Genomic DNA, 144,179 nt, shown 5'->3' on the forward strand with positions numbered 1-144,179 from the left:
GAGTGCGACAGTGCTGACCAACTGTTGTCCAACAAGGGCACTGAGGTCAAGGAATGCATCTCAGCATCACTTGGCCAGACAGCAAGAGATCCACAAAGGTGGAGAGTGGAAGATACGTAGCCATGTGGCTTGTACCTCCAAACTGCTCTCGCCCACTTTCATTAAATACATCCCTATCCCATTGATCAAGAATTGAGGTGATGCTATTGTTAACTAGTCTACATACTTTACTACAGCCACAGCCAGGCTAATGACAGGAGAAAAAAAAAATAGATATCCACAATACTCACTTTGTAACTCCATAGTCAATCCCAATAGTCGCCAAATATTTTGGGACAAATCTCTTCTCACAATAGCGTTTGATGATACAGCTCTGGAAAGAAACAGTAACAGTTTCAACACCAGGAAGATCAGGACACACCCAGGCTCCGCCTCTGCTTTCTCTCAGCATGGTACTGAGTGATGTACAGGACAGTAACAACTCACAGAAGCTCACTGATCTCCAGGTCCATACACCCACAATGTTGGGAAGGAATAAGGTCACAACACGTAATGATGCCGTCTGTGGTCCATTGGTGTTCCAAACGAGGACATTCGAGATGTCCTTATTCTTTAGCAATCGAGGATTCCCCTCTTCCATATAAACATAGAAAATAGGTGCAGGAGGAGGTCATTCGGCCCTTCGGGCCAGCACCGCCATTCATTGTGATCATGGCTGATCATCCCCAATCAATAACTCGTGCCTGCCTTCTTCCATCGTAGATGAGGCCTTCACACGGATGTCCTCGGTATCCCGCAGCTACGCTCTTGCTCCCCCTTACCGCCCCCACGTCCGTCGCATCAGACAGAGTCCCCCACGTCCCTACCTTTCACCCATCAGCCGTCGCATACAGCACATAATCCTCTGACATTTTGACCACCTCTAACAGGATCTCACCACTAACCACATCTTCCCATCTTCACCCCTTTCCGCAGAGACTGTTCCCTCCACAACTCCCTGGTTAACTCATCCCACCCACCCAAACCACCCCCCTTCCCAGGTACTTTACCCTGCAACCACAGGAGATGCAACACCTGTCCTATACTTCCTCAATCGACTCCGTCCAAGGGCCTCGACAGTCTTTTCAGGCGAGGCAGAAGTTCACTTGCACCTCCTTCAACCTCATCTACTGTATCCGTTTTTCCAAGTGTGGGCTTCTAATATATCAGCGAGACCAAAGGCAGGCTTGGCGATCTTTTCGCTGAACACCTCCACTCAGTCTGTCTAGGCCTACCTACGTGATCACCCGATTCATATCACTTTAGCTCCCCCTCCTATTCTCATACTGACCTTTCTGTCCTGGGCCTCCTCCTGTCAGAGTGAGGCCCAATGCAAATTTGAGGAACAGTACCTCATATTTTGCTTGGGCAGCTTACGACCCAGCGGTATGACTATTAATTTCTATAGTTTCATGTAACCTCTCTCTCCGTCCTTCCCCCAATCCTACTACTCTGACTAGTTCTACTGTTCTCCTGATTAAATATTACTAGTTGTATGCCTCGTTGTCACCTTCCCCATAACTAGCAATGAACCATCCTGTATTTCCTTATCATCATCTGCTTTGATCTGTTGTTTTCACACCTTACTCTACCATATCTCTGGACGTCCTCTTCCCTGACTCTCAGTCTGAAGAATGATCCCGACCCAAAATGTCACCCATTCCTTTTCTCCAGAGATGCTGCCTGTCTTGCTGAGTTACTCTAGTATTTTGTGTCCATCGGTCATACTAGCCGAGTCAAATGGCCTGTACTATGTACTTCCATGAAACCCTCAGCCCCGGAAATGTGCCTGCAAAATATCCTGGGTTCAGCTTCCAAAGGTGGTGTGTTTTTACAGTCAGGCACCATGTGAGGCATCACCTGCTATCTGCTGGGAATCACAAGATCAGTGACTGGTCTGCATGTCCATCCAAGCTAGTAATGCAGCCTGTCACATAGCCAAGTTAAAACAGGCTTAAAGATTATGTTAATTCTGAGGAGAGCGCAAATCTGGACACAGGCAGACTTGCTGAAGATATAACTGGCTATCATGATTTGAACGGGCTATATTAGTATTAGGCCAGAGAGTAATGGTGGATGGCTGTTTGTCAGGTCGGAGGCAGGTGACTAGTGGGGTGCCTCAGGGATCTGTGCTTGGTCCACTGTTGTTTGTCATGTATATCAATGATCTGGATGATTGGTGGTAAATTGGATTAGTAAGTATGCAGATGATACTAAAATACGTGTTGTTGTGGATAATGAAGTAGATTTCCAAAGTCTACAGAGAGATTTAGGCCATTTGTAAGAATGGGCTGAAAGATGGCAGATGGAGTTTAATGCTGATAAGTGTGAGGTGCTACATCTTGGCAGGACAAATCAAAATAGGACGTACATGGTAAATGGTAGCGAATTGAGGAATGCAGTTGAACAGAGGGATCTAGGAATAACTGTGCATAGTTCCCTGAAGGTGGAATCTCATGTAGATAGGGTGGTGAAGAAAGCTTTTGGTATGCTAGCCTTTATAAATCAAAGCATTGAGTATAGAAGTTGGAATGTAATGTTAAAATTGTACAAGGCATTGGTGAGACCAATTCTGGAATATGGTGTACAATTTTGGTCGCCCAATTATAGGAAGGATGTCAACAAAATAGAGAGAGTACAGAGGAGATTTACTAGAATGTTGCCTGGGTTTCAGCACCTAAGTTACAGAGAAAGGTTGAACAAGATAGGTCTTTATTCTTTGGAGCGCAGAAGGTTAAGGAGGGACTTGGTAGAGGTCTTTAAAATTATGAGAGGGATAGACAGAGTTGACATGGATAAGCTTTTCCCATTGAGAGTAGGGAAGATTCAAACAAGAGGTCATGACTTCAGAATTAAGGGACAGAAGTTTATGGGTAACATGAGGGGGAACTTCTTTACTCAGAAAGTGGTAGCTGTGTGGAATGAGCTTCCAGTGGAAGTGGTGGAGGCAGGTTCGATTTTATCATTTAAAAATAAATTGGATAGGTATATGGATGGGAAAGGAATGGAGGATTATGGTCTGAGTGCAGGTAGATGGGACTAAGGAAAAAAGTGTTCGGCACAGACTTGTAGGGCCGGGATGGCCTGTTTCCGTGCTGTAATTGTTATATGGTTATGGTTATTAATGGAGAAAGAATAACTAACCAATATCAGAAATGGAGGACTTATCGTAGAAAAAAACGGCAGCACAGTGGTAGAATTACATTACAACATCAGAGACCCGGGTTTGATCCTGACCGCGGGTACTTCTGTAGCATTTGTATGCTCTCCCTGTGACTGCATAGATTTTCCAGTTTCTCCAACAGGTGCTCCAGTTTCCTCCCACATTCCAAAGATGTGCATTTATAGGTTAATTGGCTTCTGTAAATTGTCCCTAGTGTATAGGATAGAACCAGTGAACAGGTGATCGCTAATCGGTGTGGACTTAGTGGCTCTTAGGACTTGTTTTCACGTTGTATCTCCATACTAAACTAATTGTTGAAATACAGACAAAAAATTGGAGAGTTCGGTAGAAGTCCTGCAACATACCAAGATAGAAATTAGGTGTTCCCCTCAAGCTTTCGCGGGCCTCGCTGTAACAGTGCAAGAAGCCGCAGACACACACTTCAATAGACAAAAGGTGCAGGAGTAGGCCATTCGGCCCCTCGAGCCAGCACCATCATTCAATGTGATCATGGCTGATCATCCACAATCAGTACCCCACTCCTGCCTTCTCCCCACATCCCTTAGCATCCCAATCTTTAAGTTTAATAGAGATGGAGGAACTAGGAGAATGGAACAACAGGCCTCACAGGTGAGAGGGTAGGGGGATCTATGCTCAAGGGAGCGGAGCCTGGGGCTCGTATTGGCTGGTTTATGGCCAGTTCATTCCTTGAACCTGAAATAAAGGGGACTACAAAAGGTAGAGATGGACCAGGAACACAACACTGTGGGTGGGTGATGCAAATGTCCCTGTGGGTCGAAGTGTCCGTTCCTGTGCTTTACTGCATTACTATCCCTTTATTCACCTCTAACCCAATCTCTCCAGCTCACAACCCCGCATCCGCAGCCTTCACTCCCTAAACATCCAAACCCACACGATGACTGTGCCAGACGCCCAGCCCATCCCACCGTCTCCTCTCACCTTGCCCACCTCGGCGCTGCCCAGAGTGATGACTTTCACCCGCAGCGCCTTCTTGCTCTCCCTCCGGGCGGCGGTTTCCATGGTAACGGGCCGCAACCCTCTCCCGGAGCTCGTCGCTCCGCCTCCCGCCGCGGTCACACTCAGCGCCGCTCTGGCCGTGCGCCAGGGGGCCTCTCTCAGCCTCGCCTCCCCTGCCCTCCCCTTCCCTTCACGGACACGGCGGCCGCCGCGACCACTCGCCCCCCGCCGCCATCACCACGCGATCTCGCGAGAGGGAGACGCTGCGGCGGCGGCCGGGTCGCCTCTCGCGAGACGCTGCGCCGGGGCGGCGGAGGGGGGGATGAGGGGGTGAGGGAGGGACGGGGAGGGAGTGAGAGAGGGGGTGAGGGAGGGAGGGGGTGGGAGGGAGGGGTTGAGGGGGGGGGAGATGGAGAGGGAGGGGGGGAGGGGAGAAGGTGAAGGTAAGGGGAGGGGGAGGGGAGGAGGGGAGAGAGAGGGGGGGGAGAGGGAGAGGGGAGGGGGGGGGAGGAGGGGTGAGGGGAGAGAGAGGGAGGGGGGGGGGGGAGGGGGGGGGGGGGGGGGGGGGGGGGAGGGAGGGGAGAGGGGGGGGGGGTTATGGGGAGGTCAGGAAAATGGGATTAGGTGGCAGAGATCAGCTCTGATTGAATGGCGGGGTAGACTCGATGGGCCGAATGGCCTTATTCTACTCCTATAATTGATGAACTTGTGGAAGAGGGAGAGGGTCCCGATCGCAGGAGGCCGTGCTGGTTGAGCCTGCGCCACCTGCTGCAAGGGACCTGTTCTACCTGGGGGGGGGGGGGGGGGGGTTAGTGGAAAGATCACGTTAGTGGTCGGGACCCTTCCCCAGTCTTCACATTCCTCCCGCCCCCGAGACCCACTACTCCTAGCAAGGAACTGCAAATCTGAAGTATACAGTTCGACATAGCACTTGCCTGTATTTGGCCCACATCCCTCTATAATCTGGAATCACTCAGCCGGTCAGCGGCATCTGTGGGGAGAGAAGCAGAGACAATGCTTCCTGATCTAGAACTCTGCATCAAAACTGGGTTGCATCAGAACGGGTAGTGATGGGTCCCAGACCTGGAACATTAACTCTGCTTCTCCCTCCACGAATACTGCCTGACTTTCAAGCATGTATCATATTGTTGAGAAGGATGAGGAGAACATACGGAACCATGCAACTTTATGCGAACTATGTAGCTTTACTCCTACATCCCTCTGGTCTGCAACACTCTTTGGATACACCATTTACCGCACGTCCCAACCTGATTTGACATAACAAAGTGCTACACCTCACACTTGTCAAAGTAAATTCCATTTGTCATTCCTTGGCCCACCTTCCCAACTCATCAATATCTTCCCAACTCATCAATAAACTTGCACATCCATCATCACTGTTCACAATATCACCAACTTCAGTGTCATCTTCAAATTTACTGACAATGGTGGAATGGAATACTTTACTTCATGGGCAGAAATCGCGGGGGTGGAGAGGGGGCACGTCCCTCTCATGTTTTGAGAGGGGGGGGACAATCCCCCCCCCCCCATGTTTTGTAATCCGTATTTTGAAATTCGGTAAATAAAAAATCTATTTAAAATCTCCGCTTTCCGCGAGACAGTGGGGGTGGGACTGATGACCGAGGGGAGCCGATTGCACGAGGGAGAAGTCGGTCAGCAGTGGGAGAAGGGAGGGGCGGGACATGATTCAGCGCGATGATTGGAGGTGTCGGTCAGAGGCGGAAGTAGGTGATGGGACTGTGGATAAAGCACAGTGACTGGAGGAGGGAGACGTCCTTTCGCTACAAAACAGAGTGGGCATTACAGCAAGAAGAGGGGGCAACAGGAGGGAACAGGTAGTATTAGCAAGATTGACGATAGGACACACTCACCTGAACAGCACATTAAAAATATTGGGAAAACACCCTACTGGGCTGTGTGAGGAATGCCATCAGCCGGAAACAGTTCAGCATGCCCTAATTGCATGTAGGAGATATGAGACAGAAAGAGGAATTATGACCAGTGAAATTAAGACAATTGGAGTGACAGAAATATCAGTAAAGAACATTCTAGAGTGTGGAGGGAAAGGAAAAGAAGTAAAGATGTTGTTTGATTTCTTGAGGGCCTCTGGCCTTATAAAAAGGATACAATGTAAAGACATGAGTACTGTGAAATGAAGCCAGAAGGTGGCAGCAATGCAACATTGCGGATGCCGGCTGTCGTAAAACTCCGAAGAAGAAGAAGAAGGGAGACGTCCTGCTGGAGCAAAGATCATAGAGCGGAGCTTGAATCGGCCAGTTCGCGGGGCCTTTCATCACCCGCGCGGCTTAAAATCGGCCGCGGGATCTTCCACCGCCCCGCGGTCAAATTGCTGGGTCGAGGCTCCCGATGTTGAAGCCCCCGCCGGGCGATGAAAGATCCAGCTGCCGATATTAAGCCGCGCCAGGCGATGAAAGGCCCCGCGAACAGGCCGATTGAAGCCCCACGATTCGGGGTGGACGAAGCTGCTGTTGTTGGAGTTCGGAGTCGGTTACCAACCAGGTCATCTCCCGATGTTACCGTCCACAGGGCCCATGGCCGAAGCCATGTGTGTGTGTGTGCGCACGCGGGCACCAAGAAATTGTGTCCCCCCACATGTTTTGATAGCGATTTCTGCCCCGCTTTACTTTATTGTCACATGTGACAATGCAGTGAAATTCTTTGCTTGTGTACCCAAGAGATGCAAATAGTGGCCACCTACGGCACTGATAAAGTACGCAGGCTCCTCCTTTGTTCTCACCAAAGATTATAGAGGAACGTTCCTCTATAATCTTTAGTTCTCACTGCCCCCCTCCCCACAGCGGCGCCCCCTTTGTTCTCCCCCAGAGGTCCCCTCACATCAGGTCCCCATTGTTCCCCCCCGCCCTTCACCCCCCATTGTTCTTCCCCCCCCCCCGCAGTGGTCCCCCCATGATGTGTCCCCCATTGTTTTTCCCCTCTCCCTCTCTCCCCCCCCCCCCACCCACAACAGTTCCCCCAGGCTCTCATCGGCTCATCCAAATCAATAATGTATCAGGGGACTCGGCACCAATACTTTCTGCACACCAGTGGTCAAAGACCTCCAATCAGAAAACCCTTCAACTATCCTTTGACTCTTTCCTCATGCTAATTTTGAATCCAATCAGTGAGCTAGCCTTAGTTTCCTAGTGCTCCAACTTTCCAGACCAGCCTACCATGCAGGACTTTTCAAAAGCATTGCTAAAGTCCAGATAGACAACATCATCTACCCTGCCCTCATCAATCGTCTTGGTCACTTCAAATGACAATCAGATTTATGAGACACGATTTCTCACGTGAGCATACTGAGTCCATAATTAGTCCCTACCTATGCAAATGCTGGTAGATCCTTTCCTCTCCAACAATTAGGACACAGAGTTAGATCAGCCATGATTGAATGGTGTAGACGGGAAGGGCCGAATGGCCTAATTCTTCTCCGATCTTATGATGATCTTATGAAAGATTAGCATCTTCCAGGAAACATCAACATGGATGCTTATAGAAACATAGAAATTAGGTGCAGGAGTAGGCCATTCGGCCCTTCGAGCCTGCACCGCCATTCAATATGATCATGGCTGATCATCCAACTCAGTATTCCGTACCTGCCTTCTCTCCATACCCCCTGATCCCCTTAGCCACAAGGGTCACATCTAACTCCCTCTTAAATATAGCCAATGAACTGGCCTCGACTACCCTCTGTGGCAGAGAGTTCCAGAGATTCACCACTCTCTGTGTGAAAAAAGTTCTTCTCATATCGTTTTTAAAGGATTTCCCCCTTATTCTTAAGCTGTGACCCTTGTCCTGGACTTCCCCAACATCGGGAACAATCTTCCTGCATCTAGCCTGTCCAACCCCTTAAGAATTTTGTAAGTTTCTATAAGATCCCCTCTCAATCTCCTAAATTCTAGAGAGTATAAACCAAGTCTATCCAGTCTTTCTTCATAAGACAGTCCTGACATCCCAGGAATCAGTCTGGTGAACCGTCTCTGCACTCCCTCTATGGCAATAATGTCCTTCCTCAGATTTGGAGACCAAAACTGTATGCAATACTCCAGGTGTGGTCTCACCAAGACCCTGTACAACTGCAGTAGAACCTCCCTGCTCCTATACTCAAATCCTTTTGCAATGAAAGCTAACATACCATTCGCTTTCTTTACTGCCTGCTGCACCTGCATGCCTACCTTCAATGACTGGTGTACCATGACACCCAGGTCTCGCTGCATCTCCCCCTTTCCCAATCGGCCACCATTTAGATAATAGTCTGCTTTCCCGCTTTTTTGCCACCAAAATGGATAACCTCACATTTATATCGCCAACCGCCCATTTACTCTATATCTACCTGTAGAATCTTTTGGGATTTTCGCTTACCTTGCCTGCCAGCTCCATATCATGGACAGACAGAAAACTCGATACGATGATATCTTGAGCACATTGATATTTTGGATTGGGACCCCTTCTTCAGAAGGATGGAGTACAAGGAAAGTGGCTTGTACAAAAAGGCGAGAGGAAGGATCTGCCTCCCTTTTCCAGCTTCACTCCACTATTGCATCAGCAGGGCTGCCAACTCTCACGCTTTGAGCATGAGACTCACGCATTTGGACAAATTCTCACGCTGATCACAAATTTCTCACGCTCTGTCATGATCAACAAAATTTTCTGTGATCATCGAAAATTTCAACTCATATAAACTGCATGGACCGCAGGTGTTGGGAGAGCCGGGGCTGAGGGAGGGATGGAAGCAGAACCAGCGGCGGGTACAGATGCGGACGGGGAGCCGGGACTGACGAGAGTTTGCGGGATGGCTAGTGTTTGTTGGGCTGGTGAGTCGCTCGCTGCAGCTCCGGCCATGGAGCAGCCTCAGTGTAAGAGTCCCGGGCCGTTGGAGGAGTTGGAAGCATTGCGCCGCTGTCGTGAGAGTTTCTGTGCCGAAGGGACAGAGACACTCAAAGGGAGGGGAAGAGAGAGAGGGGAGGGAGACAGGGTGGAGGGAAAGAGGGGAAGGTGGAGAGAGAGAGTGGAGAGGGGGGGTTGAGGTGGGAGAGAGGGGGAACAGAGAGGGGTGGATGGGAGAGAGAGAGGGGCAGTGTGAGAGGGGGAGAGAGAGGAGAGGAAGGATAGAGAGGGGGAGAGAGGAGGTGGGTAAAAGAGAGGGGGAGTGGTTGGAGAAAGCATCCTGCTTGCCTGCTAGATTTTCACTTAATGTAACTGCAGGAAAAATGTTCCCGATGTTGGGGGAGTTAAGAATCAGGGGTCACAGTTTAAGAATAAAGGGTACGCCAGTTGGGACTGAGATGAGGACAAACTTTCTTCACGCAGAGAGTTGTGAATCTGTGGAATTCTCTGCCACAGAATGCAGTGCAGGCCAATTCTGTTTTCAAGAGAGTTACATTTAGTTCTAGGGGCTAACGAAATCAAGGGATATGGGGAAAAACACAGGAAAGAAGTACTGATTTTAGATGAACAGCCATGATCATATTGAATGGCAGTGCTGGCTCGAAGGGCCGAATGGCCTAGTCCTGCACCTATTTTCTATGTTTCTATGCTTGAGTATAACTGTTTCTTAAATGTTGGGATGGTCCCTGCCTCAACTACCTCCTCTGGCAGCTTGTTCCATACACCCACCACCCTTTGTGGGGAAAAAGTCACCCCTTAAAAAGTTACCTCTTAAATATACTTCATACAAAAAATTGAAATCATACTTCTACAATGCACTAAAACATGATTTTAATACATCAAATTTCAAAAGGTCCCTACTCGGTTGCTCCAATCCCTCACGGGGTACCCCCAAGGCCAGTGATCAGTGATCGCTCAGCCTCCCCACTTTCAAAAAGGCTCCGCGGTCCCTAGTTCAGATGGAGAACAATGCCAGATGTGAGCGGGGAACTGAGGCCAGATGTCTGGACCCCAATGCTCAGTGCTTCATGTTTCAGAGTTGGCTAACGTTATTGATTTGTAATTAGTTTAATTTATTAATCCAGAATATCCAGGGAGATGGGATAAGTGTAATATTAAAATGACATGCAAGATGTCAGGCTGTCTGTCACAACATACAGCCCCGATAATGCATTATTTCCTTCAGTTAAATATTGGGAAGGTAGCACTATTGTCATTTGCCACTCAACTATTATGTTTGTTTACCTCACTGACTATTTCTACCCCCCCCTCAAATTCCTTTGACAGGTTGAATAGAAATGTCTTGTTGTTTTATTAATTGAACACGTAGATGAACATCCTCAAGGAGTGTAATCAGATGGAAACTGATTCAGGTGCGATATTTAAGAGCTTGTTCAAAGAAGGGGCATATTTTAAAGATACTTGCAGAGGAATGTACGAGATTATTATTTGTCTTTAGTTTTAGCTTGAACCAGGGCATCTGAAGATTCAAAGTTTTACATAGCAATTGTGCTGATACTGACCCCAACCAACCACATAATGAATATCATCCATTCTGGAGGTATTACTTTTATGATGCCATTTAAACTTCACTTGGATTTCAATCACTTCAATGTAAAAGTAATTGGGAATGTGGGGCATTGGAACAAAAATTTGCCCTCGGTACATATTAACTGTAATATAATAATGTTTGCATGTTGGTAGGTGCAATCAAAACAAAAATATTTTTAATATTGTTGTGTTATGAATACCACAGAAAATATGATGTACTCTCAAGATCACATTTAATAGAATAACATTGCTTAAATATATAGTTATTGAACTTTGCATTTCGGAAAAGTCCCAGCTGAGAGGAAGACAGCAAAATACTGAAAATATTGGGGGTGAAAATGACTTCAGGACAGTTTGTTAGGAAAATTAAAGAAATGGTACAGAATACTTATACAGCTCAGTGAGTATAATTTTATGGATGAGAAATTGTGTTCAACCAATTGATGACTTCTTTGACAAAGTAACTAGCATGTTAGATAACAAGGAAGCCAATGGATGTAGCAAATTTTGTTATACATAATTTGGTCTGTGAAGTGCCCCATAAAAGATTACCACATTAGATAAGCACCTGTGGACTTGAACATAATAGGTTAAGTCCAGGGGGTCAGATATGGAGCTTTATGTGTGGGCCAGATACATTGTCAGTGCAGAGGGGCTAGGAGCAAGGCTAAGTGTGCATCCAGAGTCAAGGTCTGGAATAGTACTAGGTGTGCAGTCAACGCTGGGACCAGGGGAGTGTTCAGCACTGGGATCCTAAGCAGGTAAGCAGCTATGATCAGGGTATAATAGGGGGCCAGGTGTAAGGCTGGACTCAGGGTCAGGAATGAGAGAAGGTATGCAACTGGAGTCAGGGTCAGGAGTAGTACCAGGTGTCCAGTGAGACCCAGGTTGGTCAACATGGGCCAAGTGTTTGATTATAATCTGATTTCCATACATGAATATACTAAGATCATTCATGTGCTGCACGTGTTGATCAGAGCCTGGGCTCTAATGTGGAATGTAATTAGGAATGTAATTTAGTCTAACCTTATTCATAGCTAATCCAATTTAAAGCATAAATATTGCATTCAAGTGTAAGTTAAAAGATTCGCTACAGTATGCACCATATTGCACAATTTCAAGCTGAAAAATCGCAAATCTCCGTAGCAATGGGAGGGGACACACCCTTATCTCTCACCCCCCTCGCCCCCCCCCCCCCCCCCCCCCCATCAGGGGGGTCGACCCGACACTCCCCTCGGGCTTGGTCTGCTGGCTGGGGGGAAGGGAGGAGGGGAATGGAGGGGGCGGGAAGGAAGGGGGGAGGGGAAGGGAAGGGGGGCGAGAAGGAGAGGGGGAAAGAGAGGGCGGGGGGGAGAGGAGGGGGGAGGGGGGGGGGGGGGGGAGGGGCAGGGGCAGAGGGCGGGGAGGGAGGGCGAGAGGGGGGAAGGGGGTTGTTGGGGGGATGGAGGAGGGGGAGAGGGAGGGGTGGGAAGGGGAGGGGGAGGGGGGGGGGTTTGGGGGGGGATGGAGGAGGGGGGAGAGAGGGCGGGGAGGGAAGGGGGTTTGTGGGGGGGGGGCTGGGGGGGGAAGGGGGGGGGGAGGGAGGGGAGGGCGGGGGGGGGGGGGGGGAAGAAGGGCGGGAGGGTGCGAAGCCCCGATTCCACGCGCACGCGCCTCCCTGGAGGTCACGTGTCTCCGAGGCGATCGACTGGACTGGGGGGGTCAGGGAGCGGAACTCCCATTGGTCGTTGGCGGCAGAGGCGGGGCCTGATGATCCGTCGCGTGACTCGCATTTCAAATCGATCGTCCACGGTCAGCGCGGCGCGTGGCGACGGGGCCCGAGCGCGGGAACACGACCGGTGGGCAGCGGTGAGAGACCTCGCCTCGTCTCCGCACAGACCTACCCCGTCTCCGCGCCGCCCCACCCCGTCCCCAAACGCTCACCAGACCCTCATCAACCCGCCTCCTCATCAATTCACCCGTCCCCACCCATCCCCTTGCCAATCTGTCAGCACATCCTCATCAACCGGTCCCCTCATCCGTACACCCTCATGAAATCACCCCCCCCCCCCCCCCCCCCCCCCCCCCCCCCCCTCCCCTTCCCTCACCAACATGTAACCCCACCCTCATCAACCTGTTCCCTTCCTCCCCACATCATCAGCCGGGCTCTCCCCCCCCGCGTCCCCCCCCTGACGATCGCGAGTGCCTGGGCTGGGCTGGGCTGGACCCCAGTCCCCGTATATGTCCAGGCTAACCCCCTTCCCTGTGAGTACCTGGTCTAACCCCCTTCCCTATGGTAGCAATGTTACAAATTTTGAGATTTAAAAAATCAAGTCTGTAATTTATCCCATCAGATAAAGCATAAAAAGAAGTTTAATTTGACACCTAATTCACTTTCATATCTCAAGTATTTAAAAAGTTATAGCCATTTTCATACTCGGAAATTAGCATCTTGTTCCCTATTGATTTTCTATGGACATAACAAAAAAGCTGTGATCGTGTACAGTCAAAAGGCCATAACCTTCTTAAAAATTAAGAGAACTGAATGAAATTTTCAGTTATCGTAGATTGAACCATTCTGAAACAAATATAAAATAATCTTACTTGGATGACCTGAAATTAAAACATATAATTAGTTAGTTACCTAAGTGTAGCTAATTTCAAACTTCAATTACAAGATCTAAACATCTATCCATTTCTTAATAAATGATTAACATTTTTAAATAGCCCAAGTGTCCAAATAATATTCATAAATAATTCTCAATAAAACATGATTTTGAAATCTCATTTACATTAATTTATAGGCCAAATGGAAGGAATTTAGTGTTCAATTGCTGTAAATTAAAGTCCATTTTAAATCAGCTTTCTAGTGGGTTCCCGTGAACGCGCTGGTTTAGAACGTTCACATTGCGCTAGATTAGTGCCCTCAAATGCCCAGAAAAATACTGCGGGATATAAAGAGCCCAAAATTAGCTACTCGCAATAGTAACTTTGTATAAAGGGTTCTAAAGAAGCCCTTTTTAATGTAAAAAGAAGGTACATACCTTTAATTGTTTGCTTTATAAAACCCTGGGGCTGCGAGAGGTCGCGGGTTTAGAGAGTGATTTTTAAACTACTATAACTATTATACAAGGCCATAAAAACTAATAATACCTTTTGCGACAGGGTCTTTCAGCGATTTTTCGTTAATGATTTACTAGGCTGAACATTTTCGATTGCAACAGCCTAGTAAAAATCGCATTTTAAACCCGCCCCCTCTAAACAGCGCCAAAATCGCGCACACGGGCTGGGACAGATTCTCAACGACGATTCAGGTAGGTTTTGCAACATACCTACCTGTAGTACCTGGTCCAGCCCCCTTCCCTGCGAGTACCTGGTCCAACCCCCTTCCCTGTAGTACCTGGTCCAGCCCCCTTCCCTGTAGTACCTGGTCTAGCCCCCTTCCCTGCGAGTACCTGGTCCAGCCCCCTTCCCTGTGAGCACCTGGTCTAACCCCCTTCCCTGTAGTACCTGGTCCAGCCCCCTTCCCTGTGAGCACCTGGTCTAACCCCCTTCCCTGTGAGTACCTGGTCTAACCACCTTCCCTGTATTACCTGGTCAAGCCCCCTTCCCTGTAGTACCTGGTCTAGCCCCCTTCCCTGTGAGTACCTGGTCTAACCCCCTTCCCTGTGAGCACCTGGTCTAGCCCCCTTCCCTGTGAGTACCTGGTCCAGCCCCCTTCCCTGTGAGCACCCCCTGGTCTAGCCCCCTTCCCTGGTCGTACCTGGTCTAACCCCCTTCCCTGTGAGTACCTGGTCCAGCCCCCTTCCCTGTGAGTACCTGGTCCAGCCCCCTTCCCTGTAGTACCTGGTCTAGCCCCCTGTATTACCTGGTCCAGCCCCCCTTCCCTGTAGTACCTGGTCTAACCCCCTTCCCTGGTCGTACCTGGTCTAACCCCTTCCCTGGTCCCCTGGTCTAGCCCCCCTTCCCTGTAGTACCTGGTCCAGCCCCCTTCCCTGTAGTACCTGGTCCAGCCCCCTTCCCTGTAGTACCTGGTCCAGCCCCCTTCCCTGTAGTACCTGGTCTAACCCCCTTCCCTGTGAGTACCTGGTCTAACCCCCTTTCCTGTGAGTACCTGGTCTAACCCCCTTTCCAGTGAGTACCTGGTCTAGCCTCCTCCCACATAGCTTTTGTGGTACGAGGTTTGAGAACCCCTCCCTCTCCACATGCCGGCTCGGACTAGTCTCCCAAGCACCCATAGGCGATGACCTGGCTACTCGTGGTTATATTTGTCTTCCAGACTGGCCTCCTGCTCAGCTGTCTGCACCTGGGCTGGCATCGCCTCCACCCGACTCAAATTCCCCCGTTATCATCTTCATTTGGCTTCCTGCTGCAGCTCTGCACTTGCTTGAACATTACTGTGTGATTAGACTGTCCTGATTAAAGTTCACATGCGCAGACTGTTTCTTTGCGAGTGGCACTGTCAAGTTCGTATTTTTTTCTAGATATGATCTTGACGTTTATGGCGCAGTCTGGAGAAAATGGTGAAGCTTACAGTGCAGAATTACAACTGCAAATGTTTGTAAGTCCACAACTGCCTGGAGATGTATTGCTTTGTGAATTGAGTCTTATTAAATTAGCAATGTTACAAAATTTTGAGATTTAAAAAATTAAGTCTGCAATTTATCCCATCAGATAAAGCATAAAAATAAGTTTAATTTGACACCTAATTCACTTTCATATCTTCAGTATTAAACAAGTTATGGCCATTTTCATACTCGGAAATTAGCATCTTGTTCCCTATTGATTTTCCATTGACTTAACACAAAAGATGTGATCAAGGACAGTGAAATGGCCATAACTTGATTAAAAATTAAGAGAACTGAAAGAAAATTTCAGTTATTATAGATTGAAGCATTCTGAAACAAATATTAAACAATCTTACTTGGATGACCTGAAATTAAAGCATATAATTAGTTAGTTACCCAATTGTAGCTAATTCCAAAATTCAATTACTAGATCTAAACATCTATCCATTTCTAAAGGAAAGATTAACATTTTTAAATAGCCTAAGTGTCCAAAGAACATTCACACAAGAATTCACAATAAAACATGATTTTTAAATCTCATTGACATTAATTCATAGGCCAAATGGAAAGGATTTAGTGTTCAATTGCTGTAAATTAATGGCCATTTAAATCAGCTTGTTGGATTCTGTGGAACGCGCTGGTTTGGAACGCTGCCATTGCGGTGAATTTGAAGCCCTTATGGCATGAAAAACACTGCGGGATTGAATGGGCCCTCAAGTCAGCTATTCGCAACATAACATTTTGTGTAAAGGGATCTTAAGAAGCCCTTTTTAATGTAAAAATAAACAACCTACCTTGCCTTGTCCCCTACATGAGATCCGTCCCGTTGTCGGAGTTTGCGGCTTTATAGGATGATTTTTAATCTACTCTAACAATTAAATAATAATAATAATACATTATACCTATGGGCGCCTTTCAAGGACTCTCAAGGACACCATACAAAATTTAGTAAGCAGATTACAAAACAAGTAAGCGGAATGAAACAAAACAAAAAAAAATAACAACAAAAAATAAATAGTAAAGACATCAACAATACCCAATTCAGCGAGAGAGCAGCGGCAGCTAATCGCGCTAGCGTTCACTTTCCCTTCCGACAGCCATCTTGGAAACGGAACAATCAAAACACATTTTAACATTGAACATTCACCATAGTGACTCCTACACACTCCTCACAGTGGTGGAAGGCAAAATAAAGTTCAAGTCCTTCCCCTAGCTCTTCCTCGGTCGTGGGCCTCGAGCCCCCGTTGACGGGACGATCTTGACTCCCGTAGCCAGCGTTCAGGCCCTCCGCGTTGAGGCGCTCCACTCCCGCATAGGGGGTATGTCAGCTCCCCCGCGCCGGGCGATCGTATCTCACGTCGGGGCTGGTCGAGCCCTCCGCGGCGTTGGAGCACCCGACTCGGCCTCACCCGAGACTACGAGCCCTTGATGTTAAAGTCTGCGGTGGTCACGGTGGGAGCGATCCCGGGCAAGCGACCCGCTCCGATGTTAAATCCGCGCCCTGGGGTGGGGCTCACGACAGTCCGAGGAGGCTTCCAGCTCCAGCGATTGTAGGCCGCAGCACCCGGAGAATGTGATCCAAAAATTGATCACATCTCTGGGATGGTAAGAACATGAAAAACATTTCCCCCACTCCCCTCCCCCCACATAAAACACACCAAAGAACAATAAAACAAACTTAGAACAAACTAAAAAAAAAAAAAATAGCAAAAAAAGAATGAAAAGACAAACAGACTGCCGATAGGGCTGCCATCTCCCCCTTTGGCCACACCCATGTAAACCAACAGTTTAAAAATACCTGCAGCGAACGAATTTCGCAGCGATTTTTCGTCAGCAACTAAGTAGGCTGAAAAACATCGATTTCAACAGCCTAGAGAAAATCGCGTTTTAAACCCACCCCCCTCTCAAAGTCGCGCACACGGGCAGCGGCAGAACTGCAGCGCCGCTGAAGGTAAGTTTTGCAACATAATAAGTTATTATCAGCTCTAAATATATAATTGGTTGAACTGAATTTCAGATTAGACTTCAGTGTCGAGACTGTTTAGTCAGTACAATGGAGGAGCAATTTCTACACTGCAAACTATTTAAAAAATTGTAAGCAGTTTTTAAATTATTCTTCTCTGATAAATGACAGAGTAGCCAATTGTTGAACATTGTATAATAATATCAGCATTCCACCTAAAATCAAAGTTTTCTTGTCTACCATAGTACCTTTAATATGACCCAGTTTTTGTCTTGTTTGTACAAAGGTGTAGCCTTGGGCACTTACGGTGGGTAATATCCTAAACATGTAGGAAATAACTACCTTGAGGAGATTTTGCAATGAGCATCCTAAATCTTTTTATATCCTAAATTAATATCCTAAATGGTTCACTCAAATAAACTTTCCGATTCTGTTACTAAGCTCACTGTAAAAAAAACTGCTCTAATATAATTCATGAGTTTGAAGGTTAAATTTCTCAAGGAGTATTAATCATTATAATGAATGTTATCTAGAGTTTTGTTAATGAAAATATTTACAAAGAGATCAGGATCAGCTGCCACACATGTAGCCAAAAAAGGAGAGTAGCTGCAGGAACAGAGTGAGTCAGGCAGCATCTATGGAGGGTATGATTAGGTGACGTACGAGTTCAGCACTCTTCTACTGATTGAAGAAACGTCCCGATATTAAACATGGTCAATCCATTCCGTCCAAAGATGCTACATAACTAGCTGAGTCACTCCAGCACTTTGTGTTTTGCTCAAAGGAAGGAGAGGTGTTGTAAATGGTCCAAGTGAAGTTGAGGCCAGTTAGAGGCAGTTAGTAACAAAGCTGATTAAGTTTTGATGTTTGCGAGGGAGCAGGAGGCAGCAACAATGCAGTCTTTAATTATAGGGGAGAAAAAAAAATAGGTAGTGGTGCCAAGGTAGGTTTGAAATAAAGACTGCTTCATGTAGCTAACAAAGAGGCAGGCATAACTGGGCCCACGTGAATGTGATACAATGATACAATTTATTTGTTGTCATTTGAACCTCATTGAGTGAACCTCATTGAAATTTGGTTTCTGCGGTCATACAAACAAGAAAAAGAACCAAGACACAACACAATTTACACAAACATCCATCGCAGTGAATCTCATCCTCACTGTGATGGAAGGCAAAGTTTTATCTCTCCCCTGCACTCCCCATTCTCCACCCGATGTCAGAGTCAAAGCCCCCGGCGGGCGATGGTAACTAAGTCCCGCGGCCATTAAAGCCGCGCCGGGTGATGCAAGGCCGCGCTCCAGGTCTTGGTGTTGGAGCTGCGGGACTGCGCCTTTAATTTGTAAACTGGGATAAATTAAAAGAGAAACTGTTATGGGACGAACAATGGAATGAAAGTGTGTGTAGGGACTGGAAGCCCATGTGAAAGATGATGCGGTGGGGACCAGAAATGTGGAAATGTTGAAATGGTGGAGAGCATGCAACATATCCCAGATGACAGTGGGAAGAGGTTGAAGCAGGGGAGGGGGTGGGGGGGGGGGGGGAGAGATAAGAAGCAGCCTACTGTGGCAGTTTTCATAAGTTTATGCCATAGTAGCAGAATTAGGCCATTGGGCCCATGGAGTCCAATATGCCATTCAATCATGGCTGATCTATCTATTCCTCTCAACGCCATTCTATTGCCTTCTCCACATAACCCTTGATACCCTTACTAATCAAGAATCTGTCAATCGCTGCCTTAAAAAAAAAAAACCTGTGACTGCGTGGGTTTTCTCTGAGATCTTCGGTTTACTCTCACATTCCAAAGACGTAAGTTGGCTTGGTATAAATGTAAATTGTCCCTGGTTTGTGTAGAAGAGTAAATATACGCAGAGCTGCCAACTCTCCCGGATTTGGCGGGAGACACCTGGAAAATGCCTCAATCTCTAGACATCCCGACATAGTAGAAATCTCTTGGATTTTTGAAGTTTCTAATGAAAAATTGTGAAAATTTCCTTTCTATTACGTATCATTATTGTTAAAAATATTAAATAAATGCCCCTAAAAGTCTCGAGACTCACGCTGAACCTCGACGCATATTACAACGCAACAAAACTGCGACACTTCACTGCACTGTGCACAACGATAACTCCGGTGAGAAGGAATCTACACAGTGACTGCACGCACATTTTCATTGCCAAGTCATACATCATCCCTTATCAAGCCCCGTATCATTCACATACACACGATCGAACAGCTGAGATGGGCCACCCACATCTCACACTATGCAGCAGTGCATGGAACACACCACTTCCCACAGCGTGGAGTTCAATCTTTGGAGGGAATAACTCATGTTAATGTTATGTTCACGGTATAATGTATTATTGTGTTTGAACTTGAAAAGAATAAATGATGAATAATGTTTCATTTGTGTATTTGTCAGTGTTTTATGTGTGTGAATTTCATTATTTCCCATCTTGCCTTTTTTTAAACATTACAATTCGTAAGTTTTAACAGCAAGAAAAAAAAACACTCCTCAGTTCGCATGGTCTTGCTCTCAAAAGTATCTTGCCACCGTATTCCTTCATTTAGGCTTCGTCCAATAATTCTTAGAGGTGGGTGTTTAGGTATGAACATTTTGTATTGCATCCACACACATAACAATGTATTCTAATAGAAAAAAAATAATTCTTAATATAAAGTAATTATGAAATCAATTCAGTTATCAAGCTGTTTCATCAATAAATGTTTTTATATTCATTTTTTCAATTTTAAATATACTCAATTCTATTTGCGTACCCCCATAGACAAACATTAAAAGGTTTCCTTGTTGGCAAGTTTGTGTATTTACCACGACTTTGGGCTTTTATTTTACGGAAGCCGCAGACAAATTTGACTGGTCGCAGAAGGGAAGGCATGAAATTTTGCAGGTTATGGTCACAGATTCGCTTATTTTTGACAACATTTCCGCGGGTTCCATGTCAGTGTGTTTGCATCCTGCACTGATAGTGCTACACATGTTGGTTGGGTTGGGAGTTTTTCGCGAAAACAAACTTGCAAAATGGCATCCACGAAGAAGGTCAAGTACTATCAGAAAATACAAGGAGGATTACCATGCGGAATGGCCGTGAGTTAGGAAGTCAAGTAAAGGAGAATATTTCACATTTTGTACTGTTTGCAGTGCTGATATAAGTGTGAACATTGGGAGACTGCAAAGGCACCTTCTACACGGGGGATTCTTGATAAATACTTCGGAACAGTGGATACTGATGTCAGTGTCGTTAGTTTTTTGGTGGAACAAAATTTTCCTATATCGTCATCTGATCATGCTGGCCTTATTTTGGGGAAAATGTTTCCAGCTGCAAAAATTGCTGCCAAGGACGCCTGTGCTCGGACTAAAACATCGGCGATTATCGGTGATTTGAGCAAACCTAGTCTCCACGATTGCTGAGAAAGCTGTACGTGTCCGTTCAGTTTGGCAACTGATGGATCTAATGACGGTGGGTCTGACCAGCTTTATCCTGTCTGTTAACAACTTATGATGATGTAAAAGGAAAAGTTGTTCAAGACCTACTAAGCTTGCCTGCCCTTACTGATTGATGGTTCATGTTCAGGTTACTTAGTAAAGGAGATGATTCCTTGGAGAAATTGCATTGCTTTTGCAGCTGATAATGTGATGTTTGGTAGACACAAAGGTGTAGCTGCATTTGTTCAAAAGGAGTCTAGTCAGTGCTATGTAGTTGATGTCACATGGCACACAATACAGCAGAAAAAGCATCCAAATCACAATCGATTGCCATTGATGAATTGTTAATCAACATATACTACTACCAAGAAAAGAGTAGTAAATAGATAGATAGACAGACAATAGGTGCAGGAGTAGGCCATTTGGCCCTTTGAGCCAGCACCGCCATTCAATGTGATCATGGCTTATCATCCACAATCAGTACCCTGTTCCTGCCTTCTCCCCATATCCACTGACTCCGCTATCTGTAAGAGCCCCATCTAGCTCTCTCTTGAAACTATCCAGAGAAAGTATCCACCACCCTCTGAGGCAGAGAATTCCACACACTCAGAACTCTGTGTGAAAGAGTTTTTCCTCATTTCCATTTTAAAAGGCCAAAAGCCTTGCAATCGTGGAAGATTTTGTTTGATACAGGTGTGAGAAAAATCTTGAAGCATGGATCAAATCAGTGGCTGTCCCTTGGAATTTGTATTGACAGACTTATGTCATAATGGGAACCACTGCAACTCGTTTTCAAAGAGGAAGACAAATACACAAAAGCTCATCAGTAACAACAAATCAAGGACCATCCTCCACGCCAGCATCTGCACCAGTGAAGCAAGCTTCATCTGCTGACAAAACACAGAAACAATGTCAAAGATTAACCTCTTGTTGTGCAACTGTACCAGTGAAACAAGGTTCATCCACGAAAAGTAAAACATCAACACCAAAGGCAACGCAAATGTCATCCACTGCTGGAGCAAAATCAAAACCAATTATGTCCGAGAGTAGTACTAATACAAAAACTGTACAAAAGATGGCTGCTTCCACTCTTGGAACCAAACAGTCTGCATCAAAAGCTGTGAAAAGTAAACTGACAGAACCGTCTCATCATTTCCAAGTCTGGCAGTGCACATTCTCCATCTCAGTTACAAGAGTCACGTTTAGCCAGGGTCCACCGCTTAATGATTTCACCCCAAACTAAACTTTTTTTTTTCTGAAGTACAGCAACAAGATCTTTGATAAGATCAACCTTCTTCTACAGAGAGAGGAGCCTTGTCTACATATCCTTGACAGGGAGTTGCAAAGAGTCTTCCATGATTTGCTTGTTACATTTGTGAGACCAACAGTTATTTCAGAGTTCTCATCAGACTTGAAAAAAGTTGAATTCGGAAAGAGAGAAAATAAAAAATGTAATGAACAGCTCATGATTGGAAAAGAGGCAAAGGATTATAAGAAGTGAAGCAGAATCCCCATCATGCCTGACAAAGCAGGACACGGATCACTTCTATTGCTCAGTAAAGGGCCTGTCCCACTTATGCGTCCTTGGCTCGCAAATTACGCGACCTCGTGGTCGCTTGAGGCATACGGGCACCGTATGGCCGCGCGGGGTCGGTCCCACTTAGAAGCGCAGAGGGGTATGGAGTTGTGCGGGGCTGGTCCCGACATCGCGCGTGGCTCCAAAATTCTTGCAGCGAACTAAATCTTCACGCGCCAACGGCGTGTCGCGGAACTGACGGCCAAAGTGGGACTGGCCCAAGACTCTCGCGCGACGCAACGTCTCACCTCCAACATCAGCAGAAGCAGGCAAATGATCGCCGAACTCGGCCTGGGGCTCACAGCCGTTGCGGTCCGGATCCGCCCCCAGTTCTACTCCCACAAGAAAATTGAAGATAGACACAAAATGCAGCAGTAACTCAGCAGGACCGGTAGTGTAGATCAGTGCATGTGGACGTTATCCGCCGTGGTTGGCCTGACCGACGCTCCGAACTGCCTGCAGGCGTGGTGCCTTACTTCCTGATTCGGGATGAATTGGTGCTGCACGCCGGCGTGGTGGTAAAGGGTCACAAAGTCGTGGTGCCTGCCGCTCTGTGGGATCACTATTTCCAATCTGCTCACAGCGGCCACCCCGGGGTGGAAGCTACTTTGTCCCAGGCCCAGAGCCAATTCTACTGGCCAGGCATGGCTCAAGACATCCGTGACAGGGTCTCCGCTTGCGCTGCCTCCAACACCCTGCATCCCCATCAGCAGCACCAGCCGCTCCTGCAGCCGCCGGCTCCCGAGCTCCCATGGATGGCCATTGCCACTGACCTGTTCGAGTGGCGCGGAAAGCACTTCCTGGTCCTGGTGGACTCCTATTCCAGCTGGTTCGAGGTGGATCAGCTGCCCTCCATCACTTCTGCCGCTGTCATCGGGAAGCTTCGCCGCCACTTCCCCACCTTCGGCTCCCCGGTGACCTTCCGATCGGACAACGGCAGCCAATTTTCCAGCGCTGAGTTCCGTGCCTTCGCTGCCCGTTGGAACTTTCACCACATCACCAGCAGCCCCGAGTATCCTCAAAGCAACGGACTTGCTGAACGGGCGGTCCGCAGTGCCAAGGAGCTGCTGGAACACTGCCGCCTTTTCCGTTCCGACTTCCACCTTGCCCTCCTTAACCTCCGCAACATTTCCCGCGACCCCGCGCTCGGTTCCCCTGCCCAGCGCCTCGTGTCCCGCACCACCAGACCTCCCCTGCCGGTCTCTCAACAGTCCCTCAAACCCTCGGTCCAGAACCCTGCCACTGTCACTGAGCGCATTGTCCAAAAGAAAGATATCCAGAAGCGCTCCTTTGACAAGTCCGCCCGGCCCCTTCCACGGCTGTTCCCGGGGCAGGTGGTTCGCATGCAGTCCCCCTCTGGTCACTACCGCCTGGCTGTCGTGGTCGGTGACGCCGGTTCACCGCGTTCCTACTTCGTCTACTACGAGGGAGCTATCTACCGTCGCTCCCGCCAACACCTACTGCTCGTGAACGAGCCCACTCCGCCCCCCGCCGATCCGTTCCACCCCCCCATTCCCTCCAGCCCTCCCGTTGCCCCGCCGGCCCCGGCAACTCCTCGCATGCCTCGCACACTCCCCTCCCAACTCTCGGTCCCCCGCTCCCCAAAGCCCCGTTCCCCTGCCTCGCCTGCCAAACCTGCCTCGCCTGCCAAACCTGCCTCGCCTGCCAAACCGGTCTCCCCGGCCGGCTCCCCGCCGTCTCCTCTCCTTCCACCGCCCGCCTTTACTGCCGATGCCCCGGCTGCCGTCCCTTCTGTTCCCGCCGAGGAGGAGGAGTGCGGTTTGCGCACCCGCTCTGGCCGGCTGGTCAAGCCGCCTGTCCGCTACGGGGAGTTCGCGTAGTTTTAAACTGTTACCGGTGCGGTTTGTGTTCGTAGCGTATGAGCCGTGGTCACTCTGTATATTACCTGCCATGCTTTTATTTCTAAGAGGAAGGATGTAGATCAGTGCATGTTCCTTTAACCATAGTGACCTCCCCACTACTAACCACTCCCCATTGTCTCCAGTATAATTGTAGTGTCCCCACCTCTAGCTCGCTCTCTAGCTCCAGTGATGACCACGGACAGCTACAGCTTAGTGTTAAAGAGTCAGTTTAATAAACAGTTACAGTAAAAGACTTGTGTGTGCAATAAGTCATTTTTACAGGTAGCAACTCTGGAGAGAAGCAATGGGTGACGTTTCGGGTCAAGACCCTTCTTTTCCAACTGAAGAAGAGTCTCGACACGAAACGTTACCCATTGCTTCTCTCCAGAGATGCTGCCTATCCCGCTGAGTTACTCCAGCTTTATGTCCATCTTCAAATAACGCCACGCGCTCCAGACGGATGTGCGTACGCATGTAATTGCACCCGACCTTCGCTCGACCGTCTCGGCTCAACGCGACCACGAGGTTGGGTGATTTGCGTGCCAAGGACACGCAAGTGGGACAGGCACTTAAGGAACTATGTGATGGTTTTTGTGGAGAAGTTCCCAAACATTCTGCATGATACAAGTTCTGATGTAGTTGATCGACTGGAAGTGGAATATGCAAACTATCAGGTTGAAAGTTTCAGTGAGGTACCGGAACTGTTAGATGCAGCCGTCAGAGTGGACAAGAAGTGGGATATTATCTCCAATATGAAAGATGCAAATGGCTGCAAAAGGTTCCCATTACTCGATAAAGTCATGAAGGGACTTCTTGTTATACCACATTCAAATGCGGCATGTGAACGTGTTTTCAGCATCGTAAGAAAAAATAAAACAGGATTAATGAGTCTTCAAACATTGCAGTCCTCACTGATTGAGAAAATCAGTAATGCAGATGTACCTTGCCATGAAAGACAGTTTTCTGAGAACTTCCTCTGCAAAGCAAAGCATGCTACATGATAAATTGCAAGCAAGGAGTGCATCGGCATCAAATACATCTACACCCCAGTCCTCACCCAGCAGGGAATTTTAAGTAGGCATAAAAGGTAAGAAACCAAGATTCTTATTGTAGTTGCAAATACATACTGTATGTTTAATATGGTACTGACTAAGTAGATCTATATCAACAATTATCAAATAATTTATTGCCAAAATACTCAGGAATCATTGAAAAATTGTACAGGGAAAGGATGTCAGAATGGCTAAAACCCATGAGCTTCATGAGCCCCTGGACCCCACCCGCAAGTGCTCGGTCGCTTCGCTTGCTCTCAAAAATCTGTGTGCTGGTTGGTGATTGCTGCGGACTCGGTGGGCTGAGGGTGCGCTGAGGGGCCTGTTTCTCTAAAGTATCTCTAAAGTAAAAACTAAACTAAACTATAATTTCACCTCAGAATGTTATGCATCTAAGTGAGATCTCCACTAATTGTTTTAATTCCATTTAGATTGTGCTCCTCGTAGATCATCACCACTTCCCAGGAGGTACCAGTAAATCTGTGCTGCCTTGACTCACAAGAAAAATTATATTTTCTTTTTTTTAAATGAAATATATTCTAATAATTAAGTACTTAATTATTATAGAATTAAATATTATAATGTAAAATAAAAATATATTATTTTTAAATCAGGGGACCAAAATTGCACACAGTATTTCCAAATGATGCCACAACAAAGCCTGATATATGCCCAGAAAGACATCCTTACTTTTTAAATTCAATTTCCCTTAATAATTGCCAGCATTTCATTTGCCTTCTCCTTTGCTTGCACAATGCATATGTTTACTTCCTATATTGCCTGAACTTGGGCATATTGGTACACAAATATTTATCAATTATACAGTTTTAAGGAGTATTCCTGCTTTGCTATTTTTTCCCATCCCCACAAGGTCACCCTTCACTCCAGGAAAAAGTCTCAGTCTATCCAACATCTCTTTTTAACTCCCGATAAAATAATCATAATTTTTTCCAGCTTAATGACATCCTTCCTATACCTGGGTGACCAGAACTTTGTACAATGTGATTTCACCAGCAACTTGTATAACTGCAACATGATGTCCCAAACCCTCTAAACGCCCGCAATGGCCGCCTCGCTAACAGTCTGTCTTGTCCTTTCTTTGGTGTTTTTTAGTAGGTGTTAAATGTATGTTTTAGTGTTCTTTAGCTTGTTTTATGTGGGGGGGGGGGGGACTTTTTAAAATCTCTTACCTCGACGGAGATGAAAAAAAAAATTCTCCGTATCGTAGCTCCTAACATCGTGGAGCTGGTGGCCTCTGCTGGAGACCGACTTCGGGAGCTCCATCTGCGGGAGCCTGCAGACTTACCGTCATGGAACTGGCGATCCCCGTTGGGGATCGACCTCGGAGCTCCAACCGCAGGAGCCTGCGGTCTTTAACATCGTGGAGCTCGCAGTTCCTGATTAGAGACCAACTTCGGGAGCTCCAAGCTGCAGAAGCTTCGATCTCCCCGACATGGGAGCTTTGATCGCCCCCACTGCGGATGGTTCGACTGCCCCGACCGCGGGAGAATAAAGAGGAAGAAGATTGCCTTCCATCACAGTGAGGAATGTGTGGAACCGCTGTGGTGGATGTTTATGTTAACTTTTATGAAGTTGTGTGTCTTGTTGCTTTTTTTAGTACGGCTGTATGGTAATTCGAGTTTCACTGTACCTTAATTGGTACACGTGATAATAAACAGACCTTTGGTGAAGGCAAGCATACCAAATAACTTCCTCTACACCCTGTTTACCTGGATGTTCTTTTTCAGGGAATTTTACCCCTGGTCTCTCTGTTCTACAACATTTTCCAGAGCTTGCCATTTACAGTGCAAGCTCTGCCCTGATTTAACTTTACAAAATGCAACAAGTCATAATTTTCCACATAAAAATTCCATCAGCATAGATACATCTAAGGGTTGTGATCTCAGTCCCCTAAGCCACTCTATTTACACCCATGATCATGAGGCTAAACACTGCTCCAATACCATCTCTACATTTGCAGACGACTCCATTGTTATTGGACCAATTACAGTGATGAGGCAGCAGCATGCAGGAGACAGATTGACTATCAGGATGAGTGATGTTGCAACAATATCCTCTCAGACATAGTCAACAAAAACAAGGAACTCATCATTGACTTCAGAAAGAGGAAAGTCAAGTGACTATATGCCAGCTTTTATTGCTGTTCAGTGGATAACAGCAACTTCAATTTCCTGGACGTTAATAACAGATGAACTATCCTGGGCTCAGCACATAGATGCAATCAAGAAAAAGATGCGCCACTGGCTCTCTACTTGGAATGATAAAGAAGTCAGAAGAACAATAACCTCCCTCAATGTCAGCAAGATGAAGGAGCTAGTTATTGACTCCAGGAAGCGTGGTGGAGTACATGCTCCAGTCAGCATCAATGGTGTAGATGTGGAAATGGTTCCTTGACATTGATGTTACCAACGATCTGTCATGGACCAACCACATTGATGCAACATCTAAGACGGCACACCAGCGCTTCTACTTGCTGAGGAGACTGAGGAAATTTAGCATGTCTCCAATGACCCTTAGAAACCTCTACAGATGTACCATAGAAGTCATATTGTTAGGTTGCATCACAGCTTGGTTTGGGAACAACTCTGTCCAAGAACATAAGAAATTGCAGAGTTGTGGATGTAGCCCAGTCCATTACACAGCCCAGCCTTCCCATCACTGACTCCATCTACACTTCACGCTGCTTCTGAAAAGCAACCAACATAATCAAAGGTTACAAAGAAAGGTGCAGAATAAAGTTATCAGTTGAATCTGAAAAAGGGTCCCTACCCAAAACTTAATCTGTCCAAGTTCCCCAGAGCTGCTGCTTGACCCACTGAGCTACACCAGCACTTTGTGTCCTTTTTCTAACATAATCAAAGAGTTGTCCCACCCTGATCACACCTTCTCCCTGCTCCCACCCTGAAGATGGTACAGAAACTTGAAAGCACACACCACAAATCTCATGAACAGCTTCCTCCCCACCATTATCAGGCTTCTGAACGATTCTTCCATAAGCTAGGGTACTGTGTGTGATAGAGTGATACCGTGTGGAAACAGGCACTACTCCCCAACTTGCCACCATGTCCTAACTTCACTAGTCCCACCTGCCCACATTTGGTCCATTTCCCACCAAACCCGTCCTATCCATGTACCTGTCTAACTGTTTCTTAAATGTTGGGTTAGTTCCTGCCTCAACTACTTCCTCTGGCAGCTTGTTCCACACGCACACACTCATACACACTCCCCTACGTGTGAAAATTTTACAGTTCAGATTCCTATTAAATCTTTTCACCTTAAACCCATGTCCTCAGGTCCACTATTCATCTTCTCTGGGCAAGACACTGTGCATCTACCCAATCTATTCCTCTCATATTCTGATTTACCTCTACCCCATTGTGGACATTGGACTTTGTCTAGGGAATTGATGCACTACCACGTTGAGAACTATATTCTGACCTCTGTATCTCCCTTTGCTCTATTGTAGTTGAGTTTGAACTGATTGTATCTATGCTTGAAAGAAAAGAGTAGAAACACAGGCAGATGGTCAGATTTTCCATAATGCAATCGGGGGGTTTCTTGGTCCTCCAAAATATTCCAAATGGAATTTAAACTGGAGGTGGTGAAGGGAGGGCTTAAGCCAGAAAGGGTTATTGGGAAGAAAGAGCTACTTTAAATTTAGTTGCATCTGGTTGGGTAACTATAGTTGGGTGGAGATTATTCCATGCTTTAATTGTGCGGGGGAAGAACAAATTGCTGTACACATCTGTCTTTGTAGCTGGGATCACAAATTGGATCGAATGCCCTCGTCTGCTCCTAATTGGTTTGGGTTTGGTGTAGGTCTTGTAGTCTATGTCGAGCTGACCATTTAACATTTTGTAAAAGCAGGTCAAACGGTGAACTTCACGTCTGTCTTGGAGAAGGTTCCACCCCAGAGAATTCAGAAGTTTGGTGACACTTGCTTCTCTCTCATAGGTGTTAGTAACAAATCGAGCTGCCTGTCTTTGGACACGTTCGATGGAAGACATTTTTTTTATTTGTGTATGGGTCTCATGCTGCAACTGCATAGTCCAAATGAGGTCTAACGAGGGTGAAGTATAGTTTCTCCTTGACAGAAGTTGAACAATGATGAAAGTTGCGCATCAGAAAGTTTAGGACACCTGTTGCTTTCACCGTTGCATGATGAGTCTGACCATTCCAACGCAGATCATTCTGCATTTTGATGCCGAGATACTTAGTTTGTTTGGATTCTTCAAGGGTGGTACCAAGTATATTGTAAGATGTTTCGCCTGGATTCCTCTTTCTGGTGACGTGCATAGTTTCACATTTGGAAAGGTTGAACTGCATGCCCCATTGTTGTGACCACTCAACCATAGTATCGAGATCCTTTTGGAGAGCATCTTCATAATCATCAAATGCTTTAGAAAAGTCCAGCACAACTAAATCCATGATGACGTTACTATCAAGGTGCTTGGCCAGGTCATTTGTCGTCAGGATAAGCTGAGACTCGCATGATCTATGCCCCCTAAATGCATGTTGGTTGTCAGCAAGAATGTTATGTTTGCTCACGTGTCGCATCAGATTACTATCAATTATATGCTCCAGCAATTTGCAGCAAGTACTTGTTAATGAAAAAGGACGATAATTCGCTGGGTTGGTGGTTGAACCCTTCTTAAAGACTGGAGCCAGTTCTTCGGCTGCGATCTTGAGGGCTTGATTCTGTATCTGATCTAGTCCAATTGCTTTTGTGGTATTGATGTTGAGCAATAACTTCTTGACACCTTCCACCTCAATTTTAATAGCAGGCATATCAGCATACGGGTTGGGCGGTAGGACTGGAAATGATGAAGGCTCCACATCTTCCCGGGTGAAAACGTGTTGAAATTGGTTTGCAAATGCTTCTGCTTTCGCCTGGTCCTCAGTGATCAGACAGTTGTTCACTTTAAGCATCTGGACACCAGTGTTGCCTGTCCGTCTGGTTTTCACATATCTCCAAAAAGCCTTGGGTTGCTCTCCCCCAAGAATACAAGAAGCATGTTGTCTATCAGCACTCCTAATTGCACGATCGACTTGCTTTTGCACGCTAGTAAAATTGTCCCAATCCAGTTTTGTACCCCTTTTTTTGGCACAGATATAAAACTTCTCTTTCTTACTGCAGAGACGTTTCAGTTTTGCCGAAAACCAAGGAGGACGCATACGGCCCTTAATGAGTTTTTGAGGAACATGATTTGTAACAATATTATTTAAGGAGTTTCTCAGCCACACCCAGTTGTCATTTACGGATCTTTTATCTGGTTGCAGGTTGAAGAAATCTTTTCCCAGTTTTTTTGCTAAGACTTTAAATTCCTCGCTGTTCACTTTTTTCCAGAGGGAAATTTTATGCGGAGGTTTTGTAGGAACTTTAAGCTTTGTGTGCAGTTTTGCTTGGATAATATAATGATTGCTAATTCCAGCACACGATGAAACTTCCGAAATTAAATCTGGGTGTGAAGTGAACAATAAATCTAAAGTCTTTTCGGTGCCACTTGTCTCATCACGCCTGGTAGAGAAAGTGACTTTTTGGGACAGGTGATTTTCCAGAGTGAGGTCAGCTAGTGCTTCCTGGAGAGCCCCTTTTGGTTCGCTTTGTATGCCGTCAGACCAATCTACACCCGGGACATTGAAATTGCCCCCCAGGATGATAAGTGGAGAGCGTGAAGAGGCGTTAATTTTGGAGATGTTTGATCCAAGATCTAAAAATGGCTCCGTTTTCATGTCAGGTGGTCGGTAAAAGCTTCCGATCTGTAACGACTGACCCTCGAGTGTAGCTAGGCACCAGATTTGCTCAGAGTCGCTGTCTAAATCTGTTCTTTCAAAACAAGAAATAGCATTGTTAACTCCGATGAAGACACCGCCTCCATGCGTGTTTCTGTCCTTTCTAAAAATTTGGAGGGTTTGGTATATTTGATGATTGTATAGTTGTGGTCAATGGTATTTGGGCTTTTGGTGAGATGCTTTCTATGTCAGGAATTTTCAATGAGTCAGCAATTTGTGAGCAGGCCATTATTGTGGCCACTTGCAGTGTTCTCCAACTCCTCATTGGAGTGCATTAGCACATGGTGAGAAGGGTGAATCCTCATCTGCCTGCACATCCCATCTGCCTGCACATTGTATCTCTCTATATCAGAACTGAACGAGGAGGAGGACACAAATGCAGGCTCAGACACAGGGCAGATCAGTCTTCAGAGTTTAATCGGTCCAAGTCGGTACACAGGTAATCGGTCCAAGTCGGTACACAGGTAAGCAAAAACAGAGGCAACAGTACAATCAAGTAGCATGCACATGAGGAGGAGCCATCTTGGGGAGCGGCTGCTAACCAGCAGCCGTCCGTTTACTTCGCTTTTTTAAAAGGTTTTTAGTAAGTCCTGTGTTTCGTCCGTTGGAGAAATGGACTTTTTAAATGTGGGGGGTAGGGGGCAATTTTACTTCTAGATCCCTACCTGGTCGGTGAGGCAGCTTTTTCTCTGGGCTGCCCGTCGACCCGGCCTCATGGCCTACCAGCGGGCTTGGAGCGCCGTTTCCTGGCAGGGACCGCCCAGCACCTCGGCCTCGGTGGCGGCGCAGCGCTGGGGCGCTGTCGCGGAGCGGGCGATGCCTTGCCTGCGTCGCTGCACTGGATTAACGCGCTGGAGCTCCAGTGAGCTGTGTCCGCTGTGTTCGACACCTCCGGGCTGCGGGTCTGCGGAGCGGAGCGGAGCGGGCGGCGCCAATTTCAACATCGGGAGCCTGGGAGCTCCAGGCCGGCGTGGCCTTGTCGGCTTCAGAAGCCGCGGTCTCCAGCTAGGAATCTCTGTAAGGTGTCCTTGAGATTTCTGAAAGGCGCCCAAAAATAAAATTTATCATCATATTATTATTATTATTACACAACGAACTGGCAATGAGAACTAAAACACAAAGGGCTTAAATACACACTAGCAGGGGATAAGAGACAGAGGTGAAACCCATCAGGGCGGGGCCAACAATCACATGAGGGTAAACGCATTGACAGGAAATGGGACCTGAAACAAGAGGAGATGCGAGACACCAAAATAAAACAAGAATGCAAACTCTAATACTAAAAACCAATAAGAAACAGAAACTAGATCAAACGCGAGACCTGACAGTACCCCCCCCCCCCCACCCCCCCTCCACGGCCGGCTCCTGACAGCCCAGGATCTTCAGGATGTTGGCGCCGATATTCCCTGGTAAGTTCCGGGTCGCATATGTTGCGAGCCGGCACCCAAGACCACTCCTCAGTGCATTTCGTTGTCTCTGTACTGTACACTGACAATGACAATTAAAATTGAATCTGAATCCGAATCTCAGGTCCATAACCTTCCCAATCCACAAGATACTGACAATCACGACCACGCCGGCGCATCCCCAGCAACCGGCTGACCGTAAACACTGGACCCCCATCAAGGAACCGGGGGGGGGGGGGGGGGGTGTGGAGGCAGGGACCAGAGGACTCTCCTTAAATGGCTTCAGTCGGGAGACATGGAAAGTAGGGTGGACCCTCATGGCACGGGGGAGTTTGAGACGAACCGCCACAGGATTGATGACCTTCGATATGGGGAAAGGACCAACAAAACGAGGAGCCAGCTTCCGGGATTCCACCCTCAGAGGTAAGTCTCGAGTGGAGAGCCACACCTTTTGGCCAGGCGAGTATACTGGAGCCGGCGTTCTTCCACGATCAGCCATCCTCTTGTAACGCGCAGAACTGCGCAACAGCATCTGACGAGCCCCATTCCAAACCTTGCGACAGCGACGGATGAGAGCCTGAGCGGAGGGCACACGACTCCTTCTCCCAGGATGAGCAAGGAAGTGTGTTGTGTGCATACTCCACCCAAATAAGGTTTTTGCTCCAAGTTGAAGGGTTCTGTGCCACCAAGCACCGCAGTCCTGTCCCCAATTCCTGGTTAAGGCGTTCAGTCTGTCCATTGGATTCCGGGTGATAACCAGATGCAAGGCTGACCGTGGCGTCCAACAGAGAACAAAACTCCTTCCAAAATCTGGACACGAACTGAGGCCCCCGGTCAGACACAATGTCTGGGAAATCCATGAATTCGAAAAACATGAGACAGCATGACCTCTGCCGTTTTCTTGGCAGAGGGAAGCTTGTGCAACGGAATGAAATGGACCATCTTAGAAAATCTGTCCACCACAGTCATGACTGAGGTGTTACCTTCAGAAGAGGGCAGGCCCGTGACAAAGTCCATGGAGATGTCTGACTAGGGGCGTGAGGGGACAGGCAGCGGATTCAGGAGGCCAAAGGCGGCCCGACGCGAGGTCTTGTTCCGAGCACAAATACTGCAGGCAGCGACGTACTCCTTAATCCCCCTCTACATGGAAGGCCACCAAAACCGCTGTTTGGCCACAAACGGGGTTCGGCGGACACCGGGATGACAGGAGATCCGAGATGTACGAGCCCAGTGAATCACCTGAGAACGAAGAGACTCGGGAACAAACAGACGATTAGAAGGACACCCTAGCGGAGACTGAACACCAGCAGTTGCCTTGGAAACTCTCTTCTCAATCTCCCAAGTAGCCGCCCCAACAAAACAGGAAGCAGGCAGAATGGGAGTTGAAACCTTAGGGGACGGGTCAGGATCAAACTGTCTGGAGAGAGCATCAGGTTTGCCATTCTTGGCACCAGGGCAGTAAGACAGTACAAAATCAAATCGATTAAAGAAGATAACCCACCTTGCTAGGCGCGAGTTGAGGCGTTTGGCTGACTTCATGTATTCCAGGTTCTTGTGGTCTGTCCAAACTAGAAACGGCTGCTTGGTACCCTCCAACCAATGTCTCCATTCCTCCAAGGCTGTTTTAACCGCTAACAGTTCACGGTTACCCACATCGTAATTTCTCTCAGCAGGAGAAAGCTTTCTTGAGAGGAAAGCGCAGGGATGTAATCGACCATCTGTGGAGGATTTCTGGGAGAGTACGACTACACCCGAGGCGTCCACCTCAACCACGAACTGGAGTGACGGGTCAGGGTGAACCAGGTTGGGGGCTGAGGAGAAGCTCCTCTCGAGTCTCATAAATGCAGTTTCTGCTTGAGAGGACCAAGAGAAAGGCACGTGGGGTGAGGTAAGAGCATGGAGTGGTGTAGCAGTGACACTAAAGTTCCGGATAAACTTCCTATAAAAATTAGCAAACCCAAGGAACCCCTGAAGTCGCTTACGACTGGAGGGTGTAGGCCAGGTGGCCACAGCACTGACCTTGCTCGGGTCCATCTGTATACCAGCAGGTGATACAAAATAACCAAGGAATTGAACAGTGTTAGCATGGAATTCACATTTCTCAGCTTTCACAAACAGATCATTTAGGAGCAAACGTTCCAGCACCTGGTGTACATGCTGCACATGGGAAGTCTCGTCTGGAGAAAAAATCAAAATGTCATCAAGGTACACAAACACAAATCTGTTCAGCATGTCCCGTAATACATCATTAACCATGCCTTGAAAAACTGCTGGAGCATTAGTAAGATCAAACGGCATGACCAAATATTCATAGTGGCCACTGGGTGTGTTAAACGCAGTTTTCCATTCATCCCCCTCCCTTATCCTCACCAGATGATAAGCATTTCTAAGATCTAACTTAGTGAATACTTTAGCGTCTTTTAACAGTTCAAATGCAGAGGAGATAAGAGGAAGAGGGTATCTGTTCTTAACAGTAATGTCATTGAGTCCTCTGTAGTCAATGCAGGGCCAAAGTGTTCCATCCTTCTGATCTACAAAGAAGAAGCCAGCTCCTGCAGGTGAGGAGGAAGGTCTGATGATCCCAGCAGCAAGGGCGTCGTCAATGTACTTTTCCATGGCGAGCCGCTCAGGTGAAGACAAGGAGTAGAGATGACCCTTAGGAGGCGCTGTACCTGGCAGAAGGTCGACACAGCAGTCGTACAGTCTATGCGGCGGAAGTTGAACAGGTTGAGTTCGGTGAATTACCCTGTACAGTAGGCACCCATCCAGTGCACTAGCCTCCAGAGGATCTTGAAGCTGTTCACGTTCCAGCTTCAATTCATCAGCCAAGCGAATGTCCATGAAGTTCTCATCTGCCCCAGAATCAACCGAAGCCTGCAGGGAGTGCCACTGGGAATGCACCAACAATTGTACCGTCGAGAATTGATGAGAGAAATGGCTCATAGGAGTGGTACAACTCACCAATGTCCTCTCTTTCATTGGCGAGCCTTGTCTTTTACTGAACAGCTGTTCAACAATAGTCCCAGTTCACCACAGTAAAAACACCTCCCCTCCCTTAGGCGATGCTGCCGTTCCTCTGGGCTGAGTTTGGCTCGTCCCACCTGCATGGGCTCCTCCGAAGAGACAGGTGGCGCTGTAGGCTGACTGGACCGGGCGAGAGGGAACAAGTCCCGACCGGAAGGTGAAGGGTGACGCTGCCGCCACGGCTGGGAGGAGGACCGAACTGCCGCCGATCTCCTCTCTCGCTCTCTTTCTCTGAGCCTAGCGTCAACTTGGACAGCCAGGGAAATCATAGACTCAAAGTCGGAAGGCAGGGTTAGTGGAGCCAATTGATCTTTGATAGCTTCAGACAATCCATTGCGAAAAGCATCCAACAAAGCAGCCTCATTCCATCCACTCTTAGCAGCAACAGTTCAAAAGTCAATAGCAAAATCCATAACTGAGCGATTACCTTGTTTCATGGAGACCAGGTTCTGTGAAGCCTCTCGGCCAGGATTGGAGTGATCAAACGTGCAGGACAGAGCTTCCATGAACAGGACCGACGTCTGGCAAACAGGAGAATTCCGAGACCACTCCGCCGTGGCCCAAGCCTCCGCTCTGCCCGACAGGTGCGTGATGATAAAGGCTACCCTTGAGCGTTCGGATGGAAAGGAAGCCGCTTGAAGTTCGAAATGCAGTCCACACTGAATCAAAAAAGGTCTACACTTCTTCGATTCCCCCGAAAAGTGTTCCGGTCTTGCCAGGTGGACGAATGGAGACGCTGCGGCAGCCGTGGCCATCGGAGCTCCTGGAGACACAGACAAGGAAACAGACTCGGCAGGCACGGGAGCCGCAGCAGGAAACAAAGAATTCAGCCGAGTAACCAGGTGTTCAAACCGAGAACTTAAAGTGTTCACCTGTGAACCGATGTCCGCCTGGAACCCCTGCTGACGCTCGCCGAGGTCCTGGAACCCGGCGACGATCGAGGTGAGTTGACCCTCGTAATGCGAGATGCGCTCCTCTTGCTTCTGGAGCGCTGCACGAAAAGGATCAGAGCCCGCTGAGTCCATTGTTGGCCAGTTCATAATATCAGAACTGAACGAGGAGGAGGACACAAATGCAGGCTCAGACACAGGGCAGATCAGTCTTCAGAGTTTAATCGGTCCAAGTCAGTACACAGGTAAGCAAAAACAGAGGCAACAGTACAATCAAGTAGCATACACAACGAACTGGCAATGAGAACTTCTTCTTCTTCTTCTTCTTCTATATAGTGTTTTTTGGCGGTTGGCAAACAACTTTTTTGGTGCATTACCGCCACCAACTGGCATGGAGTGTGGATCAAACAACACCATTACATATTCTAATAACCTATATCCTTCCGAACAAATTGGTTACCCTAAGAAAAAGCATCAGGATTTGATAGCACTTATTTGAACTCCCTTGCAAAATATCTACCAAATCAAATTGTACTCCTTCTTTTCTGAACTGCTCACTCATCCGTTCTCTCTCCTCCTCATACCTCTCACAATGTACAATGACATGCTCTATCGTTTCCTGGCAATGAGAACTAAGACACAAAGGGCTTAAATACAGACTAGCAGGGGATAACGAGACAGAGGTGAAACACACCAGGACGGGGCCAACAATCACATGAGGGTAAACGACCTGACAGGAAATGGGACCTGAAACAAGAGATGTGAGACACCAAAATAAAACAAGAATGCAAACTCTAATACTAAAAACCAATAAGAAACAGAAACTAGATTAAACGTGAGACCTGACACTCTATTCCCTATCTGCTCCTGTATTTGCCCAAATGCCTCTTAAACTGCTATTGTATTTCCTTCTACCACCCCCCATGGCAGCGTGTTCCAGACATCCAATACACTGTGTAAAAAAAAAAAGTTGCTCCACATATTTCCGTTAAACTTCCCCTCTCTCAACTTTGCTATGCCTTCTGGTATTTGATATTTCCTGGGGGGGAAAAACTGATTGTCTACCTTATCTATGCCTCTAATATGTTTTTATAATAGTGGGTTGTGGATTTGGATGTCATTGTTGAGTAGCCTAGGTAAGTTACTCTGTCGCATTTTGTACGTAGAATGCTTTACAGGTGGAGTAAATGCATGTTTCGAGTGGTTGATGGAGAATCAGTCCAGTGGACTGCTTTGGATGGTGTAGCCATAGTCAAAGAGTTGTACAGCATAGAAACAGACCATTTGTACCACCACGTCGATGCTGCCAATCATTTATACTAACTCCACTTGCCTGCGTAAATTCCGTCTCCCGTATGGCCTGCTCAGATGTATCTTAAATCTTATACTGTTCCTGTCTCCATCACTTTCCCTGGCAACTCAATCCAGATGCAAACTACCTTTTGGGGTAAAATGTATCCCCTCTAATTCTCCCTCATCCACTAAATCTATGTTCTTTAGCTTTAGACATCCCCACTATGGAAAACGACCAGGACGTTTTACCCTATCTATGTCTCTCAACATTTTATATATCTCTTTCATGCCACCTCTCAGCCTGTTTTGCTTCAGGGAAAACAAGTCCAGTTTGAGAGTTGTTGAAACTGCAATCATTCCAGACAAGCAGAGAATAGTTCATCTGAGGACACAACGTGCTTGAGTAACTCAGCAGGTCAGGCAGCATCTCTGAAGAATATGGATAAATGAAGTTTTGGGTCGGGACCCTTCTTCAGACTTCAGTCTGTTTTTCCATCAACCACCCTAAACATACATTTTCTCCACCTGAAGAAGGGTCCCAACTCATAGGTCTCACCTATCTAAGTTCTCCAGAAAAGCTGCCTGACCCGCTGAGTTATACCAGCACTTTGTGTCCTTTTGTGTAAACTGACATCTGCAGTTCCTTGTTCGTACAATGGTCGATCTGATCCTGTCACGGTGGCGCAGTGGTAGAGTTGCTGCCTTACATGAATGCAGCACCAGAGACCCGGGTTCAATCCCGACTACAATAGACAATAGGTGCAAGAGTAGGCCATTCGGCCCTTCGAGCTAGCACCGCCATTCTATGTGATCATGGCTGATCATCCACATTCAGTACCCCGTTCCTGCCTTCTCACCATATCCCTGACTCCGCTATCTTTAAGAGCTCTATCTAACTCTTTTGAAAGCATCCAGAGAATTGGCCTCCACTGCCTTCTGAGGCAAAGAATTCCACAGGTGCTGTCTGTATGGAGTTTGTACGTTTTCCCCGTGACCTGCGTGGGTTTTCTCCGAGATCTTCGGTTTCCTCTCACACTCCAAAGATGTACAGGTTTGTAGGTCAATTGGCTTGGTAAATGTAAACATAGAAACATAGAAAATAGGTGCAGGAGCAGGCCATTCGGCCCTTCGAGCCTGCACCGCCATTCAATATGACCATGGCTGATCATCCAACTCAGTATCCTGTACCTGCCCTCTCTCCATACCCCCTGATCCCTTTAGCCACAAGGGCCACATCTAACTCCCTCTTAAATATAGCCAATGAACTGGCCTCAACTACCTTCTGCGGCAGAGAATTCCAGAGATTCACCACTCTCTGTGTGAAAAAATGTTTTCCTCCTCTCGGTCCTAAAAGATTTCCCCCTTATCCTTAAACTGTGACCTCTTGTTCTGGACTTCCCCAACATCGGGAACAATCTTCCTGCATCTAGCCTGTCCAACCCCTTAAGAATTGTGTAAGTTTCTATAAGATCCCCCCTCAATCTTCTAAATTCTAGCTAGAAATTATCCCTAGTGGGTGTAGGATAGTGTTATTGTGCAGGGATTGCTGGTTGGCCCGGACCCAATGGGCCTAAGGGCCTATTTCCGCACTGTATCTCTAAACTAAAACTAAACTAAACCAGACTGCTTTTTTTTCTAAATAATGTTTGCAACTCATTCACAGAATTTGGGCATCATTGGAAAATCCACATTACTATCTGTTGAACCAAGTGGCTTGTTGGACCGCTTCAAAGACAGTTAAAGAACTGGCATCACATGGTGGTCATCCCAGGTAAGGGTGAATCACATAATAATTTATAATAATTACACAATTCTGCTAATTAAATTTGGAAATTAAAAAAACCCAGCTGCCATCGTAACATTTTAACAACTGTCTCAGGTTTGGTTTTCTGGATTCAATCACTGAGAAATTAACCATTATGTTGTTGTACCCAGATGTACAAAGACTAAAATGAATGAGAGATGAGTTACTTTGAATACCAACCTCTGACCTGCTCTTGCATCCATTGTGTAATGTATGCAGGGGAATCGGAACAATGCTGGCTTTTCTGAAATACTTTATTGCAAACAAGACTGGGGCACAATGCTCCAGCTGTTCACCTCCAGTGCTAAACCAAATCAAGCCTACTTTGTAACACTAGTAGTTTCTTCCACCCCTGATGGGAAAGGATGTCCCATGGGTGGGTTTAAACTAAACTAAATTAAACTAAACGGGGGGGGGGGGGGGGGGGGGGGGGGGGGGGGGTAGGGGGGGGGTAGAGTCAACAACGTGTAAGCATTTGCGTGCAGTTAACGGGAAAGACAGTGTAGGAATGGTTACGTTTAAACTAACGGCAGGGGGGGTGGAAACTAATGCAAGGAGACAGAGGGCCATAAAAGGACAGAAGCAAAAGGTAGAAGGCTGATAATTTTAAAAAAAACCTGAAAGCTCTGTGCCTTAATGCGAGGAGCGTTCGTAATAAGGTGGATGAATTAAAGTTAGTAGTTAAGGAATATGATATGGTTGGAATTACAGAGACATGGCTCCATGGTGACCAGGGCTGGGAGCCAAACATACAGGGGTAATCAATATCCAGGAAGGATAGACAGAAAGGAAGAGGAGGTGAGGTGGCATTGCTGGTTAAAGAGGAGTTTAATGCAATAGCAAAGAGAGACATTAGCTTGCTGTAGAATCGGTATGGGTAGAACTGAGAAATAGTCAAGGGCAGAAAATGCTTGTTGGAGATGTATACACACCACCAAGGGAGGTTGGGGATAGCATCAAGTAGGAAATTAGGTTTGCGTGTAACAAAGGTACAGCAGTTATCATGGGTGACTTTAATCTACATATAGATTGGGCCAGGCAAATTGGTAGCAGCGCTGAAGATGAGGATTCCCAGGAATGTATACAGGATGTTTTTTTAAATCAATATGTAGAAGAACGGACTAGAGGGCAGGCCATCCTGGACTAAGGAAGGATTAGTTAGTGATCTTGTTGTGCAAGGGCCCCTGGGCAACAGCGACCATAATATGGTGGAATTCTACATTAGGATGGAGTGACACGGTTAATTCAGAGACTAGGGTCCAGAAATTATAGAAAGGAGACTTTGAAGATATGAGACGGGAATTGACTAGGATAGACTAGCAAATTATGCTTAAAGGCTTGATGGCGAAGATACGATGGCAAAGATTTAAAGACCGCATGGATGAACTCCAAAATTTGTGTATCCCTGTCTGGCGAAAAAATAAACTGGGGAATGTAGCTCAACTGTGGCTAACAAGGGAAATCAAGGATAGTGTTAAATCCAAGGAAAATGCATATAAATTGCAGCAATTTAGAACAACAGAGGACAAAGGGGTTAATTAAGAAAGGGGAAAAGCGCATGAAAGAAAGCATGCGGGGAACATATAAACAGACTCTAAAATCATCATCATCGCTGAAAAAATCAACGGGGACAGTGCCTGACAATGCTGTGTACGACAGTGATCGCAACTTCTACTGAAGTATGGTTGGCCATTGGCTCGCTAGAAGCTCCTCCGCCCTTTGACAGGTCTTGTTTTTGGTCCTGCTGGGGGTCCACAGCCCCCTCCTCACCTGGCAAACCAGGTGGAGGAGACGGTTTAGTCGCCGATTATCTGACCATGTAGCAGGTAGCACAGAATTACATGGTACCAAAAGCTTCTTTAGATATGTAAAAAGGAAAAGATTAGTGAAGACAAATGTAGCTCCCTTACAATCAGAGACAGGCAAATTTATAATGGGGAAACAAATAAATGGCAGAACAGTTAAACAAGTACTTTGGTTCTCTCTTCACTAAGGAAGACAAACAAATTCCCAGAAATACTAGGGGACCGAGGATCTAGTGGGAGGGAGGAACTGAAGGGAATCTACATTAGTTAGGAAATGGTGTTAGGTAAATTGTTGGAACTGAAGGCAGATAAATCCTCAGGGCCTGATGATCTGCATCCCAGAGTACTCAAGGAGGTGGCCCTAGAAATCCTGGATGCATTGGCGATCATTTTGCAATGTTCTCTCGACTCTGAATCAGTTCCTGTGGACTGGAGGGTAGCTAATGTAACTCAATTTTTTAAGAAAGGAGGGAAGAGAGAAAACAGGGAATTTTACTTCATAGTCACGTTAGTGACTACGTGAAGAAGGCCCATTCAGCCGCACATGCGTAATTACGTCAGACGCATTGGTGCAGACGACCAGTTAGGGAGCAGGAGCTCCTCCAACGCGGTAAGTTTCCCCCGATATAAATATATATGCCGGGGGTCGGGAGGATTTCCCCCGATATACATATAGAGGCTGGGGTTCCCGGGTAGGGGAATCCAGTGATTATGCGGCTATCAGACCGCAGGGGTCCCCAGGTAAGGGGTTAAACGGACCGGAACGGTCAGCCCCGGTGCCGGTAGGGGTTTTCCCTCACTTAATATATATATATATATATATAAGGGTGCTGGGATTCCCGGGGGAGGGGAAATCACCAGCAATACGGTGCCCAGACTGAAGAGGTCCCCAAGATATGGGATAGACCGACCCAAGTGGTCAGTCCTGGTGCCGGGAGTGTTCCCTTCTGGTAAAATGGAAAATGTGGAGATTGACCAGGATGGAGCCCCATTGAGAGGAGGCTCAAGCTACATACATCCTAACATCAGGAGTTGTATCAGTGGGGGACTATGGGGAAGTCCGCACTAACAGCAGGGCTGCTTAAAGGGGATGCTGAGTCTATGGCAGTGTTGGGCAGATGAGAGAGTCCGTGCCAGCAGCGCCTTGTAGCAGGGCTGCATAATGGGGATGCCAAGTCTATGGCAGTGCCGGCCTATTGCTCTAGGCCGTGCCAGCAGTGCCTTGTATAGGGCTGCTTAATGTATGGCAGCAGCACCTGTAGAAGAGCTGCATGATGTCTCCCTCATGGAGGAGGTGAGCTTACCGGGGCATTTTCTGACCCTGGAGGGTGGGCCTGTTGGAGAGGCTGCACCAGCAGTGCCTTGTAGTAGGGCTGCTTAATGTCTCCCGTATGAAAGAGGAGAACATTCCGGGTCAGTGTAAATCTGATGCCGAGGCTGAGGGTATAGCGTGGAGCATACCTCAAGGGATGAATGGTACATGTCAGAGGTACGATTCCTGGCAGCAAGGTTGCCATCCCAACATAATGCAGTGAACACCGCTATCAGGGGACGTTAGAGCCACCCGCCGAATCTATTCAGGTAAGACCTATTCCACAGGCAAAACCTAAAGGACGAAGCATAAACTGTTGGACCAATTAGGCCAATGATGAGTAAGGATTCATAGTTTAGGGGAAAACGCACCCCACGGCTTCATCGGCAGGAAGCGGTTCACTGAAGCTGGTAGCAGCATTAAGCTGACCAGAGTTACTCTACAACTAAGTGACCACGAACAAGTTGGTAAGATTTACAATTGGTTGTGCAATACACAAATGATTGAGACATTGTCATCTAATCAGAGGCATTTTAACCAGGTAAACTGGACAATACTAGTATTCCAAGAAGGTTGAAATTTGGCCAGAAGAGTGTTGAGCCAGGTCCAGTATTTTAGCCAGGTTGCTTTCGAGACAGGCTCGGAGATATGGGGAATTGTCTTTCAAGGCAAGGTCAGAATTATGGCAAGAGTTTGTCTTGGGACATGTGAGAATTATCGGAACCGGGCCAGAGTTGCCGTTCAGGGCCGACTCGAAATGATGGCAGGTGTGGCCTGTTCATTAGGAAAGAAGGGTGATCAAACTGATTTCATAGGGTTTTCCATGTACAATGATCATCAGAGATATTTGAAGGCATTGTTATGATGAGGCAATTTAAACAGTATGATAACAATAATCATTCAAAGGATTACTCAGAGTTCAAAAACACTTGTGATGTATTGTCTGGATTATATTTTGATGCTGTATTTGGCTAAAATCCACTCAGTCTCAAGCTAATTAAGGAATTGTTCTCTCCTATCCAGTAAATTAGTTTGTTATCAAATGGATAGTTGGCCTGTGACTCCGCCCTGGGCAACAGATTGGAATCAATAGAAACCAGGAACAGCCTTGTGGTTATAAAGGAGTTCCTATTCATTAGACTAACTGGCAATGTGATAAATGTGATGCATCTGTGCAAGTGGGAGAACTGACAGCATGTTTAATGACAAACAACAAGGGTCATGAAGGTCATTGATAATACAACTTGCTATTGCCAGCTGAAGCTAATAAAGCCACTATGATGGACAAACAGTATTCAACATTGCTACAGTAGTTGATCAATAAATATGTCATTATATTGCAAAAAAAGATGCTATGGCTTAAGGTGGTAACATGCGAATATCATCTCTAGTTGGAGGTGCAGGAGATTTGCAATGTTATTAACTCTTCAGTTTGGTATCAACTATCTATAGACCCTAAGTGCATTTATGGGTTAAAGAGTGATTGAGTGAGTATGCATAGGTGCATGCTCAACTTCATGTTGATACACTAAGATGTGGCATATGATAAGCACGAGGGTGCAATCAGGGAAAAGATCCTGTAAAAGGTACTTTGTAGCGGCACCATACGTGATGAATAAAGGAGACATCAGCCGGTTCAAAGAATCATTTATTCGGTGGTAGTTGGTGCGCTAACTATAATACAATGTTGTTGCAGCTGAGCGAGGTTGTTCCCTCGTGCTCAGCTGCCAGTTGTCTCCCTAGGTCTCGTGGTGAGAGAGCTTTTGTATCAGGACACTCCCTCTAGCCCATGACATCACGTGCCCGCCCTCGTATCTCCTGACGAGGGTTCGAGCATGAGTGGCCCTGTTTAGGCTGACGCCACAACATAATCTAATTTGCCACTGGAGTATCATCAAGTACAGATCAATGACAACACAGAATGGGTGTTGGAGCACGCAGTATTTATGAAATTCTGATTTAATGCAACACCGAATATAGATATATTGTTTTCATCCTAATTAAAGGTTGCAAAAATGTGTGGCATAACAGTGGCGAAAGATGCATTCTCGCTACAAGCATGAGGAATGGTCTTTTATGTCTTCCTCCAATTTGCTTTATGTCGGGTCTTGAAATAGAGTCATCAAGAGTAGCTTTAGGTTCCAGCTGTGGAATTGGTCTATGCAGTTTGATTCCCGATTTGTCGGGAATAATAATAATGTAACATTATATGGTTATTTTAAACGTAACTTGCTGGTTCAGCCTGTGGCTTGAGAGATCAGCTGTTGCATGATAAAATTAATATATGTTCTACAGATTCGCAATAGACTGCTTACGGCTTGGGTTGTCGCCTATTTTTGTATGTATTCACAGTGCTGGAATGGTACCAAAAAGCGGTACTTTATTCTTTCAGATGGGAAGCGGTTGTTTAATGCTCATGTTATATTTAAAATGGTACAGATTCTGAGTTATTGCAGTTCATTTAAATGGTCTTTGACAATTAAATTATAGGGTCATTAACTGTGCCTTTCCACCAGACTTACTGCAGCTAACGAGGTCCAAGTTGTTGGGTTCAACTCGGATATCGAGTTAGTAAAGGATATCTGTTTCCCGGGACAAGTACAATGTAGTATGGGAGATTGACATGGTGTAACACTATTTTAACCAGGGGGTTCCAGCTACATTCTTAGCTTTGATCGGACCTCATTAGGTTAGTGCAAAAGGTCACTCGCTACATTATTGTGACAGGAGAGGATGATTACATCTGCAAATATATGCATAGTATTTTATGCTATAATTAATTTAAGCAGAGCAGTAGGGGTGTCAGGTCTCAAAATAGTTCAAGACATACCCAGGGATTTTTCGTTTTGTGGGGACACACATATACAACAATACGTCAAGGTCACCAAGAGCCTTTGAGACTGAGCTAACTATGATTGTTAGTTACAAAAGACGTTATAAGAACCTATCTGCTCAGATCTTGTCAGGTGTTACAACGGAGTTGAGGTATGCAAGAGTAGATACTGATCCGGATCTCACTCCACCAGGGCTGCTATAACAGCAGCAGCAAGGGTTAATTACGTTCCGCTGGACCACATCCTAACGGCTGTAGTGTGGTCAAACGAACAATATTTCAAATATGTTATAATAACCAGTTGCCAGACCAGAGGTATTTCTCAATTTATTTTATGTTCTGTTATAGGTTCCATCCGGATGAGAGATGTGACTTATTGCTTATTTAACAGCATCAGCATGTTTAAATCTATGTCATGACTGTATGCATTATGAATGTTTTCCCTCATTTGTCAATGAGGCAGTTGTGGTTGTGTAGACTTGTTTCTCAAGGCATGAAATCACAGAGCTTTGAAATCTTCACGTAGTCACTCGCGTGACTCCGAAGTAAAATAGTAAGATTAAACGAGAACTTACCAGTTTGAAGTCTTTATTTTATGAGGAGTTACGATGAGGGATTACGTGCCCTACGCTCCCAGCCCTCATTAAGATCATCTGGTAGTTCTAGTCTTCGTTCATCTTACTATCATACTTCAGTCACTATTATTATCTGTGATTTCACACCGCTGCTTTGAAGATTGACGCACGTGCGGCTGAACGGGCCTTCATCACGTAATCCCTCATCGTAACTCCTCATAAAATAAAGATCAAACTTCAAACTGGTAAGTTCTCGTTTAATCTTACTATTATAGATTATATAAATAGATTATGAAAGAAAACTGGCAGGGAACATAAAAACTGACTGCAAAAGTTTTTATATATATATGTGAAGAGAAGGAGATTAGTAAAAACAAAAGTAGGTCCCTTGCAGTCAGAAACAGGTGAATTGATCATGGGGAACAAGGACATGGCGGACCAATTGAATAACTACTTTGGTTCCGTCTTCACCAAGGAAGACATAAATAATCTGCCGGAAATGGCAGGGAACCGCGGGTCAAATGAGATGGAGGAACTGAGTGAAATCCAGGTTAGCCGGGAAGTGGTGTTAGGTAAATTGAATGGATTAAAGGCCAATAAATCCCCAGGGCCAGATAGGCTGCATCCCAGAGTACTTAAGGAAGTAGCTCCAGAAATAGTGGATGCATTAGTGATAATTTTTCAAAACTCTAGATTCTGGAGTAGTTCCTGAGGATTGGATGGTAGCTAATGTAATTTAAAAAGGGCGGGAGAGAGAAAATGGGGAATTACAGACCAGTTAGTCTAACATCGGTAGTGGGGAAACTGCTAGAGTCAGTTATTAAAGATGGGATAGCAGCACATTTGGAAAGTGGTGAAATCATTGGACAAAGTCAGCGTGGATTTACGAAAGGTAAATCATGTCTGAAGAATCTTATAGAATTTTTCGAGGATGTAACTAGTAGAGTGGATAGGGGAGAACCAGTGGATGTGTTATATCTGGACTTTCAGAAGGCTTTCGACAAGGTTCCACATAAGAGTTTGTATACAAACTTAAAGCACATGGTATTGGGGGTTCAGTATTGATGTGGATAGAGAACTGGCTGACAAACAGGAAGCAAAGAGTAGGAGTAAACGGGTCCTTTTCAGAATGGCAGGCAGTGACTAGTGGGGTACCGCAAGGCTCAGTGCTGGGACCCCAGCTATTTACAATATATATTAATGATTTGGACGAGGGAATTGAATGCAACATCTCCAAGTTTGCGGATGACACGAAGCTGGGGGGCAGTGTTAGCTGTGAGGAGGATGCTAGGAGGCTGCAAAGTGACTTGGATAGGTTGGGTGAGTGGGCAAATGCATGGCAGATGCAGTATAATGTGGATAAATGTGAGGTTATCCACTTTGGTGGCAAAAACAGGAAAGCTGACTATTATCTAAATGGTGGCCGATTAGGAAAAGGGGAGATGCAACGAGACCTGGGTGTCATGGTACACCAGTCATTGAAAGTAGGAATGCAGGTGCAGCAGGCAGTGAAGAAAGCAAATGGTATGTTGGCATTCAAAGCAAAAGGATTTGAGTATAGGAGCAGGGTTACAGTTTTACAGGGTCTTGGTGAGACCACACCTGGAGTATTGTGTACAGTTTTAGGTCTCCAAATCTGAGGAAGGACATTATTGCCATATATGGAGTGCATAGAAGGTTCACCAGACTGATTCCTGGGATGTCAGGACTTTCTTATGAAGAAAGACTGGATAGACTCGGATTGTACTCGCTAGAATTTAGGAGATTGAGGGGGGATCTTATAGAAACTTACAAAATTCTTAAGGGATTGGACAGGCTAGATGCAGGAAGATTGTTTCCGATGTTGGGGAAGTCCAGGACAAGGGGTCACAGCTTAAGGATAGAGGGGAAATCCTTTAGAACCGAGATGAGAAAAACATTTTTCATGCAGACAGTGGTGAATCTCTGGAACTCTCTGCCACAGAAGGTAGTTGAGGCCAGTTCATTGGCTATATTTAAGAGGGAGTTAGATGTGGCCCTTGTGGCTAAAGGGATCAGGGGGTATGGAGAGAAGGCAGGTACGGTATACTCAGTTGGATAATCAGCCATGATCATATTGAAAGGCGGTGCAGGCTCGAAGGGCCGAATGGCCTACTCCTGCACCTATGTTCTATGTTTCTATGATCATATTGAATGACGGTACTGGCTGGAAGGGCCGAATGGCCTACTCCTGCACCTATGTTCTATGTTTCTATGATCATATTGAATGACGGTACTGGCTGGAAGGGCCAAATGGCCTACTCCTGCACCTATTTTTATGTGTTTCTATGTCTTCTCTTCCTGGCTGTACTCAACAGTGATTGCTGCCTCATTGTATTTGAGTACTGCCTGTGCTCTTGCTCCATGACCACCGTCTTCTACAAATACCTATAATTTCCATCTGTACATTGACACTTTAATTGCATCTGCGATTGTAAATGTCACCATGCCTGCTGTGCATCTGTAAAATGCAAACCCAGAAGTCAAAATGTATTTGCTTATATTTATTTGTGTTCATAAGATCACAGATTCTGACCCACACCAATATGCTCACTAATTTCATCCCCATTTAAAATACTTAATTTTATTATCCACCCAATGAATCTTTAAGTCTGAGTCCTGTTATTGTTGGTATACACCGATGCTGGATTGGATGTTTTACTGTGTAAGCTTTGTACTATGTATTTTATTGTTCATGATGTGACAACTAATATCCCCTGGTGTAAAAGTAAATTACAAAAGTTATTGCTGGTGTTCCTTCCATGTGTTGGTGTCAGCGATATGTTTCACATTGAAAGCTCTGTGCTGAAGCCTGTTGTTTTTGCTAATGTGAATGTGAAAGGACTGGAAATGGGTCTATTTGTGTCACTGTATCAAAACGCCCTTGAAAGGAGAGCGAGGACGGAGGAGGGCGAAGGCTGGAATATAAAGCTGAGCTGCTTGCTTTCTATTGAATCCAGGAACCTCTTTTCATTTGGAAGGACAATAACAGCATTCCAGGCAACAGGAGAGATCGGTATGGTGTCTTGCCTCTCCGTTCTCCTTCAAACTGCTTACTGCTTTGATAAGTGAAAACCAAGCCTTGATTTACTGGAATGCTGGTGAGTGAACACAGGAGCATTCCTAATGGACTGCTGTGGAATTGCTGACCACCATATTGGAACTGGTAAGTATCTAACAGTGATTAGTATTTAGGCAGCTCTGTACTAGCCAGCAAGATTGTGGTGGTAGAGGGAGCTGTCGTTAAATGAACAGCAACTCTGACAGATATTCTGAGTACATTCAGAGTAAATGGTGGATGATATTTAGTGGCTGAAACATGCAGCAATGTTATTGCTTGGCTTGGCAAGCAAACAGTTTTCCAGATAGTTGCTTTAATCGTCCTCTGCTAAATGCGTTTAAAACGCACCGAGAATCCAGCATCCCCCACCCTCTATCCCAGTCGTAATGAGCTGTGAGCCTGCCAGCAGTTTGCTGCTGATGCTGATGTAACACACTCGGTGCTGAAGCGTTGTATCGGTGACTGTGAAGCTGAAAACATGTCCCGAGAGAGAAGAAAGGATCAGTGATTCCTCCTTCATTCATCCCATGCTGGCTGGGCTGAATGAAAAGTCTGTGTGTGTGTCTGTCATTCAGCATTCATCAGGATCACTGTTGTCGTCATACAGGGCTAAGGTCACCTGCTTCGTTCATTTCAGGAGAGATTAGATTCTTTCAGATTTCTGTCTGGGATTGAGGGAGAGATGGTATAGTCCACTTTAAGATGTACGGTAAGGCTTGAATTAATCATCTTATCAGAATTCAACCTCAGTATTAAAATAACAATGGACTGTTGTATGCCACTTTAATGCATTAAATTAATTTTAGTCTGCTGGTTTCTGACTGAAATGTTGTCCTCAATTTGTAAAGCTATCCGTTAAGTGGATACTGCACATCAAGTGTTGTAAAATGTGTTTGTGAAATAGCTGCAGTCATTTGTGCCCGACGAATTACATCATCTGTGTGTGGTGGCATTGCAATGATATTGCTCTAACTTAATGCTGCAGAGATGCAGATGCACCATAAACTCGGCATGTAAGTGAGCAAAGCCACGCTGACCTTATCCAGCCCCACTCATGTGCCTCAGATAGCTCTGAAAGAGGAAGGAAAAGTCCACCAGATCGCTGTCTCTGACTGTGGCCCATGCTCGTCAAACTGAAACAGTGTGTGTAGGTGGAGATTTGCTGAGGGCTGCATTCTCAATCATGCTGCCCAACAAGCACAGGCTTTGAGCTCAGTTCAGTGAGACATTCCGCTCAGTTCTATCACTGCAAACAAGAATCGGCACATCTCAGGAAGGTAAAAGAGCGTGAAACATACAGTTACAAACGATCGTTCCAAGTACTGCTTACACTAGTGCACGTGCCAAAGGCAGTCTCAAGGTTATTGTTTTCCTAGAGGTGCACAGTTTCTCCTCTCTGCTACTCGTGTAGCCTGAAGATTCATCTCTCAGAAACACAGGATAAATAAGCAGTGCTGTTAATGCGGGGTTTACAACAAATCCTCTCTGCACTTGGAACACTTTCTAACTTTTGTAGTCTGGTTGGTTTGAGCAGTTTTGGATCATAATATATTGTCCGTTCCACTCTGCGTAGGTTTTCCAGATCAGATAAACCAAAGGCTAGACACAGAGTATAACTCCCACTGAATTATTCCACAGTTTATTTCTGCCTCCAGATTCTAGCATAGTAGCATCTGAAGGTTTTTGTATCTCTAAAGCTCCCTTCAGACTGTCCTGCTGCATATTACCTGGAGAAAAATAGCACACCTTAGACACAGAGCAAGGCTCAAGTCATACATTCCCAGGGCAGTGACAAAAACAAAATGTGGGTGAAATACAGTTAACAATAGCTGTACAAGAAGTTAAAAGAGACATTTAAAATGGAGTTAGTCTCTGAAACAGAATTTATAAATTTATACTTATGAGGATTTGGAAAGGGGGCGAAAAAAGTTCACCAGGTTGTTGTCTGGATTAGAGATTGTTGGCTATAAGAGGACAAACGTGGATTGTTTTCACCAGAGGCCGAGGGAGGACATGAAAGAATTTTTCGAGATAAGATTTACTACCATTTGGAAGAGAATTAGGGATAGCCAGCATGGCTTTGTACGTGGCAGGTCGAGTCTCACTGACTTGATTGAGTTTTTTGAGGAGGTGACAGAAGAGATTAATGAAGGTAGGGTGATTATGTTGTATACGTGAATTTTAGTAAGGATTTTGATAAGGCTGATACAGGAGATTAAGATGTACGGGATTCACGATTACTTCACAAGTTCACGCCATAGGAGTAGAATTAGGCCATTCGGCCCATTGATTCTACACCGCTATTCAATCATGGCTGATCTCTGCCACCTAATCCTATTTTCCTGCCTTCTCCCCATAACCGACACCTGTTCTAATCAAGAACTTGTCAATCTCTGCCTTAAGAATATCTACTGACTTGGCCTCCACAGCCCTCTGTGGCAATGAGTCCCACAGATTAACTACCCTATGATTAAAAAAAATTCTCCTCATCTCCTTTTTAAAAGAGCGCCCTTTAGTTCTGAGACTATGACCTCTGATCCTAGACTCTCCCACCAGTGGAAACATCCTTTCTATATCCACTCTATCTATGCTTTTCATTATCCTGTAAATTTCAATGAGGCCCCCCCTCAACCTAAACTCCAGCGAGTACAGGCCCAAAGCTGTCAAATGCTCATTATATTCTAACCCACTCATTCCTGGAATCATTCTTGTAAACCTCCTCTGGACCCCCTCCAGAGCCAGCACATCCTTCCTCAGATATGGGACCCAAATTTGCTCACGGTACCTCAAATGTGGCTTGACCAGTGTCTTATAGTGCCTTGGCATTATATCTTCCACATCATCGTCCACAATGTAATCAACTGGATTTCATCATCATCACCAGGCCCAAAGGTATCAGTCTCATTGATTTTGGCAAGTTCTGGAAGTTCACCATATGCATTGAATTTGCCTTCCTTACTACCGATTTGACTTGCAATTTAACTTTTTGGGAGTCCAAGTCCCTTTGCACCTCTGATTCCTGGATTCTCCCTCCATTTAGAAAATAATCTACACCTTTATTCTTATCACCAAAATGCATGACTCCACACTTTGCAATTCTTTACTGATTTGTCCAATAAAATGTGGACCGTTATCTGAACTAAGTCAAATGGGGATACCGAATCTCGGGACAATTTCTCTCATTAACACTTCGACAACAGTAGCCGCTTTGTTATCAAGGGTTGGGTAAGCTGCGATCCACCGGCTGAATACATTGACTATGACAAGTACGTATTTATACCCCTGGCAACTTTCCAATTCAATATAGTCCATCTGCAATGTCTCAAACGGACCCATAGGCAATGGTGATTTTTCCTCTTCACATCCTATTCCTTTCCCCAGATTGTATTTCTGGCAGACCATGCAATTACTGCTTACTTTCTGAGCTAAAGGTGACTCAAAGGCAGCTGCTTCTACAATTTCTGCTTACTGATTAACAATTGCATACCCAGACAATCTCTCACCCCACCGTCCAAAAAATGCACTCCCGTCCACATATAACGTGATGTCAGAGTCCTCTATAGGTGCATCCCTCAAGTCCTCTCTGACAGATGTTTCCTCCTCTATGACAAAAAGACAGTCATGTCTCGCTTCAGATTGCTCTTCTGGGGGTGAAATAAGAAAAGAGTAAGGGTTAATCAATGTTCAATGTTTTAATTGCAGTTTTGGGTTGTTCAAAAGATAGATCTCAAATTTATTTAACGGGCCATTGTTAAGTGCTGGGTTTGAAGCTGCCCCAACAATGCCGATACTGAATGTGAACTGTACACTACAATCTCCTGCTGGAGTGTCAAATTAGCAGCTGATTGTAAACTATTATATATTGCAATTAAAATTTGAGTACAAAGTGACTGTCCCCTGGTGACCGGATCTAATTTAGAGGAGTAATAAGCAACTGGTCTATGTCTATCCCTATGTTTTTAAGTCAGAACTGAAGTTGCACATTCAGATAAAATGGTACAGTAGAGCTACAAAAGGACCATGCCAAACCTTTGCCTCATTTGTTTGGCTTCTTTTGGAATTGGAAATTCGCAGATGGGTTCAAGTCTGCTTTTCTTGAGACTCCTTTTAGTATCTGAAATTATAATCCCTAAAAATGTTACTTTCTCTTGGGCCATCAGTACATTTGACGGGGAGACTACATATCCTAAATCAGCTAGATGATTTAATAGTTGAGCAGTATCTTGCCGATTACTAGATTCGTTTTTACTGGCCACTAATAAATCATCAACATACTGCACCAATGTTAAATTCATTTTGAATTTTAAAGTACTCAATTGGTCTTGTAGACACCTGGAAAATGGCGAGTTGATAAATCCTTGAGGCAATCTGGTCCAGGTATATTGTTGGCTTCTGTATGTGAAAGCAAACAAATATTGGTTTTCGTGGCGAGGCAGAGAGAAGAATGCATGTTGCAAGTCGACTATTGAAAAGATTTTTGTTTCAGCCGGTATTTGGGCTAGGATATGGGCAAGGCATGCAGCGGTTCTACAACACAGTTGATTTCTCTCACATCTTGTACAAGTCAATATTGGCCCTCCTTTCCCGGCTTTGGAACGGGAAGAATGGGGGTGTTACAGATCGATTGGCACTTTACCAGTTTTCTTTGTTCGAGCAAACCCCAAATTAATTTGTCAATGCTGCTGATGGCCTGTAATTTTAGTGGATATTGTTGTATTGAAGGAAGTGTTACCCCTTTCTGGAGAGCTACTTGGATGGGATTGATGTTCGCGCATCCGACCTGAGCTGTGTCCTCCGCCCACACTTGAGGGTCCACGTAATTGTACACCTCACTCCCCAGTGGATGTCGTAAGCGGGTAACCACTGTCATTGGGGCCTGATAATATTCAACAACATATTGATTAGACAAATTTTGATTTTAGTAATTATTCGGGTCTGCCATGGTGATTGTCATTCTTACCATCGTTCTTCGGCCTTTAGCTCTCGCCGGGTAGTTCACCTTTCGGGTAATGTGAGGAGCCACTTCTTCAGTTCTTTTCCATAACTGTGCTGGTATTTTGATATATTCGGCAGCTCCCTCATTTACTTCAACTAGTGCCAACACTTCCACCTCCCAATCCTGCTCCTCATATGGTTTAAAGAAGGCTTCCAGCTCGCTATCCTTCCTACTCCTGCCATAAGCCAGTGTAATGTGAGATGGGGGTTCTTCATCCAGATCTAAGGACCTGAGGAAATCTGTGGAAAGACATTCTTGCCATAGAGGGAGTACAGAGACGGTTCACCAGTCTGATTCCTGAGATGTCAGGACTTTCATATGAAGAAAGACTGGATAGACTTGGTTTGTACTCGCGTGAAGTTAGAAGATTGAGGGGGGATCTTATAGAAACTTACAAAATTCTTAAGGGGTTGGACAGGCTAGATGCAGGAAGATTGTTCCCGATGTTGGGGAAGTCCAGAACAAGGGGTCACAGTTTAAGGATAAGGGGGAAATCTTTTAGGACCGAGATGAGGAAAACATTTTTCACACAGAGAGTGGTGAATCTCTGGAATTCTCTGCCACAGAAGGTAGTTGAGGCCAGTTCATTGGCTATATTTAAGATGCAGCCCTTGTGGCTAAATGGATCAGGGGGTATGGAGAGAAGGCAGGTACAGGATACTGAGTTGGATGATCAGCCATGATCATATTGAATGGCGGTGCAATAGCCTACTCCTGCACCTATTTTCTATGTTTCTATGACCACCATTGAGGGGTCACTATGGAGTAACACTGCCGTAATGGAGCCCAGGGGGTCACTACTATGCCTCTGTCGCCACATTCTATTTTTAATTGGAAAGCACAGAGCAAATCTATAGCCATCAAGTTGCAAACTAATCTGGTGGTTATCACAAATCTGTGTCTGATTGCTTTTCCTCCATATACTACTTCTACTGGCTCAGAGATGGGATACTGGCAGACTTGGCCTTGAAACCCAGACAGGTTCTGAACTTCTTTTGATTCTGGGAGATTATAAATTGATTGAAGGGATGACATGGATATGCCTGTGTCTACTGAGAAGGTGCAGGTTTTTCCTTCTACCTGTAGAGGCAATATACAGTGGCTTACAAAAGTATTAATACCCCTTGAACTTTTCCACATTTTGTCACATTACAATCACAAACGTAAATGTATTTTATTGGGATTTTATGTGATAGACCAACACAAAGTGGCGCATAATTGTGAAGTGGAAGGAAAATGATACATGGTTTTCAAATTTTTTTACAAATAAAAAACTGAAAAGTGTGGTGTGCAAAAGTATTCAGCCCCCTTTACTCTGATACCCCTAAATAAAATCCAGTGTAACCAATTGCCTTCAGAAGTCACCTAATTAGTAAATAGAGTCCACTTGTGTGTAATCTAATTTCAGTATAAATACAGCTGTTCTGTGAAGGCCTCAGAGGTTTGTTGGAGAACATTAGTGAACAAACAGCATCACAAAGCCCAAGGAACACACCAGACAGGTCAGGGACAAAGTTGTGGAGAAGTTTAAAGCAGGGTTAGGTTATAAAAAAATATCCCAAGCTTTGAACATCTCACGGAGCACTGTTCAATCCATCATCCGATAATGGAAAGAGTATGGCACAACTGCAAACCTACCAAGACATGGCCGTCCACCTAAACTGACAGGCCGGGCAAGGAGAGCATTGATCAGAGAAGCAGCCAAGAGGCCCATGGTAACTCTGGAGGAGCTGCAGAGATCCACAGGTCAGGTGGGAGAATCTGTCCACAGGACAACTATTAGTCGTGCACTGCACAAATCAGGCCTTTATGGAAGAGTGGCAAGAAGAAAGCCATTGTTGAAAAAAAGCCATAAGAAGTCCCGTTTGCAGTTTGCCACAAGCCATGTGGGGGACACAACAAACATGTGGAGGAAAGTGCTCTGGTCAGATGAGACCAAAATTGAAGTTTTTGGCCTAAATGCAAAACGCTATGTGTGGCGGAAAACTAACACTGCACATCACCCTGAACACACCAACCCCACTGTGAAACATGGTGGTGGCAGCATCATGCTGTGGGGATGCTTTTCTTCAGCAGGGACTGGGAAGCTGGTCAGAGTTGATGGGAAGATGGATGGAGCCAAATACAGGGCAATCTTGGAAGAAAACCTGTTAGAGTCTGCAAAAGACTTGAGACTGGGGCGGAGGTTCACCTTCCAACAGGACAACGACCCTAAACATACAGCCAGAGCTACAATGGAATGGTTTAGATTAAAGCATATTCATGTGTTAGAATGGCCCAGTCAATGTCCAGACCTAAATCCAATTGAGAATCTCTGGCAAGACTTGAAAATTGCTGTTCACAGACGCTCTCCATCCAATCTGACTGAGCTTGAGCTATTTTGCAAGGAAGAATGGGCAAAAATTTAAGTCTCTAGATGTGCAAAGCTGGTAGAGACATACCCTAAAAGACTTGCAGCTGTAATTGCAGCGAAAGGTGGTTCTACAAAGTATTGACTCAGGGGGGCTGAATACTTTTGCACGCCACACTTTTCAGTTTTTTATTTGTAAAAAAATGTGAAAACCATTTATCATTTTCCTTCCACTTCACAATTATGCACCACTTTGTGTCGGTCTATCACATAAAATCCCAATAAAATACATTTACGTTTGTGGTTGTAACATGACAAAATATGGAAAAGTTCAAGGGGTATGAAAACTTTTGCAAGCCACTGTAGGTTCTTCGTCAGACTTGCATCCAGTCACCATTTGGTTTTCTGATCATAGGCGTGTGAATGGATTATTCTGGGAAAAGGAGACTTGCCTCCTTGATTCTTGATTTTCCTGCCAGTTCCCTCTGTGCTCTTTAGGATCCCGTTGGTCTCTCTATTCTCTTTGGTCTTGGAAATTTCTTCTTTTCTCTATTTGGCCACTCTCTACTCCTGTGATCTATCCCTCCACAAGTATAACGCTGGCCCACTCCTGATGTCCGGTATCTCCTTAAACCTGGTCTCTGGTGGACTGGTCCCAGGGCAGGTACTTCTCTGTGATATCGGTCTAGATATTCCGGGACTCTAATTTCCCCCAATCCGTAATTTGCTGGTACTCTGGGGATCCATGGTTCACGGTCAGATTTTGGTACTTCTTCTCTGATTACATATTCAGTCTTTTGTTTTACTGCAGGCAGGCTCTCCTGCTTCTTTACATCCCTCCATTGATACCTTACAGCCCAGCTATTTGGCTGGCACTATTTTCTGTCCAGTCCATGTTATTAGTTTTAATGGATTCCGCTACATTGTTGGGAAGGCAGTTCAATAAGATGGCACAATATTGTGGGGAATTTACTCCATTTCGATAATTTAAATCACCTGATTGATCCATATATAATTCAGAGAATCGTTCTAAAAATTCATCTGCTCCCTCTCCCTTTTTTGGTCTTACATCTACGATTCTGGCCAAGTCAATCGGCATTTGAAGGGTGCTTGCAAGGGCCGTTAAAACAGCCTCTTCCCTTGCACTATTGTCCGCTATTATATTCGCTAGAGCTTCGTGTGACGGATGTCGTAGATTGTTAGGAACCTGGTGTGTTCGCTTGGGGTAATTATTTGCTGGATCACTGCCCGTAGATCTCGGGAGTCTGCGTAGTAAACGCACATTGTTGTTCTTAGGTGATCGACAAAGGATGATTTTCTACGATCAGGTATTTGACAATATGGCCATCATCTCATTGGGCTTCCATGGGAAATAGACTCTTATTGTACGGGGATTATTTGCACTCACTGCATTGGCTGGATCAAAAGAAGTATTAAGCATTTCCCTCACAGAACTGCCTATGGGTTGTCTGTTTAGTTTTTGTACTTTCTGCCATATCAAGATCTATCTCGGCTTCTTCAATTGTTGTCTCATCCCCAGATGTATCTTCCCCCTCGCTAAGGGGTTCACTTGCTAAATGACTCCTTTTCTTCTCTCGCCACTCGTTCAACTCGTCTAGGTTTAAGCTCGCAAGAATTACCCTGGTTTCTATACCCTTCTTCTACCTCCTTTGTCAATAACTACTTGAGTTTTCTTTCTAGTTTGGCTTCTTGTACTGTGAACTCTCGGACGACCTACTATTAATGGGGCAGTCGGGGTTAAGGAATCCTGTGCCACAGAATCTGATTGTCTATTCCGTTCGCAAGCTACACAATGCGTATCTAAAGTACGGGGATCGCAAGAGGAATAAGGTGGTGGTCGTGGATCCCTACTTCTAACACTTCCCCAATCTTCCAAATACTCATCGTCATCGTCCCCCTCCAAACTAATGCCAACCATCAGGTCCTCAAGCTCGAGATTTACTGGTGCCCGTTTCCCTTTCGAAGACATTCTTCTCCCCTTATATTTAATACTTTCAGGCTCCTCTCTCAAGGTGTTTGGAGGTCGGTACTCTTCAGTATAAATCCAATTCCATCCCCCGCTTCAGAGTTGCTTCCTTCCAACTTGCCATTCTTTCAGCGTTTCTATTTGCCTTCCGTTCCTCGTAATAATTTTTCTACAATCCAATTAATTCCCTTGCCTCTTCACTATCGATGCATTGCCATATAATTTGCTCATTGTACTTCAATCCCTTTAATGTACTAACGCCACCCTCGGGCCATTATTCGCTCCCTAATTCCTTATGTGATACCCCGGAAATATTTCTCAATCGTTCAGCTCTCTGTGGAAACTCGCTGCATATTACTTGTAACTGACTTTCAGAATCGGCAGTCATATCTTTATCCACGTAATTCCCCATTCTTTTGGACAATGGAAGCAAGTCCTAAGCCACTCACGCCTTCTTAACAATTCACCCCTTATCTTAATTTCCGAGACTACCAAGGTCGCTCCTGAAGAATAGCCAATGGCTCCGACGCGCCAGCAGACTCACACCTCTTTCACACAATCGCACAATCAATCTTACCAATCTACTTATTCAAATCTTTCCCCTTTCCCACAAATCCACACACTTCCAACTCTACAATTCTAACAATCCTCAATCACCCAAAAATTAAGGTGCCCCAGGGAACAATCAAACACGTTCCCACAGCCCGTTTCCTATACCCAGAGCATCGTCAATCTAAACACATGCAAATAAGATCTGGACACGCAAGCAAAATCGTATACAGAAAATAAGTTATACCACTTATTATTATCATCACAAACCACCACATTCCTAGATAAACCACAAACATTTGTTTAATATCGCAATTTCGCCAACTGTACAGTTCCAGAAATAAATCACAGCATATTTTAAACCCTCCTCGTGGTGTGCTCGGTCAACGGAACAATCCTTCCCCTGAAACAACGATCGGAAGGATACGAACTCCTGGCCAAATAATCACAAGTCGGACTCCGATTATAACAACAATCCCGATCAAACTATATTTTTACGCTGAGAGAATGGAGTGGCTGGGCTTGTACACTCTGGAGTTTAGAAGGATGAGAGGGCATCTCATTGAAACATAAAAGATTGTTAAGGGTTTGGACACGCTAGAGGCAGGAAACATGTTCACGATGTTGGGAGAGTCCAGAACCAGGGGCCACAATTTAAGAATAAGGAGTAAGCCATTTAGAACGGACACAAGGAAACACTTTTTCTCACAAAGAGTGGTGAGTCTGTGGAAATCTCTGAGGGCAGTGGAGGCATGTTCTCTGGATGCTTTCAAGAGAGAGCTAGATAGGGCTCTTAAAAATAGCAGTCAGGGAATATGGGGAGAAGGCAGGTACTGATTGGGGATGATCAACCATGATCACATTGAATGGCGGTGCTGGCTCGAAGGGCCGAATGGCCTACTCCTCCACCTATTGTCTATTATACAGCCGATTTAAATTATTACCATAACAGGGTATCGAACACTCAAAATCTAAATCACAGGCAATACACAATATACCCGATACACAATGCAACAGCAGCAGTCTTTAATATATAGTTTCGGAAGCAATTTACAATATTTCAATCCCACGTCGCCCTGCTATCAACCAGTGAACCTCTCCCTCCGATACAGAAGACTTTCCCCATCCTAGGGTACTCTTCGCTGAGGGGTACTAGTTCTCTATTAGCTACTCTTTACCTTCAGGTACATTTTCCTCACGCTAAATGCTTCTTAGACTTAGGGGTACCTTTTCCCGTCAGGTTACTCTTTACTAAAAATGACTCTCCCTCTCTCAGTTACATTTTGCCATCAGGTACTAATCAACAATCGATCAGAGGGGTTACGAATTCCTGGTTGATCAGCCGCGATTCGGAATCGATCTTAAACACTCTACACACACTTTGAAGTTTTTATAGAGGCAGATTAATCTTACAATATATGTGCACACTTTAAATTGTCCAGTGCCTCAATATGAGATTCTGAATTTAGAGAATTTGACTCGAAAAATTTCAATTCGCTATGACTAATTAGCTTTTAGGTGCGTAACTCGACTTACGCAAATTCTAATTCAAATTTAGATTGGATATGGAAGTCTCGGATGGATTAGATTATTCTCAACCAATCTATATTCTAACCACTGAGAGCCTTTAGGAGGGTCAAGTCAAGTTTTATTCTTCACTTGCACATAAGTGCAGCGAAATGCATTTTCCAGCAGCGGTACAATAAAAAAAAGAACACACAATACACAATAAAAAATTAACACAAATGTCCACCACAGCATTCATCACTGTGGTGGAAAGCACAAAGTTTGGTCAGTCCTCCTCCATTTTCCCCCATGGTCGGGACCACAAAACTCTGCAGTCGTCGCTGCGGGCGTCCAGATGAGCAGACAAGATAAGCCCTGAATCGGTGCTTCCCCAGCGGAGACTGCGGCTTCAAGATGGTGTAGGCTGCAGGCCGGTGGTCGAAGATCTAAAGTCCCCACCGCGCCGCAGCCAGAAGCACCGCAGACCGCAGGGCCGGCGATCGGAGCTCCTCTTCAGGGATCCCTGGTGAGGGATCCCGCTCCGGATGATAAGTCCCCACCGCGCCCGCGGTGGAAGTAAGCCGCGGACCGATGGTCGGAGCTCTACTCCTCTGGGGTCCCCAACGAGGAATCCCAGGCTCCGGACGCCACGCCAGCTGGAGCTCCGCTGACAGTGGCTTCAGGCTGCCGCGAGCCAGCAAACGGATCCAGGAACCCCCAATGTAAATACGCTCTTCTAAGCTTCCCCCCAGTCTAATTCAGTCAATAAAGCACTGGAACAACTAATCTTTATTTTTAGATTGAACAGCAAATTCCTCTATACGATACCTAAACCACCGCGGGTTCGATCCTTGTATCTGCCTGGCCAAGCCCTTTAGCCTTGTGCAAGCAGAAACACTCCAAAAGGTCATGCAGTCCCAAAAGGTGGCGCTCTTCCAGACGATCGACAAAGGATCTCTTGGGGGCTGCCTTTTATGGGTCCCTGAACCTTGAGTGGCCGAACTACATAGGGGTGGTCTCTTTACAAAGCAATCAAACATATTAATTACAACAATGCATTATTGACAGTTAGCCGAACCAAGAATAGAATCCCCCATATGTTGTTTCAGGAGAAGCTTCTGGAAGAAGCTAACTTAACTTGAATAATGCAACATTTACCCTGGAATTCAAAACAACCCTGCCAGGGCTTATCACTTTGGCCAATCAACAAACAGCAGGGTAACTGTCTGGCAACATTATTTATAATATATACAATGCTTTTGCAGTAATCCAATCATATAAATGCATTTAAGCTTGTTTGCAGAGTTTCTATACATTTTATCAATTAGGGGAATCCTTCACCATCCTGCATGTCATTCTGAGGCTCAGACTAATCGGCGCCATCCAAAGCCTGTAATTTTCCACTGACAAAGGTTAAGCAATTCTGACAAATGCAGGGATCCTCCATTTTATGGTGTCTTTAATTTGGTCAATATTAACAAAAGCTTCTTTAGGTATGTGAAGAGAAAAAATGAAGCGGTACAAAAAATGTATTAAGATATATGTGTTGTGTAGGATTGTAATTTACCGTACTTCTAATAAAAATAAAATTAAAAAAAAAAAAAAAAAAAAAAAGGTATGTGAAGAGGAAAAAATTAATTAGTTAAGACCAAAGTTGGACCCTTGAAGACTGAAAAAGGTGAATTTATTATGGGGAACAAGGAAATGGCAGATGAGTTCAACAGGTACTTTGGACCCGGCTTCACTAAGGAGGACACAAACAATCTTCCTGATGTACTAGTGGCCAGAGGATCTGGGGTGATGGAGCAACTGAAGAAAATCCACATTAGGCAGGAAATGGTGTTGGGTAGACTGCTGGAACTGAAGGCTGATAAATCCCCAGAGCCTGATGGTCTGCATCCCAGGGTACTTAAGGAAGTGGCTCTAGAAATTGTGGACGGATTGGTGATAATTTTCCAATCATCTATAGATTCAGGATCAGTTCCTGTGGATTGAAGGGTAGCTAATGTTATCCGACTTTTTAAGAAAGGTAGGAGAGAGAAAACAGGGAATTATAGACCAGTTAGCCTGACATCGATGGTGGGGAAGATGCTGGAGTCAATTATAAAAGATGAAATAGCGGCACATTTGGATAGCAGTAACAGGATCAGTCTGAGTCACCATGGATTTACAAAGGGGAAATCATGTTTGACTAATTTTCTGGAATTTATTGAGGATGCAACTAGGAAAATGGACAAGGGAGAGCCAGTGGATGTAGTGTACCTGGACTTTCAAAAAGCATTTGATAATTTCCACATAGGAGGTTAGTGGGCAAAATTAGGGCACATGGTATTGGGGGTAGAGTGCTGACATGGATAGAAAATTGGTTGGCAGACAGGAAACAAAGAGTAGGGACTAACGGGTCCCTTTCAGAATGGCAGTCAGTGACTAGTGGAGTACCGCAAGGCTCGGTGCTGGGACCGCAGCTATTTACAATATACAGGTGCACAACCTTTTATCCGAAAGCCTTGGGACCAGACACTTTTCGTAATTCAGAATTTTTCGGCTTTCGGAATGGAAGATTTTTAGCGTAGATTTTAACGGCTGGCGCAGTGGTAGAGTGCTCGGCTCATATCCGCAAGGTCGCGAGTTTGCGCCTCGATCCTGGCAGTTACTCGATCGCGAGTTTGAGTCTACAATGTAGTTTTTTCTTGCAGAATAGGAGAGAATAGGGAGGGTTAGGCTGGGATCATTCTCTGCGAGATAATCTTAGTGCGGGAGACAAGTGTAGGAGAGGTGTACTGACTGTGTGGGCAGAACCTTGGAAGTGATTGCCCACCATTCTCAAAAGCTGCTGTGTCTCCCTGTCCCTCCAACTACAGAGGAATCCGCTCCCCGATGGGCCGCTACGGCGACAAGTGGCAGTTCGCCCACAGCCCGAGCTGCGCCCCCTCATCCGCAACCCGGGTTCCTCTGGAGTTGGAGCGGGGCTGGGCTAGAGTTGCTGCTGGCTGTGAGTCTCTGGGATCTCCGTGCTTGCAGTGGGCCTGGGGGTCGGTGTCCCGATGAGGGGGCGCAGCTCGGGCTGTGGGCGAACTGCCACTTGTCGCTGTAGCGGCGCATCGGGGAGCGGCTTCTGGTGGTCCTGACGTCTCTCAGCTCCTGTCCAGGGGGACGGCCGGAGACGTCAGGACCAACAGGAACCCGCTCCCCGATGCGCCGCTACAGCGACAAGTGGCACTTCGCCCGCAGCCCGAGCTGCGCCCCCTCATCCGCAACCCGGGTTCCTTTGGAGTTGGAGCAGGGCTGGGCTAGAGTTGCTGCTGGCTGTGAGTCTATGGGATCTCCGTGCTTGCAGTCGGTGTCCCGTTGGTCCTGACGTCTCCGGCCACCCCCCTGGACTGGAGCTGAGACTGGGAACTGTACCGCCCTTGCCCCCTCCCTCTGCAACTGCAAACAACTCCACAGTTCCCAGTCTCAGCTCCTGTACAGGGGGTGGCCGGAGACGTCACAGCCCGAGCTGCGCCCCCTCATCCGCAACCCCAAGACCAAGACGCACCTTGCACACCATCAGCTTCGGTCCCTACGGGGAGCGTGTTCCTCTGGAATTGGAACGGGACTGGGCTGCTGCTGGCTGTGGGTCTCTGGGATCTCCGTGCTTGCAGTGGGCCTGGGGGCCGGTGTCCCGTTGGTCCTGACGTCTCCGCTGACTGGCACTAGCTCCGACGTGAAGACAGTGCAAAGCCCCCGCGCCGGTGCAATGCGCGGGGAGCTGGAGAGGGGAGGGAAGGGGTCACACGTATGGCCGGGAAGCAGAGGGGTGTAGGTGGGGTGAAACTGAAGGGAGCGACAATTTGCTGCTGCCTGCCCGCTGAGTTTAAAAGTTCTCATGCAAGACTCACGATACACTGTGTATCGTGAGTCTACCGTGGGAACTTTGTAACTCAGCGGGCAGGCAGCAGCAGATTGTCAATTATTAACCCTCCCGCGCAATATACCCTCACCTTCTCTTTTATGAATGGGGATTTAGTTCCCCTTTCTTCGAAGACCGACCGGAGGTTCCGCTGTCACCTCTGCGGGCCGCCCTCGGTGAACGTTTTCAAGGACCTTTCTTCAAGGACTGAAAAAATGTCGCTATTCGGAGGTTTTCGTTATTTGGAACTTCGGATAAAAGGTTGTGCACCTGTACATCAATGATTTAGATAATGAGATTTAAAGTAACATGAGCAAATTTGCAGATGACACAAAGCTGGGTAGCAGTGTGAACTGTGAGGAAGATGCTATGAGAATGCAGGGTGACTTGGACAGGTTGGGTGAGCGGGCAGATGTATGGCAGATGCGGTTTAATGTGGAGAAATGTGAGGTTATCCACTTTGGTAGCAAAAACAGGAAGGCAGATTATTATCTAAATGGTGTCAAGTTGGGAAAAAGGGAAGTACAATGTGATCTTGGGGTCCTTGTCATCAGTCAATGAAAGTAAGCATGCAGGTACAGCAGGCAGTGAAGAAAACGAATGGCATGTTGGCCTTCATAACAAGAGGAGTTGAGTATAGGAGCAAAGAGGTCCTTCTGCAGTTGTATAGGGCCCTAGTGAGACCACACCTGGAGTGTGGTGCTCAGTTTTGGTCCCCTAATTTGAGGAAGGACTTTATTGCAATTGAGGGAGTGCAGCGTAGGTTTACGAGGTTAATTCCTGGGATAGCGGGACTGTCATATGCTGATAGAATGGAGCAGCTGGGCTTGTACACTCTGGAGTTTAGATGAGAGGGAATCTGATTGAAACATATAAAATTATTATGGGTTTGGACACGCGAGAGGCAGGAAACATGTTCCCGATGTTGGGGGAGTCCAGAACCAGGGGCCACTGTTTAAGAATAAGGGGTAAGCCATTTAGAACAGAGATGAGGAAACACTTTTTCACACAGAGATTTGTGAGTCTGTGGAATTCTCTGCCTCAGAGGGCAGTGGGAGGCCGGTTCTCTGGATACTTTCAAGAGAGAGCTAGATAGGACTCTTAAAGATAGTGGAGTCAGGGAATATGGGGAGAAGGCAGAAACAGAGTACTGATTGGGGATGATCAGCCAAAATCACATTGAATGGTGGTGCTGGCTCGGAAGGCCGAATGGCCAACTCCTGCACCTATTGTCTATTATAGGGCCTGCCCTTGTTAGACTTCCCAAAATGCAGTGTCTCACATTTCTCCATATTAAATTATTTCAACCATTCCTCAGCCCACCTGCCCAACCGATCCTGCTACATTTTTGACAGCCATCTTCACTATCTACATCATCCCCCACTTTTGTGTCCTTTGAATGAATGAATACGTTTATTGGCCAAGTATTCACATAAGGAAACGTGCTAATCATGCCTTGTACATTCTCAATCAAATTATTGATGACAAACAGCAATGAGCCCAGTACCAAACCCTGAGGCACACCACTAGTCACGGGCCGCCAGTCCGAAAAGCCACCTTCCACCACCACCCTCTGCTTCCTTCCATGGAGTCAATTTTCCGTTAATTCAGGTATTTGTCCTTGAATCCCACTGGATCTAATTTCCAGAGCAGCCTACCATGTGGAACCTTGTCGAATGAGTGACTGAAATCCATATATACGTCTAGAACTCTGTCCTCAGCAACCTTTTGGTCACATCTTCAAATAAAATCAATCCAATTTGTGAGACGATCTCCCACGTACAAAACCATGCTGACTATTCCTGAGATGCCCTTGTCCATCTAAATTTTATTTAAAAAGGACAGAAACTGCTGGAGTAATTCTACAGGTCAGTGAAGCATTTCAAATATGGTTAGGTGATGTTTCGGGTCTCAACCTGAGATGTCACCTGACAATATTCTCCAGAGATGTTACCTGACCTGCTGAGTTACTCCAGTACTTTGTGTCCAATTGTGTATTAACCAGCATTTGCAGTTCTTTGTTTCAACAAAAGATTGGTAAAGAAAGCACATGGTATGCTTGCTTCCATCAGTCAGGGTATTGAGTATAAAAGTCGGGAATCGTGTTGCAACTTTGTATAACTTTGGGAACACCACATTTGGAGGCTTGTGGAAAACTCTGGTCATCCCATTACAGGAATAATGTGGAGGCTTTGGAGAAGATGCAAAAGAAGTTATCAGGACACTGCCTGGATTACAAACTATTAGCTACAAGGAAAAACTTGGATTATTTCCTCTGGAGCTTTGGAGGCTGAGGGATGACCTGTCCGAAATATATAAACGTTTGAGAGGAGTAGATGGGATAGAGAGTCGGAACCTTTTTCCCAGAGTAAAAACATCAAACATCAGGGGGCAGCGCGGTGGCGCAATGGTAGAGTTGCTGCGTTACAGCGCTTGCAGCGCCAGAGACCCGGGTTCGATCCCGACTACTGGTGCTGTCTGTACAGAGGTTGTACGTTCTCCCCGTGACCTGCATGGGTTTTCTCCGAGATCTTTGGTTTCCACCCACATTCCAAAGACGTACAGGTTTGGAGTTTAATTGGCTTGATATATGTGTAAAATTGTCCCTAGTGTGTGTGTAGGTTGGTGTTGAATTGCAGGGATTGCTGGTCAATGCGGACTCGGTGGGCAGAAGAGCGTTTCCGCCCTCTATCTCGACACTAAAAAATCTAAACTAAACCAGATGCTATAGCTTTAAGGTCGGAGGAGAAAAGTTAAAAAGAGCTGTGAGGGGCAAGATTTCTACACAGAGAGTGATGGATGCCTGGAATGCGTTGTCAGAAGTGATGGTGGAGGTTGATACAGTGTTTGGCCAGGCACATGGGTAAGCAGGGTATGAAGGGAAATGGTGCAAGTGTGGGCAGAAGGGGGTAGTTTAATTCGCCATTATGCCCTTTGATATTGGGTACCAAAGGGTCTGTTTCTGTGCTGCACTATTCTAATTTCCTTGTTCATGATGTAATCCAGCTTCTATGGTGCCCACTGGTCCTGCAAGAACTCTGTTGAGCCAGAAAATACTTTATTCTCAGGAGGTTGGCTCAGGCAGACACTAGAGACCTGGGCCTGCAAATGGCCACCTTGGCCAGGCCCAGGAGCTGACAGATGAGGAAGTATGGAAGGTAGACACAAAATGCTGGAGTAATTCAGCGGGACAGGCAGCATCTCTGAAGAGAAGAAATGGGTGATGTTTCGGGTCGAGACCCTTCTTCACATAGATGTCAGAGGAGTGGGCGGGACAGAGATAGAATGTAAGACTGGTGGGAGAACTGGGAAAGGGAGCGGATGGAGAGAGAGGGTTAACAAGGGCTATTTGAAGTTGGAGTAAGTCAATGTTCATACCGCTAGGGTGTAAGCTACCCAAGCGAAATATGAGGTGCTGTTCCTTCAATTTACATGGGGCCTCATTCTTACAATGGAGGAGGCCCAGGGCAGAAAGGTCAGATTGGGAATGGGAGGGGGAGTTAAAGTGCTGAGCCACCAGGAGACCAGGTAGGTTAAGGCAGACTAAGCGGAGGTGTTCAGAGAAACGATCGCCGAGCCTGCGCTTGGTCTCACTGATGTACAGGAGTTGACACCTGGAACAGCGGATACAGTTGGAGGGTGCTGGGTGCTTTGCATAATGTTGAAGGCAGCCTTTCCAAACATACAGAGGGGCTGCAGTCTCAAGCATTCCAATATATTTATATACTGTATAGTTTAGTGCAATTCAGGCTAAATGCAAGCGAGTTGGATTAGCTCAGATAGACATCTTGGTTGTTATTGATGAGTTGGGGTGAAGGGCCTAACGCCTTGACTATGACAGCGTGATTTTTTGCAATGTCATTTAGGGATTAATGGGAGCTCTCTATGTTTTCGTAGGATTTTGGTCATGCACCATGTTTTCCCACAGGAAGTTGCATGGTGCATGAGTAAGTGGGTCAATGACACGTCTGTGCTTCTTGCAGGTGTTTGCGGTTGCTGTGGAGCTCTGCGGCCAAGATACAAGAGGCTAGTGGACAATATCTTCCCTGAGGACTCTGAGGTAAACAGCCATCCATTAATTAAAGCATTGTTTCATTAAATTGAGTAGGCAGTGATGCTTTTGCTTTGGACCTGTATTTTCCTGTGGTAATCAATTAAATATTGCAGCGTAAAGATATATCAGGTAGTAAGTAGGTAAGACAGTCCATTTGTAGGAGATGGTTTGAATATTGCAAATTATGCCAGTATCCTGCAACAGTGTTCCAATGTGGAAAGTGGCCCTAACCCTCAGTGAAATGTCTACAAACACATTCTTCTCTGCCTGTTCCTCCATCTGTACGTGCATTTCACTTCCCCCTCTCTATCTTTGAATATAGATTTCACTTCCCTCCCTCTACTCCTATGCTACCTCATCCCCCCTTCTTGTCTCTTTCCCCTTCTCTCTTCCCACTATTTCCCTCTCAATTCTACTATCTCTCCCTCCCTCTCCTCAATCCCTGTGTTGGTTTCTCTTCCTCACTTTCTCCTCTCTCCCTCCTTCTCCTTTCTACTCCCTCCAACTCCCTTACTCTCTTGCTCGCTCTCGTCCTCTCTCATCCTTGTACTCTTGTCCACCCTCTCTTCCTCTATCTCCTATTCCCCCTTGCTCTCCCACATCTTTCTCCCTGACACTATCTCCCTCCCCTATTCACCGCTTGCTCTCTCTGCCTCCCACTTCCCCCCCCCCCCTCCTCTCCCACTCTCTGCCTCCTCCTTCATTTTCTCCCTCTCTCTCCCACTCTCCCACTCTCTCTCTCCCTCTCTCCCTCTCTCCCTCTCCCTCTCCCCCTCTCCCCCTCTCTGTCTGTCCCTCTGTCTGTCTATCTCTCTCTGTCTCTGTCTCTGCCTCTCTCTGTCTCTCTCTGTCTCTGTCTCTGTCTCTGTCTCTATCTCTCTCTCTCTCTGTCTTTGTCTCTGTCTCTGTCTCTGTCTCTGTCTCTGTCTCTGTCTCTGTCTCTCTCTCTCTGTCTCTGTCTCTGCCTCTGTCTCTCTCTCTGTCTCTGCCTCTGCCTCTGTCTGCCTCTGCCTCTGCCTCTGTCTCTGCCTCTGTTTCTGTCTCTCTCTCTGTCTCTGTCTCTGTCTCTGTCTCTGTCTCTCTCTCTCTCTCTCTCTGTTTCTCTCTCTCTCTCTCTGTCTCTGTCTCTGTCTCTGTCTCTGTCTCTGTCTTTCTCTTGCATGGATTCTCCCTTGTTTGGGCGATCCTGTCATTTAAAACGGAGGTAGATGGAAATTCTGCCCAATGGGTGTTGAGTCTTAGGAATTCTTTGCCCTGGCCTGTGGTGGAACTTGTATTATTGAAGGTATTGAAAGTGGAAATGGATAAATATTTGATAGATCCACGGATAGAGGGGTGTGGAGAAATGGCACAGAGGAGTTGAGGGCAACGTAGATCAGCCACGATCACATTGATTGGGGTGAAGGCTTGAGGACCTGATGTCCTACTTCTGCTCCTATCAATAGAGTAGATAGCCAAAGTCTTTTTCCAATGAATGAGAGTCTGAAACTACAAGACATACTAGGTTTATGGTGAGTTGGGAGAAACTTAAAAGAGATTTGAGTGGCAGGTTCCACACATGGTGCAGTGGATAAATGAGATGAGCTGCCAGAGGAAGCAACACATACAGATACCATTGCAGCATTTAAGGAATTTGGACAAATACTTTGATAGGAAAGTTGTAGAGGAAAAATGTGATTAGTGTGACGGTGGCACAGCGGTAGAGTTTCTGCCTTACAGCGAATGCAATGCCTGAGAACCGGGTTCAATCCTGACTACAGGTGCTGTCTGTACGGATTTTGTACGTTCTCCCCGTGACCTGCATGGGTTTTCTCAGAGATCTTCGGTTTCCTCCCACACTCCAAAGACATACAGGTTTGTAGGTTAATTGACTTGGTAAAAATGTAAATTGTCCCTAGTGGGTGTAGGATAGTGTTGATCCAGGATAGCGGGGATCGCTGGTCGGCGCGGACCTGGTGGGCCAAAGGGCCTGTTTCCGCGCTGTATCTCTAAACTAAACTAAACTAAACACATAGTGGTCAGTGTAGACGAGTTGGGCTCAATGGCCGGTTTCTGTGCTGTACAACCGTATGACTCTATGACTCTCTTACTTTCAAGTAGTTCACATTGTTGGCCACATTGCAAGCCCAGTATACTACATAGTTTAGTATGTACAATGAAATGGCTGGATCTTAGGGGATTATGGCTTTTCTCTCCTTCCTGGCTGCTCACTCCTGTCCACGCTCCACAAGTGGAGCTGACATTTATAATTACCGTGCAATGAACAGGAATAGTGGGAATGCCATTTGGATTTTCAAGGTGCATTTCCGGAGTACGTTCCTTCTTCACTAGAGGGAGTTGGATACCCTTACTCTACTGCAGGCTTGACATTTGTCAACAGGAAGGCTTGGCCTGTACGTAATGGTTCTTCAAGAGGAGTTAGAATAAGAGGAGAAAGGATAAAGAGAGTGAGGACAGAATGGAAGAGATTGTGGAGCATAAGGAGAGGATGATAGCAGAGGTGGGACGATGGAGAAGGGACAGACACAATGATTGGTGAAGGAGGAGACTGCGGCTCCTTGGTCCTCTCAGGAGGTGCGGTCAAAGGCCTTGGCACGTGATGTGTGCGGATAATCAACCGCTGTCACACCACCTGCCTTTGGGATGTCACCTCAACGTCACCAATTCTCAGCTGCCGCCTCCGGGCACAGCCATAACCAAAGCTAACTTTTCCCAACTATTGTCCACAGGATGGGCTAGTGAAAGCCAACATGGAGAAGCTGACCTTCTACGCCCTGTCTGCACCAGAAAAGCTGGACCGAATTGGTGCATATCTTGCAGAGAGACTGAGCAGAGATGTGGCCAGGCACCGATATGGGTAAGGACATGGGAAATAGGGCAAACAAAGGCCATTCAATCCATCGGGCCTGCTCTGCCACTTGGTAAGATCATGGTTGCTCTTGCACTTCTGCCCCACTTCCCTGCATTAACACGATTCCCTATCTTGAATATACTCAGGGAAGGACTCACAGGTTGATTCTGGGTATCTGGGTCCCTCTGGGTAATAGATTCTGCCACCTGGGGCATGGGTTTCCCCACAGCACGGAGGGCAAGATATGGGAGGGCATGCCGTGTGTGGAGGGATGCATACTGGTTGCTGCATTGAATGTTGTGAATGCTTGATTGTCCGGCAGGTATGTGTGTATTGCAATGGAGGCTCTAGACCAGCTCCTGATGGCCTGTCACTGCCAAAGTATCAACTTGTTTGTGGAGAGTTTTCTCAAGATGGTGGCCAAGCTTCTCGAGTCTGACAAAGCAGCATTGCAGATCCTGGGAACAAATTCGGTAAGTCTGCCTCCCAATTCTCAGACTATAAATTACTGAGTGGATTAGTGCCACTGAGGTGGAAGGTTCTGTTACTGACAGATTTTGTCAATTTGGATAACCTTAAGGTGTTATGGGAAGCTAGGCAAGAATTGTTACAAATGTGGGTGGTTTTGCAGATAGTGAAGATGGTTGTGAAAAATTGCAGCAGGATCGTGATCGATCGGCCAGGTGGGCTGAGGAATGGGTGATGGAATTAAATACAGAGAAATGTGAGGTGTTGCATTTTGGGAAGTCTAACATGGGCAGGACCTACACAGTGAATGGTAGGCCTCTGGGGAGTGTTGTAGAGCAGAGGGATCTAGGAGTACAGGTGCGTGGTTCCTTGCAGGCGGAGTCACAGGTAGATAGGGGGGTCAAAAAAGCTTTTGGCACAGAGTATTGAATATAGAAGTTGGTACATCATGTTGCAGTTGTATAAGACGTTTGTGAGGCCGCATTTAGAGTATTGTGTTCAGTTCTGGGCACCATGTTATAGGAAAGATATCAAGCTGGAAAAGGTACAAAGATTTACGATGATGTTGCCAGGACTATAGGGAGAGGTTGAGTAGGCTGGGATTCTATTCCTTGGAGCACAGGAGGATGAGGCGGTGCTTTTATAGAGGTGTATAAAATCATGAGAGGAATAGATCGGGTAGATGCACAGAGTCTCTTGCCCAGAGTAGGTGAGTCGAGGACCAGAGGACACAAGTTTAAAGTGAAGGGGAAAAGATTTAATTGGAATCTGAGGGGTAACTTTTTCACACAAAGGACGATGGGTATATGGAACAAGCTGCCAGAGAAGGTAGTTGAGGCTGAGACTATTCCAACATTTAAAAAGCAGTCAAGACAGGTACATGGATACGGCAAGTTTGGAGGGATATGTGCCAAACGCGGGCAAGTGGGACTAGTGTAGCTGGGAAATATTGGCCGGTGTGGGCAAGTTGGGCCGAAGGGCCTGTTTCCATGCTGTATGACTCTGACTCTATTACTGGGGCCCTAGCAGAGATCTTTGTATCTTCCTAAACTACATGTGAGTTACCAGATGTTTAGAGGGTTGTGACTGTTTGGCATTTATTTAAGATGGGTACATGACAAGCCAAGAAACTACTGTCTGGTGAGCCATCAGATTCTTGAAAAGACATGTACAACTCTAATCCTACCTCAAACACTGAACACAATGGATCACCTCCTACATTACCATGGACTTGTGTCCAAGGTCAGGCTCTAACTTGGGTCTCTGGAGCTGAGGCAGCAGTGTTAATTGCTGTGACACTGTACATTGCTTCTGCATCCTACCTAAAGCCTTTACATCTTTCTTAAAGTAAGATGCTGCAAAAACGGCACAGAGTGGTGAATGCATCGGGACACAGGATGGAGGGAGTGGACGGATGGAGGGGGGGTAGATGCAGGGGGGATGAACGGAGGAGAGAGAACGGAGGAGAGAGAGAACGGAGGAGAGTGTGGACAGAGGGAGGGAGTGGACAGAGGTAGAGAACGGGGGAGTGGACGGAGGGGAGGAGTGGACGGAGGGAGGGAACAGTGAATCTAATGTGGAAGGCAGACAAAATATAACTTGCTTTGTGTGCACCAGAATCTATTTCATTTAATATTTTTCTTTTCCTCAGTTCATAAAGTTTGCAAACATTGAAGAGGACACCCCATCATACCATCGAAGCTACGACTTTTTTGTTTGTCGGTTCAGTGAGATGTGTCACTCAGGACATGATGTTGTTGCTGACAGGACCAAGTGAGTCCACATCCAACCTCAGTTCCAGGAAATGTCGGATGATCCTCTTCTGTGCAGCTGGATCCTTTCAGTCATGTCTGCTAAAATGAATGACAGCGATCATCTGATTGTTTTATTATCAGAGGTTACAGGTCCATCCAGTGCTAGGTCCCTTACTTTCTGTGATGTGCTTGTCTGTAAGTTAGATGTACATGGAGAGGGGAAAATTGAAGCAATTTATAGAAAGTACAAAAATTGGCATGGTGATTGGGAAGTAACGGAGATATCAATGGATTATTCAAGTGGGAAAACAATGGGAAATGAGATTCAATCTGGGAAAATGTGAACCAGTTGACTAGAATGTACTCGGGACCTAGAGAGAGGCATAAAGTAGTCTCACTATGGCATTCACGGACTGGAATTCAATGTTGCCACAAGTTAGCATTTACACCAAGGGCTGTGCCAATTCAGAGCATTCAAAGGAAATCTGAAAGATCTGGGCTGTATTGGCCTGAGGTGTTGAGGAAAGTGGGAACAGAGCTAGATGTCAGCTGGGGTGGCGGAGCAAGAGGCTATTGCAGGCATGGTTGAGGTTGGAGAGACTGCTACTGGGGTATGGGAGTGGGACTCGTTGAGTCAAAGGGTGGCAATGACTGCTTGGAGAGGGGCTGCGGGAGGTTAGTTAAGGGTGGGTGGGTCATGTGAGGGTTGCAAGACTGTTTGAGGCAGAAGCCAATTCTGTTGTGAGCAACCTGTTGCAGCTGGCATGGGGCCAAGGGTTAGCTGGTAGGTTAATAACTTGAAACCTTTGATTCTGTGAAAAATGCTTTTATGATTCTCATTGTTCATTTCCTGATTTGTCTCTTTTTTTACAAATAAATTGTAATGAGGAGTGAGCACAAATGCGGTGTTAAACAGTGTCTGCCAATCAAACAGATTTAGTGTGGGTGAGCCGAACAGGGGCACAGGCAATCGGCATGTGAGCGAGAGGTGTGGAGGAACAGAGTGGAGTGCATGTCCTCATTTCCCTATCAGTGGCATTGCTGAGGATTAGGATGACCTCTGGTGTTATTGCCTTAATTGGCTGAGGCATTGAACAGGGTAAAACTATACAATGCTATACAATAAGCCTCTGACAATCCAGCTCCCTCTGGACTGTTGTGGTGCAGCAGATTCTTCAGATGGTTTATTGTTATTCCTATTAATGTTCCAACGATAAACACTGTGGTGATTTGGGCGGAGGGTGGGAATGAGAGGTGGTGATTGGGGCGGAGGGTGGGAATGGGCGGCAATGATAGGAAGGGAGAGTGGGAATGGGAGGTGGGGTTTGGGAGGGAGGGTAGGAATGGAAGGCAGTGATTGGGAACGTGGATTGATCTCACTTCAGCAGTGTGGGTGCGGCTTGTTGAGGGTCTCTCACAGTGCCCTCGTTTGTGGAAACCTGTGATTCCATTGGCGGGATATGCATGGCCTCAGAGAAGAATGGGGACTTGTAGGTTTGGGGGCACGTCCTTGGGCACAGCAGACAACAGAAGCCCTCAGTGTGTGCCCTCAACACAAATGCTGTGTCATTGAGGACCAGTTACTTCTGCCCAAAGCTGAAGTGTGTGGAATTTCTTGGATATCTTGGAGTTGCCTGCCTTCGGCTAGGCCAATGTGGAAATTGGTGGAAACTGAATGCACATTTTTGATAGCTTTTGCTACATTCTTCCCATCAGAATCCGTATGTCTGGAATAAAGGGTCTGCAGGGCGTGGTGAGAAAGACGGTCAATGATGAGCTGCAAGCCAACATCTGGGAACCCCAGCACATGGATAAGATCGTCCCCTCACTGCTCTTCAATTTGCAGCAGGTAGAGGATGCAGACAGGTAAGCCATACTGTTGTGAATAGAGTGGTGAATCTCTGGAACTCTCTGCCACAGAGGGTAGTTGAGGCCAGTTCATTGGCTATATTTAAGAGGGAGTTAGATGTGGCCCTTGTGGCTATGGGGATCAGGGGGTATGGAGAGAAGGCAGGCACGGGATACTGAGTTGGATGATCAGCCATGATCATATTGAATGGCGGTGCAGGCTCGAAGGGCCGAATGGCCTACTCCTGCACCTATTTTCTATGTTTCTATACTATTCATTCTTGGCTGCACAGCTGCAAGAGACCCATTACCATTCTTGGTTTCTAAATCTCTGGCTTTCTCTTATTTTCTACCACCAAATATGTTTTCTCCAGGTTCTCCTGGTTTCCACCCACGTCCCAAGATGTGCGGGTTTGTAGGTTAATTGTAAATTGCCCCTTGTGTAAGAAGTGGAAGACAAAGTGGTTTAACATAGAACTAGTATGAACAGGCGATTAATGGTTAGCACATACACAGTGGACCGATGGGCCTGTTTACTTGCTGCATCTCTAACTTTAACTAAACTATGCAGTTACATGCTGGACTTGGGATTTCCTTCCAATCACTTGGGCCCTTTGTTGCTGCCCCCACTTCCCACTGCTACGCGGGCTGAACCAAACTTTATTCATGCGATTATCTTCCAACGCCTTATTCTCACCATCAAATAGATTTTTGTCTTCCACACGCCTTCCATTGCCCAATGTTCAAGCCTTCTGCTGTTAAACACCTACCCTGGTATCACCTCAGGATGAGTGATCAGAAGTTAAACAGCCTCCCATCCTCCAGCCTTTTTAACCTTTGGCTCATCTCAAACTCTGTATCTTCCCTTGGCCCCATACTCCTGATCCATAAAAAGTTTAATTTTCCATCTTGGTATTTAAAATTACACCTATCTTAATTCTACTAAATGAATCTTTTTAGCCGATCTCCATCCCCACTGCAAGCAACTGAGAAGGAGAAGGAGAGTCCCGCTGCTCTGGCAGAAGGTTGTCTCCGGGAACTGCTGGGCAGAGCTGCCTACGGAAACATCAAAAATGCCATCAAGCCAGTTTTAATGTAAGTGTTGTGCTGAACATTGCTGAATACAGACTGCATTGTCCATCAGACTAGACAAACTATTCTGAGTTGAACCTTCTAATTATTGCTCATTTTCAGAATAGGTCATCTATGACTAAACAGAAATTAACAATTGAATATAAAGCACATTCACAAAAAAAGGCTGGTCATCCACTCCGTACCTAGAGCACGTGACTTTAGCTTTTTGAAAAGGTGACCTAGAAGATTGATGAGAGCAGTGTGGTAGGCAATGTCCAAGCTAGCCGACCAGATACAAGTTTGGATTGAAGAGACAGAGGGTGATGGTAGAGGGTTGTTAATGGGACAGGAGACCTCTAATGCAGTATGTGGTGTGCCACAGGAGTCAGTGCATAATCTACTGTGGTATATTTATATTAATGATGACAATGCTGTTAACATGGTTAGTAAGTTTGCAGATGACACTAAAATTGGTGGAATTATGGAGTGGGAAAAATGGTATCTAAGATTACAACAGGATCTTGATCAACTGGGCCAATGATCTGAGGAATGAATTCAGATAAATGTGAGGTGTTGTATTTTGGTAAGACGAGCCAGGGCAGACAATATGCCCTTGGTTTGGGCTTAGGGAATGTTGTAGAGTAGGGCACCTAGGGTACATCACTCCATGAAAATGGCAACACAAATAGTCAGTGTGGTGAAGAAGGCATTTGGCACATTTGATTGAATTGGTCAAGGTATTGATTACAGGACATGATGGTACACTGTAAACGATGTTGGTGAAGCCACAGTTGGGCACAGTGTACAGTTCTGGTCATCCTTATTATGTTTTGCCCGGAACAATAACCGCTAAAGTTAGTAATTTAACAGTAATTCACTAATTAACTTTGAACTTTAAACATCATCGTAACTTACAAATAAAGGCTGCAGCCTTTCAGACCGTGTCCCGGCCGAGAGCCATGCCGCCGTCCTCTGATTGGACGGTGCTTCCAATCTACCATGCCCGCGCCCACCTGTGACATACCCGGCGGGCATGGGTGCCGGCATGCATGCGCATAAGATGCCGGCATGCATGCATGAGAGTTACCATTCGGAATGGTACATCCCTTCCCCCTGTAGGAGGGAACTGTACAAGAGGAAAAACAAACGTTAGATGATCAAAGAATGATGGAAGGAGTTAGGTCGACAACAGGAGCCATTTCTGTAACTTCATCAGATCTTCTGTTTGTTCAACGGCGTACGTGGTCCAAATGTCACCTTCAAACTTTCCCGTCTGTCAGCTCTAGTTCTAACACTTGACTATTACACTGCTGGACCGGTTGCCAGTTTTCTTCTTGCGCAAGTTGAGTGTAGTCTTTGTCTTCAGCCTCAAACGGTCGCAGTCTGGTGTGAGTGTTGTTGTTTAGTTTCATGGCTTCCTGTTTGTTGCTGATGCATTCCTGGACAGCCGGTTGCAGGAGATCTAATCTGGTGCGTAGAGCGCGCTTGGACATCAATTTGGCAGGGTTGCACCGATTAATTCATTTGGAGTAATTTGGTAATGTAAAAAGAAATGTCTTAAATTTGTCATCGTTGACCTGAGTTTGCTTAGTGAAGACTCGTTTCACTGTTTGCACAGTTCGGCCATTAGATGCAGCATGATAAGGAGCCGTTGTCGGGTGTCTAATAACATTCTTCTCTATAAGCTCCTTGAATTCTGCACGTGAAAGCAGGGCCGTTGTCAGATATGATCATTTCCGGAATACCAAATGTGGTAAATACCCATGGCAGTTTGGATATAGTAGTGGTTGAGGAACTCGATATACAGGTAGTTAACACTGCAATTTGAATGAGCATTCATAACAACCAGAAACATGTGACCCCAAAATGGTCTGAAATAATCAGTGTGGATGTGTTTCCACGGAGAATCAGGCCAAGACCATAGTTGAGGGGGTTACGTCCGTGCCCGGGTGGGATTAGAAAGGGAATACGCCCTGTCTGTGGGCACCCTGAGGGAGTTCCGGGACCGTTGGGCTCCGCAGGGTGTTGAATGTATCCTCAAAAAAAAAAAAATGAAATGAAATGATTCAATTTATTGTCATTGTCAGTGTACAGTACAGAGACAACGAAATGCATTTTTAGCATCTCCCTTGAAAGGGAGACACAGGGCGTCGCGGTGTGCCCGCGCCTGCCGCCGTAACAATAAGGATTGTATCATAATTGTATAATAGTTTAGTATGGATATATGTTTGTATTGTATTTATGGTGGTGGGTTCTGGCTTGTTTTATTGTAGTGTAAATATTATTTTTTAATAATTGAATAAATTTTTTGATTAAAAAAAAAAAAAAAAAAAAAAAAAGACCATAGTTGCTGATGTCTTGCTGATGAAACCCTTGCTGATGTCTTCTGCTTCTTCTGACAAATAGAGCAAATGCATACAAAATTTTCAATATCTATTTTTGGCCACCACAAATAGCTTCTCGCAAGTGCCTTCATTCCAACCACACCTGGGTGAGCATCATGCAGATCGCAGACTATAAGGCTAAGGCCTGTCCCACCAGCATGCGATTACATGCGTCTAGGGCGACCAAACGTGGTCGCTTGAGGCGTACGGCCGCGCGGGGCCGGTCCCACTTCGATCGGCGAAGGTGTATGGAGTTGTGCGGAGCTGGTCTCGACATCCCACGGGGCTCCAAAAATCTTGCACTGTCCGAAAATTCCATGCGACAAAGGCCTGTCGGCCCGCAGGCGCATTGAGGGCGTATGCAGCGTCTCGACGGCGTATGCAGCATCTTGACGGCGTACGCCTAGTGCGTGGCGTTACGCGATGACATCACCGCCCAGCGTGCCGTTGCGTGATGACGTCACCACCCGATGCCCTGCGACATCCAAATTCAGTCGGCCCGCCTTCTGCCTAGCTGATTAGTGAGTTTGACGTAAAATACGTCACGCGCGAACTTTGCGCGTACTTAGCGCATACTTTGCGCGAACTCCGCTTCCGTTTGGTCGCGCTAGACGCATGCAATTGCATGCTGGTGGGACAGGCCCTTTAGTTCCACAAGCAATCAAGAGAGTTAGATAGAGCTCTTAGGGCTAGCGGAGTCAAGGGATATGGGGAGAAGGCAGGAACGGGGTATTGATTATGGATGCTCAGCCATGATCACATTGAATGGCGGTGCTAGCTCGAACGGCCGAATGGCCTTCCTGCACCTATTGTCCATGTATTCAATGTAAAAGGACAGCCCCAAGCGCATATGGCAAGGCGTCACACCTCATAAGGGGTTGGACAGGCTAGATGCAGGAAGATTGTTCCCGATGTTGGGGAAGTCCAGGACAAGGGGTCACAGTTTAAGGATAAAGGGGGAAATCCTTTAGGACCGAGATGAGAAAAACATTTTTCACACAGAGAGTGGTGAATCTCTGGAACTCTCTGCCGCAGAAGGTAGTTGAGGCCAGTTCATTGGCTGTATTTAAGAGGGAGTTAGATGTGGCCCTTGTGGCTAAAGGGATCAGGGGGTATGGAGAGTAGGCAGGTACAGGATACTGAGATGGATGATCAGTCATGATCATATTGAATGGCAGTGCAGGCTCGAAGGACCGAATGGCCTACTCCTGCACCTATTTTCTATGAATCTATAACTATAGGCTTCTTTGGATCATAATGCACCAGCACAGGCGCATTTTATTTAAGACGGCTTTTATTTGTTCAAATGCCTTCTGCTCTGCTCTTGACCATACCCAGCGCAGGTCCTTCTTCAATAAATGCTGTGAAAACTTTAACATTGTAGACGACTGATTTATAAACCAGTTGTAAAGCGTGACTCGTCCTAGGAATGAGCATCCTGTTTTTGGAGTCCTATTTTGAATGGCGGTGCTGGCTCGAAGGGCTGAATGGCCTACTACTGCACCTCTTGTCTATTGTCTATTGAGAAAGTACTCTGTCCAATGTGTCAAGATGATGTGACTCTGAGTACCGGTCAACTAAGTTATCAATCAAGTCTTGAAATATACCTGGAGCAGAGCTCACTCCAAATGATAGCCGCTTGTATCGGAACAGTCCTCTGTGAGTGTTAGTCGTGGTAACGCTCACAAGAGGAAGAGAGTTCCTAGATTACATGGCTGAGGACAATTGCAAAGGTAGAGAGCTAAGTTCAAGGAAATAGAATGAGAAGCTGCTTTCCTCACCTCTGGCAGTGGAAGAAAGGACACAGGGAACATTGCAACCTGCCACAGAAGATATCATGTGTGACATATGGCCCAATATAATTAAACCGTTTGTAATTTGTTCCTCAGGCACTTGGATAACCATTCACTGTGGGAGCCAAAGCTGTTTGCGGTGCACTGCTTCAAGATCATCATGTATTCCGTTCAGGTAACTATGCTGTCAAGTTTTTGCCGAATTATCTTATTGTGCACTGTCACAAATGGGACCATATCACCTAGTCAGGCAGAAAGGCAGCCACTGATGCACTCCATAGTCTATGTCCTCACTCTTCAGGCCAGTCATCTGTACCATCAGTGTGCAGCTCGCCATTGGTCATCTTACAGTGTTCACCAATATTCCCTGTTGAATTGTGAAAAGTTTATTGCATTGGTGGAACCAGGAGGAAACAGGCTCAGAAAGGAAGGTAGATTATTCACAGGCCACATTGTCTGTGTGGTATGCTTTGTTTATCAATGTGTGGAGTCCTGAATCGATGATGTTAAACATAGACTTGGCTCACCAAGTCTACATTAACCATTGAATACTCATTTACACTCATTTCAATTTATTCCCTCCACATTCTATTAACAACATGCACATCTTTGGGATGTGGGAGAAAGCCAGAGGACACGCAGTCACAGAAAGGGTGTGTAAACACTGCACAGGTCAGGAGTGAACCCAGGACTCGGGAACGATGAGTTGTGCCACGATGTTGCCATATCGACGCAGCAACAATGCAGTTACATAGTTATGTGACAGTTGTACAAGACGTTGGTTGGGTTGCATGCACAGTATTGTGTTCAGGTTTGCTCTCTCCTACTATAGGAAGGATGCTGTTAAGCTGGAAAGAGTGTAGACAAAAATGACGAGGATGTTGCCAGGGCTTGAGGGCCTGAGCTTTCGGAAGAGGTAGGGCAGGCATGGCAGACTTTATTCTTTGGTGCAGGAGGCTGAGGGGTGATCTTCTGGAGGTGTATAAGATCGTGAGAGGAATTGATGGGGAATTACCAGTAGGGCAATCGTGAACCAGAACGCATAGGTTTAGGGTGAGAGGGGAAAGATTTAACAGGCACCTGAGGAGCAACGTTTTCATGCAAAGGGTGGTGGGTGGATGGAACGAACTGCCAGAAGAGGTGGATGAGGCACGTGCTATAACAACATTTAAAAGACTTTTGGACAGGTACATGGGCAGGAACGGTATAGAGGGATGTGACCCAAACACGGGCAGGTGGGACTAGTGTAGATGTGGCATCTTGGTTGGCATGGGCAAGTTGAACCAAAGAGCCTGTTTCGTGCTGTATGGCTCTGTGACTCTATGTGGAGGAGAACTGAAATTGCCTCAGCACAGATGTCAGCCTGCCAGACTAAAAAAAGCAGTTTGTGAACAGTATTGGGATTGTTACTGAATGATCAGAGTGGGTTTGCTGTTCTCTATTTATTTTCCTTGGGTAGAGATGGCAGAATTTATCTGTGAATGAGTATCAATGGCTCAGCTGTCGGTTTGAGTTCAATTAAACCTCAGTGTTTCCTAGTCGAACATATGTAGCGGCTTACAGTGTCTCAATTAATCTTCTAATACAGAATCCTGCATAATCCTTAAATCCAAATTGGACAGACTAGGCAAATTGGATAGACTTTAAAGTATGTTCAAACAATTTAGCTGATAGGATCAACATTGCCAGAATTCCTCAGCAGCAGCAATGATTGTGTAATTAGTTAAGAAACATTCATTGGTCTTTTTGTTGTATGTACATAATTCGAGGACAGGATTGTTGCTCCCTGGTGCCAGAGTAAAGACATCACTGAATGGCCTCAGAGCATCCTGAAGAGAGTCTGTAAATTGTGGTCCACAATGCAAAGGTTGAGAGAGATGCTTTTTTATTTGTAAGCACAAAAATCTCCAGCATATTAATAAGTCTGAAGAAGGTTTTCGACCCAAAACAACTTTGTTCCGCCGAGTTACTCCAGTTTTTTGTGTCCGTCTTTGATAAAAGTTACCCATGATATGCTAATCCGGAAGATTAAAATGCTTGGGATTAATACTGGCTGCGTCATATGGATTCAAAACTGACTCACAAATAGAAGACAGTAGGTTGTGATGCAAGGGCAGTATTCAGACTGGAGGCATGTTACCAGTGGAGTAACCCCACAGGGATCTGTGATGGGACTGTTGCTCTTTGTGATATACATAAACGACTTGGCATAAAGGTAGATGGATTAGTTAGTAGTAAGTTTGCAGGTATCTCCAGGATTGTGGATTGTGAGGAAGGCTGTTGAAGTATACAGGGGATTATAGACCAGCTACAGAAACGGGTGGAGAAATATTGCAGATGGAGTTTAATTGAGCAAGTGTGAGATGTTGCACTTTGGGAGGTCAAATGTAAAGAGAAAATATTCAATGAATGGCATGACCATTAACAGCAGTAACAGATGGATCTTGGGATCTAACCCCATAACTGCCTGAAAGTGGCAACATAAGTAGAGTGGTAAATAAGGTATATGGTATATTTGCTTTCATAGCTTGGATCATTGAGTATAAGAGTCAGGAAGTCATGATGAAGCTTTGCTTAGGTGCATTTGGAGTATTGCATGCAGTTCTGGGTTGTCCCATTACAGGACGTTTGGAGGTTTACCAGTTTGGGACAGAGGTTTGGCGACCGATTGGTGCCGGTTCAAATCCCGCTTGGATTAGGGGATTCATTAATGCTACAGGGAGCGAGCCCTGTGTCTCCCTTTCAAGGATAGATTTTTCGTTGGTACTGTTTCCTCTGAATCATTGGAAGCTTGAGGGGATATTGCAGGGAGAGGTTGGATAGATTTGGATTGTTTCCTCTGGGAAGCTTGAGGTTGCAGGAAGGCCAGATAGAAGTATATAAAATTATGAAAAGCATAGATAAGGTAGACAGCCTGAAGATGGTTCTTGACCCGAAACATCGCCCATTCCTTCTCTCCAGAGACCCTGCCTGTCCCGCTGAGTTATTCCTGCATTTTGTGTCTATCTTCGGGGTAAACCAGCTCCTGCAGTTCCCTTCTACACGTAGACAGTCAGGACCATTTTTCTTTTCCCGGGATGTAAAAATCAAATACTAAAGGGCAGAGCTGTAAGGTGAGAGGGGCAAAGTTTAAAATTGTACAGGGAAGTTATTTTACATGGAGGGTGGTGGGTGCCTGGAAGATGCTGCCAGGGATGTGGTTGCAGTAGATACAATAGAGGCATTTAGGATAGACATATGGAAATACAGGGAATAGTGGGATGTGGATTATATGCAGGCAGATAAGAGTTGGTCCTGGCATCATGTTTTGCACATACATTGTCAGCCAAAGGACCTGTTCTGGTGCAGTACTGTTCTATGTTAAGTGGGAAGCTTTTAAAGGTGAGGCTGGGAGAGGTGAGGATCAGCATGTTCCTGCAAGGCTGACAGATATGGGAATACTGGCTGACCAGGATTGAGGAAACATAGAAAATAGGTGCAGGAGTAGGCCATTCGGCCCTTCGAGCCTGCGCCGCCATTCAATATGATCATAGCTAATCATCCAAGAGATAATAAGCCCCTCATAAGGAAAAAGCAGGTTTCGGCAGCTGAGGTACATTTGCAAAGTCAATCAGGAAGGCAAAAAGAGGATACGGTCGCTTTGGCAGATAAGGTAAAGGAGAATCTTAACAGATTCTATGTACATTAAGAATGAAAGAGTAACTAGGGAGAGAATAGGACCCCGAATGGATCAATGTGGTCTATGTAAAGCCACAGGAGGAGTGAGGTCTTAAATTGGTATTTCTCGTCTGTATTTATCGTGGAGATGATAATGGAAGCTAGGAAATTCAGGGAAGAGAATAGTGATACACTGAAATATGTCCACATAAAGGAGGAGTTGCTGGTGGTCTTAAAGTACATAAAGGTGGTTAAGGTACCTTGATTTAAGAAGGGCTGCAGTTGAAGTCTGGGGCAGATGAGCAATGATCATATTGAATGGCAAGGTTGGCTTGATTCCTCCTATATCCGTATGTCTCCTACCATAGTCATTCCAATGGCAAAAACATTGTTCTGAAAAACTATCCCCGTCAAGGAATTGCATAGCCCTCCTCATTTGCTCCCGTGATGCCCTTTTCTAGAACTCATGACGCCAGTACATCTTCTATTCCAATCATTGGTGCTCCACAAATTCGAGACTGATTTGACCCACGAAGCCCAATAAATAACAGGAAATTCTTTTGGGTGGATGGGTGGGACTAGGATTTCCCTTTCAATCATTTTTCTTAATGCTTAGCTTATAGAGATTTCAATGCAGGGTCGATTTAGGCCAAGTCATCACGGAGTGATCAAAGGAACACATTTGACAAATGTGCTGAGGTTTTTGAGTTTGCAACCAACAGAATAAGGGAGGAAAGTCAGTGCTGATGGTGTATTTGGACTTTGAGAAGGCCTTCATAGATCTGTAGTTTGGACAGAGTCAGGGAAGTAAAGGTAAGGTTGTTGTTAATCCTTCTCCACCATTGACTCCTTGTCCCATGTAGTCACAACATTCCCATCTGGTCATACAGCAGCTGGTAGTACACCTGGATGCCAACAGTAAGAGCGCCGCCAAAGTACGTACTGGCATTGTGGAGGTGCTGTCCGAGTCCGCTGTGATTGCAGCCGCTGGCTCTGTAGGTGGGTGTGAAAGATTCTCTCCTTACTCCTTTTGCTTTCCGACACCGTTTTGTTATTATGTTGGTGGCCAGTGGTGGTTTATTTCTACCAGATCAGAGACACATGATGACGGGCGCTCAACCCGAGGTGGAAATGAGGTGCTTAAGCATGCCTCTCTGCTTCTGCCCACTAAATACGCCCACGCCTGCTCTTTAGTCAGAATGATAGATGATGACAATTTACCATATGAGGCATTGGGCGAAAACCCTGCCGGGGGGTTGTGGGGTGTCCTTGTATCTCAATGTGCTTACACCAGAGAGCAGTCTCAGTGACTGCACCTGCCAAGTCTGGGTGTTTGTGGCATGACACGGAGTAGGTCACAGCATCGCTCTCATCTCTCACGCCAGGAAAGTGTTCTTCCTCAGCACCTCTCATCTCCTGCCGTGCACTTAGTGCATAGTTCATTGTACTCCCAGTGTCGTGCTGATGTCAGTCATAGTCCACGGCCTGGTGCAGGTGAAGCGTGACTGGACGCCTGAGTGTGCAACTTGGGACTGCTGTAACCGTGATAACTGAACTCTGTAAAGGACATCTTAGGTTGAAGGAGGAGCACCTTGCAACTGATAACATACAACAGTACAGGAACATCCCTTTGTCCTACTGTGCCAATGCTGACTAAGATGCTAATTTAAACTGAACATCTGCCTGCACGTGGGCTTTGTCCTTTCATGTAACTGTTCTCATGCCTTAAATGTACAGCAAAAGTCCATTCTGAGGCTTGGTGACTGGACTGCTCTGGATGAGGGGCTGGGGTGTTCCTGTGTAAGGGTTTGCTGGAACAATGTCTGTTCTGTGGGTATGCTGTTGTGACTTTAGAAATAGGATGATCTTGCAGATCCTTCAGCCACAAGGTTACTCTGTAATGAGAACACACCCTCTGTGGCATCCTTTCACACTGATCTGAATTGCATACAAGAAGAGTGGTGCAACGGGTGGTGAAAACCGCGCAGTACATCATCGGTGCCCCGCTCCCTGCCATGGATGCCCTCCACCGAAAACGGTGTCTGAGACGGGCCGGGAAGATCATTAAAGACCCCTCCCACCCCAACCATGGACTGTTTGCCCTCCTCCCATCATGGGAGGCGGTACAGGAGCCTTAGGTCTCGTACCAGTAGGATGAGGAACAGCTTCTACAATAATACCATCACATTGCTGAACTCGGAGTCCCGCCGATAGATTTCTCCAGTCTCTGTATTTTTATTATTATTTCTCTGTATTATTCTGTATTTTTATTTTTATTTCTATATTGCACTATACTACGGACTGACGCTAAACTGCATTTCGTTGTACCCATACTGGTATTTGTGTAATGACATTAAAGTTGAATTGAATTGAATTGAATTGAAGAGCAGTGTGCCAGCACTCAGCTTCCAAACACATACTCAGTCCACTGCCTCCTTCCTTAGGGCCCACGGTGCTGGAGGTGTTCAACATATTGCTACGGCATCTGCGCCTCAGCATTGATTATGAAGTCACGGGCAAATATGATTCCACTATTAACATCAGCAACCAGATCATCAAAGAGCATGAGGAGCGAGTGTTTCAGGAGTCTGTGATCAAGACCATTGGTGAGTGAAGTCACTTGGGCATGTGGCAGGGCTGGCAGGGTGATTGCTTCCTGTCATCTGCTTGGGAAGGGAACAGTAGGTATTTTAAGTAATGTGGTACTGAATACAGATGAGGCAGAGTCAATGGGGAGTGCAGCCAAAGTGTGTGGTTGAGCTACTCGGGGAGCGAGGCCAAAGTTGATCTACTGGTATTGCTTTATTGTCACGTGTACTAAGATACAGTGAAAACATTTGTATTGTGCATTATCCAGGTTAAAAAAAGGTCCATACACGATTACAAAACCATTCCCGATTACACATGGTAGTGCAAAGAGAAAGAAAACAAAATTCAGAATGTTCAGAAAATTCAGAAAGGAAAGAAAATTCAGAACAACAAATTGCAGACTTACAAGAGAAGACACAATGTATATCAGGCAGCATCACTGGAGAACATAGATAGGTGACATTTCAGGTGGGACCCTTCTTCAGACTGATCCGTTGAGTTACTCCAGCAATTTGTGCAGAATGGAGCGTTGAGAGGTCCCAAAACCAAAATAATGCAAATGCCAAAAATCTAAAATGTTGAAACAGAAAATGTTGAAACACTCAGCAAGTCAGCAAAAACTGAATTAACATTTTGGGTTTATGTCCTGGCACCAGAACAGCAATGTAGTGTCATGGCTTTACTTAAGGCCAGAATGATAGAGTTTTCTACAATGTGGGGAGTAGACAGGCTTTTCTATGGTCACATTCTTCCTATATATTGAGGTGCAAACAATTGGTCAAATTTGACTTCACCAAATTATTATACAGCTGGAACAAGACTTGCTACTTTAAACAGTGCTCCAGCCGATGAAGACAAGTATGCCTTCTTTATCACTCTATCTACCTGTGTTGTCACTTTCATGGAGCTGTGGACTTGTGCCCCAACATCCTTCTGTTTGCCATTGTACCTAAGGATTCTTCCATTTACTGCATACTTTCCTCTTGCATTTGATCTTCCAAAATGGTCACCTCATACATATCCAGATTAAATTCCATCTGCCATTCCTCCACCAAAATACCTGACAAAAAGAGTAGGGTGTTGACATGGATAGAAAATTGGTTGGCCGACAGGAAGCAAAGAGTAGGAGTGAACGGGATATTTTCAGAATGGCAGGCAGTGGCGAATGGAGTGCCGCAAGGCTCGGTGCTGAGGCCACAGCTGTTTGCCTTATATATTAATGATATATATGGAAGAGGGAATTAGGAGCAACACTAGCAAGTTTGCGGATGACACAAAGCTGGGTGGCAGTGTGAACTGTGAGGAGGAAGTTAGGAGGTTGCAGGGTGACCTGGGCAGGTTGAATGAGTGGGCAGATGCGTGGCAGATGCAGTATAATATAGATAAATGTGAGGTTATCCACTTTGGCGGCAAAAAAAAGGGGGCAGATTATTATCTCAATGGGGTTAGGTTAGGTAAGGGGGAGGCACAGCGAGACCTGGGCATCATTGTACAATGGTCACTGAAAGTTGGCTTACAGGTACAGCAGGCAGTGAAGAAAGCTAATGGAATGTTGGCCCTAACAAGAGGATTTCTGTATAGGAGTAAAGAGGTTCTTCTGCAGTTGTATAGGGCTCTGGTAAGACCACATCTGGAGTATTGTGTACAGTTTTGGTCTCCTAATTTGAGGAAGGACATCCTTGTGATTGAGGCAGTGCAGTGTAGGTTCACGAGATTGATCCCTGGGATGGCGGGACTGTCATATGAGGAAAGATTGAAAAGACTAGGCTTGTATTCACTGGAGTTTAGAAGGATGAGGGGGATCTTCTAGAAACATATAAAATTATAAAAGGGCTAGACAAGCTAGATGCAGGAAAAATGTTCCCAATGTTGGGCGAGTCCAGAACCAGGGGCCACCGTCTTAGAATAAAGGGGAAGCCATTTAAGACTGAGGTGAGAAAAAACGTTTTCACCCAGAGAATTGTGAATTTGTGGAATTCCTTTGTGGAGGCAAAATCATTGGATGGATTTAAGAGAGAGTTAGATAGAGCTCTAGGGGCTAGTGGAGTCAAGGAACATGGGGAGAAGGCAGGCACAGATTATTGATAGGGGACGATCAGCCATGATCACAATGAATGGCGCTGCTGGCTCGAAGGGCCGAATGGCCTCCTCCTGCATCTATTTTCTATGTTACTAAAATGTTCAAGTGGTTGTGTCCTGCTGTATCTGGGACAACTTCCTCACTTTGCATAACTCCGTCAATTTTGGATCATCTGCAAATCTATTGACCAACCCGCCTACATTTTCATCCAAATCATTGATATATTTTACAAACAACTATTTGGAGTACTCCTGGCGTCACGTGTCAATGACACAGAAACCGGGTAAGAGGTACATAGATGCCTGACTGAAGTGATGGTGCAGGAGGGAAGGTGTCAGATTTCAGGGTAGCAGGTCTAGTTCTCGAAAGGTCATTGTCCGTACAAGATAGGTAAGCTGCTCTCTGGGTCCACCCTGTGTTCACTCTGGGTTTATCCTGTGCCCTGGTCCACGTGCCAGCACTGCAATGCGATCTGCTTGTCTCTGCCTCTATTTACAATTTCTCCTTACTCTTTAGGTGTTTTTGCCAATACCTTGCCTGCCTATCAAAGGTCTGAAGTCATGTTGTTCATCATGGGAAAAGTTCCACTTCCAACAGTTCACCAGGCCCTGGACTTGAGAAAACCAGGGTGAGCAACTTCACTGCCATATCTGCATCTGACCTACATCAACACTTTTGTTTTTATGCTCTGTCCAAGAAAGCAATTCCCGTCTGCCTCTGTAACCACCTCATTCATCTGTCCTGTGTAGGAGGGAACTGCAAATGCTGGTTTAAACAGAAGATAGACACAAAATGTTGGGGTAACTCAGCGGGATAGGTTGCATTTCTGGAGAAAAGGAATAGGTGACATTTCAGGTCATAGAAACATAGAAAATAGGTGCAGGAGGAGCCATTCAAGCCAGCACCGCCATTCATTGTGGTCATGGCTGATCATCCACAATCAGTAACCCGTGCCTGCCTTCTCCCCATATCCCTTGATTCCACTAGCCCCTAGAGCTCTATTTAACTCTCTTTTCAATTAATCCAATGAATTGGCCTCCACTGCCTTCTGTGGCAGAGAATTCCATATATTCACAACTCTCTGGGTGAAAACGTTTTTTTCACATCTCAGTTTTAAATGGCCTCCTCTTTATTCTTAGACTGTGGCCCCTGGTTCTGGACTCCCCCAACATCGGGAACATTTTTCCTGCATATAGCTTGTCCAGTCCTTTTATAATTTTACACGTTTCTATAAGATCTCCTCTCACCCTTCTAAATTCCAGTGAATATAAGCCCAGTCTTTCCAATCTTTCCTCATATGACAGTTCCGCCATCCCGGGGATTAATCTCTTGAACCTACGCTGAACTCCCTCAATAGCAAGGATGTCCTTCCTTTAATTAGGAGACCAAAACTGCACACAATACTCAATATATGGTCTCACCAAGGCCCTGTGTAACTGCAGAAGGACCTCTTTACTCCTATACTCAAATCCTCTTGTTATGAAGGCCAACATGCATTAGGTTTCTTCACGGTCTGCTGTACCTGCATGTTTACTTTCAGTGATTGGTGTACAAGGACACCCAGGTCTTGTTGCACTCCTCTTTTTCCTAATCTGGCAGCATTGAGATAATAATCTCCTTGTTCTTGCCGCCAAAGTGGATAACCTCACATTTATCTACATTATACTGCATCTGCCATGCATCTGCCCACTCATTCACCTGTCCAAGCCACCTTGCAACATCCTAGCATTCTTTTCGCATTTCACACTGCCACCCAGCTTTGTGTCATCTGCAAATATGCTAGTTACTTTTAATTCCATCATCTAAATCATTAATATATATTGTAAATAGTTGCGGCCCCAGCACCAAGCCTTGCGGCACTCCACTCGGCACTGCCTGTCATTTTGACAGGGACCCGTTTATTCCTACTCTTTATTTCCTGTCAGCCAACCAATCCTTTATCCATGTCAATACCCAACCCCCAATACCATCTATATTACTAAAACTCTTTGTTTGTGCCGGCAATGTGCCAATCTGCTCTGCTTTTTCCTATCTTCTTCCAAACGCAGCCACAGCGTTTATCGAAGCAATAAACATCTTCCCGTCGCATTCCCACCTATATTTCCAAAGTTATTCATGATTAAAAGTTTTTTAAAAAAAGTCAAAAATGTGCTTTCTCAGACAGCGTCCAGTGATGATGTCACAATGGGCTCTCAAGCTGCCTGCCGACTGCCACAATTACATCATAATTGACAACGGTAATAATGCCTTCTCAAGCTGGCTGTGTCTCACGGTGCACCAATCACAATGGCTCTCATGGCGCTGCTCTACAACCTGGCCAGGTCCTGGGGCAGAGAATGGGAGTGAGGGGAGGAGGAAGAGGGAGATGGAGTAGGGTCTCTACCCCCTTCCTCTCTGCCCCTCTCCCTCTCTGCCCCCACCCCCTCCCTCTACCCTCCGTCTCTACCCACCCTCTCTCTCTACCCCCCTCCCTCTCCCTCTCTAGGGAGTGGTGAGTGTTGGGACCTATGAGTGAGTGGTTGAATATTGCATTCGAGGACCAGCCCCCTCCTGTGATGCCGACCCCCCCCCCCCCTCCCCCGCTCCCCGCGTTAGGGGATGGGACCCAACGGGTCCCACTTGTGTGCTCTTAACTTTGCCCACTAATCTCCTGTGTGGGACCTTATCAAACACTTTATGAAAGTCCAGATACACTACATCCACTGGCTCTCCTTCATCCATTTTACTTGTCACATCCTCAAAAAATTCCTGAAGATTAGTCAAGCAGGATTTCCCCTTCATAAATCCATGCTGATTTGGACCAATCCTTTTACTGCTATCCAAATGCACCATTATTACTTCTTTAATAATTGACTCTTAAAGATAGCGGAGTCAAGGGATATGGGGAGAAGGCAGAAACGGGGTACCAATTATGGATGATCAGCAATGATCACATTGAATGGCAGTGCTGGCTCGAAGGGCCGAATGGCCTACTCCTGCACCTATTGTCTATTGTCTATTAACTCCAGCATCTTCCCCACCACCGATGTCAGGCTAACTGGTCTATAATTCCCCGTTTTCTCTCTCGCTCCTTTCTTGAAAAGTGGGATAACATTAGCTACCCTCCACACCACAGGAACTGATCATGCATCTATAGAACATTGGAAAATGATCACGAATGCGTCCACGATTTCTAGAGCCTCCTCCTTGATACTTTCTTGCATATCTTTCATTCATTTGTTCTACATCTCTCTACATCACAGTCCATATCTCTTGTTTCCCTTTCCCCCGACTGTCTGAAGAAGTGTCTCGACTCGAAACGTCACCTATTCCTTTTCTCCAGAGATGCTGCCTGTCCCGCTGAGTTCCTCCAACTTTTTGTGTCAATATTCATTATCACCTGTCCTACTAGCTTCAGAGGTTTACTGGTATTTATTCCAAGATCAGAAACACCCAGCAGCTTGGGTAGCAACCATGGAAAGATAGAAGGCTAACATCCAAAAAAAAGGAATATAGGGTGAGATGAAGTCATATAGTTTAATGCTCTGTACAGTGATTGCTCGATATGTATTTGGTTTCTCCAATGTACAGGATACCTCTTTGTACTCATATTACAAGTTAAAACAGCATTAACTTTCATTCTGTGTCTTCCAGGGATGATTCGAATCGTATGATTCAGTTGATGCTGCTGAAATCTCTCCTCCAGGTAATGACTTCCTGAAAATATTCTCTCACACCTACAATGCAGACACCTGACTGCCCAGAAGCTGAAAGACAATCACATTTGTCTCTAAATTCTAATCTTCTGGCCTGCCAATTCACCAAAGTCCTATTTGATTCCACCACAAGGCATACCAAAACTCCTCAATCAGGAGAGCTGTAGCAGAGACCTAGTGTTTCCTGCAGCTTCGGGAGACACACACCAGTTTCCTCTAGATTTTACTGGCAAAGTTGTGAGATAGACAGTATAGAGGGAACTTTGAACAAAACACAATAAAAACAAGATTAGGCCCGCAAGCCCATCAAGCCTGTCCGGCCATTCAATATGGTCTTGGCTGATCTATACTGGTGTCAACTCCTCTCCAGCATCACTTCCTTTAGCCCTCAATCTTTCTCCACCTTAAATATATCCAATAATCACCCTTGGGGACAGGGTTCCAGAGATTCACTGTGTTCTGTGTGCACGTTGTGCTCTCCCAATCCGTCCTGTTGAGGATCTGTCAGCAGGTTTAGTACAGATTTCACTATTAGGTTGATAGTGAGTGTTGGGTGTGTTGTAGTTCAGCACATTGTTGTTTGTAACTTTGACTGCTCCTCAGAGGTTCCACTTTACACAGCAGCCCCTTGCTGTGTCTTTTCTGCCTACAGGTAACGATTGGGTTCCAGAGCAAGAACCTGTTAGCAACCCTGCCCACCTCCTTCTTGGAGTCTCTTCTGTCTGCCTCATTAATGGAGGATACAGAACTTCGACTCCTGGTCATCGAGATCCTCCTCAGTCTGATCGACCGACAAGAAAACAGGCGCAAGTTCTCTCACGTCAGGTGTGTGACGTGGGCCGTCTGTCCTGAGCAGGCCCACCCTTGTTCCTTCTGCTTGCTTCTTCTGCGGGGGTGCTGCTTTGTATCGGCCTCTGGTAATGCCACCTGTTTGTGAAGCTGCACAGAGTTCCTGCATTCATTCTCAGTGCAGCCTTTCCAAGTCAATGCATAAAGGATGCATAGCAAGTAGTTCAGGGCAAAAGTCACAGACCAAATGTATTTGCTTTGTTTCGCCTTCTCTGATATTGCCTGAGTTGCAGAATATTCCCAACTATTTCTACGTTTCTTCTTTCTTCATATTTCCAACTTCATTCCCTCCTCAAACACATCATCTCACTCTTCTCCAGATTTCATGTCCACCCATGACTTTCCCTAACATACCCCCCCCATGGAATCCACTGCCAATTTAGTGTCAATGTCATCCTGCTAAACTATGCCCCTGTATTAATATCTCCCGGAGAAGCATGGAGCCTGAGGAACATAGCCACACTGCTACTAAACTCCTCTCAATCCTTACCCTTTGCTCCTGACGCATGAACCATTTTGAAACAACTCACCACTCTCCCTTCATCCCAGGGGTTTTAACTTTTCTGATCTACCGCCTTTGTGAGGCTTTGATAAACACCCGGCTCGAATTCATGTAAACTACATCCGTGGGCTACCCTTCATCTATCCAGATGCTATTTAACTAGTGTAGTCGGGTCTTTCCCAAGCAGGTCCACGCTGACTGTCCTAATTAATCTACACTCTCTGAATGCTCATTTCTGCCGATCCTCAGAGTCTTTTGCAATGATAGGTTTAGAGCGATATTGGCCAGATAGGACTAGCATAGATGCGGGAATCTTGGTTGGCATGGACAAGGTGGGCCGAAGGGGAATTAAAGTGACATGCATGGCCCAGCAGTGGCTGAGATGTAGCCAAGTACTCTGTGCCATACATTTGTCATTGTGGTCTATAACCTTCATAACCTTTAAACAGCTGCTAAAAGCCTCCTCTTCAATCATCTATTCACTATTTCAAGTTTCCCTTGAAGTGACTTAGTTTATGAAGTACCAGGTGCTTACCTGTTTAAGGACCTGGTACTTCATAAAATCGCACAGTACAGAAATGGACTTTTCCACCAGCCTCTCCCATATCGACCATGGTGCCTATCTATGCTAATTCCATTTGTCTGCATTTGGCCTGTATTAGACTTTCCTATCCAGGTACCTGTCCAAACACTTTTTAAATGTAATCGTATCTAATACTCCTACCTCCTTTTCATAGAAACATAGGTGCAGGAATAGGCTGATCATCTAAAATCAGTGCCCCATTCCTGCTTTTACCCCATATCCCTTCATTCCTTTAGTTCTAATAGCTAAATCTAACTCTCTATTGAAAATATCCAGTGAAATAGCCTCAGCTGCCTTCTGTGGCAGAGAATTCCACAGATTCACAACTCTGGGTAAAAAGGTTTTTCCTCGTATCAGTCCAAAATACCCCTTATTCTTAAACTGTGGTTCTGGACTCCCCCAACATCGGGAACATTTTTCCTGCATCTAGCCTGTCCAATCCTTTAAGAATTTGATATGTTTCTATAAGAATCCCTCTCATCCTTCTAAATTCCAGTGAACACAAGCCCAGTTGACCCATTCTTTCATCATATGTCTGTCCCGCCATCCCAGGAATTAACCTGGTGAACCTACGCTGCACTCCCTCAATAGCAATAATGTCCTTCCTCAAATTAGGAGACCAAAATTGCACACAATACTCCAGGTCTCACCAGGGCCCTGTACAACTGCAGTAGGATCTCCTTGCTCCTAAACTCAAATCCTCTCGCTATGAAGGCCAACATGCCATTAGCTTTCTTCACTGCCTGCTGTATCTGCATGTTTACTTTCAATGTCTGATGCACAAGCACGCCCAGGTCTCGTTGCACCTCCCCTTTTCCCAATCTGACACCATTTAGATAATAATCTGTTTTCCTGCCACCAAAGGGGAAAACCTAACAATTATCCACATTATACTGCATCCGCCATGCATCTGCCCACTCACCCAACCTATCCAAGTCACCCTGCAGCCTCGTAGCATCCTCCTCGCAGCTCACACTGCCACCCAGCTTTGTGTCATCCGCAAACTTGGAGATGTCACATTTAATTCCCTCGTCTAAATCATTAATATATATTGTAAATGTCTGCGGTCCCAGCAACGAGCCTTGTGGCACCCCACTAGTCACTGCCTGCCATTCTGACATGGACCCGTTAATTCCTAGTCTTTGCTTCCTGTCTGCCAACCAGTTCTCTATCCATGTCAATACCCTACGCATTATGCTCTAATTTTGCACACTAATCTCTTGTGTGGGACCTTGTCAAAGGCTTCTTGAAAGCCCAGATACATCACATCCACTGGCCCTCCCTTATCCATTCTACTTGTTATATCCTCAAAAAATTCAAATCTGACTTTTTCCATGTTGAAAATTACTGTGTGTGTGCATGCATGTATGTGCATGTCATGTGTGTGCATTCATCCTGTTGTGTATGTACCTGTGGGTACGTGTTCTGTTCTATGCGCCCAACTATTCTGTGACTGCCCGTGTTTCCTTTTGCTCCTCAGTCTTGTTTCTGATATCTCTTCCCTGATGCTGAAGGTAGAAAAATGCTCTCGGCAGGATACACTCTTCATGAAGAAGGTAAGTGTTCGCCTGTTATTACTGACTGCTGTGTTGACCCAATGTGGATATAACAGAAATACCAAGAGCAATCCATGATCTGTCAAACAAGGGCCTTTGAGGAATGTAAAGAAAGCAGTAAAGAACTCAAGCAGGGAATTAGGAGAGCCAGATGTGGGCCATGAAATGTTATTTGCAAGTCCGAATAAATCCAAAGGCTTCTTTTACATAGTCATACAACACAAACATTAAAAACAAGTTATACATTCAAATTCATACATTAAAACCAAGTGGGTAACCAGGGAGAGGGTATGGCCACTGAAGGATAAAGGAGGGAATTTATACTTGGAGTCAGGATATAGGCCAGATACTACATGAACATCTTGCATAGGTATTCACCAAAGGAAAGGACATGGAGGAGAATGTGATCAGATGAGTATAGAGAGACAGCATGGCAACAGCCCCTTTGGCCCACATTTCGATACCGATCATTGTGCCTACCTATACTTATCCCACGCCTGCATTAATGTTGTATCCCTCTCTGCCCAGCTCATTCAAATACCTGTCGGATGCCTCTTCCAGCATGGGTCAGCTAGGGGAGCTGGTAATACTGTCCACTGTGATTAACGTTGATCTCTTCCCGTACAGCACTCACAGACCTTGTACAGATATATCTACATGAGCTGCAAGCAGCAGAATAACTCTTACATCCATTACGATGCCATCTATGCCATGTTGGCCGTCATCAGTATGGAGCTAGCCAATGAAGAGGTGGTGGTGGACCTGATCCGTGTGGTATTGGCCCTTCAGGTAGGCCCAGTGAGGAAAGGTGGGTGTGATCCCTGTAGGGGGGAGGGGTGTGTGAAGCCTGTAGTATTGATCCTTCAGGGAGGAGTGGGTGTGACCTGTGTGGTGTTGGCGCTCCTATTGTATTTCTCTCACTATCTAGTCACCAGGAGAATGCACAAACTCCACTTGGAGAGCAGCTGAGGCCAGGAATGAACCGAGATCATTGACTCTGTTGCCAACTGCTCTTCTCTCTACTGTTTCGTGCATTGATTTCTCTCTTGACGTAAGATCTCCACGCAACTGGGGGGGCAACAATGGGAACTGAAAAGGTCTCTCCCTTTACCAGGAACTTTCCCTCAACAATGATGATTGCCTGCCCGTGTGGAACCGTTGTGCAATACATGCCCTTGCCTCGTCTTACCTGTACTTCATCAGCCAGCTCACCACCCTACCAGCCTTCTGCCAGAACATCCAGCAGGTAAGAACATGTTGGGGTGTGAATCACTGGGAGAGTGACCCCCATCTCCTCTATCATGGACACCTGGCTTCCTCTGGCACTGCAGCCAAACAGAGGGCCTTTTTCCTTTATCTCCCTTCTACCTTGTGCTTCTGTCCTCCTATTATGGCCATCTGAATCCTTGCATTGGGTCCCATCTCCCTGCCCTGTCAGTTTAAACCTTTCCTACACTCTCTTTCCCGTTAACTGCATGGATACACTTCCAAGTTGTTGACTTCACCCCCCCACATTTAAGGTTAAACCCTCCCGTGTAACACTAGCAAACATGCCTGCCAGAATGTCGGTCCCCCTCCAATTAAGGTGAAACCCGTCCCTTTTGTACCGGTCACCCCTGCCCCAGAGAGATTCCAGTGATCTAGAAATTTAAATCCCTGCCTCCTGCACCAAATCCTCAGCCATACATTCAGACCCCCTATCTCCCTGTTCCAACCCTCACTAGCATGAGGTACTGGAACCAACCCAGAGATAACCACCCAAGAAATCCTGCTTTTCAACCTCCTGCCGAGTTCTCTATACTCACGTTGCAGAACCTCCTTCCTCTTTTTACCCACGTCATTTGTGCCTACATGCACAACTACTTCTGGCTGTTCCCCGTCCCTCTCGAGGATGTTGTGAAGTCGGTCTGAGACGTCACAGGGACAGGTTAAGCAACATCAAAGTTGCTATGGCAGACCAATGATCGTTCAGCCAGTTCATCAGGCATAGAACATGAGTGGCACAGCAGTAGACTTGCTACCTTACAGACCTGGGTTCCATCCCGACTACGGGTGCTGAGTGTACAAAGTTTGTGCGTTATCCCTGTGATCTGCGTGGGTTTTCTCCAAGATCATTAGTTTCCTCCCACACTCCAAAGACGTGCAGGTTTGTAGGTTCCTTGGCTTGGTGTAAGTGTAAAGCGTTCCCGGTGTGTGGAGGATAGTGTAAGTGTGTGGGGATCGCTGGTCGGTGCGGACTCGGTGGGCCTGTGCTGTATCTCTAAACTAAAAAACAACGTACGCCACTTCAGCCCACCTTCTTCATGCAGCCCCACTAATTCAATTTTCCTACATTATCCCTATGTTCCTACACTCCTTCCCTATCCAGGTACTTCTACAAATGCCATTTTAACTGTAATTATTTCTGCTCTTACCACCTCCTTTTGCAGCTCATTCCATGTAACCTCTGGAGAAAACCAGCCCTCAGATATTCTTTAAACTTTTCCCATCTCATCTTAAAACTACTACTTCTGGATTCCTCTTCCCTGAGTAAAATACTCTGACTGTCTATCCTATCTATCCCTCTCCACTCGCTCTTTCTTAGTACAGCCCTCCATTCCAGTTGACATTCTGATGAATCGTATCTGCATTCATTTGCTACCACATCTTTCCTGTAAATCTGGTCATCTCTTATCATACGTTAGAGCCCTGATGTCATTCTGGTGACTCCCTCCAAGGCCTATGTCTCCTCCTTCCACCCCTGCCACTTCCTCCAAATCAAAGACGTAGCCATGGGCACTCGGGTGAGGCCCCAGCTTTTGCCTGCTTCTTTGCAGGGTACGTTGAACAATCCATGTTCCAGGCGTACACTGGCGCCATCTCCCAACTCTATCTCCGTTACATTGATGACTACATCAGGGCTACCTCCTGCACCCATGCAGAACTCACAGACCATTAACTTTACCACCAATTTCCATCCTGCACTGAAATTCACTAGGATCATCGACACCTCCCTACCCTTTCTTAGAAACATAGAATAGAAACATAGAAAATAGGTGCAGGAGGAGGCTATTCGGCCCTTCGTTCATTGTGATCATGGCTGATCGACCCCTATCAATAACCCGTGCCTGTCTTCTCCCCATATCCCTTTACTCCACTAGCCATAGAAAATGCTTGTTCACCGTGTCCATCACAGGAGATCGACTGACATCTATCTACAGCTATCTAGACTACACTTCTAATCACCCTGCCTCCTGCAAAGACTCTATCCCCTTCTCCCAATTCCTCCATCTACGCCGCATCTGCGCCCAAGATGAGGTGTTCTATACGAGGACATCTGAGATGTCCATTCTTTAGGAAACAGGGTTTTCCCTCTTCCATCATAGATGAAGACCTCACATGTGGCTCCTCGGTATCTCACAGCTCCGCTCTTGCTTCCCCCTCCTCCCAGTCTCAAATCCCCCTCGTCCTCCCCTTTCATCCCATCACCCATCACATACAACACATTTTCGCCACCCCCAACGGGATCCCACTACTAGTCGCTTCTTCCCATCTCCACCCCTTTCCGCCTTCTGCAGAGACCGTTCCCTTCGCAACTCCATGGTTAACATCCCTTCCCACCCAAACCACCCCCTCCTCAAGTACCTTTCCCTGCAACCACAGGAGATGCACCACCTCCTCCCTCGACTCTGTCCAGGGACCCCAACAGGCCTTTCAGGTTAGGCAAAGGTTCACTTGCATCTCCTCCAACCTCCTCTACTGTATTCGTTGTTCTAGATGTGGACTCTTAAACATCGGCGAGACCAAACGTAGACTGGGCGATCATTTCGCTGAACACCTTTGCCATGTCTGCTGGACCTACCTGATCTCCCGGTTGCCAAACACATTAATTCCCCTTTACCATTCTTACACTGATCTTTCAAAAACAGGAAAGCAGACTATTATCTAAATGGTGGCCAACTAGGAAAAGGGGAGATGCAGCGAGACCTGGGTGTCATGGTACACCAGTCATTGAAAGTAGGCATGCAGGTGCAGCAGGCAGTGAAGAAAGTGAATGGTATGTTAGCTTTCATAGCAAAAGGATTTGAGTATAGGAGCAGGGAGGTTCTCCTGCAGTTGTACAGGGTCTTGGTGAGGCCACACCTGGAGTATTGAGTACAGTTTTGGTCTCCAATTCTGAGGAAGGACATTATTGCCATAAAGGGAGTGCAGAGAAGGTTCACCAGACTGATTCCTGGGATGTCAGGACTGTCTTATGAAGAAAGACTGGATAGACTTGCTTTATACTCTCTAGAATTTAGGAGATTGAGAGGGGATCTTATAGAAACTTACAAAATTCTTAAGGGGTTGGACAGGCTAGATGCAGGAAGATTGCTCCCGATGTTGGGGAAGTCCAGGACAAGGGATCACAGCTTAAGGATAAGGGGGAAATCCTTTAAAACTGAGATGAGAAGAACTTTTTTCACACAGAGAGTGGTGAATCTCTGGAACTCTCTGCCGCAGAGGGTAGTCGAGGCCAGTTCATTGGCTATATTTAAGAGGGAGTTAGATGTGGCCCTTGTGGCTAAGGGGATCAGAGGGTATGGAGAGAAGGCAGATACGGGATACTGAGTTGGATGATCAGCCATGATCATATTGAATGGCGGTGCAGGCTCGAAGGGCCGAATGGCCTCCTCCTGCACCTAATTTCTATGTTTCTGTGCTAGGCCTCCTCTATTGTCAGAGTGAGGCCATACGCAAATTGGAGGAACAGCACCTCATTTTTCACTTGGGCAGCTTACAGCCCAGCAGTGTGGATAACAGCCCAGCGGTGTGGATAACTCTGTAACTTCATGTAACCCCCACATCCCCTCCCTCCCCACAAGATCATTGTACAAACTTCAAAGTCATCTTGTTGAGTCTCATTGTCTGGACCTTATTTTCACCCAGGTCACAGCTAACAATGGCCTGTTCCCTTTATCATCGTTACTTTCTTGCATATCTTTCATTCATTTGTTCCATATCTCTACACCACTGTCTCTATCACTTGTTTCCCTTTCCCCTGACTCTCTGAAGTAGCATCTCGACCCGAAATGTCACCCATTCCTTCTCTCCAGAGATGCTGCCTGTCCCGCTGAGTTACTCCAGCTTTTTTGTGACTCTCTTTGTCCCCATTGGACAAACCTGTGAATCCCCATTCCTCATCTTTGGTCAAACCCATCATTCACCCTTTCCCATTGGTCAGACTCATGATTTTCCCATTGGTCAGACTCATGATTCACTCTCTCCCAATTGGTCAAACTCATGATTCACTCTCTCCCAATTGGTCAAACTCATGATCCACCCTCTCCCAATTGGTCAAACTCACGATTCACCATCTCCCAATTGGTCAAACTCATGATTCATTCTCTTAGTTAAATCCATCATTCACCCTCTCTCAATTGGTCAAACGCATGATTTACTCTCACCCCATTGGTTAAATCCATCATTCACCCTCTCCGAATTGGTCAAACTCATGATTCATTCTCTCCCCCCATTGGTTAAATCCATCATTCACCCTTTCTCAATTGGTCAAACGCATGATTTACTCTCACCCCCCCCCCTCATTGGTCAAACCTAGATTCACTCTCTCTCTCCCAAACCATTATTAATTTCCTAACTGTTGACCTTTTTGTTGCAGGTGATTGAGACACGTCGAACGGCAGCACTATACCTTTTACCTGAAGGAGTCTTTGATTCTGAAAACAGGTATGAAGAAAAATTGGGGCTGCTTTCCTCCGCAGAATCGTGAATTGGTTTGATATTCTTACAGTGTGCTTTCTCACAATCGTATTTTCCAACCTTTGGCCCCATTTGTTGGTGGGTTAGTTACCAGAAATTGAAGAATTCAATGTTCACACAGTTAAGGGCCTGTCCCACCAGCATACAATTGCATGCGTCTAGCGCGGCCAAACGTGGGAGGCGCGGGGCCGGTCCCACTTCGAACCGCGGAGGCGTATGGAGTTGTGCGGGACTGGTCCGGACATCATATTCACAAATCAGCTGGGCAGGAGGTGGGCTGACTGAATTTGGACGTCGTACAGCGTCGGGCGGTGACGTCAACACGTAACGGCATGCCGGGCGGTGACGTCATCGCGCAATGCCACTCGCTAGGCGTACACCATCAAGACGCTGCGTACGATGTCAAAACGCTGCGTACGCCCTCAATGCGCCTGCGGGCCGACAGGCCGTTGGCGCGCAGAATTTTCGGACAGTGCAGGATTTTCGGAGCCCCGCGCGATGTCGGGGCCAGCTCCGCACAACTCCATACGGCTCCGCGGTTCGAAGTGGGACAGGCACCGCGCGGCCGTACGCCTCAAGCGACCATGTTTGCTCGTGCTAGACGCATGCAATCGCATGCTGGTGGGACAGGCCCTTTAGATTGTAAGCTTTTATCCTTGTATAACAGGTTTGCTCCCCCACACCATCACAATCAGTCTGAAGAAAGGTCCCGGCCTGAACCGTCATCTATCCATGATCTCCAGAGATGCTGCCTAACCCTCAGAGTTACTCAGGCTTTGTGGCCTTGTAATAATAATAATAATAATAATAATAATAATAATAATAAATACTTTATTGATCCCCTCAGGGAAATTCAGATGTCCAAAAGCCCCCAACCAACAAACCCACAGATTCAAAACGAACGCAGACAGAAAATACATAGAATACACTGTGGACACTACCTGAGAGCAATAAATACTTAAAAAGACCAATAATTAACAATTAAAAATTAAAAATTGCAAAAATGCATCCCCCTACAGCCGAATTATAAAATCTAATGGCTGCAGGGGTGAAGGATCTCCTGAACCGCTCCGTTCTACAGGGCAGGGAGAGGAGCCGGTTGTTGTTCCGAGTGCTCTTTTGCCTTTCCAGAATTACATGGAGGGGATGCCCGGGGTTTTTCAGGATGACCTGCACCTTGTGCCTCATACGCCTCTCAAGCACATCCATCCCAGAGTCTACTCTCCCCTCCAGCACTGAGCTAGCTCGTTTAACCAGTTTGACCAGCTTCTTGTTGTTTTTTGCACTAATGCTGTTGCCCTAGCAGACAACAGCGTAGAAAATAACACTTGCAACCACAGTGTTGTAAAACATGTGCAGCATATCATTACACACATTGAAGGATTTGAGCCTTCTGAGGAAAAAGAGTCTGCTCTGGCCTTTTTTGTAGAGGGAGTCAGAGTTGACAGACCAGTCCAGTTTGTTATCAAGGTGCACTCCAAGGTATTTATATGTCTGCACCACCTCAATGTCAGCCCCAGCAGCGTTGACCGGCTGAAGGGGGAGCTTGGACCTGCCAAAGTTAACCACCATCTCTTTAGTCTTAGTTGTGTTCAGGATGAGACAGTTCTCTTCACTCCAGGCACAAAAGGAACTGGTCAAGTTCCTCTATTCCTCCTCCTGCCTGTTCCTTACACATGCCACAATCGCTGTATCATCTGAATATTTCTGTACGTGGCATGTGTCAGACTTATAGTTAAAGTCTGCTGTATACAGGGTGAAGAGGAACGGGGCCAGAACCATTCCCTGTGGGGCACCAACTTTGCACACCACTGTGCCAGAGACACTGTCCCCCAGCTTGACAAACTGTGGTCGACCCGTCAGGTAGTCGTATATCCAGGAGATAAATGTGGAATCCACCCCCATCTTCTGTACAACTGTAACAACTCGTTCCAACTTCTCCTCTTCTTAACAGAGTACCATATGGAAGAGGAAAATATTAGTGAAGACAACTGTAGGTCCCTTGCAGTCAGAAACAGGCCAATTTATAATGGGAAGCAAGGCATTGATAGACCCATTTAACAAGTACTTTGGTTCTGTCTTCACTAAGGAAGACACAAACAATGTCCCAGAAATACGGGGGGACCAAGGATGTAGTGGGAGGGAGGGACTGAAGGGAATCCACATCAGTCAAGAAATTGTGTTAGGTAAACTGTTGGCACTGAAGGCAGGTAAATCCCCTGGGTCTGAAGGCAGATAAATCCCCAGAGCCTGATGGTCTGCATCCCATAGTACTCAAGGAGGTGGCCCTAGAAATCGTGGATACATTGGTGATCATTTTCCAATGTTCTCTCGACTCTGGATCAGTTCCTGTGGACTGGAGGGTAGCCACATTTTAAGAAAGGAGAGAGAAAGAAAACAGGGAATTATAATCCAGTTAGCCTTACATCTGTAGTGGAGTAGATATTAGACAATAGGTTCAAGAGTAGATCATTCGGTCCTTCGAGCCAGCACCGCTGTTCAATGTGATCAAGACCGATCATCTCCAATCAGTACCCCGTTCCTGCCTTCTCCCCATGTCCCCTGACTCCGCTATTTTTAAGAGCCATATCTAGCTCTCTCTTTAAAGCATCCAGAGAACCTGCCTCCATCGCCCTCTGAGGCAGAGAATTCCACAGACTTACCACTCCCTGTGAGAAAAAGTGTTTCCTCGTCTCCATTCTAAATGGCGAAATGCTTGAGTCGGTTATCAAAGATGTAATAGCAGCACATTTGGAAAGCAGTGACAGGATCAGCCAAAGTCAGCATGGATTTATGAAGGGGAAATCATGCTCGATTAACCTTCTGGAATTTTTTGAGGATGTAACAAGTTGAATGGATAAGGGAGAGCCAATGGATGTGGTGTATCTGGCCTTTCAAAGAGCCTTTGACAAGGTCCCACACAAGAGATTAGTGTGCAAAATTAGAGCACATGGTATTGCGGATAGGGTATTGACATGGATAGAGAACTAGTTGGCAGACCGGAAGCAAAGAGTAGGAATTAACAGGTCCTTGTCAGAATGGCAGGGTGACCAAAATAAAGTTGTAACTTTATTTTTACATAAATTGAGTTATAAACATCTGGAAAAATTAAAACTTTTAAAGTGGATATAAAATCCATAAAAAGGGGTATTTAGCAGCACCTAAGCCACCAGATGGTGCCACAGGGCAGGCGGGGGACATTTCCACAGTCACCAATAAAACTAGAAATGTAAACAAAAATGCTGGAGAAACTCAGCGGGTGAGGCGGCATCTATGGAGAGAAGGAATAGGCGACGTTTTGGGTCGAGACCCTTCTTCAGACTGTTATCGGGGAGGGCAGGAAAAAGAAACGATGAGGCGGAGACAATGGGCTTGTGGGAGAGCTGGGAAGGGGAGGGGAAGGAGGGAGAAAGCAAAGACTACCTGAAATTGGAGAAGTCAATGTGTAAACTACCCAAGCAAAATATGAGGTGCTGCTCCTCCAATTTGCAGTGGGCCTCACTTCTGCCCCAGGACAGAAAGGTCAGATTCGGAATGGGAGGGGGAGTTGAAGTGCTGAGCCACCGGGAGATCGGGTTGGTTATTGCGAACTGAGCGGAGGTGTTGGGCGAAGCGATTGCCAAGCCTGTGCTTGGTCTCACCGATGTAGAGAAGTTTGAGTTGTAAAGTTTGAAGGTTTGGGGATAAAACAGGTGCCGGAGACAGATCCCATTTTATAATGTCATTCATGCTAAAGGCTCACAGGATAAAAATAGTCAGCAATCTATAAATGATTGAGTATTGCAACTGCTTGTTTTCTGTATTCTGAACGTTTAAATTGGATCACATTTGCAGTTTTTGAGGAACAATTACTGTGGTGCAGCCACAAGAAACTGCAGTTGCTAGAAGCTTAAGCAAAACACAAAGTGCTGGAGGAATCCAAATGGTTGGGCAGATGGAATTTAGTGTAGCAAAGTGTGTAGTCATGCATTTTTGGTAGTAGGAATAAAGGCATAGACTATTTTCTAAATGGGGTGAGAATCCAGAAATCATAGGTGCAAAAGGGACTTGGGAGTGATGGTGCAGGATTCCCAATATTAATCTGCAAGTCGAATCGGTAGTAAAGAAAGCTAACTCAATTATTTCAAGAGGACACATACAACAACAGGGATGTAATGTTGAGGCTCTATAAGGCGCTGGTCAGGCAGCATTTGGAATATTGTGAGCAATTTTGGGCACCATATCTCAGGAAGGATGTGCTGGCTCTGGAGAGGGTCCAGAGGAGGTTTACAAGAATGTTCCCAGGAATGAGTGGGTTAGCATATGATGAGCATTAGTCGACACTGGGCCTGTACTCGCTGGAGTTTAGAAGAATGAGGGGGGACCTCATTGAAACATGCAGAATAGTGAAAGGCTTGGATCTGGAGAGGATGTTTCCACTGGTGGGAAAGCCTAGGACTAGTCAGCCTCAGAATCATAGGACGTTCTTTTCGGAAGGAGATGAGGAGAAATTTGGAGGGTAGCTAATGTATACAACACTTCCGCTCAGTTCGCAATAACCAACCTGATCTCCCGGTAGCTCAGCACTTCAACTCCCCCTCCCATTCTGAATCTGACCTTTCTGTCCTGGGCCTCCTCCTTGGCCAGAGTGAGGCCCAGCACAAATTGGAGGACCGGCACCTCATATTTTGCTTGGGTAGTTTATAACCCAGCGGTATGAACATTGACTTCTCCAATTTCAAGAAAGGAGCGAGATCCAAAACGAGGAATTATAGACTAGTTAGCCTAATATCGATGGTGGGGAAGATGCTGGAGTCAATTATTAAAGGTAATAATGGCACATTTGGATAACAGTAAAAGATTGGCCCAAGTCAGCATGGATTTATGAAGGGGAAATCCTGCTTGACTAATCTTCTGGAATTTTTTGAGGATGTGACAAGTAAAATGGATGAAGGTCCCGCACGGGAGATTAGTGGGCAAAATTAGAGCACATGGAATTAGGGGTAGGGTATTGACATGGATGGAGAATTGGTTATAGGACAGGAAACAAAGAGTAGGAATAAATGGTCCCTGTCAGAATGGCAGGCAGTGGCGAGTGGAGTGCTGCAACGGTTGGTGTTAGGGCCGGCCTTAGGAGGTGGGGGGCCCAATTGGGAACAATTTTCATAGATATATAAATAAATCAGACCAGGTCTGTTCCCCCAACGTGCGGTTGTGGGGGGGGGGGGGGGGGGGGAGGCGGCATGCAGCATCACACACAAACTACCCCCCCCTCCCGCACTCACGGAGGAGAGGGGGGGGAGAGGAGAGGAGAGGGGGGGGAGAGAGGGGGGGGGGGAGAGGAGAGGGGGGAGGAGAGGGGAGGGGGGGAGGGAGAGGAGAGGGGGGGGGGGGGGGAGAGGAGAGGGGAGGGGGGGGAGAGGAGAGGGGGGGGGGGAGAGAGAGGGAAGGGGGGAGAGAGAGAGGGAAGAAGGGGGAAGGAGAGAGAGGGGGGGGGAGAAGAGAGGGAAGGGGGGGAGAGAGAGTGCCTTTTTACTTCAACCCAAACCCAAACAACCATTTGCAGGCAGTGCTTTTTTACCTCTAACCATATTTTCATTTTCAAACCAAATTAAGGGTACTCACAGTGCTGTAGACATTTGTCAGTGTCATTCAAAGCTCTGATTGAGGCACACCACTTGCAGAGACTGATTGAGGCACACCACTTGCAGAGACTGATTGAGGCACACCACTTGCAGAGACTGATTGAGGCACACCACTTCCTGGTTTTATAGTCCCTCCACCTCCCTCCAGCAGGGGCAGCAGAGAGAATGGCGATTGTTGTAAAAACATGAATATAGAAACATAGAAACATAGAAATTAGGTGCAGGAGTAGGCCATTCGGCCCTTCGAGCCTGAACCGCCATTCAATATGATCATGGCTGATCATCCAACAGTATCCCGTACCTGCCTTCTCTCCATACCCCGATCCCCTTAGCCACAAGGGCCACATCTAACTCCCTCTTAAATATAGCCAATGAAGTGGCCTCAACTACCCTCTGTGGCAGAGAGTTCCAGAGATTCACCACTCTCTGTGTGAAAAAAAGTTCTTCTCATCTCGGTTTTAAAGGATTTCCCCTTTAGGCTGTGACCCCTTGTCCTGGATCACAGCTTAAGGATCAATTTTCATCGACGGGAAAAATCCTCAGCACACGTGCGGCGGAGGGGGGCTCTGAGCGAGGTGGCCAAAAATGACGGCCGTAGGTGGCGGCGTTCTCTCGGAAACCGCAGCACAGAAAGCCAAAACCGGTCAAGAACACAGTTTTAGTAATATAGATTAATGATTTAGATGATGGAATTAAAAGTAACTAGCATATTTGCGGATGACACAAAGATCGGTGGCAGTTTGAACTGCGAAGAGAATGCTAGGAAGTTGCAAGGTGACTTGGACAGGTTGAATGAATGATGAATGAGTGGCAGATGCAGTATAATGTAGACAAATGTGAGGTTATTCACTTTGGCGGCAAGAACAAGGAGATTATTATCTCAATGCTGCCAGATTAGGAAAAAGAGGAGTGCAACAAGACCTGGGTGTCCTTGTACACCAGTCACTGAAAGTAAACATGCAGGTACAGCAGGCCATGAAGAAACCTAATGGCATGTTGGCCTTCATAACAAGAGGATTTGAGTGTAGGAGTAAAGAGGTCCTTCTGTAGTTGTACAGGGCCCTGGTGAGACCACATATTGAGTATCGTGTGCAGTTTTGGTCTAATTTAAGGAAGGACATCCTTGCTATTGAGGGAGTTCAGCGTAGGTTCACGAGATTAATCCTCGGAATGGCGGGACTGTCATATGAGGAAAGATTGGAAAGACTGGGCTTATATTCACTGGAATTTAGGATGAGAGGAGATCTTATAGAAACGTATAAAATTATAAAAGGACTGGACAAGCTATATGCAGGAAAAATGTTCCCAATGTTAGGGGAGTCCAGAACCAGGGGCCACAGTCTAAGAATAAAGGGGAGGCCATTTAAAACTGAGATGAGAAAAAACATTTCACCCAGAGAATTGTGAATTTGTGGAATTCTCTGCCACAGAAGGCAGTAGAGGCCAATTCACTGGATGAGTTTAAAAGAGATTTAGATAGAGCTCTAGGGGCTAGTGGAATCAAGGGATACGGGGAGAAGGCAGGCACGGGTTGCCGATTGTGGATGATCACAATGAATGGTGGTGCTGGCTCAAAGGGCCAAATGGCCTCCTCCTGCACCTATTTTCTATGTTTCTATATTTCTTTAGTCAAAAGGTGGTGAATTCATTGCCACAGAATGCTGTGGAGGCTGTCAGTGGACATATTTTCAAGGCAGAGATAAATATTCATGATTAGTACATGCCAGTACACATCATTAGGGTAGAAATTATGGGGTGAAGGCAGGAGAATGGGTTTAGGAGGGAGAGATAGATCAGCCATGATTGCATGGAGGAGTAGACTTAATGGGCCCAATAGCCTAATTTCACCCCTATTCCTTATGACCTTATGACAGCATCCGTGGAGGGAATAGACAGATGGCGTTCCAGGTTGGGAGCCAATTTTCAAACTGATGGAGTAGGGGGAAAAATGGAAAAGAAGGGGGTGTGACAAGGTGGATACAGGTGAAGGGGATTGGCAGATGCGTGCAGGAAGTAACAAAGGCTAGAAGTGAAATGGAGACACAAGGGTGTCACATGAGGAGAAGTGAAATGTAAAGTCAGAGGGAGGGATAAGGGGGGAAGGGCTTCCTACTTCCTCCAGAACATGGTACCAGAGGTAACCCTTGAAGGTCTGCCTTTTTAATCTCTCGCCTATCTCTCTATATTCACTCTGCAGGACCTCATCCCTTGTTCTACCAATGTAGTTTCCACCAATGTGCAGACATCCTCTGGCTGCTCATCTTGAGAATGTAATGCAATTGCTTCGAGACATCATTGCCTCTGGCACCTGAGAATGGTGCAGGTGGTCACAGCACACGGTTTGTGAAGGCAAGCTCCTGTCTGTGCAGTAAGAATGCTCTTCACCTTGTTGTGAGGCAATGCATTACCAAGGGATGAGGCAAGTGAGAGAAGTTAGGTGAAGAGCAGTTACCCAACACAAACTGTAACCCCTTGGCAAGCTGCAGGCCCTGTTCCCCATTGGGAGCCAGCCCATGCTCAGTAAACGCTGGAAGCAGGAGAGGGAGGGTCAGCTTTCATGCGTTCTTTACCACTCAGGAAGACCATGCCTGGTCTGCTCCCCTCAGGGCCATTTTGCTGCTTCAATGCCATGCTGTTATTTCTCAAGGGCATGTCTCATCTCCCGGTCAGTGGTGGGTGTATGGAAGGAGACACGAACGCGTGTATGGTTTTGAGGGACGTGGGCCGTACACGGGCAGGTGGGGCTAGTGTAGATGCGGCACCTTGGATGGTGTGGGGAAGTAGTTTCCGTGCGGTATGACTGACTCAATGACCTCCTCGCTGACAGCATTCTTCCTGGGTTTTTCTCCTCAGCATTCCGCAGTCCATGGACAAATTGGAGAAGGAGCTGCTGTTCTTGCAGAATGAGATCAGTGAAGCTTTTGCAGGTAGTGGCTACAGCTCCGACAGGCTGGGAATCCCCTACATCCCCCAATTCACAGGTAGGACGTTCGAGGAATCCACTTGTGACTAGTGCAAGCAACCTCCCACAGCAACTCAGCCAATCACCGTCGATCTTCTATCTCGGCTCCACTTTCCTGCCCCATCACTCACTTCTTATATGTCCACAAATCTATCGATCACTGCTTGAATGAACTTGGTCACTGAGCCTCCATTGCCCTCAGGGGGAGAAAATTCCAAGGTGTCTGAAGTAAATTCCCCTTGTATGGATCATAAAGGCCGTATTCTCAAACTCCTCAATTCCTCAATCAATGGAAGTATCTTCCCGCATCTAACTTGTGTAAGTTTGATGAGATCTTCTCTCTTCTATCTAAACTTGAAAGCACATGATCCTCTACACAATCCTCTTCTTCACACATACCAATAGAATCTTTTCTAAAGCCATGAAAAGCCATGAATTGAATTGAAAGATATAGCATGGAAACAAGCCCTTTGGCCCACCAAGTCCACGTTGACCATCACCTGTTCGCACCAGTTCTATGCTATCCCTCTTTCTCATTCACTCCCTACAGAAAAGAGGCAAATTACAGAGGCCAATTAACCTACAAACCCGAGCACATCTTTGGGTGGCGGGAGGAAACGGGAACAGCCGGAGGAAATCCATGCAGTCACAGGGACTTCATGCAGAGAGCACCCGTGGTCAAGATCGAACCCAGGTCTCTGGCAGTGTGAGGCAGCAGCTGTGTCAGCCTCTAATGTGTTGTGCGTGGTGTGTTGCAGATGAAGACCGCTTATCAAAGAGGAAGAGCATTGGTGAGACCATCTCTCTGCAGGTGGAAGTGGAATCTCGCAATAGTCCGGAAAAGGAAGAGGTATCTCTCTGACGTTGCAGTGGGTAGCTGGTGTTGGGTTAATGAGCCAGAAGGTGGCTCACTGGAATAGGGTGTCACCAAGGGCGGCTGGTAACAGGCACAGTTGTAGAGCTCATCATCGAGTACAAATATCAACTTTAATTGGTACCTTCCCTGTGGAAGCTGAGCACATGCCCTGTGAGAGACGATGAAAGAACTCCATGGAAAGAGTGCCTCATAGCTGCACAAACCAACTAAACCCTGTATTTATCTGTCGCTGTCCCTACCCCAGGAATATTTCATGGTACACTGTTGATGGAGCTTTACACTGTTTCTCAGCAGTGTTGGTCCTGCCCAAATAACGTCTCACAGTGGATTTCTGGGCATTTTGTGAATATTCTCAGTATCAACCCTTCGGGTCTGCGTTTATTCTTGGTACTGATATTTGCTGACTTCAATATTTAGATAATAATTTTGCATTTTTTGGCACGAAAATAGAATGTCAAAGTGAGGCAGTGTAAAGAGTTACAGGTGAACACTGTAACTTATTTGACTTGCAGTCATAGAGTGATACAGTGTGGAAACAGGCCCTTCAGCCCAACTTGCCCACACTGGCTAAAATGTTCCAGCTACACTCGTCCCACCTTCCTTTGTTTGGTACCTATCTTTCCAAACTTGCCCTATCCATGTAACTGTCTGAATTTTTCTTAAACTTTGGGATAGTCCCAGCTTCAACTACCTCCTCTGGCAGGATGTATAGGAAGGAACTGCAGATGCTGGTTTAAATCGAAGGTAGACACAAAATGCTGGAGTAACTCAGCGGGACAGGCAGCATCTCTAGAGAGAAGGAATGGGTGACGTTTCGGGTCGAGACTGAAGTCTGAAGAAGGGTCTAGACCTGAAACGTCATCAATTCCTTCTCTCCAGAGATGCTGCCTGTCCCGCTGAATTACTCCAGCATTTTATGTCTATCTTCAGGTAAACACTTAACAGGTTAACCAAAGCAATTCAGGGTGAATGTGTGAAGGAAGATGTTCTGGTGGGTGACGGGGCCTGTTATTGTGCTGCACTGTTCTCTGTTCTATTAATAATGGATAGGTACCACGCTGTGAAAATCACGTGATACAGACTCTTTGCTAGTTTAAAAGCAGGGAGATGGAACTGTAGAAAGTCCAAAGTCAATCCCAGCAGAAGACTGGAGCACTAGATAAAGTGGAACATTTACTGAAGATTGGCTGGACTATTGTTGCCAGGTTGTATACATTGCGATGCTTCATTTCAAATGGTTCAGGGACTGCAGTCAGCAGAACAATGGAGTTATCCATAATAAGCAAAGAGATGTATTATCCTTGTAATGACATTCAAAGAGGCCAGTCATATCCATGCCAGCAGAGCAATCTCATCTGACACTTGCCCTGTAACTTATTCTCTCTTCCACGCACATGCATTCTCCTTTGACTCGTTTGCCACTTATCTAAATCGATTATATTTAACAGCAGCCAATTAATCCAATGACCCCCCTCCCCACGTCATCAAGATGTGGGAGGAAAACGGAGAACCCAGGGGAACCCCACATGGTCATAGGGAGAACATGCAAACTCCACACGAGGGCAGGAGAGAATCTGGAGCTGTGAGGCAGTGGAGTTGCCGCTGTGTTCTACTCGGGGATGGGACTGATTTGATTACTTTTACACAGAGCTGGTCAGATTCACTGGACCACATGACCTGGTTACTCCAGTGTAGGTATTTAACTTTGTGAAGGGTTGCCGAGGGGTGAGTGGGTAAAGAGCTGTTTTTAGTAGCAGGTGTTGGGGAAGGAACGATGAGCTCTGCTTGAATTGAGTCTGTCAGGGCACCACATTACATCTGATCTGTGGTTAAACTCCTCTTGTTGTGGCAGGAACCCTGCCCAGGCGATTATGGGGCTGGGGAATGTGTGGTGAAAAGTGAAGCAGCGGGGGCTCGTGAGAGGGTGATGAATGCCAAGGGGAATGGGAGATAGTGTTGATTGTGCCTTTGTTCTCCTTGGAGCATTCTGCTTGACTTGTACATCTGGTTTTTACATGAGCATCTCAGTGACTTGACAATGTCTGTATCTTGTTACAGAAGATGCCAGCTGAGGAAATCACATACGAAACCCTGAAGAAAGCAATAGGTAAGGTGTAGCTCAGCCTGTGAGGGCAACACATCTCCCTGCACCTGCAGGTTGGGCTGCAGGTAAGCACAGCTGCTTGCTGCATTGTTGCAAGGCTTTGTTCATATACTGCTACCACTGGCTTCTCATCCATTCTATAACGGCAATGTGTACCAGTCTGCAGCTCAAACAGCTGCTGGCAGCGAGAGACTGAGTGTCTGTTCATGGGATGTAGAACAGCCCAGCACTGTTGAGACAGACCATTCAGCCCACCCTATATGTGCTGACCATGAATCCAATTCACACTGCACATCTGCCTGCTTGTGGTCTATATCCCTTCATTCTATGCCTGTTCACAGGACTATCTTGCTTTCTCAGTTGTATTTGGTTCTGAGGAGAGGTTCTCTCGGAGAGTGTGGCCATCTCCAAGACCAGAGCAGTGCTGGGAGGGAAGAGAAAGGGCAGGAAAGCATGGTGCAGGGACATGGGTTAGCGGGCAGACAGCTATCCTGTGGTACAGATGTGGCTCCAAGATGGCAGCTTGCCTGGCAGTTGTCAACTCCACAATACCAATGAGTGGACACAGAACATTCTTCAGGAAGAGGGTGAACAACCAGACAGCAAGTAGTAGAGGCAGATTCACCTGTGGTATTTTAAACGGAATAGTTAAGGAAGGAAACTTTGTGGAGGGGACTGGAGAATGGTGCAGACTTGATGAAGCCGATGGCTTCTACAGTGGGCACTCTAGTCTTTCCCCAACCCTGGGCTGCAAACTGTAGCAGACAAGTTGTGAGCCTCACTGAACGTTGCTGGGGCTCTCCTCACGTAAACTATGAATGGTAGAAGTTGATGTTCTTGCCTTTAAGGAGATCACCTCACCACCGGGTGGGGGCCTGCTGTGTCAGCGTGGGTTGGGGTTGCGGTGAAGCTGCTGGCACTGATGCCCTGTGTTTTATTGGCCAGTAGATGGTGGAGCAATGGAGGAGCAGGAGAGGGAGAGGAGGCGGCTGGTGGTGGAGAAGTTTCAGAAGGCTCCATTTGAAGAGATAGCAGCCCACTGTGGAGCAAGGGTAAGGACCTACCTTGTGGAAGAGAGTTATTATCTAAATCTGGCTCTTAACGGAGAGGAAGTGCATGACAGACCATGTAAAAATTCCCAATATGGTCCAAAGGGCTGGCTTAAAGATACACTAGTTCAACGGTTACAGGCACCTGGAATAAGTGATCAACAGGGGTTATGTCTAGCTGCTCTAGAGCAAACCAAGGAAGGGTGGGCATTCATAACAGTTACAGCACTCAACAGGCAATTCAGCCCAGCTAGTCCGGTCAGCCATGTGAGAACGTCTCTGCAACCTTCAATCTCCCTGCTCCCTTTCACTGCAGTTTACTTTAGGCCTGAAGTCACTGCAGCACCTGTCCTTGCTGCCAACACCCAGGCAATGATGGTGTATTGGTTAAATAATTGCATGAGCCCCAGAGGCTTGCATCGTTGATCAGAGCCATTTGTTCCCCTCCCACAGCAGCTGGGAAATATTAATTTCAACTAATTAAATACGTTTGGAATAAAGCCGCACCATATGGTGATCTTGAAGCCATTGGATTTTCACATAATCATGTTTGGTTTAGAATATCCTTCAGGGTGGTACACGGCTACATGTCATCCAGTATGGTTGATCATTAACTGTCTTCAGGAATGGTCTGTAGGGCTATTGAAGGACAGTGGTCGTGGTGGCCACGGGCAGTCGGCAGATTCATCTAAAGAAACGGCTGCATTTCCATCCATCTCCCCCACTCGATCTCGTCAGCTCCTTCCCGGCCCCACTTTCTTGTGTGAAAGGCCACGGCATTCTCGGCCTGATCCAAACACGGGAGGAATGTGTAGGGAATGATGGCAAGCTTGGATTCTGAGTTACTGTGATATTATCCATTACTTACTGCTTCTCATTCCTTTAATTTCAGGCAACTATTCTGCAGAGTAAGCTAAATCAAATCTTTGAGATAACTGTAAGGTAAGTTGTAAAATAACTCATCTGAATTCTTTCACACACATGAAGAATTCCAGGTTAGCCTGCTATCGGTTTCCTCGATTCCAGTAGAATCATACAGCGCGGAAACAGGCCTTGTGGTCCAACTTGCCCACACCGACCAACATTCCCCATCTACTCTAGTCCCACCTGCCAGCGTTTGGCCCATGTCCCTCTACCCCTCATCCAGTAGACACAGATAAATTTCCAAGTTAGATTACAGAAGGATTTCTATAATAATTGATGCTTGGAATGAGGGTGTTGCTGCCAAGATCGCATTTATCATCCATCCCTAATTGCCCTGATAAGCTGCTGATAGCTGGTTTTGGTGCGTCTTGGTTTCATACAACTAAATATCTTGCTAAGGCATTTCAGAGGATAGTTAGAATAAGTTTGCACATTACATCAAAATTAGTGGTGTGGTGGTCAATGGAGAAGGTTATTTAAGATTCTTTATTAAGGATCTAGTTGAACTGGCTAAGTGGGCCAAGGAATGGTGGATGTAGGTACTTAGTTCCCTGAACGAAGCAACACAGCTGGGCAGGGTGGTGAAGAAGGTATTTGGCATACTTGCCTGCATAGGTTAGGGCATTGAGGACAAGAGTTGGGTTGTCATGTTGCAACTGTACAAGTTGTTGGTGAGACCACACTTGGAGCGTGGTCTCACCAACAACTAGGAGTACTGGTTGCCTAGCTATAAGGATGCCATTAAGCTGTAAAATGTGCAAAAAAGATTCAAGAGGTTGTTACTAGGACTGGTGGCTTGACTTGTGAGGATAGGCTGGAACGACTTCCCCACGAGCACAGGAGGCTGAGGAGGGTGACCTTAGATAGGTCTATAAAATCATGAGGGGCATAGATAAAGTGAAGGGTCATAGTCTTTTTCCCAGGATTCTCTAGGCAAGTTAAATATAGATTTAAGATGAGAAGGGGAAGATTTCAAATGGACATAAGGGGGCAACCTTTTCACCTAGTTTAAAACTAGAATAAAAATTAGAAAACGTTTAGAAGGTACATGGACAAAGGGCGAATATGAGCAAAATGCAGGCAAATAGGAATAACTTGGATGAACATTTTGGTCAGTGCAGGCGAGTTGGGTCAAAGGGCCTATTTCTGTGCTGTTCTATGTTCTAATATTGGTGAGGCTACATGTGAAATATTGTTTGCAGTTTAAGTCACCACTGTACAGAGAGAACATGGCAGAGGGTGCAAAGGAGATTTGCCAAGACATTGTGGATGGAGGTCTCTGTTATGAGGAGGGACTGGATGGGATGGATTTATTTCCTTGGACCAGAGAAGACAGTGGGGGAGGGGGGAGGGGGAGTCCTGACAGAGGGATACAAGATACTGGTAGAGTAGTAGAAAAACTCCGAAGGTCAGGCACAGCATCTGTTGAAGGCGAAACAAAGAATGTTTTCAGCCTGCGACCCTTCCTCAGAACACAAGATGACCATTGTAAACCTTTCCCCATTGCTAAAATATGTATATCCAGACAAGTGTGAGATAATGCATCAGTGATCCAGACTGGACAGATACAATAAACAGCAGGGACCATAGGACTGCCAATGAACAGAGAGACATTGGAGTGCTGGTCTCCACTCCCGGAAAGTGGGGACAGGTGGATAGAGTAGTGAGGAAGTGTTTAGCTTGCTGAGGATTCCTTTGCAAGGGTGAGTGGTGGCTGAGGTTCATGCTCCCTCTCTACAAGTGTGTGTCAGTGCTGCACTGACCTGGCAGCCCTCAGAGTTGTACACCTAGAGTAGGAGCAGTGACACTGTTATGTAATCTCCTCACAGCACTTGCTGCCATTTTGTCTTTTCTGAAGAGCTCTCTTTATTTGCAGGCCTCCTCCGAGCCCATCAGGCTCAACCATTGGTTACGGCCAGACGCCGCCCCGCTCCGTGCCCGTGTACGAGATGAAGTTCCCAGACCTTTGTGTGTACTAACAGAGCAGGTTGCAGAGCAGCGGATCGGTGGAATGTTGGGTCCCCTCCCGTCCCATGGGATGGGGACAGCTGCATCGAACGTCTCACAAACCATCCCACAGAACGCCAGCCATCACCTCGCTGTTGTGTCCGTTGGCGCAAACATGGTCATCCTTTAGTGCTTTGTCATGAAGTCACGTGTCAATGCACGGCCTGTGCTAACTAACGCCTGATCACAGATAGGCTTTACTAGAGCTTGCTGCTTCCTGTAGTGTGAGTGCAGAGCACCACTGCAGGCATCAGCAACCCATACAACGCATGCCTACTGATAGTCACTCTCCGATACCATGTCGATAGCCTCTCAGATACCACAATCTCAATGCAGGCTCTCTGGCCCACAGCAGTCCTGGTTTGATGCTTGGGGTAAGGAATGGGATAGCTACAATCAATTGAACGTTCAGACTAACCTGTCAACTCAGTGGTGGTGCTGAGAGTTTGTTTATCCTGTTGCCCTCGTCAATGCTGGTGTGTTTTGTTTCTGCTGATGTACTCTGGTCTCCCAGCATCGGTGCCGGGGAGAGCTCTGAAACCGCCGAGGTTACGAGGATCGGAGAGTGGAGCGGTGCTTGTAGCTCTAAATCGTTGCTTCCTTGCAGAAAGCTTAGAAGATACTTTCATTTAAAATCCATTTCATTGATCGTGAAAATAATAAAACGTGCAGATGCTAGAAATCTGAAATAAAACCAAATCCCTGGAAACATTCATGAGGTCTGGCAGCAGCTGTGGAGGGAGGAACAGTTAACATCTCAGATGAAAGATCTCTCGTTAGCCGTTCGGACCAAGTGTCTAGGCTGAAAGGTGAACGGTCTCCTACACAGATGCTTGCCATACCTAAGAGTGATTCCAGAGTGTTCTGGTTATGTGTCATTGGTCATCTGTCTTATCAGAACTCTGCCAGCTCCTATACTGGAAGCTTCCAACACACCAACAGCCTGCACTCAACAGCAGACATCCCCAGCATGGAGCCCTGCTCTCAGACCATTGCCATCAGTGAATATTAAAAACCAATGTTCAAACCTTCAGCAGCATGTGTGGATCCATCTACATCTTGGTATTAGTTTCCTGTGGTCACATGTACTGAAATGCAATGAGAAATGCATGCTATCGAGCAAATCGTAACGTGACAGTGGCGCAGCAGTAAAGTTGCTGCCTTAAAGCACCAGAGATTCAGGTTCATTCTTAACTGAGGGTCCTCCTGACTGTACAAAGTTTATATATTCTCCTTGTGACCACATAGGTACTCCAATTTCATCCCACATCCCAAAGATATGTGGGTTTGTAGGTTAATTGATCTCTGTAAATTGTTCGTAGTGTATAGGATAGAACGAGTGAACGGCTGATCACTCGTCGGCGTAGACTCGGTGGGCCAAAGGCCTGTTTCCACGCTGTATCTCTAAAACTTAAATAAATAAAAACAGGCAGTGTAACAGAGAAATTAAGCAGAGTGCAGAATATAGTGTTACAGCTACTGAGAATGTGTAAATTAAAAAATAATGCAAAGGCTGCAATGAGGTAGATTGGAAGATCAGATCTACATTGCCAGCATATGACAGGACCGTATGGTAGTCTGTTAACAGCAGGGAAGAAGCTGTTTCTAAGTCAGGTGGTATGTGCTTGAAGGAATGACCAGGGTGATACAAGTCTTTGATCACTGGCTACTTTCCCGAGGCAGCGTGAAGTGTAGATGCAGTCAATGATGGGGAAGTTGATCTGTGATGGACTGGGCTGCAATTTCTTGCGGTCTTGGGCAGAGCTGTTCCCAAACCAAGTTGTGATGCATCCTGACAGTATGCTTTCTATGGTGCATCTGCAAAAGTTGGAGTTATGTCGAGTTTCCTTAGACTTCTTGGACAGAGATTATTGTGAACCTTTCCAAATACAATTTTGGCACTTCCAGAAATATTACTGAAATATTCCAGACAGTATAGTGAGCGGGCATCAGAACACCTGCATAGACAGTATCAGAGCTGTGCAGGAGACGAGGCTTACCTTCTGAACAGATGCTGGACACAGAGACCTTCAGTCCTGTTACAAACAATGTGGGAAGGAAACCCCAATCATCCTGAAGGACACGCATACACATTGCTTTTGATTTATTTAGAAATCCAGGATCAATAGTAAATTTAGTGTATGCATATATCCAAGATGTCCGAATGTGTTTTAGTACAACAGACTTCACGACAGCATGGCAGAGACTAGAGATGGGAATGATGGCAGGGTGTACTATTTCCCAGTTAGCGCTTACAATGGCGATGGGCTTAGTGATTAGAGCATCACGGTGAGTCGTCGTTAGGGAGAGACGGCAGGATGGGTGGCACATCCCTCCAATCTGGGCCTATATGGATGATATCACCTTGCTGACCACAACAGTAGCTTGTGCAAGAAGGTACCAGTGCTGGGACCCCAGCTATTTACAATATATATTAATGATCTGGATGAGAGAATTGAATGCAACATCTCCAAGTTTGCGGATGACACGAAGCTGGGGGGCAGTGTTAGCTGTGAGGAGGATGCTAGGTGACTTGGATAGGTAGGGTGAGTGGGCAAATGCATGGCAGATGCAGTATAACGTGGATAAATGTGAGGTTATCCACTTTGGTGGAAAAAACAGGAAAGTAGATTGTTATCTGAATGGTGGCCGATTAGGAATAGGGGAGATGCAACGAGACCTGGGTGTCATGGTACACCAGTCATTGAAAGTAGGAATGCAGGTGCAGGGTCTTGGTGAGACCACACCTGGAGTATTGCGTACAGTTTTGGTCTCCTAATCTGAGGAAATACATTCTTGCCATAGAGGGAGTACAGATAAGGTTCACCAGACTGATTCCTGGGATGGCAGGACTTTCATATGAAGAAAGACTGGATAGACTCGGCTTGTACACGCTGGAATTCAGAAGATTGAGGGGGGATCTTATAGAAACTTACAAAATTCTTAAAGGGTTGGACAGGCTAGATGCAGGAAGATTATTCCTGATGTTGGGGATGTCCAGAACTCGGGGGTCACAGTTTAAGGATAAGAGGGAAGTCTTTTAGGATCGAGATGAGAAAATCATTTTTTACACAGAGAGTGTTGAATCTGTGGAATTCTCTGCCACAGAAGGTAGTTGAGGCCAATTTCATTGAGGCTATATTTAAGAGGGAATTAGATGTGGCCCTTGTGGCTAAAGGGATCAGGGGGTTATGGAGAGAAGGCAGGTACAGGATACTGAGTTGGATGATCAGCCATGATCATGTCGAATGGCGGTGCAGGCTCGAAGGGCCGAATGGCCTACTCCTGCACCTATTTTCTATGTTACAAGAGAAAATAAATATCATCTTAAATGGACTAGATTGAAGATTAAGCCTCGTAAATCACAACATATTTCTTTGGCTAAAGGAAAGGTAGTAGAGAATAGGTTTTATGTAGATGAAGAAATCCCATCTATAATGGAGAAGCCAGTTAAAAGCTTGGGTAGGTGATATAACAGGAAGTTGGATGACACTGAACAGGTTCTACAAGTTAGAAAATATGTTATTGACGGGTTAAGGGCCGGTCCCACCAGCATGCGACTGCATGCGGCTTGAGCCGTACAGCCTCACGGGAGCCGTACGGCCTCACGGGGCCAGTCCCACTTCGATCGCCGGAACTGTATCGAGTTGTGCCGAGCTGGTCCCGACATCGCGCGGGGCTCTGAAAAACTGACGCTGTCCAAAAATTCCGCGGGGCAACGGCCTGACGGCCCGCAGCTGGAATTGAGGCCGTACGCGGCGCACACAGCGTCTTGACGGCGTACGCCTTCGCTTGCACTTCACGTCAACTCGTACGGGATCACTCGACCTCCGCGCGGTCCCCGCTTCTGGTTTGGTCGCGCTCGCCGCATGCTCGTGGGACAGGCCCTTTAGAAAGAATGCAGAAGTCAAGGCTTCCAGGCAGGGCTTGATGTTGTGGTGTTTGCAGTTTGGGTTATTCCCTAGGTTGATGTGGCCATTAACAATATAAAAGGTGCCAATTTCTAAGGTGGAAAGAGTTGAGAGATTGGTTAGTTCATCTATTAGGAAGTGGTTCGGAGTTCCATAATTTTTTAATGATGTGGCTTTATATGGGAAACTTCATTTACCATCTGCCAAACAGGAGTTTAAGTATGCGAAGGTGAGGTTAGAGTTGCAATTATCAGGGAGCAAGGATTCCTTAGTAATCTGGTGTCAAGCGGAACTAGAGGGAGGAAATGGAACTCAAAGCAGGCAGTAGAAGAAGCACAGGCAGCTCTGAGGCATACAGACATTGTTCTTAGGGTGCAGCAAGGGAAAGGAGGTTTACCAGTGTGGAGTAAGGCAGGTCCAAGAGAAAGAAAGGAATTAGTTGTAGAGTTGTTATGTCAGGATGAAGCAGTGATATGTACTCAGTGATGGAAACATAGAAACATAGAAACATAGAAATTAGGTGCAGGAGTAGGCCATTCGGCCCTTCGAGCCTGCACCGCCATTTAATATGATCATGGCTGATCATCCAACTCAGTATCCCGTACCTGCCTTCTCTCCATACCCTCTGATCCCCTTGGCCACAAGGGCCACATCTAACTCCCTCTTAAATATAGCCAATGAACTGGCCTCAACTACCCTCTGTGGCAGAGAGTTCCAGAGATTCACCACTCTCTGTGTGAAAAAAACGTTCCCCTCATCTCAGTTCTAAAGGATTTCCCCCTTATCCTTAAGCTGTGACCCCTTGTCCTGGACTTCCCCAACACCGGGAACAATCTTCGTGCATCTAGCCTGTCCAACCCCTTAAGAATTTTGTAAGTTTCTATAAGATCCCCTCTCAATCTCCTAAATTCTAGAGAGTATAAACCAAGTCTATCCAGTCTTTCTTCATAAGACAGTCCTGACATCCCTGGAATCAGTCTGGTGAACCTTCTCTGCACTCCCTCTTTGGCAATAATGTCCTTCCTCAGATTTGGAGACCAAAACTGCACGCAATACTCCAGGTGTGGTCTCACCAAGACCCTATACAACTGCAGTAGAACCTCCCTGCTCCTATACTCAAATCCTCTTTCTATGAAAGCCAACATGCCATTCGCTTTCTTTACTGCCTGCTGCACCTGCATGCCTAACTTCAATGACTGGTGTACCATGACACCCAGGTCCCGCTGCATCTCCCCCTTTCCCAATCGGCCACCGTTAGATAATAATGTGCTTTAATGGGAGGGTACGCAGGGGGACGGCGTTCTCCTACTTTTCAGTTTCCAGCTCGGGTTTATTGAGTACTGCAGAAAGATTGGAGTCGCTTATCACTTGATTCAACTGAGATGTAAACGATTTGTTAACTGTCACTGTTAGCACTTGTTAACAGCCAGTAGTTAACACATAGTTATACAATGTGTCACCAATACATCAATCTGCATTCTTCAGTCAATATAATTGTGTTTTGACCAAGTATTAATGATGCCGCGTTCCTTTGAATAAAATTCACAGGAGAATTTCTTAAAACTTACTATCATTAAGGACTCCAGACTGCGAGCACAAGCCTTCTTCCTGGTGTGCAGGTACAGTCATTCACCCACGTTATTTTAAGAAAGAACTGCAAATGCTAGAACAATCCAAAGTAAACAAAAATGCTGGAGAAACTCAGCGGGTGAGGCAGCATCTCACCCACTGAGTTTCTCCAGCATTTTTGTCCACCCACGTTATTTAGTAATTTGTACCCATCATTTAGGGATGTTATATGATTTTTTTTAAAATAAGTTTATGTGTGTTTTCTCTCTCTCTCCTTCAAGGTTAGTTCTTCGGTTTGCCTTTATTTGCTTCAGTTTTATTTAGTGTTATTTATCACGTTGTGGTTGTTGCTTTTGAACGATTTAAACGTATCGGATTTTTAAAATTCATAGCGTTGCCCGAGCGCCAAATCCCTTCAGCTGTACCTGCAACTGAAGCTACGGGTGGATTAGTAGACCTTGAAGAAGCATTGACACATTTTTTTTTGTAAAGGGGTAATAGGGAAGGGCTCTGGACCGTGAGCTCACTGACTAAATGATAGACGTCCTGACTGAAAATCACACCCTTCCGATCAATTATTTTAGGATAACTTTCTAGAGAACATGCTACTTTTTGCTTTGCCCATTTTCAAAATATAGAATTTTGAATTTGGCGTTTGATTGGTACAAGGAGACTACTAAGCTCGTAATATCTATTTTTTTACACACTGCAACTTTCTACATTTGGGTATGTATGTGGCAATTATGGCTCGTGGCATTTTCTCCCACATTACTAGTTATATTCATAACAACATATTTAAATACGTGAAATTTTCAATCTTTCCCAACCCCTTAAAAAATGCCTGGAGAAGGGACCCGACCCTAAACGTCGCCTAACCATTCCCTCCATAGATAGACACAAAATGCTGGAGTAACTCAGCGGGTCAGGCAGCATCTCTGGAGAAAAGGAATAGGTGATGTTTTGGGTTGAACACAGTCTCCGAGGGCCTTGTGACTAATCGCCGACCTGGTTCCCTCACCGAAGCAGATGATGGCTAGAGCCAACACAGAGAGAGAGAGAGAGATGCAAGAAAGCAGCTATGACATATAATACACAATAAACTGTCTTATAAATACACAATAAACAAGTTATGCATTCTTGTACTCTTACATGGGTATGACCGCACGTTTTTAAAAAATCCCCCCCCCCCCCAGCCTCACAGACCTTAGCGTACCCCTAGTTCACTGTATGTACTGTATATAGGCAGTGGCTCAGGTTAAGCAGGGACAGTGGATGAAGTGGAGGTTTAGCTGGAAGGGCCTGTGGTGCATGGGGGCGGGTCATGTACGTTTCCTTATAGGGGCTATTTATGATGTTCCGCCATCACCGCTGAACCTCAAGCAATGGGTAGGTGGTGGTAGGGGTAGGTGTGTCCCGTGTGTTCAGAGGTGACAACGTTGAGGCATATTTTGTCAGGATGTAAGACTTGTCTTTCTCGGGGTCAGTATATTTGGCGGCATAACCAGGTCTTGAAGTGCATAGCTGCAGCAATTGAGAGGAGGAGAGCACAAGTGAATTCAGTCGGCATCGGGACTGAGTGTAGCTGTTCATTTTGTCCGTAAGGGAGAGAAAGGTAGAGGAGGAAAGTTTTCAGACAGGTATGAGTTAGGCCAGCTAAGGGCCAGCAATGATTGGGAGATGCAGGTAGATTTGGGAGTAAAGCTTGTTGTTATGGTCAGTCAGCAGATAGTGTATTTTATAGAACTGATAGTGCCGTGCGAGAACTTAGTGGATGAGTCTCATGAAAGGAAAAAGCTTAGATGTGTAGATTAGGCAGCAGAAGTTGAGCAGCGAGAATGGAGAGCCGGTATTGTAGAGGTTTCAAAGCGCGATCAACCATACCGCTATTTGGAGAGCTAGGAATTCACAGAGTTTGCGTCAGGCCATAAAGGAGATGTCAGAGGCAGCAGAGCAGGGTAGTGGGAGGATTTGGTGGAGAGGAAAGTGTCAGTTTGGGGCAGAAAGTAACTGTATAAGGAAAGAACTGCAGAAAGGTCTGAAGAAGGGTCTCGACCTGAAACATCTCTCCAGAGATGCTGCCTGACCCGCTGACTTACTCCAGCTTTTTGTGTCTACCAAGGAAATATAACATGCAATATGTGTATTTCTTTGCGAGTGTATCCCGGTTTTATGCATTATTTATATCTTTCTGACGCTATGACTGTTTAATGATGGGTTAAGATAAATGTAAGACAGGATGCGAATGTGTCGCATTTATTTGAGTGAATTAATCGTCTGTAGTTTCCTTCGTTTAGTACATACTGGTAGCATAGGTGGTGAGGGCAGGTATTGAGGGGACACCAGTACTAACCGCTGAGCCTTCCTGAGGTGTCGTGGGCCTAACTCAATGAAACACCAGTGAAGGGAGGTGTCTATTTGATAACCCCAATTATATACTTGCATCTACACAATTGTTTTTTATGTGCTTGATAGTGCTTATGTAGACAGTGTATTATTGCATATGGAGTTAGTTATTGCCCTTAGCATGTTAGTATCGTCAGTTTACAGACTACTTTGGCTTTGGACTTGGGTTTTCTTGGTTGAGCACCTATCCTGGTTTTTATAGCACGTACTTTGTGTTTTAACTGTCATTTAATGAACACAAACATGCAAGAACAAGCACATACACAAATTCACACGCCAAACGCATTCACAGGTGCATGCAAACATGCACACATGTAAAAATAAAACACACTTGCGCAAGCGTTGACGAGTCCCCTGGTATCAAAGGTTACAGGGAGATTGCAGGGGAATAGGGTTGAGAGGGAAAATAGACTAGCCATGATCAAATGGCAGAGCAGACTCATTCGGCTGAATGGCCTAATTTTGCTCCGATGATTCAGGGGGTCAAGCTTGAGATTCCTGCGCTTCACTTCTGTGCCACTAAGATGGGAGCCGGCCCATGGCTGGAGAGGGGACACAGATCAGTGTGTGTGTGTAACACGGATCAGTAAGTGTGTGACACGGGTCAATGAGTGTGTGTGACACGGATCATAGAAACATAGAAAATAGGTGCAGGAGGAGGCCATTCGGTCCTTCAAGTCAGCACCGCCATGCATTGCGATCATGGCTGATCGTCCCCTATCAATAACCCGTACCTGCCTTCTCCCCATATCCCTTGACTCCACGAGCCCCTAGAGCTCAATCTAACTCTTAAATCCATCCAATGATTTGGCCTCCACTGCCCTCTGGGCAGGGAATTCCATAAATTCACAACTGCGAGAAAAAGTTTTATTCTAAGCCTGTGGCCCCTGGTTCTGGACTCGCCCAACATTGGGAACATTTTTCCTGCATCTAGCTTGTCCAGTCCTTTTATAATGTTATATGTTTCTATAAGATCTCCCCTGATCCTTCTAAACTCCAGTGAATACAAGCCTAGGATCAGCGAGTGTGTGTGACACGGATCAGCGAGTGTGTGTGACACGGATCAGTGAGTGTGTGTGACACGGATTGGGTAGTAAACAACACAGATGGTTGAGTGTTGGACACGGATTAGCAAGTTGGTCTGACAAGGATCAGCAAGTGGATAACGGGTAGGTGGGCTAGAGCTCTTAAAAATAGTGGAGTCAGGGGATATGGGGAGAAGGCAGGGACAGGGTACTGATTGGGGATGATCAACCATGATCAGTGCTGGCTCGAAGGGCCAAATGGCCTACTCCTGCACCTATTGTCTATTGACGTGGATCAGTGGGTGGACCACATGGATCAGTTTATGGTTTGGACACCGATCGTCAAATGGGCAACACACTTCAGAGTGGACAACAAGAATCGGTGAGGGGACAACACGGATTAGACAGCAGGCAAAGGCTCAGTGAGTATTTTACTGTGGGAAGGAGATGAGTGAAATGTGGATTGCCTTCCATGAATGGGGATTGCTGAATATCTGCTGCTGCTGTCTTGCTTGGTTTGGTGTGTGAGAGAGTGCAAGGAATCGAGGGCAATGGGGATCTGACGGGGGAGGAAATTAGGCTGGCGTAGATCAGCCGGGATCACACTGACTGCTTTGTAGGCCCACCCACTCTGCTATTTCCTTGTGTATTAATGTTGTTATTGTATTTCACACCACAGTCTCGAACCAAACGAGTAAGCAGACACTGCGAAGTCTGTGACCATTTGCGAAAAAAAAGTTTATTTCTCAGATCCATTTACATAATGTACAGCTCAGGAGGCAGGAAAATATCTCTGTAGAGCCATGGCCTGGACCAGCGAGCACTTAAAGCCCGGGTACAACACTATCTCTTTTATTGATTGATCCAGGGAAACTGCCACAGACAGGTTCTAACTTCTTAATGATTGCTCTAATAGATTGTCGGCAGCTCCTAGCTCTTACATCTAGCTTTCCTATTTAGCTTTACCCTTCTATTGGCTCTGAGCTTTGGCGTCGTGACCATCCTTGATGATGACGTTTCTGAAGAGAGTCAGCAGAGGCTTCTGACCCTTCTCGCCCCAGGACTTCATGAAGCCTCCGTAGCGCTTGTCTTTGAGTGGGGCACTCCACCTGAAGTGTCCAAACTTGTAATTCTCCCCGTCTTTCTTCACCTCTTCCTCGGGCAGGCCACTCTCTATGCTTTCCTGGACCATGTTTTCCGGGTTTCCGAACAGCAGAGGTTGGGGGTGCAAAAGTTCAGGCCCCCCGCCCTGCCCGCCACCCTTGGAACCCCTGCCCCACCTGAAATGGGTCATCTTGTAAATCTTCCCATCTTTCTTCGTGGCATCCCCCTGCATCTCCACATCCCCCAAGTAGGACATCGCTGCCGGGTAGTCAAAGTCCACCGACTCCTCACGCTTCAGTTCTGGTCCCATGTTCTCAACTGACTCATTATCATAGTTACTTGGGTAGACTTTGACGGGCCTCCTCTTCCTGCCCATTGGCTTCCCCCAGCGGAAGTGTTCCATCGAGTAGGACCTCTTATCATTCAGCCTAGGAAACTGCGTGCCCATATCCTCACTTTGCAGCTCAGGACCCTCGGGTTCTGTGGCTGGGAGTTGCACCATCATAGCCCTGACCCTTCCACCCTCTCGCTTGATGTCCAATATTCCTGTGCTGTTGCCCCTTTTCTTCCCAAACTTGTTCCAGCGGAAGTGACCCATGACATAATTCCTGATGTTCTCCTCAATCGGCTGCAGGTAGCTGTTGCCGGGATAGATCGGGGATTCCACAGTCTCTGCTTTGCAGCTTTCAAGACATTCCTGCAAACAAGTGGATCGAAAGGTAATTTTCATCTCTGTAGTTCCATCACAAACTCAGCAAAACGCTATGTTGGCCTTCATTGTGTGAGAATTTGAGTCAATGTCGACCAAAATGCCCCATCTAAACTAGTACCGTTTCCCATGTTTGGCCCATCGCCCTCAAAACATTTCCTAGTCCTGCAAATGTCCACATGCTCCTGAGTGCAGGAGCAAAGCTATCGTGCAATTTGTAAGAGGATGGAATCAGACAGGGTCTTTGAGGAATATAGAGAAAGGAAGCAATAACTCAAGCTGGTGTTTAGAAAGACCTAAAGAGGCCACCAAATGGCTATGGCGTCAGATTAAAGAAAATCCCACAGCTTTTTATACCTATGTATAAATGGATTTAAGAGAGAGTTAGATAGAGCTCTAGGGGCTAGTGGAATCAAGGGATATGGGGAGAAGGTAGGCACGGGTTATTGATTGGGGATGATCACAATGAATGGCGGTGCTGGCTCGAAGGGCCGAATGGCCTCCTGCTGCACCTATTTTCTATGTTTCTATATAAAAAACAAGAGTGCCACCACTGAGAAGGAAGAACCGCTCATGGATAAAGGAGTGAACTTTGCATGGTCTGGGGATGTAGACATAATACTAGTACTTTGTATCTGTTTTCACCAAGGAGAAGGTACTTGAAGGACAGTGGGATCAGTGTGGAGACACTAATATGCCAGGGCAGTTTGAGATGATGGAGGAGGAGGGGTTGGGGCTCTTGAAGAGCATTAAGGTGGATAAATCCCCAGGACCTGATGGGATTTATCCCACGTTATTGAGAGGGGCAAGAGATGAGATTGCAAGTGCCTCAATGAAGATCTTTGCATCTTCTCTAGCCACAGGTGAGGTACCGGACAACTGGAGGGTAGCCAATGTTGTTCCTCTATTTCAGAAGGGAAGCAGAGAGAATGCAGGGAATTATAGAGCAGTGATCCTCACATCAGCGGCAGTGAAGTTATTGGAGGGGATTCGATGGGACAGGATTTACTCCCATTAGGAAAAGAATGGTTTAATTAGGGACAGTGAGCATGGCTTTGTAGGTGGCAAGTCGTGTCTTACTAACTTGATCAGGTGTTTTGAGGAGGTGACAAAGATGATCGATGAGTGTAGTCCAGTGGATGGTGTCTACACGGATTTCAGTAAGGCATTTGATAAAGTCCTCCATGGTAAAATGATCCCGAAGATAAAAATACATGAGATTCTGTGACTTGGTCGTTTGGATTCGGAACTGGCTTACCGATAGAAGTCAATAGACAATAGGTGCAGGAGTAGGCCATTCAGCCCTTCAAACCAGCACCGCCATTCAATGTGATCATGTCTGATCATCCCCAATCAGTACCCCCGTTCCTGCCTTCTCCCCATATCCCCTGACTCCGCTATCTTTAAGAGCCCTATCTAGCTCTCTCTTGAAAGTATCCAGAGAACCGGGCTCCACCGCCCTCTAAGGCAGAGAATTCCACGGACTCACAACTCTCTGTGAGAAAAAGTGTTTCCTTGTCTCTGTTCTAAATGGCTTACCCCTAATTCTTAAACTGGCCCCTGGTTCCGGACTCCCCCAGCATCGTTTCCTGCCTCTAGCGTGTCCAAACCATTAATAATCTTATACGTTGCAATAAGATCTCCTCTCATCCTACTGAACTCCAGAGTATACAAGCCCAGCCGCTCCATTCTCTCGGCATATGACAGTCCCGCCATCCCAGGAATTAACCTTGTAAACCTATGCTGCACTCCCTCAATAGCAAGAATGTCCTTCCTCAAATTAGGGGGCCAAAACTGCACACAATACTCCAGTTGTGGTCTCACTAGGGTGGTGGAGGAAGTATAACATTGAGGCTGGAGGTCTGTGACCTGTGGAGTTCTGCAGGGATCTGTACTGGGACCCCTATAAACGGGTTGGTTAGTAAATCTGCAGATGACACCAATATTGCTGGGGTCGTGGACTGTGAGGAAGGCAGTAAACAGCGGGATATAGAACAGGTATAGGAATGAGCAGAAAAATGGCAGATGGAGCTTAACCCAAGCAAGTGTGTGGTGTTGCACTTTCGGAGGTGAATGTAAGGGGAAATGTATAATGAATGCATTGATTATCTGACACTGAACAGCGTTGATGTGTAGAGAGATCTTGGGTTGCAAGGCCATAACTCCCTGAAAGTGGCAACACAAGTAGATAGAGTGGTAAAGAAGGCGTACAGTACGCTTGCTTTCATAGGTCCAAGGGGGGGAGGGGGGGGGGTGCATTGAGTATAAGAGTCAGGAAACCTTGCTGCAGCTTTATAGGACTTTGGTCAGACTGCATGTAGAGTATTGTGTGCAGTTCTGGTCACCCCATTACAGGAAGGATGAGGAGGCTTTGGAGCCTCCATGATCACATTGGATCAGCCGTGATCACATTGAATGGCGATGCTGGCTCGAAGGGCCAAATGGCCTACTCCTGCATCTATTGTCTATTGAGACGGTGGTTTACCAGAACCTTGATTAGGGGACATTAGGTACAGGGAGAGGTTGGACAGACTAGGATTGCTTTCTGTGGACATGTGGGGAGACCCGATAGAGGTATATAAAATGATAAGAGGCATAGATAGGGTAGCCAGTCAGCACCTTTTTCCCCAGGGTGGAAAGATCAAATACCAGAGAGCATAGATTTAAGGTGAGAGGCCTAACGTTTCAAGGGAGATGTGTGGGGCAACTTTTCTACATAAGAGGGTGGTGCCACCGTGGGTGGTGGTGGACGCAGATACGATAGTGATGTTTAAGAGACTTTTGTACGGGCACTCCATGGATATGTACGGAATGGGCAGACACTCCCAGGAGGCTGCGGCCCATGAGTAGCCGGCCAGCAAATCCCTGCAGCCGGATTCAAGGTCGGAGATTGCGGTTTCGGGGGGGGGGGGGACCGGTTGAGCCAGTCCACGGCAGAATTCACGGTCATATAACCATATAACAATTACAGCACGGAAACAGGCCATCTCGGCCCTTCTAGTCCGTGCCGAACACTTACTCTCACCTAGTCCCATCAACCTGCACTCAGACCATAACCCTCCATTCCTTTCCCGTCCATATACCTATCCAATTCATTTTTAAATAATAAAATCGAACCTGCCTCCACCACTTCCACTGGAAGCTCATTCCACACAGCTACCACTCTCTGAGAAAAGAAGTTCCCCCTCATGTTACCCCTAAATGTTAGTCCCTTAATTCTCAAATCATGTCCTCTTGTTTGAATCTTCCCTACTCTCAATGAGAAAAGCTTATCCACGTCAACTCTGTCTATCCCTCTCATCATTTTAAAGACCTCTATCAAGTCCCCCCTTAACCGTCTGCACTCCAAAGAATAAAGACCTATCTTGTTCAACATTTCTCTGTAACTTAGGTGCTGAAACCCAGGCAACATTCGAGTAAATCTCCTCTGTACTCTCTCTATTTTGTTGACATCTTTCCAATAACTTGGCGATCAGAATTGTACACCATATTCCAGAATAGGTCTCACCAATGCTTTGTACAATTTGAACATTACATCCCAACTTCTATACTCAACGCTCTGATTTACAAAGGCCGTGACTTCAGGGTGAGCCCACTAAGCCTGTCTGTCACCGTGGCCTCACTGAAGGTCCAGCAGATCATAGCTGGTACCGCGTGGCCAAACTGAACACTTGATGGATCGCGGCTTGCAGGAGGCAGTTGCCGAGCCGGCCCCTTGTTCGTCGGATCCAGCGGACCACCAGCCTGGAAGGGGGGAAGCTGCTGTGCCTGCCCCTAGCTCATCCTCCGCAGACCACCAGGGGATGGAGCCAGGGACTTCCGGGCAAGGAGCAAGGCTGATAGGAGAGGTGAGGGAACTGGGGTCTGGCCTATCGTGCCCTCGTGGCCGGCTGCGGGAGGCACAGCCGGGGAACAAAGGACCAGCGAGGAGAGGGACGTGGTGTCTAAGGAAGGGCAGCAACAGCCTGGGGTACAGGCACCCCTTGTAACAACGAGAGCGTGGACTCTGAACATGGTACCAAAGCAGTGAGCCTCCTGCATGTGGCTCGGTAGACTATTCCTGTACACTTGCTCATCGGGGATCGGGGGTTTGGCGGTACTCAACTGGACTGTTTGTAAGGAAAATAATTTCACTATGTTAGCAATTAACATATGTGACAATAACACAAAGCACTATTATCATAGAAACATAGAAAATAGGTGCAGGAGGCCCTTCGAGCCAGCACCGCCATTCATTGTGATCATGGCTGATCGTCTACAATCAATAACCCGTGCCTGCCTTCTCCTCGTATCCCTTGATTCCACTAGTTCCTAGAGCTCTATCTAACTCTTTCTTAAATCCATCCAGTGATTTGGCCTCCACTGCCCTCTGTGGCAGGGAATTCCACAAATTCACAACTCTCTGGATGAAAACGTTTTTTCTCGCCTCAGTCTTAATGTAGGCATGCAGGTGCAGCAGGCAGTGAAGAAAGCGAATGGTATGTTAGCAAAATGATTTGCGTATAGGAGCAGGGAGGCTCTACTGCAGTTGTACACGGTCTTGGTGAGACCACACCTGGAGTATTGCGTACAGTTTTGGCCTCCTAATCTAAGGAAAGACATTCTTGCCATAGAGGGAGTACAGCGAAGGTTCACCAGACTGATTCATGGGATGTCAGGACTTTGACATGAAGAAAGACTGGATAGACTCCGTTTGTAATCGCTAGAATTTAGAAGATTGAGGGGGGATCTTATTGAAACTTACAAAATTCTTAAGAGATTGGACAGGCTAGATGCAGGAAGATTGTTCCCGATGTTGGAGAAGTCCAGAACAAGAGGTCACAGTTTAAGGATAAGGGGGAAGTCTTTTAGGACCGAGATGAGAAAAACATTTTTCACACAGAGAGTGGTGAAGCTGCGGAATTCTCTGCCACAGAAGGTAGTTGAGGCCAGTTCATTGGCAATATTTAAGATGTGGCCCTTGTGGCTAAAAGGATCAGGGGGTATGGAGAGAAGGCAGGTACAGGATACTGAGTTGGATGATCAGCCATGATCATATTGAATGGCGGTGCCGGCTCGAAGGGCCGAATGGCCTACTCCTGCACCTATTTTCTATGTTTCTATATTGCCTGGGATGGGGCAGTTCACATGTGAGGTGAGACTGTACCCTGTATCTGTACACTGTGGCCGGCTAAGGTTTCAATCCATATACATGGTCTTGATCTATTTCCCACTGCAGATGTTGCCTGATCCACAGATTACCTCCAGCTGTTTATTTTGTGCGCCAGATGCCAACATCTGCTGCAGTCTCTTGTGCCGAGCGGGTGAGAAGCTTTTCCCACGACAGAGGTGTCTAAAACCGGAAGGCATGGGGCTTTGGGAGAGGGCTAGGGAGTTTATATGTATTACAGCTGGTTTGGTTAACATAGTCAAGATGGGCCAAAGGGCCTGATTCCATGCAACGTCACAACAGCACCCGAGTACAAGAGCAGGCAGTGGAGAGGATACGGAGTAGCTTCTCCACTCCTCACGGGAGAGGCATTGGCTTGGCTCGACTTACCATCAGTCCTGGCGCTGGCAGTTCAAGGCACTTGCTACGTTGCAAGCAATCCTGCAGCTGGCCAGAGGTTGCAGCCCATAGTGAGAGCAGAGCAAGCAGCATCTCCCTCCGCACCATGTTCAGGCAGTAGCAGCAGCAGCAGCAGTCGGGTCTGGCGGAGAAGGAGAATCAGATCAGTCACCCCACTCCCCCAGCACCGTGTCACTGACTGTATCTCCAGCTCCCTCACATCATCCCTCAGTAACTCTTCTCCCCCAACACCCTGCTTCACTGACTGTATCCCCACAGTCACCCCTCTCCCCCACTGCCCTGTAATTCCACTGGTGTTAACCAGCACCCTCCCTCAGGAGGATGTGCTGGCGTTGGAGAGGGTTTATGAGAACAATCCCAGGAAGGAGGATAAAGGGGAGGCCATTTAAGACTGAGGCGAGAAAAAGCTTTTTCACCCAGAGAGTTGTGAATTTATGAAATTCCCTGCCACAGAGGGCAGTGGAGGCCAAATCACTGGATGGATTTAAGAGAGAATTAGATAGAGCTCTAGGAGCTAGTGGAAGCAAGGGATATGGGGAGAAGGCAGGCACAGGTTATTGATAGGGGACGATCAGCCATGATCACAATGAATGGCGGTGCTGGCTCGAAGGGCCGAATGGCCTCCTCCTGCACCTATTTTCTGTGTTTCTATGAATGAGTGGGTTAACCTATGATGAGCGTTTGATGGCACTGGGCCTGTACTCGCTGGAGTTTAGAACAATGAGCGGGGGGCCTCATTGAAATAGTGAAAGGCTTGGATAGAGTGGATGTGGAGAGGATGTTAATGATGTTAATCTAGCTCCCCCACACTGACCCTCAGTCCCCGCTCTCCCCCCAGCGCCCTGTATCACTGACTGGTGGGGCAGTGGGCATCACTCTGGGGGGGGGGGGGGGGGGAGTGTGGACAAGGGGATGGGGAGAGTGGACATGGGTCTGGGACAGGGGGTGGTGAGTTTGGAAGGTTACCCATGAGTTTTGCAGCCGTCCCGTGGGATTCCTGAGCTGTGGTGCCTGTAGTGAGGTTGTTTTTAGAGGTTTGTGCAGGATAAATAGTTTAACGTGACTATTGTAGGTTGCAGCTGTAAGCGCGTCTCTCTGACAGCTCCAGCCCCAACCCCAGCCCCAGCCCCAGCCCCAGCCCCAACCCGAGCCCCAGCCCCAACCCCAGCCCCAGCCCCAGCCCCAGCCCCAGCCCCAACCCGAGCCCCAGCCCCAACCCCAGCCCCAGCCCCAGCCCCAGCCCCAGCCCCAACCCCAGCCCCAACCCCAGCCCCAACCTCAGCCCCAGCCCTAGCCCCAACCCCAGCCCCAGCCCCAGCCCCAACCCCAGCCCCAACCCCAACCCCAACCCCAACCCCAACCCCCACCCCAACCCCCACCCTAACCCCAACACCAACCCCAGCCCCACCACCATGCCCAACTCCAGTCCCAACTACAGCCCCATGCCCAACTCCATCCCCAACACCAACCCCAGCCCCAACCCCAAGCCCAACACCAACCCCAACCCCAACCCCAGCCCCAACCCCAACCTCAGCCCCAGTCCCAGCCCCAGTCCCCAGCCCCAACCCCAACCCCAGCCCCAGCCCCAGCCCCAACCCCAGCCCCAGCCCCAACCCAGCCCCAGCCCCCAGCCCCCAGCCCCAGCCCCCACCCCACCCCCAGCCCCAGCCCCAGCCCCAACCCCAAGCCCCAGCCCCAGCCCCAGCCCCAGCCCCAGCCCCAACCCCAGCCCCAGCCCCAACCCCAACCCCAGCCCCAGCCCCAGCCCCAACCCCAGCCCCAGCCCCAGCCCCAACCCCAACCCAACCCCAGCCCCAGCCCCAGCCCCAACCCCAACCCCAACCCCATCCCCAGCCCCAACCCCAACCCCAACCCCAGCCCCAGCCCCAACCCCAGCCCCAGCCCCAGCCCCAGCCCCATCCCCAGCCCCAGCCCCAACCCCAGCCCCAACCCCAGCCCCAGCCCCAGCCCCAGCCACACTTACCCAGTAAATGTTGAAGCCACAGATATTCGCTGTCCTGGTTGTAGAGACTCCTCGAGCCGCTTGTCTCCTTCACTGGCCCCTGCTCTCTCGCAACAGCCTTTTTATACCCCACTTTGCCTCTGTGTTTCGAACCATCTCGTCAGCAAGATGAAATTAACCTTTTCACGGTCGATTATCTGCAGCTAGGTGGAAACGGCAGCACAATGAGAGGCTGAGTAACAGGTGAAGATACCTTCACCCCCTCTTCAGGGATTAACACCTTCCACATACAGGAAATGTCAGCTGCCCTCCAATCCCTCTGCCCTTCACCCGCCACTGACAACACTTTTTTTAATTTCACCACCTTTCCTGTCTGTGAAATGTTGATTTTAAGCTTGGTTGACCATTTTCACGGTGGCTTTTCATCAAAGCCGTGTTGAACAATGAACAGCATGAGCATGGAGAGGCCACCTCTCCTGTCTTTTGTCTCTGACCTTCTCTGGTGTCGGGGCAGCTGTCAAGGTGTTGTTCCCGTCTCCAGTCAGCTGGAAACATCAAGCCGGAGGTGGGTGCGGGCGGGGTAGGGTCAGCGAGGCCCCATGGGTGGGGGTGGAGGGCTCGGCTGGGTGTTTGAGGTGAGGGCAATGAGAGCTGCTTTGTATTCAGTTACAGGGTCACCCTCTCCCTCCCCACTACCAAAGCCAGCACTTATTGCCACATGGAGCTAGCACAGCAGCTTGGTGCAAATAGCCACATGGACACTAGTCCGGATACATGAGGCACAAATAATTGGAAGAGCAGGGAAAAGCCTGGTAAACCTGGTGCCAACAGACCTGTGAGCCGAACATTGGTGGTGGGGAAATGATGGCAAACGTTCCATGGTGCTCCATGCTCCATTCTTTTGCAGTTGTATAGGGCTCTAGTGAGAACACATCTGGAGTATTGTGTACAGTTTTGGTCTCCTAATTTAAGGAAGGACATCCTTGTGATTGAGGCAGTGCAGTTTAGGTTCACCAGATTGATCCCTGGATGGCGGGACTGTCATATGAGGAAAGATTGAAAAGACTAGGCTTGTATTCACTGGAGTTTAGGAGGATGAGGGAGATCTTATAGAAACATATACAATTATAAAAGGACTGGACAAGCTAGATGCAGGAAAAATGTTCCCAGTGTTGGGCGAGTCCAGAACCAGGTGGCCACTGTCTTAGAATAAAGGGGAGGCCATTTAAGACTGAGGTGAGAAAAAACTTTTTCACCCAGAAAGTTGTGAATTTGTGGAATTCCCTGCCACAGAGGGCAGTGGAGGCCAAGTCACTGGATGGATTTAAGAGAGGGTTAGCTAGAGCTCTAGGGGCTAGTGGAGTCAAGGGATATGGGGTGAAGGCAGGCACGGGTTATTGATTGGGGACGATCAGCCATAATCACAATGAATGGCGGTGCTGGCTCGAAGGGCCGAATGGCCTCCTCCTGCAACTATTTTCTATGTTTCTATGGCCAGATAGTCGGCGACTAAACCATCTCCCCCACCTGGTTTGCCAGGTGAGGAGGGGGCTGTGGACCCCCAGCAGGACCAAAAACAAGACCTGTCAAAGGGCGGATGAGCTTCCAGCGAGCCAATGGCCATCCACACTTCAGTAGAAGTTGCGCTCACTGTCGTACACAGCATTGTAAGGAATGATGATAAAGCACACACGTCCGATACTTCCAGCGGCGGAAGTCGGCAGGAACTGGTGGACAGAGATGTGTGGTGCGTCCATCACCGTTCCTGTTGGAAACCAGCACCACTGCGTCGCTAGTGTTTTCAATGATGATGAAGTACTATAACTATATGATGCAGTTCTATAGGACTTTGGTCAGGCTGCATGTGGAGTATTGTGTGCAGTTGTGGTCACACCATTACAGGAAGCATGTGGAGGCTTCAGAGACTGTGTTTACCAGAATGATGCCTGGATTAGAGGCCATTGGCTGAAGGGAGATGCTGGATAGACTTGGATTGTATTCTCTGGCTTCCAGAGGTTGTGAGGAGAAGTAATACAAGTATAAACAACATGAGAGGCATGGATGCGGTGGACAGTCAGAACAAACACCAGAGGCCAGAGCTTCAAGGTGAGAGGGTCACAGTTTAATGCAGATGTGGCCAAGATGGTGGTGGGTGCGTGGAACACGCTGCCTGGGTTGGTGGTTGAAGCCGATACAACCGTGGTATTTAAAAGTCTTTTGAATAGACACATGGATATGCAGGATCACAGGTTATGTGCTGGTAGATCAATAGACAATAGGTGTAGGAGTAGGCCATTCGGCCCTTTGAGCCAGCACCACCATTCACAGTGGTCATGGCTGATCATCCCCAATCAGTACCCCGTTCCTGCCTTCTCCCCATATCCCTTGAATCCCTTTAAGAGCCCTATCTAACTCTCTGTTGAAAGCATCCAGAGAACCGGCTTCCACTGCCTTCTGAGGCAGAGAATTCCACAGACTCACCATTCTCTGGGTGAAATTTTTTTTCCTCATCTCCGTTCTAAATGGCTTACTCCTTATTCTTAAACTGTGGCCCCTGGTTCTGGACTCCCCCAACATCAGGAACATGTTTCCTGCCTCTCGCGTGTCCAAACCCTTAATAATCTTATGTTTCAATAAAATATCCTCTCATCCTTCTAAATTCCAGTGGATACAAACCCAGTCGCTCCATTCTATCAACATATGACAGTCCTGTCATCCCGGGAATTAACCTTGTACACCTACGCTGCACTCCCTCAATAGTGTGACTGGCCTTCCTCAAATTTGGAGACCAAAACAGCACACAATACGAGATGGTTTTGGCATCATGTTTGACACAGACTTGCGTCAAAGGGCCTGTTCTTGAGCGGTTCTATTACCCCAGCAAAGTGAATGCTCATCCCTTGTTCCTAAATGACGTTTGTCCTGGTTGGATGATCTCTGCAGGACCGCCATCTCTCGGTACTTCCTTGCGGTGATGAGCTGCCAGCTGCCCTCCTCGTTCATATCCCTCTGTGGCGTGCTTGACACTTCCGTACCCCAGGATATCATGCTGTAAGTCCTACTACCCCTCATGCTAACACATATCCATGTCTGCAATGTTATCTCAATGTCCTGGGCCATCTCTGCCCACATAAATACCAACTCTCATCAATGTGGAGAGAACCTCTGCCTCAGGCAGGACTTTCCAGACTCCAACCTCCTTCTGGGGGAAAACATTCTTCCGTTCGGACTTCCAACCCTCTTACCCTTTACTTAATACCCCTGGTCTCTAGTTTGAGACCACTGCCGCCATGTGGCCGGAAGGTCACATCTTACATATCTGTGTGTGCTGCTGTAGTAACAATTCCACGCTACTGTTTCTGGACACATGACAATAAAACACTCATGACCACTGCTATGAGCCGTCTGATGTGTGGGAGTCTGACAGAAGCCACACAATATTCAAGATTCAAGATTCAAGATACATTTAATTGTCACATGTGCCAGATGGCACAGTGAAATGAAATTCCCCATACAGCCATACAATAAAAATAAAGAACACACACTATAGAATTTGACACAAAACATCCCCACACAGCAGAATCAAAGTTTCCCACTGTTTGGGAAGGCACCAAAGTCAGTCTCTTCCTCCACTGTTCCCCGTGGTCAGGGCCTCCCCAAGCCCTCCGCAGTTGCAGCTACGGGCGGCCCGATGTCCAGGACCGCTCGCCGGGGTGATACAAGTCCGACGTCGGGGCTGCGGGACGTCCTCAGCGGCGTGGACACAGTGTCGGCCCCCTCCTACCGGAGTCGGCGGCTTCCAAAGTCCGCAGGCCGCGCCGGGCGTAGACTGCTGCTGTAGACCCTCTGCAAGGTGCCCCAGGACTCCACGATGATGGTCAGCGCTGCACGCGTTGGAAGCTCTCCGCACCAGAGCTCCACGATGTTGGAGCAACATGGTGGGCACGATGGAGTTGCGCAGAAGGGCTCAGCTCTCTGGTGTTTGACTTCTGCCTCCTGGTGGTGAATGGCCATACTACATCCCCTTCTCGGACTCTCTCTGGGATTAACCCAGTGTGGGCCCCAAAGTCTTTCCATAGAGGGGGAAAAACAATTGGGCAGTTTGCGAGCGCATCCATTTCTTATGGCAGTAATTCGGTGCAGCAACTTCACAAAGGCCTCAGGACTTCCATGAAAAGATCCCGAGTACTCTTCAATATTGAACGTGGCCCCTGGGGCCCTGGATGGAGGAGTGACACAGGAAACTGCAGATGTTGGTTTACACAACATGCCTGTGTAACTCTGGCGACATGCTCCAGAGATGATACCTGACCCGTTGTGTTACTCCAGCATGTTGTGTCCATTTGTTCCTGTGTTGCCCATTCACACTCACCCACCTACACACCCACCTACACACCCACCTACACACCCACCTACACACCCACCCACACACTCACCCACACACCCACCTACACACCCACCTACACACCCACCTACACACCCATCTACACAGCCACCTACACACCCACCTACACACCTATCTACACACCCACCTACACAGCCACCTACACACCTATCTACACACCCACCTACACACCCACCTACACACCTACCTACACACCCCACCTACACACCCACCTACACACCCACCTACACACCCACCTACACACCCACCTACACACCTATCTACACACCCACCTACACACCCACCTACACACCCACCTACACACCCACCTACACACCCACCTACACACCCACCTACACACCCACCTACACACCCACCTACACACCCACCTACACACCCACCTACACACCTACACACCCACCTACACACCTAGGCTATTTACAACCGCCTATTAACTCGCACACCGCACATCGTTGGGATGTGGGAGGAAACCGGAGCACCCAGAGGAAACCCATGCGGCAACAGGTAGAACATGCACGCTCCACAGAGACAGCACCTGAGGTCACAACACCGTTCAATGTCCGGTTATATTTCTGATGACATTTTCTAAACGGTTCCCCGAGAAACAGACTGGGATCGACGGGGTGGGCACTTTCACCCTGGGTCCCGTTCAGCAGGGACCACCCAGACTGTGGAACTCATTGGTTTACACAGACAAAGCTGGACACCCAACTCAGCGGGTTACCAGCACCCATCTATGGAGCGAAGGAAATAGGCAACGTTTCGGGCCGAAACCCCACCTTCAGACTGGAGTAGGGTTTTGCCAGTCTGAAGAAGGGTTTCGGCCCGAAACGTTGCCTATTTCCTTCGCTCCATAGATGCTGCTGCACCCGCTGAGTTTCTCCAGCTTTTCTGTGTAACCTTCGACTTCTCCAGCATCTGCACATCGTTCCCTCTTAAAACTGTGGAAGCTCAGTTCACTGGACTCTACCCCTGTGTGACCAGCACCTGTCCCCTCACACCCCCACCCCTCCCCTCACCCCCATCCATTCCTCCCTCCCCCTCCGAAACCCCACCCAACCCCTCCCCTCACCCCCCTGGTCCCTCCCCTCACCCCCATCCCTCCCCCCTCCCACTCACCCCCACTCACCCCTCACCCCCTCCCCTCACCCCCACCCTCCCCTCACCCCCACCCCTCCTCCCTCCCCTCACCCCCACTCATCCCCCCTCACCTCACCCCTCCCCCTCCCCCCCACCCCCCCCTCACCCCCATCCCTCCACCCATCCCCTCACCCCGCCCCTCACCCTCCCCTCACTCCTCCCCTCCACCCCTCCCCTCACCCCCACCCCTGCGGTTCCCCTGTGTTTCTCGTCAGCGGCCACAGATGTACATGGTCCACATGCCCACATAGAGCTGTGTTGAACTCTACAAGAGTGCAACCAGCCAGCCACCTGCTGCCTGCTGAAGGCCAGGCTGTGGACAGAATGCGGGGGGGGCTACACTGCACGGCTTTGATCACCACTAAGTGGCTGGGTGTTTGGTGCTTTGCCGTGATTGCTGCCTGTGTTCCCTCCTCTTCCAGCACACGTCATTGGCTCTGGCCTTGAGACATGATTCAGTTGTGGGTTGAATGGGACACATCCATTAGCACAGAGCACGACCTGTCCATTTCATTTTCTCCCACCACCCAGCCACTGGGCCCCAGCTGTGGCTTCCTCAAGCTAATGCACAGGGCCCTTTGTCAGGCTTCAGCAGGGCATTAGCAGGAAGCTGCAACATCTGGCTCATTGTGCTCCTTCTCAATCAGGTTGCCAAGAGAGATGAGGCTGAGTGGACAATGGAGTCCAGCATTCTGCGTCAGTGGACCACGTGCCTCTGAGTGAGCACGTTTACACACTTCTGGTCTGGCTGCTACATGCCAGCTCACACACTCCTCCCCCCCCTCCCCTCCCCCCCCCCCCCCCCCCCCCCCCCCCCCCCCCCCCCCCCTCCCCCCTCTCCCCCCCCCCCTCCCTCCCCCTCCCTCCCTGTCCCTCCCCCCCTCTCCCCCTCCCCCTCCCACTCTCCCCCCTCCCCTCCCCCTCACCCCCCACAGGCACTGACTGACCCACTGTGCAAATTATGTGGAGCAGCACCCCAACAAGCAAGTCGACCCACAGAGCAGTGTGTAGTGGAAGCCTCAGTGAGGATGTAGCAACCAGGAGGCCACTCTGCCCATCCAGCTTGCTGTCCATCCAGCCAGTCAGACCACGCCCTCAACGGCACTTTTCCACGCTCGACCCTACTGAGTATATCCAGGGACTCCTTCTCCGCAGTGACCTGGGAGAGAGAATTGCAAACATTCACCATACCTGAGTGAAGAGATGTCTCCTGAGCTTCATCTTAAATGAGCAAATCCTTGCATTGAAACACTGGCTGGAGAAGACATCCTGCCAGCACCCCCCGGTCAAGCTAATGCATCCTGCCAGCACCCCCCGGGTCAAGCTAATGCATCCTGCCAGCACCCCCCGGTCAAGCTAATGCATCCTGCCAGCACCCCCGGTCTATCCTCGTCAGCACCATATAGGTAATGCTAAAAATCACCCCTCATTCTTCTGAAACACAACGAGCATGGGCTCAACCCACCCAGTCTCTCTTCACAAAGCAACCTGAATTCCAGCAACTAGCCCTCTCAGCACTGCAAGCTCATCCTTCTGGGAACACAATGACTAATACTCTTCCACTACTCCAAGTGTGGTCTCACCAACATGCTGCAAGGCTGCAACAAGCCTCCTGCGATTATATTGCATACACCTCACAACCAAGGCCAATGTACCGTTAGATTTTAAATCCAGGGACATTTCTGGAAGACTCCGAATGCCACAGGAATGGGAGCAAGGAAATAGATCATAGAAACATAGAAAGAGGAAATAGGTGCGGGTGGAGGCCATTTGACCCTTCGAGCCTGCACGGCCATTCATTGTCTTCATGGCTGATCAAACACAAGGACAGGTGAATGCGTAGGGCGGGAGTTCAGATTTGTAGACCGTTGGCATCTCTTCTGGGTCAGAGGTGACCTGCATGAGGGGACGGGTTGCACCTGAACTGGAGGGGAAGCAGTATCCTAGCAGGCAGGTTCACTGCTGCTACTTGGAAGGGTTTAAACTAGGGAGACAGAGGGTGGGAACCAGGGTAGTGGGTCAGAGAGTAGGAGTGATGTGAAGGTAGAGGTTGGGACCACAGTCTCAATGGAAGGACAGGCAGGAAGAGGTGAAGGACTATGGTGACTCTGATGGTCTGCCGTGTGTTTATTTCAGTGCAAGGAGTATTGTGGAGAAAGCAGATGATCTTAGAGTGCGGCTCGATGCTGGGACACTGATGCCGTGGCCATTGTGGAAATGTGGGTGTGAGAGGAACTCGACCGGCAGCTCAGTGTTCTGGGGTTTTGATGTTTCAGACGTGACCAAGAAGGGGGACAACAGAGGTGGGAGAGTTGTGCTACTGACCAGAGAGACTGTCACAGAGGCAGTCAGAGAGGCCACACTGGGGGCCTTGTCCACTGAGACTGTGTAGATCGAGCTTAGATATAAGAACGGTGCGAGCGCTCTAAGGGATTGCACTAGAGGCCCCAACAGCAAGCGGTAGATGGAGCAATGGAGACAGATTACTGGAAGTTGCCAGGGCAACAGGGTTGTGTTGGTGGGTGACTTGAAACTTCCCCAACATTGACTGGGACCTGCTCAGAGCTAGAAGCGTAGACGGGGCAGAAATTGTGAGGTGTATCCAAGGGGGTTTCTTGAAACAGTACGTGGATAGTCCAACCCAAGAAGGGGACAAACTGGACCTGGGAAATGAGGCTGGCCCGGTGTCTGGTGATTTACTGGAAGAGCATTTTGGGGATAGTACCTCCTCTCTCCGATCAATGAGGGTTCTGAAACACCCTGTCTCGCTGCGCCCTCTTGGTAATTCCTCCAGCTCCACCACCACGTTTCCCTCTCCCCTGGTTCTCTCAGTCACCTATTCCTTCTCTCCTGCTTTGTTACTCCTGCTTTTTGTATCTATCTTGGGTGTAAACCAGCATCTGTAATTCCTTCCCACACACGCTGCAGTCTGTTCCACTGCAAAATCTCCTCGAGGTATCTGTACACTGATGAAGTTCCCTCCTCTCCGACAACCCTTGATCACTGGTCCCCCTCTGTGATTCTGCCTGCTCACCGGATCTAAGATCACGTTTCAGCCCAGACTCGCAATGTCCCTGATGTACTAGTGGCCAGAGGATCGGGGTTGACGGAGGAACTGAAGCAAATCCACATTAGGCAG

At 46.8% G+C, this 144,179-nt stretch overlaps 3 protein-coding genes across 8 annotated transcripts in view; 1 reads left to right on the forward strand and 2 right to left on the reverse strand.

The window, feature by feature from the left end:
• dnajc27 (DnaJ (Hsp40) homolog, subfamily C, member 27) overlaps positions 1–4,425 on the reverse strand; it is a 15,490-nt gene extending 11,065 nt beyond the window's left edge. Inside the window, exons 1-2 of one of the 2 annotated variants that reach the window (XM_055639952.1) lie at positions 4,163–4,425; positions 291–373 (exon numbers count right to left, since the gene is read on the reverse strand). In XM_055639952.1, the coding sequence (XP_055495927.1) occupies positions 291–373; positions 4,163–4,243 (164 nt within the window). In that variant the 5' untranslated portion in view covers positions 4,244–4,425. The remainder of the gene's footprint in view (positions 1–290; positions 374–4,162) is intronic. The other variant, XM_055639950.1, reaches the window with a different exon arrangement.
• Positions 4,426–13,742: 9,317 nt separating this feature from the next.
• On the forward strand, positions 13,743–118,393 carry LOC129699831 (protein EFR3 homolog B-like). Of its 5 annotated transcripts, none has more exons than XM_055639953.1 (26): positions 13,743–13,953; positions 15,124–15,200; positions 39,195–39,302; positions 48,839–49,044; positions 68,203–68,279; positions 71,003–71,130; positions 71,447–71,597; positions 73,244–73,365; positions 75,063–75,212; positions 76,155–76,289; positions 80,542–80,620; positions 84,966–85,101; positions 86,547–86,708; positions 89,288–89,399; positions 92,405–92,456; positions 93,119–93,291; positions 95,881–95,956; positions 96,584–96,745; positions 97,071–97,202; positions 101,595–101,662; positions 110,173–110,300; positions 111,040–111,131; positions 113,217–113,265; positions 114,208–114,314; positions 115,204–115,253; positions 117,112–118,393. In XM_055639953.1, the coding sequence occupies exons 4-26, from the start codon at positions 49,005–49,007 to the stop codon at positions 117,212–117,214; spliced, it is 2,484 nt and encodes an 827-aa protein (XP_055495928.1). In that variant the 5' UTR covers positions 13,743–13,953; positions 15,124–15,200; positions 39,195–39,302; positions 48,839–49,004; the 3' UTR covers positions 117,215–118,393. The 5 variants fall into 5 exon arrangements, with proteins under 5 accessions (XP_055495928.1, XP_055495930.1, XP_055495929.1 ...); XM_055639955.1 differs by having other exon boundaries at positions 13,744–13,953; positions 114,211–114,314; positions 117,112–118,392; XM_055639954.1 differs by lacking the exon at positions 13,743–13,953 and having other exon boundaries at positions 14,922–15,200.
• Positions 118,394–126,869: 8,476 nt separating this feature from the next.
• Positions 126,870–135,847, reverse strand: pomca (proopiomelanocortin a). Its single transcript, XM_055639958.1, has 3 exons — positions 135,517–135,847; positions 133,503–133,653; positions 126,870–127,951 (listed from the first exon to the last, which is right to left on the reverse strand). The coding sequence occupies exons 2-3, from the start codon at positions 133,617–133,619 to the stop codon at positions 127,121–127,123; spliced, it is 948 nt and encodes a 315-aa protein (XP_055495933.1). The 5' UTR covers positions 133,620–133,653; positions 135,517–135,847; the 3' UTR covers positions 126,870–127,120.
• Between the last annotated feature and the right edge of the window lie 8,332 nt (positions 135,848–144,179).

Source organism: Leucoraja erinacea, chromosome 8 (assembly GCF_028641065.1).
Source record: "Leucoraja erinacea ecotype New England chromosome 8, Leri_hhj_1, whole genome shotgun sequence".
Lineage (NCBI taxonomy): Eukaryota > Metazoa > Chordata > Chondrichthyes > Rajiformes > Rajidae > Leucoraja > Leucoraja erinaceus.

Bases quoted from the DNA above. Each gene is read 5' to 3' on its own strand.
- LOC129699831 (XM_055639953.1), top strand. From the start codon at position 49,005: ATGGACTGCTGTGGAATTGCTGACCACCATATTGGAACTG. The intron at 93,292-95,880 runs GTGTGTGACGTG...TTTGCTCCTCAG, and splicing joins CGCAAGTTCTCTCACGTCAG to TCTTGTTTCTGATATCTCTT. The intron at 110,301-111,039 runs GTAGGACGTTCG...GGTGTGTTGCAG, and splicing joins CTACATCCCCCAATTCACAG to ATGAAGACCGCTTATCAAAG.
- pomca (XM_055639958.1), bottom strand. From the start codon at position 133,619: ATGGTGCGGAGGGAGATGCTGCTTGCTCTGCTCTCACTATGGGCTGCA. The intron at 127,952-133,502 runs GTAAGTCGAGCC...ACTTGTTTGCAG, and splicing joins TGCCAGCGCCAGGACTGATG to GAATGTCTTGAAAGCTGCAA.